Below are 144179 nucleotides of genomic sequence, written 5' to 3'. Positions count from 1 at the left end.
CTGACCTGCAGGGCCACCCTGGAAACAGCGAAGGACCAGCCCATGAGGTTGCAGGAGGCGGTCACAGCCAAAAACGGAGCTCAGGAGCCCAATTTTGCTGGCAGAGCACTCAGGCCACCACAGGCGCCCCTGACAGGCGTGACATTGAGCTGGCCAGGCCCACCCTGGCTACACCTCCCCCACCCCACAAGGTCAAAAACAATCTTGATGCAGCCCTCAATTAAATCAAGTTTGACACCCCTGCTCTATGAGTAAAGATGGATTTGAACCTGGGTCTCCTGTGGTGAAAGTCCAACACCTTTCATTGGGGTTTCTTAAGCAGAACTACACATTGGGTAGTATAATGTGTGTGTGTGTGTATGTGTGTGTGTAAATGTGTTTGTGTGTGTGAGAGAGAGAGTTGTATTTGTGCTGATAAATAAATAAAGGGAGACTAGTATAGATCTATTTCAAGCTATTTAGCTCTCATCAGCTAGCCATACCCTTACTGGGATTTGAACCTGTGCTGTATTACATCTTAGGCAGATGTGTTAACCACTAAGCCACAAGGTTCTCCTCCTTATCAGCTGAGCCAGGGAAATAGGTATGTATTTAGTGTCACAACCCCTGGTACGCCCAAATACACACACACACACACAGATACACACTTATTAAGGGGAAAGTGTAGATTTCAGTATTAGAAGTAAAATATATACCTGAGCAATAATATTTAAAAGCTAGAAAATAGGCATATTTTTGGATTGATTTTTACGTATTTTTGCAAAGCAGCAGCAGAAGTATTAGTAGCTGATAAAATTACCCCTGGATTTCAAAGCATTGATTTCTCTGCAGAAGCATTACATCTTTTTAAAAAAACGTTAACATTTTCTGTGGAGCAGAAAACAAACTGTAAATTGATTTTAAAAAGCCCAACCTGGCTCTTGCAACTGGATTGCTCTTTTTGATTTTTATTCTGTGAATGAATCCTGGAGATGTGAAGGATGGCTTGACAGGGGACATTCTATCTATTCAGAATACAAACATGCAGGTGAATGGGGTTTTGTTTGGTTTTAACCTTAGGTGTGGCAACAACTTATGATTGAAAATGTCTAAAATCTAAGAGATACCCTAACCCCTCTATACTACAAAATAACAGAGTTGGAAGGGGCCTTCGAGGTCTTTTAGTCCAGCCCCTTGCTCAAGCAGAAAACACTATGCCAGTGATGGCTAACCTTTTTGGGTTTTTTATATAGAAGTTTTTTAGTTTTAAACAAGCAAAAACAAACATATGTATAACATAAAAAATATCATCAATTACATATGTATTTAGCACAGTGTTTCTCAACCTTGGCAACTTGAAGATGTCCAGACTTCAACTCCCAGAATTCCCCAGCCAGCGAATGCTTGAGAGAGAGAGGGGGGGGAGGGAGGGAGGGAGGGAGGGAGAGAGGGAGGGAGGGAGGGAGAGAGAGAGAGAGAGAGAGAGAAGGGGGTAGGAGAGTTAGTCCAATCCAACTTGTGTGTGTGTGTGTGTGTGTGTGTTTGAGAGGGGGGAGGGAGGGAGAGAGGGGCGAAGGAGGGGAAGGGAGAAGAAAAATAAAGTAGGAACTTCTTTTGCAAAGGAGAAAAACAAATGCTGTCACTTTAAATCAGAACTGAGCATGCCTGGCTGTGGAATTATGGGAGTTGAAGTCCACAAGTCTTAAAAAATTTGAAACCCACCACTGTGTCAATGCCTCACCAGCCATAAACCTCACCTCATGTCACTGATGAGTACATTGTTATCATTGTAAATCATATATTTAGTTTACTCTTATAATTCCTTCATTTTAGACATTTATTCTAAGAATTAAATTCATATGTATGCCAACTATCTGTTACATCATTATAAATCTATTTAATAGTAACATATCTTCATAGTATCACCTATCTTATTCTGGTATTTCTTTCAGTATATAAAAAAAAGGTTCACCAACATTTTATATTTGTGTATCATTACTTTCAATTGTATGTAAAATCATAAAATATCTATCAAATGTATATAAATACATCTTTATCATTGTGTCTCATATATTCAACTACAATTATTATTTCTTCATTTTAAACAAGATATTCTAAATATTCAATTCATATATATACCAATATTCCATTACATTCTTATAAGTCTATATAATCTATATGATAGTAATATGTCTTTATGGTATCTCCTATCACATTCTATTATTACAATTCAAGATTGTGATAATTGTATCCATTGATAGAACAAGTCCCAGATCTTATAAAATTGTTCATCTTCCTCTTCTCTAATTTCAAATGTCAATTTACTCATTTCAGCACATTCCATCGTTTTTCGAATAACTTCCTCCTGCGTTGGTATTTTCTCATTTTTCCAATTTTTTGCAAATACAATTCTAGCTGCCGTTAAAATATTTACGATAAAATATTTCAAGTCTTTATTGTATGTATCTGGTATAATACCCAATAAAAAAGTCTCTGGTTTAAAGTCTATGCGTTTCTGTGTCATTTTCTCCAACCACATGTAGATTTTAGTCCAATACCTTTTACCTTCTATGCAAGTCCACCACATGTGGTAATATGATCCCGGTGTCTGATGACATTTTCAACACTTTTCCGATTTATTCTTGGGCATTCTTGCTATTCTCGTTGGAGGTAGGTGCCACCTGTAAAACATCTTATACAAATTTTCCTTATAAGCTGTTGACATTGTCATTTTATAATTTTGAGACCACAATTTCTCCCATTTCTCTAGTTCAATCCCATGTCCAAAATTTTTCCCCCAAGCCATCATAGGTTCTTTAACTTGTTCTTCTTTTTTTAGCTTAACCTCTAGTAAATGTCCATATAGTTTTTTAATTACTTTTTCATCAGTACCTGTCAAGATTTTATCTAACTTGGTCTTTTTATCAAAGAAACCTTCCATTTTGCAGTCTTTGTCATATTTAGATTGTATTTGCACATATGAAAACCAATTCATTTCTATTCCTTCCTGTTTCAGTTCTTGCATAGATTTGAGTTTACCCTCTGCATTCAATATTTCACCATATCTAACTGTTTGTTCCTTTTTGTATATTATTGGATATGAAAAAGCTTCAATAGTTGATAGCCAGACTGGGATTTTTAGATAATATTGCTTTCTAATCTTCTCCCAATTCAATAACAAAGCCTCCCTTAAGTAGTGTCTTCTAAAATAACCCTGTGTTTTGGTTCCTTTATACCATAAAAAAGCATGCCATCCCAACAATAGGTCATGTCCTTCTAAAGTCAATAGTCTGGAATTCCTTAGTGTTATCCACTCCTTAACCCACACCAAACTTGTTGCCTGGTGATATAATTCCCAATTGGGTAGGCCCATGCCTCCTCTTATTCTAGCATCTTGTAACGACTTCAATTTTATTCTTGCTTTTCCCCCCTGCCAAATGAACTTCAATACTATTTTATTTAATTTGTCAAAGTAATTTTTCCCTGGTCTAATTGGAATTGTCTGGAACAGATACAAAATTATAGGTAAAATGTTCGTTTTGATTGTAGAAATTCTCCCTGTCATTGATAATTGTAGATTTTCCCATTTCGTTAAATCAGATGCGATCTGTTGCTTAGGTTTATGATAATTGTTCTCTTTAAGCATGCTACATCTTGCAGTTAAATATATCCCAAATATTTAACCTTGTTTGTAACTTGGATCTCCAATGCTTCTGCCAATTCTTCCTTTTGTCTCAATAATATATTCTTTGTCAAAATTTTCGTTTTATAGAATTCTGCAAGCAACCCATCCGGGCCTGGAGCCTTGCCATTATTATTTTGTTTTTTAAGTGCTTCGATTAATTCCATCATAGTTATTCTACTTTCTAATATTGTCTCCATTTCTTTAGATATCTGAGGAAGGTTGGTTTCTTGTAAGTATTGTTTAGCTCTTCCCTCTTCTAGGTTCTCTTGTTCATACTGTAATGGCTCCTCTCCTAACTTGAGAAAGTAAAGACTCTTGAAAGGGATTATTTCAAAAGGAACCTTTAATCAAGCAGGATGGAAACCATTAAAAGCAAAGCAGCATCTGAAAACCTTACGCCATGCAAATGGGATTTAGCTGATAATGACCCCTTCCCTTTGTCCTAATACACAAGTGTGAAGATGCTTCCTTAACTCTTCTGCCCTGGGAGTCAATAAAGCACACGTTCTCATGGCTATCTCTACTTAGACATCAAAGTTATATATCTCACATGGCTACCATAAACATTCCTCCAGAGATGTTGGGACCTTCAGTCTCCCGGTGACAGGAAACCAGTTGTAAAGTTGTAAAACTCAGTTGTTTCAGATGTAGCTAATGATTTAACTCTGAGGCTCCCTTCCTCCCAATTGAATGGCAGTATCACTTTTTAGGGATCTGACACATACAACTTATCATAGTAATCTTGTATAATTTTCTTCTTCTCTGCAATCCCATAACAAATTTGCCCTTGATTATCTTTTAGTTGCAATATTTTCTTTGATTCTCTCTCTTTTTTCCATTTGTATGCCAACCATCTGCCTGGTTGATTGGCATTTTCAAAATAATTCTGTTTAGCACCTCTAATTTTTGTGCTAATTCCTCCTTTTCCAATGGATCCATTTTGTGCTTATTTATATCCATTTTTATTTTAATATCCTTTTTTGTGGAGACTTCTGCAACTCTTTTTCAAGAGCCTTGTAATCATTCTCTAAGCCTTTAAGAAGTTGTTTTTTCTTTATATTTTTCTTTTTTCTATAATCTATTATCAAACCTCTAGTATAAGCCTTCACTGTATCCCAGAGGTTCTGCATCGATGCATCTTCCTTTCTATTTTCTTTAAAGAAAAAAGTCAGTTCTTTTTCCATTTTCTGTACAAAATCCTTCTCTTTTAATATAATATTATTTAATGTCCATCTGGATCTCTTTCTTTGTCCTTTCCATTTAATTATGATTGGATTGTGATCTGCCCAAGTACTTGTTTCAATTTCAAGTTCCTGTACATTACAAATCAGTTCCATTGTAGCCCACATCATGTCAATTCGGGAGTATGATAAATGTCTATTTGAATAGAAGAAAGTGTATTGTTTTTTTGTAGGATTTCTTTCTCTCCAAACATCTTTAAGATTTATTTCATCTGTCATTTTAAAAAAGGGTTTAGGTAGTGGTTTTCTATTTATCTTTGTAATTTTCTCTGTTTTATAGTCCAAATTTTGATCTACAATTCCATTAAAATCTCCCATCATGCAAATATCAGCATAGTTCAATTGAATTATTTTCCTATGTACTTTTCTGTAAAATTCATATTGTTTGTTGTTGGGGGCATATATATTGCAATTAAAAGTATTTTCTTCAAGTTGTCCATAATTTCCACCATCAAGATTCTTCCCTCATCGTCTGTATAAATTTATTTTGCTGGAATTGTATCTTTAACATAACAGATCACTCCTCTTTTCTTACAGCTTGCCAATGCTGTGAAATAAGTCATTGTTTATACAAAGACATTGGATTATGTCCATCATATCAAACTATGGGATGTGCTTTAACAAACAAAGTTCCTGAATATCTCATCATTCCCATACAGGTTAGAAAGCTACAGAATGGGCAAAATATGGTGAAACAGACTCACTCCAGGTTGGCAAAGCAGTACAACAAGAGTGTATACTCTCCCTTTGTTTATTTATTCAATTCATATGCTGAGCGTATATTAAGGGAAGCAGGTTTGGAAGAAAATGAGCATGGTTTTAAAACTGATAGAAGAATAATCTGTGCTAAGGTGAAGACCTTACACTGAAAATGAAAAGGATTGGCAAGGTCTAGTAGTCAAGTTAATATACCCATTTTCCCATTCTTGGAGCTGATGCAAAGTCCAGCATATACCAAGTTATTTCACATCAACTTCTTTCTTCTCAGGTAGCGAGGCCATTAGTCATTTTTATAATAATAGCTTGTCTAGTTTTACATATTTTAACCCCATCAACTTTCCCCTCATTGGGCATTCACAATTACAGTACTAATTACAGTACTGCTAGCCTCTTTTCAGGTCGTATAGAGCTAATGCAACCTCTTTTATCATGCAAATATCAACAGGAAAAGAAAGAAGAAAAATGGGGAGGGGTACTCTGCTTGAATTCTCTTCTTCCTCCCCTGCCTCACCACCCTCCCGAAACAGAGATGGAGAAGGTGGAAATGTATTCCAAACTTTTTGGAGATCACCAGAAATAGAAAGGCTGGCGTGTAAGTATTTTTTTTTTTACACCACCCTTTCTTGAATAAGAAATTCAAAAAAGAATTTATATACTGCACCATTTTATTGAAGTCCCATTCTGATAGATCAAATAATGCTCAAATAACATTTGGAGAGCATAATGTACCACTTTGTCTTGTTATTGTCTTCTTCCTATTGTTCAGCATTTTCAAAACCAGATTGGAACAATCAATTACGGAATGGTAGCATTTTAATGCAATTTCATAATACATCAGTGAATAAGCACCCATACTTCACAACAGCTGACATAGTTGTCTAAAGCATAGCGTAAAGAATTATGTATGGGTAATTAAAGAAACAGAAAGCTCTCCCTTGCTGTGAAGATGGGACATTTCTACTGTGTAATCATTTTAAATGTATGCCAAGTCACACATTAACATTACAACATGCCTGACAATTCACCCCTATTAAAATTAAAAGTGAAACCAAAATTGCTGACAACCTGGTGCATAATATAATTAACCCTGGGTGTTATTTGTAGCTGTTCAGGCCAGTTTGCAGAAAGCTCCAAATGTGTAGAACCAGAGTTTGGCAGGAGAAGAGTCAAGAGTTCCTGACACACATCTTGGAGGTAATTAGGTTCAGTAGCACGTTCCATGCCCAGAAACATAGTCCCGGTTGGGGGAGAGATGGCCTTCCAGCTGTTGCTGAATTATAAAAGCAACAGTCATACTTCTGTTCAGTTTGGCCAATGATCCAGCTCAGTAACATCTGGAGGGTTGTCATTTCCCCACCTCTATTCTAATCGATCTTGTCCAAAACATCGGCAAAAAAAAAGATCCATCCCAAAAGGAGGTGGATGGTAGAATCCCATTTTCTGCAAAACCTGTCATCAGAAGCTCACCTAACCCACTCCAATGAGAGATACAACCTATCCCTCTACAGTACTAACAGTAAATGTCATGTGAGCATAATGATCATGCACAACAAAAGTACATCACTAGAGAATTTTACACTGCCAATAGAAATAGTAAGGAAGACAGCTTTCTTCCCGTTTATCCAAAAATTGAGGATTTGGACTGGAAAAAATAACAATCTCAAGCATCTGCTTCTGCCTCCAATTTCTCCTCTTTCTTCCACTAGGTCAAAAAAAAATTCCTTGGAGAATGCAGAAGAACATGTAGAGATGGGTGTATGTGTAAATGTGCAGAACATCTTTCTTACTGGGGTTCTTAGTCTTGTTGCCCCAGTTCAAGGATCCCTGCATATCAGGAGATGACAGGATAGGAGGGGACCCACTGTCATCTCCATGGGCTCATTCATCATATTTTTCAAAGAAAGATTTCTTCTCCTGGGAAAAGGAAATTAGAATGTGGAGGTAACATGTGCAACTTCCTTGGGTCCAGACATAGTATGATCTCATGCTGTTTCCCTGAAAATAAGACCCAACTGGAAAATAAATCCTAGCATGATTTTTCAGGATGCTCATAATATAAACCCTACCCCCAAAATACGCTCCAGTTAAGACTATCAGTTAAATGGCTGCATTTAGTATCATATTTCCCTGAAAGCAAGACCTAACTGGAAAATAAGCCCTAATGTGTCTTTTGGAGCAAAAATTAATGTAAGACCCAGTCCTATTTTTGGGGAAACACAGGTATAAACCAACAAGAGAATACCATTTTTCCTCATATCAACGTAGAAGGTACATTACCAGAAAATTATATTAACAATGTGTGTGGCACATGTTGCTATTAAACTGTTAACCAAGCAATTTTCCAAAGAGCTAGATTTGTACAATAAATGTCATTACCTGGAAAAGAAAGCCAAGACCAGCATGGTAGGAAATCATGACATGAAGATCAGAAACAATCAGCAATTAAAATATAAGAAGAGACAGTATCAATATGGTTAACTGTGAAAAGAAACTTAATATTCCCAAACTGTACACTGCTATGAAAGAAAGGAAAACTTCAAAGATTATGACAATGACAATGTAATTATAGTAATGCTATCATTTTTCCAGGCTATCTCATATTATATTCTCATTTAATTCAGGATTTCCTTAGAACTCCGTTTTGAGTCCAACACTGTTTCTTCATACACTCCCCTTCCAGGGCCCACTTATTTTTATATTCCAAATTATGCATATATCCTCACTTTCAGTTTGGATGTGCCTATATTGTCTTCAGATTGGAGAAGGCAGTCCTTCAGATAAGTAGGTGCCAAACTGTGAAGATTCTATACATCAACACCAAGACTGTAAACTTTTTATCGGGAAATAAATTACCAACCAGTGCATGAACATAGGATTGGTGGTTCCACCACAAATGCGCGCACAACAAAACCGCGCCTGACTAAACCGCGGTGTCTAAAGCGCGGTGACAAAACCACGCGATGAATGAGTGACTAATTAGCCCTAAAGCGCGCCGACAAAAGCGTGCCAACAGAAGCGCGCTGTAACGTAACCCTCAACCTAACCCTCAACCTAACCCTCAACCTAACCCTCAACCTAACCCTCAACCTAACCCTCAACCTAACCCTAAACCTAACCCTAAACCTAACTGTAAATCTTACCTTAAATGAAATCGCGCTTCTGTCGGCGTGCTGTTGTCGGCGCGCTGTTGTCTGCGCGCTTTTGAAATCGCAGTTTTAGCGCCGCGGTGTTGGCGCACTTATGACGTTCACGCTTTTGACGGGTCACGAGGATTGGTACTCTCCTAGAACCAATAACAGTCACATTCTGAATAATTGCAATTTCTGACAGTCTTTAAGGGTAACCCCATGTAAAGTTCATTGTGGCAGTTTACTTGAGTGATGATCAAAGTGTAAATGACTACAGCCTGATACTTCTACATCAAATAAGTTCACAACTGGCCAAGCCGCAAAGCTAGGTAAAGTCCCCTCTAGCCTTGCATCCACTTGCTGTTTTAGCAAGAGATGTGAGTCTATAAAGCCCCCCCCCCCATTGCAAACATCCTCTTTCATGGGTAAGGTCTGCCCAATGGTGGGGTGCAACCGGTTTAACAACTGGTTCAGCAAGCATGCATACATGCGCTTTGTGCACGCACGTGCCTAACATGTGCTTTGTGCAGCATTCAAAAACCATGCATTTTAAGCTTAAAAACATACCTTCTATGTCAGCGCCGGTGAGCAAAATAGTTGACAGGTGGCAATCCACTATGCCGCCTGAATCAGCTGAGCTAAAAAATAGGGAAATTTAGGACAGGAAAGAGCAGGGGTGGGTGGACGGGACCAACTGCTTACCACAATTACTGGTTCCCCCAAACTGGTCCAAACCGGTTGAATCCCACCCCATAGGTCTGCCCATCCAGAGACAACAGCGGACTCAACAGAGAACTTCAATGTACAAAAAGTAACTCCATCTTATTTGGGTTCAGCTTCATCTGTTCCCTTCCATCCAGACCCTTACAGTCTACAAGCTGTAAGGACATTCACAGCATTTCCCCTATGACTCTGAAAGGCATCAGTTTATTGGTGGTCCTGCAACCCAAATCATCAGATGAACTTAATTAATGGCTTCGTATAAATGTTTAAAAGCAGGTAAGATAGAACCAGCCGCTGTGAAATTCCACACATCAAAAGCCATAAAAATTGCTTTTCCTCCCTCCCCTCTCCCAACTGATTGACACTGTCCATTAAGGAAGGAGCAGAACAGTTTTTCCAATCTCCAACTCTTATATGTAATCAAGTTTCACCCAAGAATCGATAGCATTGACAACTGTTGGGAGATCCAAAGTGACAAAAGGTGCACTATCTTCATGTAAGTCTCAAAAAAAAATCATCAAAAAGTGCAATCAATGCCATCTCTGTCCCATGTCCAGTCCTGAAACCAAACTGAAAAGAGTCTAGAAGATAATCAATCCACTTCCGCTAAGTGCTACAAAGCTGATCTAACGCTTTTTGGCAATATCCTCTAGTTATTGTCATTTATTACACCATTGGAAATTAGTGCAAAGAGTACAAATTAATAGGATTGGAATATCATACTCGATATAGGGGTTCTTTGGAATAGAGTCCCACCAAAATTATGCTTGGAATCTGAACATTTAAAATGTTCCTAAAATGTACTAAAGTATCATGGGCTTCTGTAAAGTGGCTTTAAAAGTAAACAAATAAATATTTATCATTTTTTTGGAATCCCTGGAGATTAATATCATTTTATGTCATCGACCGTTTAGTTTAGAAACTCTTTATTTCATATAAATTATAAGTGCAATCTGGTGGTTTGTGAATCAATGGTAGATTGTACGGCACAGCAAACAAGATGAGTAATAGGTAAACAGAAATAGGCGAATTTTACTACAGGGATGCCAACAGTAAGTTATAGTTTAGCTGTGGTTCTAAAATCATGCAATAGAAAGGGAACAGAATAAAAGAAAAACAACTAGTTTGGGAGAGGGCAAAGAGAATGCTGAGAAACATACTTGGGAATGGAAAAGGGGGGAGAGAAAAAGGCAAGAGAAAAAACATCACAGGAAGAAGCAGAAAGGCCCTTCTCTACTGGCAGAAAGATTACTAATGAACAAGAGGAATAGAAGACATAACACTTTGTACAAGGAATCCCAGAATTAGATCTAGCAGCAGAATCAATATAATGTGAAGAGTTGGAAGTTTGCCTGTGAGGACAAGATGAGAAGCACTTTGGAGTTCTAACTTAAGAGGAGAAAGATGCTACCAAAGAGAGGAATAAAGCAAATTAAAGATTTACAACCATCAGCCAGCTTCAGGAGACATTGGCAGAGATTACTGAAAGGCTGAGGAAGAAAGTACTTGTTTACTCAGTTGTTAATTGAATAGCTTAATAGGAAGTCCCTATTGCTCCAATGTCTCAGGGTCAAGCAACCAGAACCACACATGAATAGTCTCAAACTAACTTTACTTTTTGTCAGCTATGTTATAAGAATTGACCAGCTAAGACTTCAAGGATTTTTTTGGGGGGGTGGGGGGTCATGCTGATACCATTTTTGGCTGTGCAACAACTCCAAGCTAGGCCCTTCCTTGACTCCTCCTTCCAGTCTAGCTGGCAATTCTGCAACACAGTGTGTGAGCAGTTCATATACTTGTATGTTTTTTTGCTAATGATATAAGCAAAAGTGTAAGCAGGTCATAAGTGATGGGATAATCATTTTTCATACTGGATGGGCCATAAGGGACTTCTTGGAGCTCCTCCACCCTGGCCATCATTTATGGAAGAGCAGACAGCAACTTTGAGGAAATCAATTCTATAGAACAATAACAATTTTTTTAACAAACTTCAGAAGGTTGCAAGCATAATCCCAGGATTAGCTCCAATCTTATATCTGGAACCACATAATTGACTGTAATATGCTATTAGGCGCAAGGATTGTTTTATAGTGTGTCTGCACTGCAGTTAGTTATAAGTGCATAATAAAAATTCTATTCCCTGCTCAGAGAAATATATAATCTGAAGTACAGAAACGCCAAGCTTACTGTCTTCTATAATTACCTTCCCTTTCTCCATCCGCTATATTTAAAAGTTAATCTTATTGCAGCCCACATTCCAAGGCCTGAAATATATTTTTGGGTAAATAAAATTGCTATTTCTAAATTGCTTTTCTATAAAGATGGATTTTTTTTTTGTACCAATGCAATAATCTTTAAACAAGATCTATCTTACTCAGGCACGGGCCTTTAGCATATTTACCCTGAAATCTTAAACAATGCCAGAAAATATTACAAATTTAAAATAATAAAATAAAATAACTTTAATACACATACATTTATATGTATTTATGTATATAATAGATTATTTATGTCATTGCTTCTGACTTTTAATATCTATACCCCTTTCCATATCTCTTTGCCTGTAATTTATATTTAAATGTTTATCTTGTATTTGCATTCTCCCAGAAGTCAATGCTCTATAAATCAACAGAGCATAAATATTCTCTTCAGAAGGACTTTACAATATTATTATTCTGCCAACCAAAGTTCTCAGTTTCATTTGTAGATTCTTGATTACATTTGCAGATTAGAGAAGAACAGTTGCAAAATAAACATTTTGCAACAATTATGAAAGGAAATAGATATAATAGCCAGCCTGGTATAAAGGTGAAGGCATGCTGGACTGATGCTGGGAAGATCCAGGTTTAAGTCCACCCTCAACCATGGAAGTTCATTAGCTGGTCACTTTCTCTCAGATCAAGCTAACCAATGAGATTGCAACTAGAGAGCTGGAAAAAAGGACTATGAAACTGGATTGAGCATATTATATTTGACTAGGAAGCAAGAAACACATGCCAAAGACTGGTACCAGGATAACTTAAACAAGACACCCTTTTGCTGGACTGCATTGTGTTCCTTGCCATTGGGTTGATCTAGCCAAGGATTTGTCACAGACTTGAATGTAACAATTTGATTACAGCCATGCCAGAATCTAACTCCATCGCCTTGTCCTGATCTCTGTTCCCTTTGCAGTTCCTGTCCCATCTCAGACAAGGCGTGGTTTTCAATCATTGGATTTTTTTAAACATTGGGGAGCTGTCTTTAAATACGTATGCCCACCTTGCAACAAAAACCACACCCTGTGCAAGTGTGTGTGAAGGAATGTGTGTGTAAAAGCACACAAATGCATTGACTAAGACAAAGCAACCACAGGATGTGCATGAGGCCTCTCGGCATTCTGCACAGCGAAGGAAATGCCAGGAATTAATGGAGCTGTTACAAATCAATGTCATTTCATCTGCCCTTTTTATTTTTCCCACTGGTAATGCTAAGGAGCAAAACAGCAAGAGTGATTAAAACCACTCAGCCTCCTCTAGGCCAGGCGTCTCCAATCTCCAACACTCGCGACCCCGCTGGTGTAGGGACTCGCAGACCCACTAACATGAGTGTCACTGTCTCAGTCCCACTCACATTGTCACTGACACTCGCAGCCCCGCTCATATGAACAATGGATGTTTGTGCGCACACACGTATGAATGCATGCATTCACCTGCCCCTCCACAAAACCATCCCCTCTTTTCCCCACTGCCCCCACTCCGGGCCACCAACACAGAAAGGCTGGGGAACTCTGCCCCAAAACTCAAAATACTCTAGGTACCACTCAGAATACTATTGATTAGAAAATCCTTCACATTCCTATTATTATTTTTTCTACTGTTCTTGATGTTTCCATATTAAATACCTCTAATTCTAAGATTTGTATTCACTAGTGAATGCTAAGGTTAGCTAATCAAGCTGTTGCTAGTTTATTTCATTATGATATAAAAGGAAGCAGTAATTCACTGCCCGAGGTATTCATGTCTTTCAAACGAACATTCATGTCTTTCAGACTTTCAAGCCATTTGTATGATTGAGTTCAACTAAAATGAAATAATGAAGAGAGAAACTGAGAGGCTAGGCAGCTCTTCTAAAGACTAGGGGGGGTCTACAGAAAGTGGATTTTTTTTTAAAAAAAAAAAAGTCAAAATGTTAGGCACAATTGTACAAAGGTTCAGCGCTTTTTCATGTTTGTGTGAAGTACACTGAAAGGGGACAGAGCTTCAATTGTGCAGCTGCTCCAGAGGTGGATTCCTACAGGTCGCACCTATTCGGTAGAACCGGTTCGTCAAATCTACCGAACCGGTTAGAAGAGGTTCCACCAGTGGACCCGGAAAGCAGGCCACACCTACAGAAGAGGTTCCAAAAAATTTTGAAACCCACCACTGGTCCTTGGATATGATTATTCTACACTATCATGCTCATATTTATAAAACTCAGTGCCTCTGTGAAAGGTAAGGATGATTATTACGTTTGTGGTGCAATCAGAACATTGTGTGTGTTGAAGTTGTTTTAACGCAAACCAAAGATGCCTTTTAAAAACAAGTTTACATCATATTCTTATTCATGCTAGTGCTGTGTGTGAGGTAATTTAAGGTGGTTCTGACAAGTGTCGTTGGCATCTTCATATCCAGTCACATGGGCGGCAAGCCACTCCCACAAAGGAGGCCATACCCACAGAGTAGGTTCGAACAATTTTTGAAACCCACCACTGAGCTGCACCCATTATCTTCGTCAGTTCAACACAGAGGTGGGCTGCTGGAAGTTCACAGAGGTTCGGGGTAACCTTTAGCTAAGATTCTGTGCAGTTTGGAGAACCCCCAAATCCCACTCCTGGCTCACCCCGCCCACCCCACCCCTCCCAGGGGTCCCCAAGCAGCTCGTTTTGAATGCAGGTAAGTGCAGGGCACATGCGGAGGCTCGGGGTGTGTGTGTGTGTGTGTGAAAAATGGGTCTACCAGAAGTTTGGGAAGGCCAGAAACAAGAGGGCCTCTGGAGGCTGAGGAGGCTGTTTTCGTCTCCCAGAGGCTCAAGGAAAACCTCCGGAGCCCAGGGAGGGCAAAAAGGCCCCGACTAGGCCACCCCCACCATGGCCACACCCACCCAGCAACTGGGCAGAGAACCCATTGCTAAAAAATTTGAAGCCCACCCCCCTGGTTCAACACAAACAAACACACACACACACACGGTAGACTGCTAGTTAATCTATTCCCCTTAACTAGCAGTCTACTTTAGTCCGATAGGTAAAAATAGAGCTTATTTTCTACCTTGTGTTAAATTTGGAAAAAGTTGTTTTCATCTTTCTGAGTGATCTGCTTCTGTGGGACCTTCCATTATTCTGCTTTTAGATGTAATTGGCTCTTCCAGAGATTCTTGGCTATGTGACAAGCATTTCATTCTCAGAAGTACCTTTAGAAAGAGTTGCCCATTTCCAACTTGTTTATTCATCTATTATTAACAGAGCCTTGATACTTAGCGTAGCTGTTGCAAATAGGCAAGTACATCAAACACAGTATAGAAGAGAAAAATGGCATGTTAAAAAGCCCATAGGTAGCAAGGCTAAGACTCTCTCTCTAAAACGTACAACTAATGTATATGCAGGGAGATTCGTAGCCTAGAAACTATTCCCCACTGCTTGTTCCTTTTTTTGTTTCCTTTTGAAGGGCTTGTGGAGATAGATGTGGGTCCTTTCATAAAAATTTCTAAAGATTGCTAATGTTATTATTTTTATTGCCACTAGTCAGGTGGTCTGAAATATACATAGAAAAGGCTGGTTGCCTTTTTGTCTCTGTATAAGGTACCATGACTGGTCATTAGCAGGAATGACCCCTTTTTAATCATTTTCTTTAAGCAGGCAGCTTAATTCATTTCCCATTTTGTCTGCTGGGCAGCAATTTTTATTAGCTGGAATCTGTCAGTTGTCTTTCGTTTCTTTTCTCCAATCTTCTCTGAAAATGAGCTCTATCAATGCAATTTGAAATATAGTCTCTGGCTATGGATTGCAGCTATTTTAAATGCTGTGTTTCTTACCACTATCCTTGCAGAGAAAAGAATGATTTTGCCGTATTGCTTGCTATTCTGTTTTCCCAGCCTATGTTGAACACTGACACAAATCAACCTGTTTAAAAAATCAATGGAATAAATTATTGGAGGGGTAGATAACACTGGGTGTATGTGGCCTCAAAGACACTCTTGTAATTCAAAAAAAAATCCAACTTTTTTTTTCATACTGGTCACTAACTTTTGAATTTATTGCATTATCATCACCATCGTCTCATACTTAATTATATGTGATCAAAGATCAGACAAGCATTTGATGCAACAAAATAGATCCGTAATCATACAATTACCCACAATGTCAGGAAGGAAAGGAAAATAGAAACAAAATAGGAAATAAACTCTTTTAAAGAACCCTTGGATTATCATCAGAAGAAACAGAGCTCTCAACCACTAGCGCAGGGGTGTAAAACTGGTGGCCTGTGGGCCAAATGCCACACCCCAGCTCCGCAAAGGGGAAAAACATTATGAAACATCATGTGATGGCAATGTAACGCTGCTAGTTTGACATCCATGCATTAGCACATCATAGCTGAACAGTGATACTGCAATTGGTTAAAAAAATATGAAGATGCCATGCTAAATTTTCAACCCTGCACCCTCTAACTCTGTTCCAGAGGTACAGACTACAATTTACTACTACTTGGCTGCCTGTGTTACAGGTATCTGTAGGAGCAGGAGCAGACTCCGACAGCAACGGGCCTGATGAGTTGGCTCTGGAGGATATGGAGGACCCTGGACAGAGTTCTGACTCCGAGCAGGGTACAGAGAGGCTGGTTGGCCACCAGGAGGCATCTGAGCCTTGGACCAGTGGGGAGGAGACAAGGGAGAGTGAGCCAGATGCCAGTAGTGAGTTCTTCCTGGATGCATGCCATCGAAGAGCTACTAGGCCTCAGGAACAGTTGCGCAGTTACAAGAGGTAATTGCACTCAGCTGGTGGTCGTTAGCCTCCTCTCCAGACTTTAAAAAGACTCCTTGTTTACATGCCCTTCTTTGCAGAAGTCAACACAGGATTAAATGTTGGAGGACATTACTGTGAGCTTGGCAGGCTAGATTGCTGCCAAGCCTTATCTGTGTTTATTGCTGCCCAAGCTTGTCTGTGCCGGTTTGCTGCCAAGGACCTGTCTGTCTGTTAATTAAATGCCGTAACTTATCTCTGGCTTGGAGTGTGTGTTGGTGTGGCACGAGGGGGGTCAGAACAGTTATCCCACCCTGAAAAGCTTCCTGAAGAAATTTCAAATTGTTCCCATTTGGGTTTTCAAGGATTCTATTTGCGCCTTCCTAGAAATCAGGAATTGGACTAAGGTTGCAGTGGAAGATTAACAAATAGGAAAAATCTGGTGTATGCTTTTGTCAGCAGCCTCAGACAAGGCTTAAAGTTGAACCCCTCCCTAGGCCTAAAGATAATAAACATTGTTTAATCAAACGCAAAAGAGAGGTGCAGATTCAATCAAAGAGAAAATAGATTAGTTAATAGAGATGGAGTTAATCTGGTCATTTTAAATTCTCGTTCAGATTGAGCAAAATGAAATAATATTAGATTGAAAGCAATCAAAAAGCCTGCTGGTATAAACTGGATCTGCCACAAAGTCACTAAAATGCATAATTCCAATTAAAAATCTAAAATCCCCAAAACAGAACGTTATATATTACATTAAATAACAAATCAAGGAGCAAACCTGCAGATAGGTTTCAGACCCCAGCAAGTATTGTAAAACTACATAATGGAAGAGCCCAATGCAAATCCAAGAAGACAACAATATATTGCAGACAAATATACCATTCAGAGATCAACCAGCAAAGATACACAGTTCAAACAGCACAACCTTCACTGCTTCGTTGACAAAAAATTGTGAATACAGAATCCAACAGATGTAATGTATATGCCCTAAATGACAAGGGGGATTTATTCCTTCTTGATCAAGCCAAAACAGTTGATTTGATTCATCTAGTTCAGTGGTTCCCAAACTTGGCAACTTTAAGACTTGTGGACTTCAACTCCCAGAATTCTCCAGCCAGCAGAGTTGAAGTCCACAAGTCTTAAAGTTGCCAAATTTGGGAATCACTGATCTAGTTGGAAGATCTGGTAGGGAAGTACAGTATGTAATTCTACCCAAGCCTTTAAAGCAGTGATTTCCATAAATATGTGGTTGAAATTTTGACACAAGTACCTCTTTTATTGATCCAGATTATTTGAGTCACCTATGGAAATATCTGATTGAACATTCTATTGTGGAAGTCACAAAAATTTCCAGAATAATCTCAGATTATTCAATAGGAAACACAGTATGTGAAGCATACTTATTGCCCTTCAATCTGTAATGTGACTCCTCAATTATTGGGTAAACAACTTAATTGTACTGCTCACTGTGGCTTCCCACAGATTTTTCCCTAGTATTCCAAAATTTACTACACAGATGCATTTTTTGCTATCTAGAGAATTAAAGCTTGTTGAGGCTTTGCCGCCTGCCTCAATTTTGTGAGGCATTTCATTCCCCACAGTTGCTAACATCAACTGATTTCCTAATACAGTGGTTAATGTATCTGTTTGTTTTTTGCTTCCAAATTGAAGAATAGACATTTCCCAAGACTGCCCTATGCAGATGTCACTGTCATTCTATCTTTAATACATGTACGACTAGAGAATAATCATTGTCTTGATCCAATACTTTCATGAGAAGTACCTGATTATTAATAACTCCCCAAAACAAGACGTTCTTTCCAAGCAAACCTAAAAACTTTAGATGAATCATTAATGGTCACAGGATACGACTAATTAAAATATTGAAATATCTCGGGATTATATGGGAGAAGGGGCATTCATTCTGTTTATTAATCCCAACTTGATCAAAACATTAATTTAGCGATTTTATTATTTTATTATTCATTAGATGTTTGTCTGTAGCCATAAAACTCTTCCAGGCAAAGGCCTCAAAACTGTTATGTACTTCAGGCACCCTCTGACACATATTCTAACTTTAGACTGCTTTAACCTGAGTAATCTTAGTGCTATACAGTCATTGGCATTCCTATATGTGTTTTAATGGGTCTCTCAGGCAAGACTCTGGACTAATTAAGAGTAGAAACAAGAGCAAGATAATATTTAATTATAGACTGACATTCATTTATCTTCCAATTGGGCTGATGCACTTTGTTTTAAATGTTGCCTTTCAATCCACCCATCAGAAGTCCCTAAAGTAATAAATTATTTCAAGTGGCCTGTCCCTCACTATTTTATGTAGCCTTTGCTGGTCCCAGCCAAAAGTCATATTGCGGCTCCTAGAAATTTACACAATCTGAATCAATTGCCCACTTTTTCAAGAAAACCAAATTAACTAATATTTAATTGGAGATTAAAGTCAATATTTAATTGAAGGTACAATTGGAACACTGTACCTTCATAAAATTATACCTGGGCTTTTTACTAGCATGTTGCAATGTCCTGTGTGCTTTTGTGTGTCCATGTGACACAGACAGTGGTGGGTTTCAAAAATTGTTCAAACCTACTCTGTGGGTGTGGCCTCCTTTGTGGGAATGGCTTGCCACCCATGTGACCGGATGGGAGTGGCTTGCCGCCCATGTGACCGGATATGAAGATGCCGATGACACTTGTCAGAACCACCTTAAATTACCTCACACACAGCACTGGCATGCATAAGAATATGATGTAAACTTTTTTTTAAAAGGCATCTTTGGTTTGTGTTAAAACTTCAACACACGCAATGTTCTGATTGCACCACAAACACAGTAGTCATCCTTACCTTTCACAGAGGCACTGAGTTTTATAAATATGAGCATGATAGTGTAGAATAATCATATCCAAGGACCAGTGGTGGGTTTCAAAAAATGTTCTGTTCTGTTCTGTAGGTGTGGTCTGCTTTCCGGTTCGGTAGATTTGACGAACCGGTTCTACCGAATAGGTGCAAACTGGTAGGAACCCACCTCTGGACACAGAAGAGTGAATTGATTATACATGTTCTTTTGGATGGCAGAATTTGATAACGTATCAAGAACTTATTTTCCCCCTTTGAGTGACAATTCCTGGCCGTTCAGATGAGTTCTGTGCTGATTTTCTTCTTGATGACAACGCCTGTTTTGTAACATATATACTTGTGGACTTTCATTTCCTAGCTTCAAGACTCAAATAGTAGATTCAGAATGAAAAATAACCTGAAGGCTGTATTTCCTTACGGGTGTTTTTGTTTGGTCTCATAATTGTTTGAAAAGAATCCTGCAGAATTCTCTCAGAAAAGTAAAGAAATAATACTTAATAAAATGAAATGCTTTTCCTTCATAATTATAACCATTCTCAACTCTTATATCTGTGTCATTTTAACTTTTAACTCATTCAAAAGCCACAAGAGCTTTCTAAATAGCCCCCCGCCCCCCATTTTTTAACCCGTTTCAAGTGCATTTGCACCATCTTGTTTTTGAGAAGTTCCGACTTGTATTAAATTTGAGGATTTCTGCCCATTAGAACATAGTTCTGAAAGAACTTGATAGGGTTCTGTCTGGAGGAGAGGAGAGGAGGCACAGCCAATTTTGTAATCACCAGAGCTTTGACTTTTAGGGAATCCAACTAATTCTGTACTGCTGCTAAGAGAACTGCCTGGATATATCCATAGACTTGACAAGACAGGAGCTCAAAGATATACTTTCTTTATATTAAGTGTATATGGTCAGCTTTTCATGTCTACTAAATGATCACTGGAGAAAAGCCATGCAATTTGGCCTTGATCTTCTATTCTAGAGAGCTTGAATAATAGAGTTGAAAGCAGCCAATCTGGCCACTACATTCAATCCCTTGCTCACTAAAAGAATCCATTCTAAAAAGTCTGCTGGCTCTCTAGATTTTGCCTATGAAAGAGGGGCCTATAGTTCTATTGTCAAACATTTTTTATTGTTAGGTTCCACTGGAATTTACTTTCTTGTAACTTAAAACCACTACCTTCTATTGTGCATTCTGAGGTAGTAGAAGACAGATTTTTATCTTTTCCCATGTCACATTTTTCAGGTATTTGAAAATTTTTATTACATTTCCACTCTGTTTTTTCTTCTTGAAGTAAAATATTCCCAATTTCTTCAAGCTCTCTTCTGGTTTTTTGTTCTCTGGTGGCTCTTCTTTTGTTCATCCTGATGGCTCTTCTCTCAGTCTGTTCCAACCTGTCAGAATCTTTGTGAAAGCACAAGTAGCCCTCAACATACAACAGTTCATTTAGTGACCGCTCAAAGTTACCATGGCACTGAATAAAGTGACTTATAATCATTTTTCACACTTACGACCATTGCAGAATCCTCATGGTCACGTGATTTACATTTGGCTGCTTGACAACTCATTCACATTTATGACGGTTGCAGTGTCCCAGACTCATGTGGTCCCTTTTCCATCCGTCTGACAAGCGAAGTCAATGGGGAAACTTAACAACTGTTTTACTAATTTAAGAACTGCATTGATTTACTTAACAAATGTGGTGAGAAAAGTTGTAAAATGGAGCAAAGTCACTTAACAAATTTCTCACTTAACAATATAAATTCTGGGCTCAATTGTGGTTGCAAGTTAAGGACTACCTGTATATGCACAAGAGGAGATGAAATATACAAGGCGGGATCTGACCATTGCAAAGATAAGTAAAAATATTATTTCCAATGATTTGAGCAGTCTTAAGATTACTTTTGCCTTTTCTGCAGCCACTGCACATTGATTCATATCATAATCAACTACAATTCCAAGATCTTCCCAAATACTATTGCCAAGACTGTTATTTCCTGTTTTATACCTATGAATTTGATCATTGTTTCCTAAACGTATATATTTCTGTTATAATTCATTCCCCGATTAGAATGAATGTATGAGGTGTTGCTATTTTAAACCGTTTTCTTTTGTTATGCGTTCGTTGTGTGTCTTTTTTTTTTCTCTTTATTTTTGTAAGTTGCCCGGAGTCCTTCGGGATTGGGCAGCATATAAATGTGGTTAATTAAATTAAATTAAGTTAAATTATTACTTTCATCCCATTTTTTTCCTAACATATCAATAGCATTTTGAATTTTTGCCTTCTCAGGTATTAGGCATCCTATCCAATTTTGTGTCTTTTATAAAAATGATAAGCATTCTTTCCACTTCTTCATTTAAGTATTTAATACAAAAAAGTGGGACAGAACAGGCCTCAAGGGACTTAACTGATAGCTCATTTCAGTTTGTCTGCAGCACTGCTATGACTTGTTAATGAAGTTACCCCATCCAAGAGAGTCCCTGCAGATTTTGCTCGATTTTACTCATTGCCAATTATAGGGGCCCTCAAATCCATTTCCCCATCCAAAAAATGAAGTAAAATTTGACCGCTTAAGTTTTGCTTTTCCTTTATCTGGCTGACTACTGAAAATCACTGCAGGGTTGTGGGAAGTTATCATCCAGCCCTCTCCCAGAAAAATGAAATATCCTAGGAAATATTGAAAAGGCAGAATATTTCTCTGGATGTGAAAAGAAACATGTTTTAAAAGACAATAGTTGCCTATAGCTTTCTGCCCATCCCCAGCTAATGGGCCATTAAGATGGCCAAGCTAGCCCACTTTACATAATAAAGACTTCTCCTCACTGCAGCTGTAGGGGGAAGGGATATTACTCAACTGACCACAAGGCAACTGAGAACTCATCACAGCCTAGAGAGTAGCCCCCTGCCTGGCACCATGGGAGTCTGACAACCAGTCAGAATACATTTCTTACACAGGAACAGGAAACAGAGAGGTGGGACTAAACAGGGTATAAAAAGCCTAGCAAGCCCCTTCCTCAACCCTTCTCTCTTCTTCTCCATCAACATTGAAACATGTGATCACCTTTTCTGTACAGGGCTCAAGCCATGTGGCCCTGTCCAACAATAAACCATCTTTCCAAGCAGCCTCCATGTCTCCAGTGTCTTCTTCCCCACTTGGAGCTGAACCCAAAAGGACATTTCTTTCAACGGTTTTCAATGTGTTTAGAGTTGTGGTCTGTCCTGGAGCTTATGCAGGTATTGATGGTAGACTGGCTTGCCTGCACTTCCCTGTACACAACATTTTAAAGACTTGGCCAAGATTTTTCAGACGATAGCATGCAGGTTTGATCAACTCATCCTTTAGTACCTTACAACAGGAAAGGGACTAGGATTTATGTCGTCTGGACATTGAATCTAATTCAAACTAAATAAGCAATTTTAGGAACTTTCATCCTCTTGCTCAAATTGCCTGATGGAACGTATTTCATTTTCTCAAAACAGATTGTTCCAAATAGCAGTTGAGCAATTCCAGTTTTTCCTACATATTAGCATTCTGTTGTTTTCGTTCAGCATTTAGTATACTGAAACTTTTCTCTTCCTTTTATTTGGAATAGAGCCAGATAGGATTTTTATTTTTTTTAGTATCCTCCACCAATCTCAGCTCATTATGCACACCAAAACAATGCCTTCAGCATTTTAATTGCATAAAATAATTAACCACATTTTCCTTCAGTGCCTGAAAGATATTTTTGTAGACTCCAAAATGGGCACTGAACAAAGCACAAACTGATCTCCATGTACTAGACTCAAGAAAATGATTGAACTTTAAAAATATGAACACTCTTTCTAATATATTCTGTTTGGCTACCACTATATCACTGACAAATTTACTCAAATCAGAAGTTGATTAAGTATTTGTGATCTACACATAAATACTGTTAAAATACCAGCTGGTTTCTTTTACAGTCAACTTGTGAAAATGTTTACCCTTACAAATATTTCTCTATTTTAAACACATCTTTGTTCTCTATATCAATGAAATGCTTTAGGGGCAGAATAAAACATAGTTGTCCTGCAACTAATCATGATTTATTTTAAACTAGAATATTAAAATACCAAATTGTGAAAGATGTTGGCAATCAGCTAAACCGATTCTTGCTTTGAAAACTGAACATCTGAACTAAAACTGAACTGATGTTATCATTCTAACTTCCTCCATGAAAATGTTTCCTTTTATATTAGCCATTCTTCCTTGAATTGAGACTAAATGCCACTTTTATATACCAACATATTTTCTGTTTTTTTCTTCTATCATCTCTATCTAGAAACTAACATTATATTGTTAAAATTGCTTATCTTCATGAAACTCAATTGATATACTTTTTTGGTATAACTTGTATTTATTTGTACAGAAATGGGAAATAGTTTTTTATATCAAGGACTGTTTATGGTTGGTACTAATGCAGAATCCAGTTTTAAAACAGATTCAGCAAATATTTAGTTCAAGATGGAAAAAAAACCAGTGCACATCCAATACATTTTTATATAAGACCTTGTAATATCTTTAATATAAAAGGCTGTATTTAAAAAAATAGTGAAACCTGGTAAACTTTTATTTAAGAAGAACATTACAATACCATTTGCAGTTATTCTTAAAACAAGACCCTAAGAACTAAACTAAATGAAACAAGGCAATAAGTTTCACACACTCACTGAAATACTGTTGTTGTTGTTGTTGTTTTTAAAAAAAGGGGGGGGGGACATTTTTATCATGGCTTCACAGTTCCAGATTGCTGGTATAAAATATCAAATTTGAAAGTTATCTACCAAACAATAGCTTTCCACTGATTCCACATCTTTTTAATCTAACTCTTTAGATTTAACATTTTTCAAACTTAGAAACAATGTTCAACTTGTCAAGTAAAAAACAAAATCTTAGTTCCTAATGCGGCATTCCAAAAAAAATGCACTTAAATATTTACAGGATATTTACACCAAACATATTATATTGTAGAATTCTAAACAATTCTACTATTTTCTTGGTTAGAAGAGATTCGTTATAATGACAGCCGAGGCCTTTTAGGTGGTGGTGGTGGCATGAGTTCAGTGTCAGGATCTAGGTGATGTTTACGTGGCTGTCCTGGAGCTGCCGTCATACATTTTTCAATGAATTCAAAAAGGAATTCCTTTGTCACTGGATGTTGTATACTGTTGCATACAGCTGGAAGGCAACAACACATTGTGAGATGGAGAAAAGCAAGAAAATACATTTATTCACAGTTGCGCTTAACAGAGAATGGATATTCTCAAAATCCAATGGATCCAAACCAATTGTCTTGAAAACTGTTATGAGTATCATGACAACATAATCCATGCAATGTAACTCAAAGAAAGTCTTATTCATATGCAGCCATTTTCAACTAGTTCAAAAGAAGAAGCTTCCCATCACAATGTTCCTGTCAAGGTCAATTTCTACACTGAAAGCTCCTCATACCCTCAAAACCAGAAATTTTGATGTGTTACCTCCAGCCTCTGAGACCTCTACTACTAAGATCAAGCAAGCAAGCAGAATAGAGCTGGAAGGAACCTTGGAGGTCTTCTAGTCCAATCTCCTGCTCAAGCAGGAGACCCTATACTATTTCAGGTGTTTGTCCAGTCTTTTCTTAAAAATCTGCAGTGATGAAGCACCTACAACTTCTGAAGGCAAGTTGTTCTACGTAGTCATTTATTGTCTATGTAGAAGTTTCTCCTTAATTCCAGGTTGCTTCTCTTCTTGATTAGTTTCCATCCATTGTTTCTTGTCTGTCCTGCTGGTGCTTTGGGAAATAAGTTAACCCCCTCTTCTTTGTGGCAGCCCCTCAAATAGTGGAATACTGCTATCATGTCACCCCTAGACCTTCTTTTCTCTAAACTGCCCATACGCAATTCCTGCAACTATTCTTCACATGTTTTTGTCTCCAGGTCTTTAATCATATTAGTTGCTGTTTGAACTTTTTCCAAAGTCTCAACATCTTTTTTGTAATGTGGTGATCAAAACCTGATGCAGTATTCCAGGGATGGCCTTACTAAGGCTTTATAAAGCAGTATTAATGTTTCATGTGATTTTGATTCTATGCCTCTGTTTATACAATCAAGGATTGTATTAGATTTTTTGGCTGTTCCCAAACATTGCTAGCTCATGTTTAAGTGATTGTCCACTAGAACTCCAAGATCTCTCTCAATGTTACTATTTTTGAGTAGGTTTTGCCTAATCTGTACTTGTACCTTTGGTTTTAACTGCCTAAATATAAAATCTTGATAGAGCCCATTGTTCAAGTCTGTCAAATCTTTTCAGATCTTCGAGCTTGTCTTCTGGGGTATTGGCTATTCCTGTCATCTTAGCATCATCTGCACTATATTGTACTGAATCCTGTAATGAACAGCCTGGAGCGTGCCTTGTAACTATGTAATAAATTTTGATATAGTGTTTTTGGAAACATTGGTCTAAAGGTTAACAGAAGCACAAATTGGGGGTGCATAAGGATGTATAATTATATAAATATAATGATAAGAATTGCTGGGAATTGTAACCAGGTCTACATCTCGGCCAAAAATAGGCTGGGGGAAAGGGGGGTTAAAGGCACAATGACTATATATGTATACTTTTTTTGTTCTATTTCTTTAAAAAAAGGAGGAAGATATGTGTTAAAATTAAATATGTATATTGAAAAGGAATTATAAATACCATTAATATAAAATGGAGCTCGCTTAGAAGCTGAAATACACCAAGCAAATGAGATGGAGAGTGTGAAGCAGAAGAAAGAGGTAAGGGAAGAAGAGAGGGATAGGAGAGAGGGTGGAGGGGAGAGGAGGAGAGAAAGGAGGAGTGGAAAGGGGAGAGAGGAGAAGGAAAGAGGAAGGGGAAGTAGAGAAGGATGACCAAGGGAAGAAAGGAGGTAGGGAAGGGGGAAGAGAGAGGGAGAAGAAAGTGATGGATACGGTACAAGTATGGTGTATGGAGAGCAGAAGAGCCAATAATCATTTTGGGGAGTTGATGGTAAGATGAATTGATGTAAATATTTAATAATACAATACGAGGTTGGCTGTGTAATAGTATACATGTGATTATATGTTATGAAAATGAAAAAATAAAAAACTTTAAATGTTAAAAAAAGGTTAACTCGTTACTGTTAAGAAGCAATTAAAACCTTTTAAACAAATTTAAATATTTTCTATTAATTGTAATGATTGCATTTTGTTTAGGCATGTACAAGCAACATTTGGAGAAAAGTACATATTTGTAAGCAATTTCATGTTTTTGTGGAAAGTATTGACACCTAAATTATACAAATATTGAATCATGAAAGGCATGTAACTATGGTTGTATACATAAATATCAGTGAGTTGTTAATAAAAGGTAGCATCACATGGTACTTAAATATTTTTTGGTACTTAAATATTTGTTGTAACTTTTGTTAAGTTTTGGCTCCATCTATTCAACACCGACAATAATAATTTGTAATGATTTTTAAGCATTTGCCTTGGGAAGAATCTTATTGTCTTATTTTGTTTATTAGATTATTTTTAATAGTAGTAAGGAAATTGGAACGTACTACATAAACAACCATTTTTTGTAATGTTAATCTTTTTTATTTCCCATGCTTTGCACATTACTTTAGGATGTAGAAATTTTCACTGAGTAATGGCTGTCTTAATTTGAATACAATTGAAAGTGCCAGACAAGAGAAGACCACTTGATATGAATGTTCCATGCCAGTCCACGTTTCATTTTTAAATATGCATGAGTCAAACTGCGATTCTGAACTACAATTTTTATTGAAGCCAAGAGAACTCAAATTATGAATCTTAAGAGTCTTTGCAAAAAAAAAAAAAGAGGTTATTTTTACTGGTTAAAGTTTAATTAAAAAAATGCAGATACAGAACCAATTTGTTGCACTTACCCATCGCTGTACTGTAAGCATTGGGAAAACTTTTGTCTATCCTTTGTCTCATAAAGACCCAGCTGTTGTTTTCAAACTTGCATTCTATTATTTTATTATCATATTGCTTCAAGTCTTTTGTTACCTGTTTTAAAGATTTTTGGGTTGCAAATGAAAAGAGAAAGTCATTTTTTTTCCTTACATTCGGATCATTCAGTACCAAATTACTTGCTACAAACATAATGTTATGTACTTCAAAGATACAAGAGACATGATAAAAGCAGAAAGCAGTCAAGTTAAATTTCAATTTATGAGTTTGTGTGTATGTATGTATATAAGTATACACACACACATCATACATACATAAATACACACACACACACATACATACATACATACATACATACGTGTTGCAATTGTGCTGATAAATAAATAAAGGGAGACTAGTATAGATCTATTTCAAGCTATTTAGCTCTCATCAGCTAGCCTTACTGGGAATCGAACCTGGGCTGTATTACATATTAGGCAGTTATATTAGCCACTAAGCCACAGGCTATCCTTCTTTATCCATATATATATATTATATATATTATATTATATATTATATATATTATATTATATATTATATATATTATATATTATATATTATATATATTATATTATATATTATATATATTATATTATATATATATATATATATGTGTTTTTATTTGTGCTGATAAATAAATAAAGGAAGACTAGTATAGATCTATTTCAAGCTATTTAGCTCTCATCAGCTAGCCATATCCTTACTGGGGTTCGAACCTGTGCTCTATTGCCTCCCAGGCAGGGAGTTAACCATTTGAGCTACAGAGAACGACTCCTTTTATCAGCCAGCCAGGGTGGGAGGTATATACTTAAAGTCACAACCCCTGGTATGCCCAAGTGTGGGAGGAAGGTCACACTTCCACTCTCTGTCATTAGGCTCGTCACAAGAGTCCATCCAGACAGAAACCCAATATTTTTACTGTTGCCTTTGTTATATATATATATTATATATATTATATATATATGGGCTGTATTACATATTAGGCAGTTATATTAGCCACTAAGCCACAGGCTATCCTTCTTTATCCATATATATATATTATATATATTATATTATATATTATATATATTATATTATATATTATATATATTATATTATATATATTTTATATATATATATATATATATATATATATATATATATATATATATATATATATATATATATATATATATATATATATATATATATATATATATATATATATATATATATATATATATATATATATATATATATATATATATATATATTTTGAATACATAAAATCCCTATGGGGCATATACTTTATTTTAAGTGGGAAGAACCTAGAATGCAGAAATGCAAAGGATTTCTGTTGAAATCGCAAGATGTTTTATTCTTGATGTAATTACAGTACATCTACAGAAATAGAATATCAAATAGAACACAGGCTAAAAAAGAACATAGGCTCCTAAAACTAACCACTTAGATGTTTAAATAAATTATACTTGTCATTTGAATCAGTAAGCTTATACTAAAATCAACTTTTAAAATTGTCCAGCATTTCTGTAATCCTATTTCTTCTCAAACTAACAATAATTATGATCACGAAAAAAGTATGAGTTTGTACACATTTACAATGATAAAATTCCCCACTGGTGTAAGTTACGAAACCGCTTTCCATCTGTGTGAAACTAAGTAACCAATGGGAAATCTATGGCCTCCAGATGTTGATAACTGTAGCTTCCAATATTCATTTCCATTAATATCCTGACTGGGGCTGCAGGGAATTATAATTTAACACATTTGTGAATCAGAAAGGCCATAAACTTGTCCTAGTGCCTTTATAATAAAATAATCTGAATGCTTCCAGGGTTGGTTTTATTAAAAAAAAAAAGTTAAACCATAAGAAGATATTTTTCTAGCTGTATTTTACCATTAGATTCACACTAAATCATAGAATTACTTGCATCCATTAAACATTTTATTTGTTTTGAATACTTTATCTTGTGCACCTTATTAGCCATGCACAATTTTGGAGTAGCTATGGTAACCTCTGTTGTTGAACATGTTTTATTTTTTCTAAACAAAACCCATGCTATTCTTATTTTCATTATATGAGAAATGGTTTCTATACTAGAGTGAAAATGTCTAATCTTGTCCCAAGGCAATATTTTATAATATTTCTTTGTTTTTTCATATATATTTTATTAAGAATTTTAAACAGCAGATAAAACCTAACAAGAATTAATGTAAAGAAAAGAAAGGAAAAAAGAGAAAGACAAAGCCAAATGTACAAAATGAAAAAAAAAAACCACACACACACACAGAAGGAAGTAACTTCTGATTGTATAGATACCCTGCAGCAAAGGACTTGGGTCTTTCTAATCAGTGATAGACTTCCAAAGGCATTCACTGGTGACATCATTTTGATGACCAATGTCCCTGATTCTCTCTTCCACTATTAACTCAGCCTTCTCCCGGGTTAATTGGCCTAAAGATTCAGGATAAGCACAACTACAAAGTTCTGCTATACAGATACAGGGCCAATGAGATTGGTAGCTGTCTGTCAAGAGCAGAGATATCAAGGTAAAGGCAAAGGTTCCCCCGCACATGCATGCTAGTCATTTCTGGCTCTAGGGGTGGTGCTCATCTCCATTTCTAAGCTACAGAGCCAGCACTGTCCGAAGATGTCTCTGTGGTCATGTGGCTGGCATGACTAAACGCCGAAGGTGCATGGAGCATTGTTACCTTCCCACCAAAGTGGTCCCTATTTTTCTATTTGTTTATGTGCTTTCGAACTGTTGGTTGGCAGATGCTGGGACAAGTAATGTAGCAATAGCAATAGCAGTAGACTTATATACCGCTTCATAGGGCTTTCAGCCCTCTCTAAGCGGTTTACAGAGAGTCAGCATATTGCCCCCAACAATCTGTGTCCTCATTTTACCCACCTCGGAAGGATGGAAGGCTGAGTCAACCCTGAGCCGGTGAGATTTGAACCGCTGAACTGCTGATCTAGCAGTAGCCTGCAGTGCTGCATTTAACCACTGCGCCACCTTGGCTCTTGTGAGCTCACTCCGTTATGTAGTGCTAGGGATTTGAACTGCTGAACTGCCAACCTTCTGATCAACAAGCTCAGTGTCTTAGCCACTGAGCCACCGTGTCCCTTGTAGGATCAAACTTGATTCTAAATACTAAGATTAGAATCCTAGGCCTGTCTTAATACTTAGTACAGTAGCTTCAAGCCTCAATACTGCACTGGGTTTACTGAACGAAATGCTAAGGAAATTTCAATGGCTTCATAAACACTCGGTTTTGTGTGTGGTCAAGTTGTATCCCATAGAATAGTTGGGCAACTGTTTTAGCTGTAAACAATTTAACTGCTCCTGGAATGTAATATGCCCTGTTGCCTATAAAATTTGATTATTGTTTGTGTGCTTTTTTGAGCAGTAGAAGTGGCATAATTTAACTGGGTTGTTAATTTCCTGGAGGCCTGAAATACTATGTCCAAATACTAAAACATCTGATCTGCTCTAATTCATGGGAACCAATTGTTCACGTGTGTTTGTCTTTTGTTAGAAAAAAACTAGAACTTTGGATTTATCATAATTGATTATAAATTGTTTCTCATTATAGTAGATTGCCAGGGTTTCGAATGCCTGCTTCATGCCTATAGAAGTATTTCAGCTTAACTAGTATCTCTAGTAACTAGTAACACTAGTGTTGAAGCAGCAAGGTATTATTTTGTTCTAAAGAAATTTTACGAATTCTCAAATGAACTTCCAAATTTGTTCCCATCCTCTTTAATTTTAAATTATCATTTCTGTAGTAATTTAAATTTATTTCAATTTAATCATCACAAGTGCTTCCTTCTAACCCTATCGCCCCACCCACCCCAGCTATCTGTACATGCACCAGTAATTCATATCACCACCACCGTAGCCAGAGGTGGTATTCAGCAGATTCTTACCAGTTCTGGAGAACCGGTAGCAGAAATTTTCAGTGGTTCGGAGAACCAGTAAATACCACCTCTGACTGGCACTGCCCCCATCAATTCTCTGCCTCCTGAGTCCCAGCTGATCGGGAGGAAATGGGGATTTTGCAGTAACCTTCCCCTGAAGTGGGGAGGGAATGGAGATTTTACAATATCCTTCCCCTGGAGTGGGGTGGGAATATGATTGCCAACAGAAAAAATGTTAGGCTATGTAATGACTTGAAAATGCATATTAACTGGTAATAACTGCCAGGTAAAATTTATCTCTAGCTAGCTAAGCCCATCCATCCATTTCCTTATTGAAGGAGGAAAAGATGTTAGTGAACCACCTGTTTGAGAAGGAAAAGGAAAGGGAAGAAAGTTTATTGTAGTCAATGACTTTCACAAATCAGCATTTCTATAAGGCTGTGTCACAATTTATCATTCTTATGGTGTTCACAGAATTAAAATAGCAGAAAATTATGTGCTTGCTCTATTTCACTGTGACAATTAAGTGGGATTAACTAACTATCTATGTACTTGCTTGGCCATTCATTAACAATCTGGAAGTTCTTTCCAGAAAATGATAACATCTGCCAGAACAACGACCTAAATGCATTTTCCTAACAGAAAGTGCTGATCAGTTTAAACAATGACATGTTACTATAATTATCCTGAATATGCTTGGAAAGAGGGGAGGGAGAGAAAACATTCCTCCCCCCCCCCCATGTAATTTATGTGATCGCTATCTACTATAATTACTGGTCCAACCTACAAATCACGACTGAGTAATATCAGAAAGTAACATTGTTGTAAAAATTAGGATGGCTTAGATTCATCAGTAAAAAAATTGTTCTTGTTTTGTAAAGCAGATCCTCCAGAATTCTCTGCTTGTTTTATCCATTAAAATAGGAACAAGCAATCTTTGGAAATAGACTACATTGTGTGGGTTGTTTTTTTGTAAAAAAATTAATCTTCAAGGGCCACTTGTTACATTACTAGACAAGGCCATCACCTTTTTCTCCTTTTTCCTCTGGAAAAAGTCATAAGTCACTTTTTCCAGGGCCTTTGCTTTCCATTGAGGACCTGTATTCTGCACGAGCCAGAAAAAGGACTGTGAAAATATCTATAGATCCCTCAAATCCTGTTTCGACTCCTCCCCTCAAGATCACGCTATAGGGCATTGCATGCAAAAACTAGACACAAGGACCGGTTTTCCCCTCATGTCATCACTATGCTAAACAACTGATTCCCACAACACTGTCTATTACCTAGGATATCAAACCACATAGTAGGACTGTATTACCTATTATCCTTCTCATCTTTCCTATTACCTATTTCCTTAGCATCTTATAACTTTGTTGCTTGTATCTCATGATTTATGTTGATTGCCTTTATTTAGTATCATATTATGATTTATGCTGTTTGCTTAGTTAGTATCCTATGACTATCATTGAGTTTGTATCCTATGATTTATGATGATTGTATTTTATGATTATGATTTGTCACTTGTTGCTTGTATGTACACAGAGAACTTATGCACCAGAGACAAATTATTTGTGTGCCTACTCACATTTCGCCAATAAAGAATTCTATTCTATTCTGTTCTGTTCTATTCTACGCTACTCAACTCTATTTTCTCTTTATATAATCATATATAAAAAGAATCCCCAAAAAGAAAAAAGGACTCTTTATCTGTAAATGTTTACATAATAATATAGCCCAAATATATTTTTAAAATAACTGTCAGATATATTTTGCAAAACTGCCCCCAAATCACGATGTAAGAACAGCTGAACTACCGCAGTAATTGAGCAATTCAGAGATATAAGATAATACATTCTTTCATTCTATCCTTTAATTTATAAGATGCTGTCCATCATTTTAAATCCTTTTAGATAATAAAACAATGTAGGCCCTCTTCGTCAAACACAGCCTCTCAGTTGGCATAGCATGGAGGAAATCCAATACATGTTTCTGTTAAAACAGCAGGGAATCCATTTCTTTTGGTGCCTGGGACTCTGTTTACTTCTTGGCTGATGGCTGCAGGGAAGAAGGGCAATGTGATGATGCTACTAGAAAGGCAGGGACCAAATATCTGAAATGTAATTACGCTTTTAAAGATGTTTTAACAGTATAGGAGGCTTCTTTCAACTCCTTCTCCTTAACTGTATGCTAAAATCAGCAGTGCATCATTCCACTGAATGTTGGTGGCTTGCTGCTGATGGGGAACAGAGGAGGCGAACTGATTATGTATGTGCTAACAGAAGCATTTTCTTCTAAAGAACTGGAAGGGAAAATGCTCCTGTTTCCTGCACTCCCCTGCCAAATATATTATAAATAATTTGCAGGGCCACAGAAAGTAGAACTCTTGCTAACACAATATTAGAGTCTACCATTTGTAATGTTCCTGAAAAATAATGACAAGGCATTTTAAATATATACTTAAAAATCAATGAAAGTGACTTATAAATCCATAGATATAAAATTGGTGTGCTTATCAAGGAGCAAATATAGATTTCAATTCACTGTACATTCGCTTGATGTTAACGGCGGTCTGCCCTGTATATTAAGTGAAATGTCCTATATATATATAGCATATAGAATTAAAATGTCTCATTAAAATGACAATTTCTACATATGAACGAATCATTTAAATCACATCTAAAGTATGGAAAAAATAAACAGGAATCCTTTGAAACTTAGTTATTTACTGTTTCACATAAAACTGAAAAAACCAGGTAATTGAAATAGTTTTCCTCAACTGTGCTTTGCTTCCCAGCAGTTATTCAAGTGTTTTTTTTTTAAATCAAACGAGATTTCAACCCTGGGAACAATTATGCTAAACTGCCAGAAAATGTGTTTGCTTTGTTAAATTGAGCTTCAAAAATATTTCAATTGAACACACATTTGTAATTGCAAGTAAGGCCTATTCTTATATCCAATTCAAAACGCTTATTTTATTACAGCTTATTACGAATATGCTGTCTAAAATGCAACAGCATGACTCTTCCATTTCTAGCCCATAATTTTATGATAATTATATGTAATAGTATGCATGAGCTGGTTTCTGGTCCTAACAAAGACCCAGATTGGAACGATACCAGTTCTCCTTTCCCTATGGTATAATACTTGCCTGCATAGGAACATTCTACAATAAGAAGAGATAGATTTAATCACATGCTCTCAGTTTTATATCTTTTCATCTGGCTGCAGTATACCAAAAGAATAAACATAATCTCCAAAGACTAATTATGATATGTTTTCAGTAGCCAAGGTTGGCAACTATGAAATATGTCTTCTATTAACTATCTCACATTCAAACGTTATTATGGAAATCAACAGTTAAATCCTGCAGATCTGTTATTTCAACATGAAATGATCTGAAAGCAATTTCATTCAGACAAGATTCCAGTCACTTTCCTATAAATTAAATGATCATGCTAGTGTTATATTTTTAAAATGTTGTATTAACTTTGTCTTTGACTTAATCATAGCCAGGTGATCTTGGTATCATTTCAACAGGATTCTCGTTTGGTGTGGAAATTTTCTCTTATAAGATTTGGCACTCCAGATAAAGTTTCCCTTAAAAGATACTCTTCTAATTGCTTTATTAAAGTAGTAAATGATAAAGATTTGGAAACTGTTACAGAAAAATTAAATATTTTCATAACATTGTTAAAAGAATCTGAATGATGAAGAGAGAGAAAAAGAGTATCAAAAACCACCTGATTAATTATGCTCATATCCCTGGAGCATGTGTATAAAGATTTGATCACTTAAAATGGAATATGTACATAGCAAAACAGCTAATAATAATAGGGGATGATACTATTTCAATCTTTCTCAGAGGAAAACACACTATCTGTAAATTTAGAGTCGTTTTTCTCCCTCTCAAAATTTAGGATCATTTCTTAAAATAAAATGTATTGACATCCAGAAGTTAAACATTGCTTATACAATGCATAGCTAAACTATGGGATTCGCTGACAACAGACCAACTGATAACCAGAAATTTAGTCAGTTTTGAAAGAGGATTGGATAAATAAATAAGAGTACTAGGCTATTAATGGTACCAACCTTGATAACTCTTTAGTACACCTAGAACTGAGGCAGCATGTCTTAAATATAAGATGCTAGGAAGCAACAGTGAAAACAGCTATTGTCTTCCTCTTTGTGACAGAATTATTATTCTCTCTACAATAATTACAGCAATAGTAATACCATTTAGGCTTATATACCACCCCATGGTGTTTTACAGCACTCTCTGAGCAGCTTACAATGTTAAAGCATTATTTGCATATTGCTCCCAACAATCTGGGTCCTATTTTACCAACCTCAGAAGGATGGAAGGCTGAATCAACCTTGAACCCTGTCAGGATCAAACTCCAGACTGTTGGCAGAGTTAGCCTGCAATATTGCATTCTAATCACTGTACCACCAGGGCTCCTAATATAGAGATTAATCTGGAATTATTTAATCCTCATGAAAAAGATCAGTATTCGAATACACTAATTCTACCAAATGTCTGAAAAAGAATGGATTTAAGAAAGTAAAGAACATAAAGTGTAAATACGTTATCAAAATGTTTTAAAATAAGTTGATTATTTCTTACAAAGTTGCAGATGCTGAGCATATGAATGATACAACACACACACACACAGCAGCAGCATAATTTTAACGAGGCAAAAACTTATAAAGTTAATTGTCATTACCTTAATTTCTGCAAAAGGTCTATCTAAACTTCCAACATAAAGTAATCCGACGTTCCGTGGGAGAAGCCTAAAAAAAGAAAATGTCTAATTAAAAGCTGTCTTAATATCATCGTGCATGTTTTGATAAGTAAAGTAATCTATCCTGGCCCATATATACTTTATATTTTAGTTAATACACCCAGAACTGAAGTAATAGTATAAAATCTAGTAATATATCGAAGTTCATGCTTGGTATTTTTGTTAGAAGGCAACCTCCAGAAAAGTAATTATTATGCTTATCAAAGCATGAGCTGATTAGGAATGGAGAAAGCTCACATCATTATTTCTATAAAAATGAGTACTTAACCCTCCCCCCAAAAAAGGTTACATGTTTGGAATAAAGATAAAATTCTCACAAGAGTACAACTTTCTAATTTATATGGCACTTTTTAGCTAGTATTAGAATAATTTAGTATCCTAGTATTAGAATATTTTTTCCCTTACCGAAAGATGGAGATTTAACTTTCAAGTTGTTACACTGACTGACTGATAATGATCAATGCATGATTCTAAAAGATCTGTGGAAGAGGTCATGAAGAGATCCAACACAGATTCAAATTTAAGAAAATGGCCAAAGTTCTTTTGTACAGACTTTCCTTGGAGGCTTACTTAGAAACATGCCTATATAGAAACTATCATAGGCATCCCATATTATCTCATAAAGATCCCAATCCTCCAAAGAAAGGCAGCTACTGAAACAGGTAACACATAAATTGCATGTTATGTAAACTACAAAAATTATCCAGATCTTTAGATTTCAAACTTTTATTTAGACTTTTAAGCATCCATAGAAAATTAAAATGGTTGCTGAGTTTATTCCAGACCTGGGCATTTTATGGCCCCCAGGTGACATCTAGCCTTTTAGCTTCCTTCTCTGGCCTTTGTGGATTGCTTTTATTTTGAAGGCAACTGCTATTTTTTCCCCCCAATTGTGTCTGTGTGTGCATGCCCATGCACCTTCACAGCCCTATTGGTTTGGCCCTCTACAACAGTCCCAGTTTTCTTGTGTGGCTCCTTGGAAAAATCTATTGCTCACCCTAGTTTAATGTATCTGTATCCTTGTTGTGGCTAATATAGTATCCCCAATCTATGAAAAGAGCAACACACTTATTTAGCATAAGAAAACAAACATAAAATAGTCCATGATAGTTGCTTTTGCTATTAGATAGGCTTCTGTAGATTATACAAGAACATTTTAATTAGTTTTCTCTTGTTTTGGTTGTTTTAAATATTGTTTTACACAGGTTATAAAAGAGGTTTTTTCCAAATCATTTTCTCTCATGAAATCCAGAAAAAAATGTGTTTTTAACTAATGGAGCACCAAAACTCATAAATCCAATTTAAGATTCTTAATTGAAATTAATCAAAATGTAAATATGGAAAAGTAGGAAATTGGCAGACAAAACTGCAGTTCTCAAGATTTCAAAATCAATTGCAACTTCATGAGCCATATTTCCTGAAAGGCAAAATTTTTGTTAAGCAACATTTACAAAACTTTTTTTTACTTATCAATGCAAAACACAATGCTAAAATGTAATTGGAAAAATAAAATGTTAGTTATAATTATGGTTTTCTTTTAGTTAAGGACTCTGGGGATGAGCATCAAAAGTGAAAGGTGCTAACATTTTAGGATAATAAATATGAAATCATTATCACAACTTGCTAGGAAAGTTGCTACTTATTTAAATGAAGGCATATGCATTAATGGAGATGTGCTGGTGCAGTGGTTAGAATGCTGTATTGCAACTAACTCTGCCCACCACCAGGAGTTCATTCCTGAGCGGCTCAGGATTGCCTCAGCCTTCCATTCTTCTGAGATTGGCAAAATGAGGACACAAATTATTGGGAGCAATATATTGGAATTTGTAGTACTATAAAGCACTATAAATCTAAGTACTATTGCTATTCAAAGAGAAAACTGTACATGAATTATAATTAATATTCAGAAAGCTATCCTTTAGACATATCAAGGCTTCAAGTAGAATATGTCATCCCCTTAATTTCAACATAGGAAGGGCATTGCTTTGATGAGAAGCAAATATTTGTATATAGGACTATGCTGCCCTAAATCAGTTCTCATTGTTTGAAATATAAATCGGCTATAGTGAGAATTGAATCAACTGTATGGAGGGTTATTGCTTTTTCACACTGGAACATTATATTTTGGGAAAATATGATATGATATAAATGGAACAAGCACCAACTCTAGTGTTCTTTGCTTTCATATCGTATTTCCTTAATGTACCATTAGGACTCAGATTAAGTTTCACTGATAATATTTAAGGGAAAGATATGCAAACATTAAGAAAATCCATAAAGGAGTAAGTATATTTTCATAGAACTTTGTATAAGTCAGAGTTAAAAGGTCATATTCTTTCTCATATATAAGTATTATTAATATAAGTATTATTAAGAGTAATACAAATGAAAAAAGACAGCTTTTTTGTTTTGTATTGTATTTTTTTTGTTGATTGTGTATTTTAACCTTGGAAATAATAGCATAATAATAATAACAGCATAATAAATAGCGCCACATGCCTTTACTTTCACCTGACAGTTTCATTATAGTGTGTTGAATACTTTGTCCATCCTATTTATAAATTATTCAAAGAATTGATCTTCTCTCATTCCTTAGGGAGATTATTATTTCATCTAACAGCCACTGTTAGAATCTTTCCATTTTGGTGAAGTCTCAATTCCCCCTTCCATTTCATCCCCATGCAAGAAACTTTTGTCCTCAACAAAATATGTACAGGAAATATGAGAATAATCCATAGTTTCTCCACAGTAATTTTTTCATGTTTCTTGGTCTGGCAGTTTTTAATTCTTATACTGATTTTAATTCACAAATCATATAAATTGTTTTAATTCTGTCAAAAGTTTGACAGACTAAAGCAAATGTTTTTCAGATTGCTGAAATCTGCAAAAGAATGAAGGATGACAGCAATGTATTTCTACAAGAACGGAACTATTAAATAATCTCTATTATTAAATAATTGCATCATCTGGCTATTTTAAAAGTATATTTTCTCTTGTTCTCTTTAAGCAATACTTCTGTTATCTGAAGACTTGATCTGATTAATATTGTAGTTGATTTTTTTTTATCCTGATCTCTTACCTTCTGAGCAGGAAGAGATCAAAATAAGGAAGGAAAAACTATCTAATACTGGATGTAAAATTGAAATGATAAATGTAGCTTTTTAATCTGTAAAGCTATCCTCTGTGTGTATAAGTGGAACATCTACTGTTCCATCCTTATCTTTTGAACAAGTTAAACTGCTACTTTAAAGAATTGCAGTGTTGATATACAACCAGCAGCTCATATAAATGATAGCATGTTGTTAATCTAATTAGCTGCAGGATGTTATTTCTGTATCCCTGGGCTCCAGTCCATTTTATCCAGTGTTCATTTGTTATTTTGGAACATCACTCTTACATAAGGGAATGAAAAAAAACAGGATAGACTAGAAAACAAAAAGCTCAATAACAAATGCCAGTAGAGAAGCCCAATTCAATCCCATTAGAGCAGAAACATTATTCTTGAAGTAAACATTTAAATACAAAGTCGACCAATCCTTCACTTAAAATATCTATAAACCCTGACTGGTCTACACATTTTAGCAAGGTCAAGCATTAACTATGTCACTTTCACAAGATAGATAGATAGATAGATAGATAGATAGATAGATAGATAGATAGATAGATAGATAGAGATAGAGTAGAGAGAGAGAGAGAGAGATAAAGATAGACAGATAGATAGATAAAGATAGATAGATGATATAGATAGATAGATAGATAGATAGATAGATAGATAGATAGATGATAGATAGATAGATAGATAGATAGATAGATAGATAGATAGATAGATAGATAAGATAGATAGATAGATAGATAGATAGATAGATAGATAGAGATAGATAGATAGATAGATAGATAGATCGACAGACAGACAGACAGACAAGATAGATAGATAGATAGATAGATAGATAGATAGATAGATAGATAGACAGACAGACAGACAGACAGATGATATATACAGACACACACACACACACACACTATATATATGTGTGTGTGTGTGTGTGTGTTTTTATTTGTGCTGATATATATATATATATATATATCATATATCATATCTATCTATCTATCTATCTATCTATCTATCTATCTATCTATCTATCTATCTATCTATCTATCTATCTATATATATATATATATATATATATATATATATATATATGTATGTATATTATGTTGATGCAAACCTCAATAATCTACTAGTTCAAATGTTAATTTAAATGATTTGGGGATATTTGCAAAGATGGAAAACTTTATTCAAGTTAGCTTGACTAAAGGACTTCCATTAATCATCAGATTTTATTATGAATTAGGCACATGACCAAATGCCTGCTGATGCTACACAGCATGCAAACACTGCAATATTAAATTTAAATATTGGTCATATGAACAATAAGCAACAATAGCCCAGGTAGTTCTCAACTTACGATGGCAACTGGGGTCAGAATTTCTGTTACTAAATGTTAATGGACTCCCATGTTAGGCTAGGCAATTTCTAAGGCAACAATCAAGTCAGTAGGGAAGCCAGCAGGAAGTTGAAGTCTCAGGTGGCTTGTAGCAATAGCAATAGCAGTTAGACTTATATACCGCTTCATAGGGCTTTCAGCCCTCTCTAAGCGGTTTACAGAGTCAGCATATCGCCCCCAACAATCCGGGTCCTCATTTTACCCACCTCGGAAGGATGGAAGGCTGAGTCAACCTTGAGCCGGTGAGATTTGAACCGCCGAACTGCAGCTAACAGTCAGCTGAAGTGGCCTGCAGTACTGCACCCTAACCACTGCGCCACCTCGGCTCTTGTAAACAGGCTAGCAGGCAGATAAGTAAATTGCCAGGTGTAGGATGGCATGAAGTGCGAAGGAGGCACAGCAAAGCTTGGGGAGAATGTGAAAATGGCTGATGCAGTACAAGGGCAGAAGAGCTGGGGAAAGGTGCGCAATTAGGGGAAATTTACCCCAGTGAATTTTGATCTTTCCTGCCAGCTTCCCCACCGACTTTCTGGGGAAGCCAGCAGGGAAGTTCGTAAATGGCAATCATGTTATCAAGGGGCACTGCAAGCCATTTGCCAAGTGGTCACGATACCATGATCTTAGGTTTATTGGCACGACCAAAACTCTGAAGACTAATCATTCCCGCCATTTGTTTAGTGCCATCACAACTTTGAACAGTGGCTCAACGAATGGTTGTGTCAAGGGTTATATGTGTAGTCAAAAGAATGACAGCTAGAACACACCATTAAAGTATAATATCTTGCTTCAAGATTTACAGATTAGAAGTCCATATTTAAGTAACATTTATCTAGCTAATATATATCAAATGTAGCATGACTTTATTCTAGAAATCCACTTCAGCTGCTGTAAATTAAAGAACTCAAGATTAAAAAAAAACAATTGTGTGCATAAACATGCATAAAACAACCCTACTATGTAAAACAGACCCCATCTGGAAATATTTTGATGAAATTCAACAACTTGTACTTGAGAACAAGAGAAGAAAGCATGAAAATGCAATAGTGCCACAAAATATAAGATTTGTTTGCCCAAATGAAGCATCATTGTGAGAACTGCTGCTCCAGCTGTAAAGCTCTGAAAGGAGCATGAGTACTAAAATATAATTCAATTTTAATGGCAATTCATCTAAAAATAATCAATATTACTAAATCTATATGCCAAATGAATCTTCTAGAAATGAAATTTACATCTCACTGTCAAAGGTGTCATCAAACAAATGCACTTTTAACTAGAAACGGTAATAGGATCTTCCAGAACAGTAACTAAAATCATGATTTAAATCATTAAATTTGAATCTTCCCTACTAACATTTTAAATCAAATCTACCCTGGTTTCCAAGCAACTATCCATAAGAACTTGTACAAATGTCCTCCCCTTTCCCATGTTAAATGGGTTGTTTTTAATTCTTGGTTAATGGGGATTTAAAACTAATTTTTGCCTTTTTGAGGCAAAAAGCTTAAAACTAGGACTTGAATCTTCTAAATTAACAAATATTTGCCAAAATAGACATGGTATTAGCAAAATTTATCTTGATGCTTTCTTCCACTATTCTATGAAATACTTGAACTTCTTAAAATGTATGCATAGACACAAAAAGCTGGTGCCTGATAAATGATTATTCAATTGGCCTCATATTGACCTAACTTTATTTAAGGACATTTATACAACTTAAAATAATTCTTCTTTAAAATGTAGTACAGTTGTCTTGTATATTCAAGTCTCATCATAAAAACATAACTTGCACCGAAAGACTGGAAACATTTTTCTAGTGTTTAGTTTTATATTCAGTTTAGTTCTCTCTTTATGCATTCCATCACCAAGAAGAAGGACTATAAAATCATTTAAGGTATTCAATATTGTAATGTATTCCAACTCAATAAACATATTGAATACCTCAAAGTTGTTGGTTGTATTGTTGTTACCGTCTACTGTGCTAAAGAGAGTTGGAAGTTGGAGCATTTTTCTTTTTGTCCCGTTATACTAGATCCCTTCTCCCCCCCCTCTCTTTTACTTTTACATGTCTTTTTTCTTTGTATTTTATACTTTGATAGACTAATAAAAAGTTAAATCTTAAAAATTCAATAAATATATTGAAACATAGTTTTTTCACAGTTTAAACTATGTAGAAGTATATTTGTCCATTTCTATATAAATTCAATGTCTTCATATTGTATCTACTGGTCTATTAGAGGAAGTATATTTTAAAAACAAACCAAAACCATCTTTTTTTAATCATGAAGATAATTCTTATTATCACAGGTAATAACAACTTTGTGGTAAATGTAAAATCACAGCAATCAACGCAGAATCTGGTTTTATTTATATGTTACAGCTGAGAGGAAAGAGTTATTATGGAGGAACTACAATACATAATTACATATAATGTCAAAAACTATTCTAAAGCAAAGTAATAGGGGGAAAACAGAATAGAAGCTTCTAATTAAAGAAATACTCCAGGCAACGGCAAACAGGAAAACAATGGAGGTAATGTGAAAAACAAAATAGAGAATGCATAGATTAAGGAAGACAAAAGCCATGAAGAATAACCCATTTCTTTGTAGCTAAGGATTGGTTAGAAAAAGGAAGGGGAGGAGGCAAGGATGCTCTACATTTAATATTCAACTTATTTATTTATTGATCTCAAAGATTCAATAAAATGGGGAAATGTCCCAAATGGCACAAAGTTTCATTGTCCTGTCTTGAAAACTGAAGCATGTATAGATAAGATTCTTAAATTCAATTTAATCAATCAGTGTCCAATAGCTTTTCTAGTGAAATCCACTTCCTGATTTATTTGCAGTAATACAATTTTGTAACACTGGTAAGCTTTATAATAAAATATTGTAAAGTTCTGACAAAACTAAGCCATGTCAAATCTGTTGATAACATCCAATATTTATCAATGTCATGAAATGGTATATTTCCCACTGCAAAGATTACTCAGCTGTGATAGTTTCATCTTCTGGTAAATCATAACACACATCAAAGCTTCATTTTTAAACAAAGCCAAACAAAAACAAAAAAACAGCACTACAGCAATTTGTGCCTTTTTTCTATTTTTTTTTAAAGGAGGGGGAAAGAAGATAGAACAAGAAAAATATAAGGTAGTGTGGTAACAGTTGTATGGATAGTCCATATGACTGGATGGGTGCATTGTAATTCATTAGAACCTGGTATACAAAGGTCATGAATTGCAAATACGAAATATCATATCACATAATACCATATTAAGGTCTGAACTGATATTAATAGTAAACAGAACATCAGAAGTAGAATAAAGTCCTGACTGGAACAAGACATAATGGATGTATGAATAAAAATAGTTATCAAAATTTGTAGTTAATATAAACTGCATTAATGAACAGCCTAACCAACCCAATATTCCCTATTAATCTATTAAATCAAGTATGTATTGTATTGAATACTTTTCCATGGATGAATAGATTGCCATGAGTAGCATATTTTTTCTTTTAAAATTTTGTAGCTTTAATTTTAAAAGTGACATTTTCATAGATTAAATATAAAAAAAAATCATCTGGTTATTATTTTTCCTATTTATTTGACCTACTCTCAAGACTAAGCCATTAACAAGGCTCTTGTGTGCTTTTAATAAGTTGGAGCAATCTATCTTTTCTGAAATTTTGCAAATCCAAAATTATTTGTAAGATCTGTGATGAAGTTAATACCTGCTAATAGAAATAAGTGTCTTGGAGTGTAGTTTGATCTATATATTATAGAAAGGATATATTCTTCAGCCAAAATATATAAATTCCAGTCCTCTATTGGGTTTCTTTCTTTAAGTGGCAATACAATAATACCAACTGCAAAGCAGTATCAAGCATAATGTAATAATGTTCAGTTAACAGAAGAGCAGATTGTTTTGTAGCAGGATGAGATGTCCTGCTTGGGTCAGAGTTGTAAATTAGTCTCAAGGTTATATCTTTGCCTATTTGCCAGTTCCATGCAAAGTGTCACACAGACACTAGAAGCTTCCTGCCTAATTAATACAACTGACAGAAGGGATGTCTGCCTTTGGGGGAAAATATATAAAATTGACAGAACTGTTAGGTAATGGGGGGAGGTTGTGTTTGTGCTGCGTGAGTCAGAGGAGGAATCTGTAGTTGAGGACTAGCAAGAGCAAGATGATCAGAAAGAGCAATTGGCAGGGCAATCTGGCTGGAGAAAAGGACAGCAGGGTTTGCAAGGACAGATCAGAAGTCAGCAAGGACTTTGACAAAGGTACTACAATTCCAAGAAATTCAGAAAAGAGTTGTCTTCCCTTTTCCCATTCTCTTCTCTAGGCTTAATGGCAGTCCACGAAATGAAAATAATGAGGCTTTGTAGCAGAGTAAGCATAGTTGTGCTAAGAAAACATGAATCAAAGAGAAAGGAATAAGATTCTTAAGATATTAAAATGCTCGGTAAAGAAATGTCTTTATGAAAATGTTTGTACAATCTATTAAGCAAAGGGGGAGGCAAGCTGGAAGGGGTTAGAGAGAATAAGCACCATTTATTTACTTGAAAAGCAGTATAACACATAATTACATAATAACCCTGACTGCTCTTTAGAAGGCCAGATCCTGAAGATGAAACTCAAATACTTTGGCCACCTAATGAGAAGGAAGGACTCACTGGAGAAGAGCCTAATGCTAGGAACGACTGAGGACAAAAGAAGAAGGGGACGACAGAGAATGAGGTGGCTGGATGGAGTCACCAAAGCAGTTGGTGTGAGCTTAAATAGACTCCCGGGGATGGTCGAGGACAGGAAGGCCTGAAGGAAGGTTGTCCATGGGGTTGCGATGGATCGAACACGACTTCGTGACTAACAACAACAACAATTTCGAGTAAAGTTTGTGCATATGGTGTCTGTGCCTGTCTGTCTAGAAAATTCCTAACATTTTCTCAACCTTTGACATTCCTGTTATCAAAAGGTACAGATTTCTCTGTACCTTTTTCGGTCTTTTGACATGTTTCTATTTTAAAACCATTATAGAAAAAATGTATTCCAAATGAAGAGTTCTGCAAAGTCTGAACGTCCTCTTCCACAAACTTTTACAATGATAGGAAGACTTGTGCCTTTGTCTTCAGTACTTTCACTCCCTTTCCTTGTTCTTTATGCTTACTTTTAAGCTACAATCTTCTTAGCATAAATGCTTCTCTCATTGTTTAAAAAAAATCATTTATAAAGATGGTTCTACAATCTCGTAGAATCAACGTAACAATGTTTCCTCAACAATGTGTCATTTATAACACAGGAATAGCACAACTATTAAAATACTGAATGCCTTCTTATAGCCTTTCATACTTTTAACATCAAGCAGGAAAAACCTGGATAGTATTGTTAAAGCATAAATAATGGGAAACTGCTAAAACCTACACTTTTTTGTTAGTTGGCCAATGCAAACTGTCCCATTTGAAGTTCTTAGGAGAAAATACACCTATAAGAAAGTACATGAATTATAAGATGGCAATGAACTGCACTGCTTTTCAAGCATACCTCTCCTTACTATCAATTTCAAAATTGTTGAAACTAATCCTCTTAATGTGAAAGTCTGAGCTACAGTCATTCATATCAGTTTGATTGATTCCAAGTTCATAAAGCTGCCTTTAAAGCACAGTGATGATGCTAATTAAAAACCCAATAAGAAACAGAAGTAGCATCAAAAAGATTTAAATTTATGAATTTAACCTTCAATTTTTCAATAGTACGATTGGCCATGATCAAAGGAAAATATATGTAATACAAATTGTACACTTCTGCTCATACAATGGGATTCGCCAGAGCATATTTGAAAAGGGATAGGGAAATCAAACTGATGCTAAATGCAATTTAGTGACTGAATGCTATGCCCTCTATGCAATATCTATGGACAACTTCAACAAATTTACAAGTCCGATAGAAAAACATCCAAAACTAAAAGAAGAAAATAGAATAAATAATTGTTTATAGATTTATATACAAGCATTGCAAGGGAGCTTGTTGGATTATGATTTATCAATACTGCATTTTAGGTATTTTTAAGAAGTTTGAGAAAGCAGGTAGCCTTCAAGTTATGACCACTCGTTCAGCCACCATTCGAAGTTATAATGATGCTGAACAAGATGGACTTACAACCAGTGTTCCAAGTTCTGGCTGTTACAGCATCCCCCCAAGATCTGGGCATTTGATGAAAAGTTACTTGGTTATTTTACATCAGTATCTGGTATTGAGTTAATTACTTTCCATCTCTTTACATTGGAGTTTTTATGGGATGCATAGTATTTGATCCATCTGTTTCCTACCAAGCAACAGAATGTTTTAAAAATTGTACCTATATGAAAAAAAGGGAAAATTGAGATACCATGTGAATTTCTCCGAGTCTCTCTCTGCCCAGCCTTTTTATTTCTCTTCAGCTTCCTTCTCAAACAATTGCCTTCATCTATCGTTCCTGTGTTGGTCTGGGCTTCTGAATCCAGAATGATTACTTTGTCTGATAAATCTCTTCTTATGCTAATCAATTTTGCCTGTAGCTTTTATCTTTTTACCAGCAGCTCATTTCTGATAAAAAGTTCCTCATGCAAGACATACATACCCTTCTCCAACAACTCTTGCAAGTTTCAGACGAAAATCCACTGAATTTAGACTGGGTGGCTTCCATTTCAAAATGTCATCACACCGTCCAGGCTTGTATTTCTTAAAAATGAAAAATTAAAGAAAGTTTATTTGTTTGCTTACAAGCCAGCATTAACAACCTGTTAAATATTTGAGGAAGAATAGTTATAAAGTCATTATCATCCTTTCTGAAGATGTATAACATAGAAAGCATTGCAATTACAGTATTTTTCGGAGTATAAGTTGCACCTTTTTCCCTCAAAAAATAAGGTGAAAATCTGGGTGCATCTTACACATTGAATACAGCATTTTTGTCTTCCTGAACCCCCACTCCCCCCACAGCCCCCAGGAGCACTCTACAAGCCTCCTAAAGGCTATGCATGCCTTTTTTGTTTTGACAAAAAACAGTCCCGTTTTCGTGAAAAACAGGCTGATTTGAAAGGTCTGCAGAGTGCAAAAACTTTTTTAAAAAATTTGCCTCTTCAAAATCTTGGTGTGTCTTATACTTTGGTGCATCTTATACTCCGAAAAATAAAGTAGTAACCAAAATAAGTTTATTAAGATTCAGTGGTTTAGTGATTAAGGCACTGGCTAGAAACCAGGAGACTATGACTTTTACCAGTAGTTCCACTTTAAGTATGAAAGCTGGTCTGGTGACCTCGAGCCAGTCACTTTCTCTCGGCCCAAAACACCTCACATGTTTGTTATTGTAGAGAAAATAGGAAAAGGAGGAAGTATTAGATAACCAGCTTGAGTTATTTATAAAATAATAAAGGCAGGGTAGTTTTGCTTAAAGAGTTTATTAAAAATCTTGTTTCCATGTGTATAATTCAATATACATTATTCATATTATTCATTTTAATCTTCTGAGGGTATTTATTGGGGAATTCATGTGGGTTGGATATAGTGAAGTGAGAATATTCCCCACCTTTTTCAATTCAATTCCGACTTTCAATTCCAGACAGTAATCAGACTTTGATTTTTCAAGTGTCAGGTTGATTGATAATTCATGAATGAGAATGCTAGTACTATATTTAAGTCTATGTGGCAGACATCCCAAAGTAGCAAATTAAAGAGAAGAAACCTAATATTGACCTGGAAGAAATTCCACATAGTTTTAGGAAGGTAAACACAATCATTATAATGTTGGGCAACAATACCGTTAGACATATTGAAAGTCACTGAAGTCAATGGGTTTAAGCCATTGATTCAATTGTGCATAAAAAGCTGTTTAATATTGTAGGTGCTTGAATCATATGGTTTTCATTGTATCTAATTTCCTTTTTTCTGCACTATTAAATAAATACATAAAGATAGTAAAAAAAGAATAGACTTTCTCACAATACTAAAATCCAGGGTTATCTGGTAAAAATCAACATGATTAACTGCCCTAGACAAAATTATCTTTGATGAAGCAATCTTTTATACTTGTTAAGAGTGTTAATTAAATTAAGTATGTGTGTTTACAAATGCTTAAACTGTAATATTATAACATAGATATTTTATTTCTTATATCTATTGCCCCAGAATTCTGTATTGTCTGCATCTCCTGCATTTGATGTCTCTTAAATCTACTGTTTATCATTCTTTCAGTCACAAGCAAATTCTCCTTAGACAGAATAATATTTCAGAGGGCAAATGAAGTTGTCTGTATTCCTTGATCATAGCTGGCTTCATAAATGTATCAAACAGATGTCACAAAAATCTGGTCTATTATTATTTCTGTTCTGCCATCAAGTTTATAGTGATATGTTGCCCACAGCTTCTTCCTTACTTTTGTCTTTAGTGTTCTGTCACTCCACCCAGGTGCAGATATGATCTTTAATTAGATTTTTTGTATAAACTTTTAATTCAGTGGAGCTGGCTGTCTCAAAAGAAATAAACGATGCCCTTGTATGTTCCATTATACTGTATTTGATTATTCCTATTATGGCAAGCACATTGCTGTCTGGTAGAATTTTTAAGGTATAGATTGAGGACAATCGTTTTATCTGCATGCATTATTATTTCTCTGGGCAATCAACAACCTTTTTGTAAGGCAGGCCTCTACATAATTGGCTTCTCTCTCAAAGCACAATCTCTTAAGGCTACACTTCAGATGACCTAACACTGAATAAAACCTTACAAGGAGTAGTTTCAACCAGAGACTCCAGTTATTAGATGGAATTCTAATAACTGAATAGTTGTAAGAGTTAATGTTGTGACAGCAATAGTTATATATTCTGAAATATGCCAGTAGATGAAAATCTTCTATCTAGACACTTATTGAAGAAATCTTTGACTTGACAAGATCACAATGATTAGTAACCATATTCCTGCAAGGAGGGCTAAAATAGCTACAGATTTTTCATACATTTTTAATGAACACCCATTTTCTCAGCATGTAGAAAAAATACTTGATACCTTCTAAGTCCAATGCAATACATTGCATGCCAGTGTTTCCTGTCACAGGCCCCGATTCCAACCTGATTTTAATTGATCACAACAATGCCATATAAAGCACTAACAATGTAGCCCAGCCCTTTGCAGAAAGACAATAAATAACTTAATGCATACAATACAGGGAGGTATCACAGGCACTGATAATATGGATATATATTAAAGGATTAAGCTGGTCTAGTTCATCAGGAATGAAATATTAAAATTCAACACATTGTTACATTTAACAGCTAGTCAAATACATACTTTAATGGTATCGGTTACTTAATCATTATTGTAATATGGTCAGAAAGCAGGGAGGGAGGGAGGGAGGGAGGGAGGGAGGGAGGGAAGGAAGGAAGGAAGGAAGGAAGGAAGGAAGGAAGGAAGGAAGGAAGGAAGGAAGGAAGAAAAATTATTTATTGTTAGCTATAGTACAGAAAAAATAAAACAAAACCATAAATGAAATGTTTCATAATGAGTTCAGTGGAGAATAAACTGCATCTTCTATATTTTTATTATTGTTGTTCTCCAGTTTCTGGTAACAGCAAGATACAAAACAGCCACCCTTTACTTTTTCACACATTTATCCACCTCTTTCACAAGTCTTTTCTTATTTGTTGCAGGATGAAGAGGCATTGTTTCTTTCAAAAAAATAACTGGATTAAGAATTTCAAAAAGAAAAATGGAAACCTTGATGAGTTGAAATTGGAATTGCTTTATCTCTACCCTCAATCATGCTAAAACTTGTGAAGTTCTTCCTTGAACTATAATAAATGGTAACTCTCAAAAAACTTTATGTGACAAAGATACCTTTTTTTCCTTTTATGTCTTAACCAAGTTTCAGCCTTCAAAGGCTGAGTGTTTAGTTTCATCTTGTTTATTGACAGCCATAAATATTCAAAATCATGATTTAAAATATAGGAGTGTAATTTAAATGTACTTGATTACACAATAATTTTCAAGCGTACCAATTGTATTTCTGTTGTCTGAATTTTTCAAACGGCCCTGCTTTTAAAGATTAGTTTTCCATTGCAAAGAAAACAAATTATGAACATTTGGAAACGGATGCTGAACAATTTTCAGCAAGACATGGGAATGAGCAGCAGACACAACCCTCCATAGAACAGGCTTTCTGGAATGCAGCAGTCTATAGAATATGAACCAACTTCCCAAATTAATTCACATGCTGTGTAATATTTTGCCACATGTCCCGTGTCCTGCTTAATGAATGATAGAAGATTTTATAGACTATATGACAGCAAGTAATTAAAAACAGTCACCTGAATAGCATTATTGTAACACTGCATCGCTTGTTGCTCCACTAAAATACATAATCATAAAAATAAAATAGATCTCCTCAGTTTACCAAGTACATATAAGTTTTTGACTACTATTTACTGCAGGGGAGAAAACAGTTATACTTAGAAATAAATTTAATTTGGCATTCCTCAGTATCAACTTAAAAAAATCTCTTTTGCAGGCCCCTAAAATTCTTCCAAGGAACACCAGGTTTTTCCAGAATTCAATCTGAAGACTAGCTAATCTAACAGACCATTTGCTTTTAAGGAAACAAAACAAAACTGCCAAAGATATATGACTAATAAGACAGATCAGAGCTCATGTTGACATTTCAGTTGTTAAATAAGAATCTTTCGTGCCACAGTTTCTTCCAAAAGCACAATTTCCCCACACTGACACTCATTTCCAGTTATTGGAAACAACTGCTTGCAATTAATTAATATGTAATATGAGCCTGGAGGAGAGGAATGGGCAGCTGAATGCTTCTGTCCATGTAATGAGTTATTAAACTGATCACAATCAATGCAAACCCATTTGAATTGACATAATCATAACTAAGTATCAGAGGCCTTCATCTCTATAAGGCATGGATGCATTTCTGTAATAACTCTAGTACCTGAAAAGATTTATTCCAGATCAGCAGCTAGAAGACAATTAGTGGCAGTTTCCTAACTGCAACATCAAAGTACTGACCACTGATCATTTTTATACATTTTTATTTATTGCTTAATATTTTTTTCATGTCACAGAAAATATGCCAGTTCCTGGGAAATACAAACAGGAGATTGCTCTTATGTTTGTATCTTGCTTTGAAATTTCTCTTACGAGCAACTGGTGCATAAAAGTGGGAATTAATATACAGAATTAACAGATTCTTTACTCTGATCCTACAATGCTTTTATGTTTTTAACAGGTAAAATACATAATGGTGTACTTCAAATATTTCATTCATCTTCTCCTGTGGTGGGCTCTAACCCATATATGTAGGACAGCTATAACAGATGGTGTAGTGGACCTTCATTGACAACTGAATTACTCTCTTAATACCTGCAATAAAAGTTAATTTAGTTTCATATATGCTGGCCTGAGTACAAGCTCTAAAGAAAGGTGGGACAAAAATACAACAAACTAATTACAGAAGATTACAATTTCAGCTGAGTCAATTTAGCAATGCTAAAATTTATCTTCATTGCTTTAACATCACATTGTCTAATACAACTTCAAAACATATAGAAATAAATAAACTCAAAAACAGAATTTCCTTTTCTTCCTGAAATCACTAATGTATTGTCTTATGCTCCAGCCTGATCTAGCTGAAGAAAAATAGCATATTTTTTCCATGGCTGTTTTAGTTGGGAGTAGAGAAAACAATATATGTTGTAATAAATATATACGTGCTTTTTGATATTTTTTGGATAACACTACTTTTTTCGTGGATTTAAACTGTATGGTTTTTTTTCAAATGTTCTAGAATAAAATCACAGAAAGTGAGAGTTTAAAAGGGCCATATCTGCCATTAAGTTAAACCCTATGCACAGTATATAAAAAAGGAGACTCTATGGATTTTACTCTGTTGTTGTTAGTTGCAAAGTCGTGTCCAACCCATCGCGACCCCATGGACAACATTCCTCCAGGCCTTCCTGTCCTCTACCATCCTCTTAAGTCCATTTAAGCTCACGCCAACTGCTTCAGTAACTCCATCCAGCCACCTCATTCTCTGTTGCCCCCTTCTTCTTTACTCCTCTAGCTAGCCATTGCCAACTATAGGGGGTGGTGCTCATCAAGGCCATTGACCCAGCATTGTCCAAAGACATTCCCAAAATCATGTGACCAGCATGATGTCATGGAGCATTGTCATCTTCCCACAGAAGTGGTACCTATTTATCTACTTGCATTTGCATACTTTCGAATTGCTACATTGGCAGGAGCTAGGATGAGGACAGAAGCTCATCCAATCACATGGTGCTCAGGTCTTGAACCTGGGCTGCTGGCTTTCCAGCCAACAAGCGCAGCATCTTAACTACTGAGCTACTGCCCAAAATAGATATCCAAACTCTAGCATTCTGATGAATTTCTGGCTTCTGCCTGAACATTTTCCAAGAAATAGTCCTTAGTTCCTCATTGGGTATTTGGGTCTGTATTGGGTCTAATTTTTTAACATTTAATTGGAATCTGCCTGTAACTTAAATCCTTTATTCCATGTTCTGCAATTTAGAATAAAATAAAATAAAATGTGCCTTTCTTCAATGTGCCATCCTTTCAGATATTTGAAGAATGCTACCATATCCTGCCTCAGTCATCTTTTCTCAAGTCTAAACATACCCAGCTCTTACTGGCTTAGTCAATTTACAATCAAGTACTACTATAAGGTCTTTTTCACAAATACCATTATCAAGACAGTATGTGCAACTTGAAGACAGTATCTTTACAACTTGAAACACAATGAGAATTAACACATTAAGTAATAGTGATGCTTATGTTAAGTGCATACAGGGAGAAATTAATATATTTGGGCAATCTTTGCAATTCACATATGCTCATGTTATTGATCAGCCATTTTATTCATCAACTAACTGAAAATAACATTTGAATCCTATGCTGCATCAACACTCTTAAATCTATATACCTATTTCTAGAATTGTAGGTTTGGCTGCACATTTAACAAGGTAGGGGAAACATACTGAGCAAGGCTTCTTATATTCTTTCCATCTCCTTAATCATATTTCTGCTCTGGCCACATGGCAAGGAAAAGAGAAGACATACAGTAAGGAATCAACAATATTCTTAGTAAATACCCAACTGCCTCTCCTAGAGGGATAAATTGAGAATTTTTTTTACTAGACCTTTCTTCTCTGCAAATCCCAACTACATCAAACAAAGTAAAGATTCAGAAAAGGACAAATAAGATGATTGGAAGATCAGCAATTAAGTCATCTATACAGATTGAAAGGATTGAGAGTGCTTCACCTTGAAAAGATTGAATAGAGGTAAACAAAAGGACATCAATGAAAGAAGCTCACCCTTGTTCTTGTCATCTTAAAGAACAGAAGAAAAAATAATGGGACTTCAGATACAGGAAAACAAGTTCTTGCTGAAGGTTAGGAAAAAAAATTGTAACCATAAGAATAGTTTGAAAATGCAACTACCTGAGACCGAGGAGCCTGTTGTCATAATAGAGTTCTAGGCCCAGATAATATATCTTAATGTCCTTGCTTGAATAGTATGAAGCTTTAGTAGTGGTGGCACTATATATCAAAATGTTCAATGGAAATGTTAACTCATGAAGGAAAAAAGAATACGTTCCCAAAGACATTATTGTAACATGGCTGAGAGAAAATGTGGAGGATGCTGTCTAGAACCACCCCTCCAAAAAAAAAGAGCTCAATTCTAGAATGTTCAAACAATGCCTGTGCAAACATAGGAAAAACCTGCCCATAATGAACACAGTGAAAAATCTACAGATATTACATAAACATTTTCTATTATGTTTACCCTAAAACATCAGGATTCACTGGTATTTCTTACAAAATATTCTAAAAGTCACATGTCATGTCAACAACAAACATCTATCTTGCTTTGGGGGAGGGGGACTTTCTCACAAAGTTTTCTCTTTCGCATTAGGGTAAATCTGAAGCTGGGGTCCAAAAATCTGGCATAGGACGATCAATAAAAATGGATTGAAATATTATTATTATTATTATGAGTTTCAAGTGTAGGCCTACAGAAGTACTGATTTGGTGGGCAGCCACTTACCTCCAGTGATGACAAAACTCTCTGACTTCTGGAATGCGTTTCTCATAAATCTCCATCTATGATAAAGCATATTAAAGCTTTATACCCCTGAAATATTTCCTTAGAGAGGAAACAAAATTCCATAACTGGAGTATCATATTCGAATTTGGAAACTGAGCAGTTGGACTAAATAGCTACAGTTAAAAAGTTGAGGGGGGGAACTTTACTGTCCAGTCATGCATTTATAAATTTCTTATTTTGTCACAATGAAATTACAATTAGGTAACAACTGCTGAAAGTTTCAGGTGGCTATTCACAGGTCTTTCAGATGGCCTTAGGTCATAACCTACCTTCCTAGGAAATCTATTTTAGGTCGGGGATAAGAATTCAGATATGAAAAAGTCATAATTTAAACAATGGTACTTTTTATTGCCATGGATACCAATAATTTCATAAATTACAATTTCATATGCTATAAACTTTGTTATAGGGAATCTTTATTTTGTTAATTGTTTTTGCTTCTAATGTCAACAGATTATAGTGTATGTTAATGCAATGGAGCATTGAGATGAATGAATGAATCATTGTTTCTTCCGTACGTTTCTCTGTAATTTCAGGATATAAATTTGCTTTAGCAAAAAAATCAGACAAATGGATTTAGTTGCACTAATCTAGGATTTTTTAAAATAGTGCAATGGGTTTTCAATATCTGGATTAAAAATTGACTTCAAGCCTAATCCATTTTGCCACCTTGGCCCATCTAATTCATGTACCTTGGGTAAGTTACAAATGGCTATGCTTCATCTGAATTGCCAATAAAATTCTGGATTGGCTGACCTGCACTCTTCCTCTTCATCCACTCACATCACCCTCCTCTTTTGAACGGGTACTACCACTTTCACTACACAAGCAGATACACCTGAATTATAACTTGGTTGCAAAAATACTTGAAATATTTCAATAGTTCTTCAGTCTTTAAAAAAAACTGTCAGATCAACATGTTTTGTTATATATTGTATTTGTAATTAGAGTATAAATGTCTATTTCTCATGCACCAGCATTTATTACTCAGACTTCAAGCCTCATTAAGCATCTTATTTCAAAAAGCAGCTAATCCTTTTCATGATATTCTATTCTACTGAGCAAAGAAGAAACATGACCACATTTTATCCACAGATTTAGATATTTATAATTAAAACCATTATTTCTTTGATATTTCAGACCACACTAAAAAAATTTCAGACGTAGAGGGAAGTAGCTACACAGGTTATCAACTTTTATTTCTGCTAAATATTACTTCTTTCTGCTTCTGAGTACAAACACCGCACCACAAAAATGAGCAATTTTGCTAGTGAATTTTGGCAACATGATATGGGAACATAAAACCAGATCAAGGCAGGTCATAGGTTGCCTACCCTTATTTAATATATGCCAAATGACACCGTAATGAAGCACAGCAAGATGTAAATTTGAGCTGAAGATAAATGAAGAAATACTGATTTTTTAATTGCCATAACCATGCAATTTTCAAAAGGGCACTGTCCATAATCCCTAGGCTTATGGCAGCAATTAAGATAGCTGGACAAATCATGAGCTTTATATGCGCTGATAGAGATCACTAAAATTGAGATGCCAGAGTGGGAGGAAAAAACATACTTTGGCATTTCAAAGTAGAATTCAGGGACACTGAAACAACAAAGCTGGTAAAGAACAAACCAAGATAAGCAGTTTACAAGTTATAACATCCCAATTGTTGCAGTCATCAGTTTTGCTAGCCATATCTGAAGAACATTATTATTAGCGGAGCCAAGAAAACTACCATAGTAGTTTGTACTGGTTCTCTCAAACATGACATTCCTGGTTAGTTACTCCTTATATTTGTGGGCTATACTCCTTCCCATCAACCAAATACTCTGTAGGACTTGATCAAACTGTAGCAAAGCTTAATTCAAGCGGGCTATGTAGATTAAAAGATTTTTTAAAATCTTCTATTACCACAAGTTCATGTATGTTCCAGTTTACACAACTAGATACATTTATCATATATTCCATGCCTTCCTACATAGAAGGGCATTTACTTTGCTATATTTTGATGCCAAGCTTGTCCTCAGTGATCAGGATTATCTTTGCATGGCCATAAGGAATCAAGATTGAGTTCACAACACGTTAGGTTTTTCTTTTACCATACTGTGATTTTCTTTAACTACTTTACTAGCAAGATTTCTTGCCTGTCACAATCAGTGATAATAGATCAACTGCTGCAAGATCAATGCATCAAAACATCTAAGGTCACAAGAGTCCCTAGCTGCAACTATGTCCATTACAAATCAACAGGTTTGTTCCACAACTAAACCCAGGGTTTTTTTTTTCATTTCTCTCTTCTAGAACTGTTCTAAGTCTGTTGTGAGCCACGATTCAGAATGTGACTCTGACCTTGACGATGTTGCTCCAGTTGAATCTGTGGATCGTCAAATTGGCAGTCTCCAGAATTATTGAGCCACGATTGATTTGCGGCTGATCACCCACAGATATCTCCTGTACTGCTACAGCAGTGAGATGAGGCCCCAAATCTAGACGGTAAACAGAGCAATGCTCCTCAATGAAGCTGGCTCCTCGCTAGGCAAAGAGTAAGGCATGAGTATGCAGACTGATTTAAAGAGCTGCTATGCTTTTAGTTTTTGTTGGAAACAACTGTTCGGTATGCCAAGTTGTGATACTTGCTCCTGATTTTTGATTCTTGGACTGGCTGACAATTTGATTTGGCATTCTCTGATTGTTGGAATATATTAGGACTATCTCTTGCTTCTTGGACTGTAATCAGCACTCTTCAGGCAAGCTCTCTCCGCTAGATATTTTAACTATGATCCTGTCTGCAGTTATATGCCTAAACTTGTAGTGAATACTTCAGTTCCTTAGAAACTCCATGTGTGCGCCTGCAACCTTGACAAAGAACAAGATTCCCTCACTAGTCTCTGTAACAGAACATCAATATATTTTGTAATACTTTATTTCTTACCAAGTTTGATGTATTCATTATGTTGACCTTTCTGTTAGAAATGTATTCATATTCTATAATTATTACTCAAGAATTACTATTAATTATTATTATGTTTTCTTTATCTATGGTCTATGACCATTTACAAATAAGTGAATATGGCAATTGCCAATCATGATCCTATAGCATCAGATTTGCACTGTCTTTGAGATGATGATCATGATAATGATAGTTGGTCTTATTGTATTCCTTTCACTGAGAATATTTATAAAGTGATTGCTTTTTTACTTTGCCCTGAATATATACACATCTAGAAACAGCAATCTCTCGAATGAAATGCTCAAAACACTGCAATACAATAATACAATAGCAGAGTTGGAAGGGACCTTGGAGGTCTTCTAGTCCAACCCCCTGCCTAAGCAGGAAACCCTATACTGTTTCAGACAGATGGCTATCCAACATCTTCTTAAAGACTTGCAGTGTGGGGGCATTCACAACTTCTGGAGGCAAGCTGTTCCACTGATTAATTGTTCTAACTGTCAGGAAATTTCTCCTCAGTTTTAAGTTGCTTTTCTCCTTGATTAGTTTCCACCCATTACTTCTTGTTCTACCCTCAGCTGCCTTGGAGAATAGTTTGACTCCCTCTTCTTTGTGGCATCCCCTGAGATATTGGAACACTGCTATCATGTCTCCCGTAGTCCTTCTTTCTTTTAAACTAGACATACACAGATCCTGCAACCATTCTTCATATGTTTTAGTCTCCAGTCCCCTAATCATCTTTATTGCTTATCTCTGCACTCTTTCCAGAGTCTCCACATCTTTTCTACATCATGGCGACCAGAACTGAATGCAGTATTCGAAGTGTGGCCTTACCAAGGCATTATAAAGTGGTATTAACACTTCACGTGATCTTGATTCTATCCCTCTGTTTATGCAGCCTAGAACTGTGTTGGCTTTTTTGGCAGCTGCTGCACACTGCAGGCTCATATTTAAATGGTTGTCCACTAGGACTCCAAGATCCCTCTCACAGTTACTACTATTGAGCAAGGTACCACCTATACTGTACCTGTGCATTTCGTTTTTCTTGCCTAAATGTAGAACCTTACTCTTTTCACCATTGAATTTCATTTCTTTAGATAGTGCCCAATGTTCAAGTTTGTCAAGATTCTTCTGTATTTTGAGCCTATCTTCTGGAGTGTTGGCTATTCCTGCCAGCTTGGTGTCATCATCTACAAATTTGATGAGTTCCCCATTTATTCCCTCATCCAAATCATTGATGAAGATGTTGAAGAGTACTGAGCCTAAAACACGTAGATGCCATTCCATTGAGGATGTACAGAATTGAATTAAATAAGATCCAAAAGATCTAGACCTTTTCCCATGATAGCTTCATTCAAATGAATAAAGTATTTTATTATTTGGATTCAAAGAACATCATAATGCAACATACATAATTTTTCTTTCAAAATTTATACCCTAACGTATTTGATGAGTTTTAATTACATTAAGTACATATCCTCATAATATATCTAGATTAAAATTGCTACTGCTAAATTTAACTGTGCTTAATTCTGCAAGAATACATTTCAATAGTTAATTGGAGGAAAGGATATGATTTTCATTTTTTCTATCAAGATCAAATTCTGAAAGATTTAGAAAGCTGAGTGATACATATATTGAAACGTGTTAAAATTTTAATTTTGGATTTGCAGAATATCATTACTTCTATACTAATATATAAGGTTTAATTGTTAGTTTGTTTAATGCTGCCTTGCTCTGAGGATAAAATAATTTCAGTATGCCATAGAAAGGAAAGGGCTGTAATCTTGAGAATATTCTGCATCTGAATATGCTATCCCAGAAAAACAGTCCTATATGAACTTTACAAAGCCAGAAATATATAGTTCTCAAACTTTAAAGTCAGAAAATGTGGACTACCAAGTAGCCAGCAATAATGAAACATTGGTTCATTTAAGGTGATAAAATCCTGCTTTAAATTTGGAGTACATCCAACATAAAAAGTCTTTATCCTTTCCAACACATTAAAATGCTGAAATTATGTAAATAATTCAAATCTTTTGTCAGCAGGATAGTTCTTCCAAAATGGAACAAAATTAGACTAACGTTGATGTACTGGGAGAAGCCAGCAAAAGAGAAACTGGGAAGATCTTGCTGGAGACTGCAGAGAAAAGTATTCTAAAAAAACAAGACAAAAACCAGCCTCCACTTTATACAATAGGGAGAGGCACTTGGGTGGGGGGGAGTATGGCGTGCTGACTGCCCCAATCTGAGCCCTATTCCCTCCTCATCACATGACTCAGGGAAACAAATGGAGACATAAGATATTTGCTCAGTACACAGAACAAAGCATAGCGTCTCTTAGAAATTTTTTTTAATATAACCCAGGATATAAATTTGTTTTTCAGAATAAAATTTATATTTTGCTCGTAAAAAAAAAAATCACTGGACAAGTGAGGAGGAAGAAATATTAAATATGTTTGCTATCTTGAGTTGTTCATATAAATAAAAAGGTGGGATATAAACAAAATATAGCACCTCCGAGCATTCAGTGCTGTTTACTTTTGGCATAATACAGGAAAAAATTAAAAGTATATATGGAAAACTATATCTAGAATTCCTGTCTAGCTAGGGGAAAACGAAAGGATAGAGTATTAGCAGTCAGTAGAGGCACTCCAGAACAGATTTTGAGAAGAAAATGAACAGGGTTTCATCTGGAACATAGGCTGTAATACCAGCATTTTGAGAAATGGATGGATGTATAGATGGACAAACGTGTCTGATATTTCAAACAATAATAGCTTTCACCAATAATATTTATAAATAGAACCACTGAAGTTTGATGGAAAATCTGCATGGTTCATTTAAAATTAATTATTAGATATTAATATCTAAGAGGAATGGATTGGATAAAATGAAATAGTGGTTGAATCTGAAAATGTACTATGACTTCAACCACAGGGACAATTGTGTGATTTGGATTATCCCAGGTTATATGAATTCATTCTGAAAAACAAAGTTTAAAAGAAGCAACTCAAGTGCAATTGTGCTGGAGTGGTGAATTTTTAAAAAAAAAATCATGGAAAGGAAAGCAACTCGGTAAAGTAGGATTATTTGTAATGTGAGGTATAAAGAATTAAGGAACACATCAGAAATGGCAATTAGAATAATTTCTGCAGAAGAATTACAAAAATTGCCAGCTATTCCATTAATCATAATTACTGTTCAGTAATTAGGTCTGAAATGACTAGTACATTTATATACGTTGGTTATACCACATCAAACTGTTATTTTTATGCTTCAACAGCTCTTAATATATTAATTGCATCAGAGTGCAAAATAGAAAACCACATTGAAAAGATTGGGGGGGGGGGCGGGTAGAATGAATGGAACTGTGTTGATTCATAAGCACCTAAATAAACATATCATGACAAGATATATTTTAACACCCAAAATGCGTGGCACGACAAAACCGCGGTCCACTAAAGCGCGCCCGATTAAAGCGCGTACCTGACGTCATCAGCAGCGCGACAAATACAACCGCGGAGAAAAAAGGGCACTTTAAAAAGCGCTTTTAAAGCAAGCCAATTCACGTAAAGGTAAGGGTTAGGTTTAGGTTTAGGGTTAGGTTAAGGGTTAGGGTTAGGTTTAGGGTTACGTTAAGCGTTAGGGTTAGGGTTAGGGTTAGGGTTAGGTTAAGGGTTAGCGTTAGGTTAAGGGTTAGGGTTAGGTTAAGGGTTAGGTTTAGGGTTAGGGTTAGGTTTAGGGTTAGGTTTGGGGGGGTTAGGGTAAGGTTTTCGCGTTAATTTTAACTTTACCGCTCACAGCGTGATGTTTTCGTCACGCTGTGATGACGTCAGGTACGCGCTTTCGTCAAGCACGCTTTAGTCTACCACGGTTTTGTGGTGGAACCCCCAAAATGTATAACAGAGGATAAAACCTTTCCTGGGGTTCAAGGCCTACTAATATTTGTAAGCAAATGTCATGGAAACCAAAGCTCTCTCCATGGTAACATCACCTAGCCACAACAATACTGAGCAACTGTAACCTCATCTTGAAGTGTAGTATTAGCATTATTTTATAATATTCAATGTATCTAAAACCTGCAAGATATAATCAGTAACTTCAAATGCAATCTTCAGTCAAATCTGTTAAGTATATCTCCTTTAGGAGACTAGTGTTGAGTAGCAGAAGGTAGCAAGGAATGTGCCGCTGAATAGTCACACTATCAATCATAGCCGCCGAAGTTAAAACAAGGATAACTTTACTTGCGTTAAAAAAAATAAAGTAGGATAAACATTCTCCAAAACAAGCAATAAGTAGTCTTGAATTATATACACAGTCTATGATACAACACGTTGGTTTACAGACTCATGATTCACCATGTAGACAGGCAACTAACATACAGAGTAGCCACCATCCAATATACAGTATTCAACTCCAATAACAAGCATGGAGAACATACAGGAACAACCAGGAACAAAACAGTAGTAGTTCCTACTCCCTCTTATGGCTGATTAAAGCAACAGAATCCAATCGTATCTCACTGGAGCATTTAAAATGACAGATACATTATTTCAATCATGGGATGGATGGATGGATGGATGGATGGATGGGTGGATGGATGGATATAGAGATAGATGATATAGAGATAGAGATAGATAGATAGATAGATAGATAGATAGATAGATAGATAGATAGATAGATAGATAGATAGATAGATAGATAGATAGATAGATAGATAGATAGATAGATATAGATATATAGATATAGATATAGATATATAGATATATCCAACCCAAGATTAAGATTACATCGCTAACAAAATCTAAATATCTTAAAAATAAATTATAAAATTGTAAATTGTTCTGGATGTGTCCAAAAATCCTCAATGTTCAATCTACTGAAGCTTCTTTTATTATTTATTTATCAAATTTATATGCTCATTTCACAATGTGGGGCAAGACTAGGGCCTTAGATACACTGTCCATTCAGTTTATATTGAGATTTGCTACATTTCTACTTCCAGTGGAATTTCTAATTCCACTGAATACGATTCTTAGAACGTAATTCGATCTCTTGAGAATCAAAACTTTGGGATTTTTTCTCATTTTAAAACAAATTTGTGGGTATCATAACTAATCATATAGGTTTGGAAGAATTGTGGTACCAAGTAAGATCTTAAAAGCTACAAAAGTAATTAAATCTGGTTTTAAAGTTTAAATAAAAGATTTAAAGGCAGATTTCTCTCATGACAAACAAAGCAGGAATCATGAGACTAACAATTCCAAAATATGATAAATTATGTCAGGTTTTACACAGCACTTCAGCTTTTTGGTGTAATATTTGGATTGGCTGACACATAAATTTATTTTAAAAAAATAATGCTGAATACAGATAGCTTTTGCTATTTTAAAAGAATTTTCAACACCTTGAGAAACGAAGCTATTTGATTTTTTTTTAATAACTTCATCCACTGGTTCAAATAGGCTTTTCCGGTTTCTGAAGCCATGTTTGATAAACATACGGCTTCCCCCCCCCCCCAAAGAATAAAAATCTCTAAAGGCAGCTAGGAAAAGGAATGCATTATACATGTTTTGCCACAGTATGGAGAATTTGGCAATTACCGCGTTTTTCACACCATAAGACGCACCGGACTATAAGATACACATTAGCTTTAGAGGAGGAAAACAAGGGAAAAAAATCTGCCCCAGCATCCATCCAGTATTCATTTGGTTAGCATCCTTGCAGCAAACAGCCTGGTCAGTTTAGCACGTTATCACAGCCCCAGCATGTGGCTCATCAGGGCTCCGCTCCATTGTGGTCACCACTGGTCAACTAGCTGAGCTACTGCTACCGCCGGGGAACACTGGAGCCTTTGCTGCCAAGCAGCTAATTAGCAGTTGGATCGGCCTCCCAGAATACCACCAATCAGCTGTTCTAGGCAGCGGGGATCGCTGATACTCACCACCACTGCCACAGTTCACAGCCATTGCCATTCATCACCAGTCAGTGGTGGCAATTGGCAGCAACTGGCGGCAGTGAACAGCAACAGCGATTCCTGCCAACAACAACAGTTGATCGGCAGTATTCCGGGAGGCCAGTCCAACCGCCAATCAGCTGCTCAGCAGAAAAGGCTCCAGTGTTCCCTTGCAGCAGTGAACAGCAGCAGTGGTCACCACCATCCCTCCCCCCACCACAATATTTGTTCTATAAGACACACAGACATTTCCATCCACTTTTGGGGGGAGGAGGTGTGTCTTATAGTGCAAAAAATACAATAATATGACCCATGTAACAAAGCTAGTCTAATTTTGTTTATAGAATTTTTACATCTTGAGTAAGAATTCCTCAAATAATTGTTCAAATGTAATTTAAATATTTTAATGTAAAATTACAGCAAGTAAGAATCCAAATTTGTTGTAGTTTCTATGATGAAATAATCCTGTACTGTAATTAAATGCTTGCAGGCACTGATAGACAGATTCATTGCAACTGAGACTATATTTTAAATACTATAAAGTTTGAAGATTATATATTATTTAAAGATATGGTAAAACTAACATACAATTAAAGTACAGTTTCCCAGAGATAAAAGTTGGTTTATTTTAGTCTAAGCTATATATAATAAATTGGCTCTCAGTTCTGTCAGTCATTTAATTACTGAAACCACAATTCAATTTAATAACATGTAATTTAAAAGTTAAGATCTCATAGGATGTTACAGATTTAATTGCAAGTAACTCTTAATTTTCTATAACTTAAACCTAAAAAAGGGTAGAATAAGAAAATACAATACTCAATGCGGATATTTTACACAGTATTCTCAAAATGGATAATAAATGGCATAATTAGGTATGTCTTAATCCCATGTGCAGTATAAATAGGAGAAATAGGATGCATCAGATTCATGTCATTCATTTTTCCAAATGCACAGGTATAAAAACAACATTAATACCTCAACAAATTCAATTCCTGTAATACATGCCCCCTCCAAATCAAGCATAATACCACCAAATTTTGTTCATGGATTTTGACTTCAAAATTTCACTAGGCAATATAACTTAAAATGTCTGTTACAGAGCCTGATGCAAGGTCTGTCCATTATTATTCACATGTTAATTTCTCCCATGCCTCAGGCATTCAATAAACAGGCATTATAAAAGTATAACAATGCATATGTACAAAGAAATAGGGAGTCTACAAAAATTCATTTATATTAAATTGTTTCTATAAGCAGCACAGTATTTTCTCTCCACCATTCTTAACACATTCAACAAGTTTTAATTTATTTTCTATTTTATTAATAGCTAATAGGAGCATCTCCCATATCCCTACTTCTTACACATGACCTTGGAAGTGTCTCCAAATGTTTGCATGTTGGCAGGGTTGCACCCCCCAGCAAGAGTACAGAAACTGTTCCTTATTAGTGTTGCCGTAACATATATACAGTTGGGAAGCAGAAACTGATATGGATAGGTTTTATTGTGCTATTAAAAATCTGTCTGGTGATCTTTGTCAAGTGCCCACATATGTTTGGGATTACCATTTAAGAATTTGTGGTATTTTAGAACAAAATTGCTAGATGATAAGTAGCTTACTTCCTACCTACACCAGGCTGTAAAAAGACAAAAAGATCATATAAGTGTCAGTTAAAGGTCTGCAATCTTTGAGCTACAGGAATTCTTCTCGGCCTTTTTCCCAAAAATGTTCCAACCAGGGTTTGACCTCCAAACAATAAACAAGTAAATAGCAATACTTTTTGGATCAAATGTTGACTCTCTCAAGTTATGCTATTTACCCAGAGATACCTACATGTTTCTTATATGTGCTATCTGCTAAACATGTCTGGATTTTACTGATTTATCATTCCCATCTATATGGAATATTCAAATAATGGCAATTGCTTGTGGTTTCTGGAGAATATATTAGGCAATTTGAACCCATGCATGCCAAAACCTCTTGTTTTCTGGAATATTGTGTTTGCCACATTAATTTTTACTGTGGCGGGTGTCAGAGTGCCCTTTAAAAGTCTACAGGAGCTATATAAGTATGTAATATTTTACTTTGCTTGCTTGTCACCCATTTTTAAAATGACTACAATGACAAAAGCTATATTTCCATATTGCTGTATGTGGATTGCTGATATATATGGATGGCTAATATTAGGAAGGAGTGAGCAGAGTCAGCATGTCACTCTCTGTCAGCAAAGAAATCACTTGCAGACTTGCTTTGTTTTTTGAATTTTGAAGGTATTTCCCCTCCCCTCACTTCAGACTACTATGAAAGCGTACAATTCCTGACAATATTGTCCAAGTTTTTTGTTTGTCTGTGTGATTGCTCGCCAAGAATGTCTAACCTTTAAAAAGTGCAATTCCAGTCTATCCAACAAGAAAATGGGTACTGTAGTTAAGATAACACAAAAGTGATTTAGAATAACATTTCTGGGAAAATTTGCTATGGAAAGTATTTTTAATACTTTAAAATGGGTATCTCTATTCATGGCCAGAAAATGCAGCTGTAAGGGTCAGAACTGTTGTAGAAAACATACACCATGTTCCTTACAAAAGGACAGTCAGCTACCTTGGCATGACAAGTAGCCAATTTCACAAGTAATTAATTTAATTTTTAGAGGAAGGAAGCAGGCACAGTGAGACATGACTACCAATGAAGTTAAAAATATTTGCTTCTGATTATATAAGACGAAAGAATTAAGTAATTTTTTTCTTTTTCTTTCTTTCTATCCTACATGCCATCCTGCTATAAAAAATAATTTATTTCTAAGAAGCATCTTGCCCATTTAAAAATGAGGCAAGTATTCAGAAAATAATCTCATCAAGAGTTTTTTAAAATGTTACACCATAGCAAAATAGTCACCAATCTCTTGCAACATTCCATTTCTTCCTCTCATAAGAGATAACTGCTTGCTCTGAGCCAAAGCTTCTCATTCTCTAAAAATATTTCAGTGGGTTGGGTTTTTTTTTAAACCGTATGGCATGTGTTAGCCAGGAATCATCGAGGTGGCTGGCTGCCTCTATGAAAGGATTTTTTCGGGCGGTATTATCTTTACCCACAGGATGTCTGAATGCCAATAGGCAATTGGGGGAGGCGCATTTCTTGTCCCTATGCTCACAGGAATCGAGTCACTGACCTCAGCGGTGTGCAGGCCCAGCGTCTTACCACGTGAACCACCATGGCCCCCATTTTAGTGGTGCTACCCATGAATACAGAAATATCTCTTAGGAAAAAAAAGTCCAGCTGATAGGTTGTTTGGTTTTCCTGAATTTAGGGCAAATCTGAGTGTTAATTTTAACAGTCTTTGTAATCATGGAATCATAGAGTTGTAAGGAAATTAGAAGTCATCTAATCCCCCCACACACCCATTTTGAACAAGGATCCAACATCTCTGGCATATGACTGCTCAGCTTCTGCTCGATGATCTCTTGTAAAAGAGAGCTCACCACTTCATGCAACCACCAGTTCTTCTGGCAAACAATGCATAGTCAAGAAAGTCCTCCAAACATCAAAACGTAACTTACTTCTGTGTTGTTTTTAACCACTGATTCTGTTCTTTCTCCCTGAGCAACAGAAAGTAACTCTACTTTATCTTCAGTATGATGCTCTTCAGAAATTTGGAGATTCTTTCTCTTATAACTCCCTTGGTTATCTCTTATCTCCTCTGTAGGTTAAACATATATGGTTCTTTTATCCCGTCCTCATAGGCCTTGGTTTCCAGATCTCTCACCATCATAGTAGACCTTTGAATTTGTTCCAATGTCCCTTTTTTTTCAAACTGGACATAGTACTTCAAATGGAATATGATCATAGTGAAGAACACTGGGACATTCCTTATGATATGTTATGTTAATGCAGTCCAGAATATTCATTTGCTTTTTTAACATCTGCCCTATGTTGCTGACTGACACATGGAGCCTTTTAATATGTATTATTGTCTGTATTCTATATTGTACTAATATTCTGATTAAGTTGTCAGCAAAAATAGAAAATAATATTTGGTTCTCTCTTGACCAAGCTAGAATATGGGCAGAGTAAACCCCCAGAAAAAATGACTCTTCTTCTTACTCTCCACAATGAAATAGAATGCCCTTTCTCCAAATGTTAAAATATCATTTGCATATTCTCAATCACAATTAAGATGCCTCAGTAACTCTGAGAACTATTAGTTCTTTCCAGATTATAAATTTAGCTGCTGAAGAAAGGGTGGGGGAGGGATAATCCTACTACAATGTTTCTGCTCAGGAACCCTAAGTGTGAAAATAGACTAAAACAATCACTTGATAACCAACAATTCTGAGCAAGAAAAAGAAAAGCCACATATTATAATTTAAATAATCTTTAATCTCTCCACTTTAAATGCAACTGACTGTTATGATATGTTCAGATTTCCATGGCAATGGGCCAAGCTACACCTTTGCTTTGTTCTCATTTATTGAAATAGTGTTTCCCGCCCACACAAGAAGTACATTGATAACATGTTAAAAAAAAGGTTACAATGACTTTAGATACTACAGATGATAAACCAGCTGCCTATTAATCAAAGCAGTCTCAGCTGAGAGAGAATAATGTTCTCTGTCTAATGTTGTTATTCTGGCACTTGTCTCATTTATGATGATAAGATGCTCTTTGAGAGCAAAGACATACACAATTGTGGAAGAATGCTTAACCCAAAGAGAGAATTGCAGGGAAGAACACTATTAATCACTTCCAAGAAGTATCTCAAACTTTTTAAAATTTGGGCACATAGAAATAGACAACTTAAAAATACAGAATTTGACAATTAGTGACATTCTTCTGTGATTCTGATACCAAGTATTGAGAAGAAGGAGGGGAAGGCAACTGTACAAAATTGCTCAATATCATCCAATACCTCAAATGACTGAGAATTTGCAGTAGCACGAGATCAGCATAAAAGCAATGTTCTACCTATTAACTAAGATTAAGGAGTATGGTCTCAAAGGTTGTGTGTGTGTGTGTGTGTGTGTGTGTGTGTGTGTGTGTGTGTGTGTGTGTGTGCTATTTGTGCTGATAATTGGGGCTTACCAGGGGTTGTGACACTATATATATATATATTTGCTGAAAGCATTTTCTGCAGTTAGCGCTCTCTATAGTAATGCTTGCATTGGCATTGCATTGCATCTACTTCAAGCAATATTTAGAGTTTCTAAAACTTACATGTACATATCACAATTGTGAAATAAAGATAAAAGATTAAGGTAGGCATCCATATATGTAAAAAGGAGCATGAGCCAATTGGTCTACTGTGCTGCATTAGCATTTCAGTTTTGCTACATATCAAGTAAAGATGGTGAATTTGATTTCATATACTGTGGCTACAGGTCAAACTCTTTTAATAGTAATTTTACTAAAAAAAATACAATTAAAAAGATAAAAATGAATACAAACTAAAATGTAAAAGAAGAAGAAATAGAAAAATAGAAAAGAAAAGTAATAATGAATAAAAATGAAAGAAATGTATAAAGAAATTATTCACCTTTCATAATAATAAATAATTTTAGTAGCTTGTCACCTGGTCTTAAATTACAACAAATGATCTCTTCTTTCCATATCCTATCTCTTATCTATAAACAAATCCATGAGGAATCATCATTGCAGTCCTGCCTGGTGTCAGCAAGAGATTATCAGAGATAACAACATATTTATTTAATCTTGATCAAATAAACCAACCCTTCCTTTTATTGTTAACAATATAGTTCCTTAGTCCTTCCAAATCATGTTCTAAAAATTCATTTCTTTTCATTTTTTTCTTTGTCCTTTCTCAAAAATTCTTCAAAGTCCCTTTTGTAAATCCAATATAAAAAAGCTATCCGGGTCACTCTCTTGGTTTATTATTTGCACATCCTTTTAATTATTAAGACATCAATTGGTTTCTCTTGTGTGTTGTATAGAAGCTTTTTCCAAATTATTCTTGTATTCTGTCATTTTTAACTCCATGTTCACATCAATATGTTTTGTCCAGAAAAATTTGTTTCTGTTCCATAACATCTTTTAAATATAGTCTTTTTATAGAGGCAGGCACTCTTAAAACTGACTTCTGGATCCATTTTCCAACTATATCCTTCAGTATCTCCAAAATTAAAAGTATTTTGCTCCATTCTGTATGAGTAAGTCAAATTTTTAAGTGTTCTTCTTTACTTGCAATCTTTAGTTCCTTCTGGTTCCCTCTAGGGTACAAACGTCTATGTCTATTATGGTTTTTCTTACAATTAATGTCAAAAAAATGTTTCAAATGTACCATTAGTCATTTGAAAATTAACATTCTAATTACCATTTGTTGTTTATTTCATTAAAACTTAGAATTTTATTTTAAACATCTCTCACTAAGAATTGGGAGAAAAACTCATCAGGGGCTTCCTGAAACTTGTTGATTCAAAGATTTATAAAAGCTGAAAGGCAGTCAACAATTTTCAAAAGTGTTTCGGAAAGGAAGTACATGAACCCAGTGTTCTTTTCAAGTCGCTAACACAGTTTGAGCAAGATGACTATGCCCTTGTCAACCCAAACTCTAAATTGACCAGAGACCACTGTTCTGTAGTCTCCTCATGAGGAGCAACTTTCTAGAGCACTTGTGAGGGAACTCAAATCCTCTTTTTGTCGGAATTACAAACAGCCAGTCTGCTCTTCAGCCCTTCTTTCTGCCATAGTCATTAACTATGCTTTTAGCAAACCATCTTCAGTTCATCATTCCCCCCCCCCCCGGAACTCCCCACTACAGCTCAAACTTTTCTAGAAAAAGAATAAGATTTTCAAGCCCATAAGAAAAGAGCCATTAATGGTTGAGTGCTCCATTTACTGAGACAGTTATAAAGCAAAAAAAAAAAAAAAAAGTAAAAATGTATTACTTAATTAGCAGTAGTTTTTAAGCACAAAGTAGCATTTTGGGGGGAAACAAATGACATTTGTAGATCTTCTGTTCCACAACACACACTGCTAATTAAGCACCTTTGAGTTTTTAGATAAAAAATAAAATATTTAAGCAGGTTATAAATACATCAAACAATAACTGAAAAACTATATCACAATGTCATGATTCAAGATAGGCTGGGAAGTAGTAATATAAATTTTATAGGTACTATTCTTTTTTTTTAAAGTAGAACTTTTTGATGAACGCAATCATTCATGTTTTACTTGTAATTAACAATTGTTTAACTAATAGCAAAGATAGGATTTTGTGTATTCATTTATTTATGTGCTAGAATTGCGTATCCAATCTAATTAGTAGTAAATTTATAAATCCATGAGGATATTTATGATAGTCCACTTCTGCTTACAATACAAGAACTTCAACTGTCTCATTTGCATTATAGGCATTTGATTACTTTCTCTTTTTTTTCCTCAAGATTTTCATAGACATATTTGTTGGAAAAAGAGCACCAGTGCTACTTATTGCAGGCAGGCAGTATTACCATGATATCTATATTAAATTATTCTGATACTAAGAAATCTATTTCTAATTATGGTGAGCAGAGCTAAGACTTAGCTTGCATGCAGAGTTTCAATTAGCTTTATTGAAAATTATTGTGCAGGTTCACATAATAGTTTTTCTTAAAAATCATAAAGCACCAAGAAATATTGTTCAGCAATTATACCCTACAAGGTGGTTTAGAGAAAATTGCTTCTATGGTACAATACAAAATATAGTATTTGTTACTATTTAATAGATTATTAACCAGCATGATCTGAAGTGTATTTCTACAATGTTACATAGTGAGTAATGTCACCTATTCTAACTAGAATGGCATATAAAAATAATAAATCATTATAAATTCCAGTGCACAGAGAGCTAAAGATATTATAAAATATCTGTAGCAGATACATAATTTTATGTCTTTACCTGACAGTAATTTTATGTCCTTTGGGAATGAATAATTTTATGTTCAGAATTTTATTTTACAATTTGACTGCAATTTTCTAGTTTCATCCATGACGTAGAAGAAGATGCATTAAAAAACTAAACTGTTTGTTTTGTACAGCATTAGTTAATTTATACTTTTCAAGAAAAAAATCTTTTGTCACTAATATGAAATGATCAAAGTTAAAAATTAAACTATATGAGAATGTTATTGATAAACACTGGTCTTGGATGCTCAACAGAATTTAGTTCATTTTAATCTAGCCCTATATGTACTAAGAAATAATTTGGAGAAAGCCACACTCATGTCTATGATAGGGATAAATCAAATTCACTGAGACTGCTTACAGCTTATGTTGAAAGATCAAATGGCCATAGTATGCTAAAAATCTATTTTCCAACAAATTGTCAAGGAATTAATTGAATTATTTTCCCCTAAACATTTTACATTATCATTTGACCATACTAATACAATTGAAAAAGTCGATAATATTTTGTGAATATCCATTTGATTAAAAAAAACTAAAAAGCTCACTCCCACATTTGATGAGAATGTTTATCCAAAACCTTAAGAATAGTGTTTCTTTAAGTCTAAAAATCTAATATTAACTCAGTATATTACTCCAAGATTTATAAAGAATTCATTAATTATGCATCCCTATTAAACATTTACATTTTGAACCCATACACATAAAATATAGTATATATTTTATATATTATCCTCAGTAGATATAATAATTCTCTCTCCATCCTACTGAGTCTCTCAGTGAGATTTTTGAAACAATGAGCAAAACCAGTCACTGGATTATAAATCATTAATATGAATTGAAACATACAAAAAAGAATAAAAAATACAGCAGAAAAGAAAAAATATAAAGAATAGAAAAGAAAGGAAATAAGAATATAGTAAAGAAAATGAAAAGGAATATACTGTAGAAAGAAATGATTTCCTCCTAAATCACAAGTATAAATAATTTTTATAACTTGTCACCTGCTCTTGAATTACAACGAATGCTCTTCTTTCCATATCCCACCTCTTATTTATAAACAAATCCATAAAGGATCATCATTTCAGTCCTGCCTATTGTCAGGAAAAGTCCATTGAAGGTTATCAGAGGTAACAACATATTTATTTTAATCTTAATCAAATAAACCAACCCTTCCTTTTACTTTTAACAATATAGTTCCTTAGACCCTTCAATTCATGCTCTAAAAATTTATTTCTTTTCATTTTTTTTCTCTGTCCATCTCTTTGGAACAGAATAAAATTGCCAGACACGCAAGGAGAGATCAACAGAAATCATATCTATAACCAATCTATCAATTAAATAGTATTTTATAAGTGGAGAGACACCAATTAAAAGTAACCCCTAGAGCAGTGATGGCGAACCTTTTTTGGCTTGCGTGCCAAAAGCAAGGGGAGCACAGAAGGGTCGTGCACAGGCATGTCACACCCATAATGCAATGCATGACCCCAGCATGCATGCACACATGACCAGCACCTCCCTCCCATTTTTTGTATGCTTTTTTTTTGCCCTCCCCAGGCTTCAGATGCTTTATAGGAGCCTGGGGAGGGCGAAAACATCCTCCCCCCCGGAGGCCCTCCGGATGCTTCAGGAGCTTCCCTGAAGCCTCCGGAGTGCAAAAAACTGGCCCTATGGGCAAACCGAAGGTTCAGGAATTGACTTCCGGTTTGCTTGTAGGGCCAGTTTTAGGCCTACAGAGCCTTCAGGGGCCTTCCAGAGGTTTCCTTGAAGGCTCTGGAGGCCAAAAAATGACCCTACAAGCAACTCGAAAGTCATTTTCAGTTTGTCCATAGGGCCGTTTTTAGTCCTCTGGAGCCTTCAAGGACCTTCAGGAGGCTCTGAAGGACAAAAGGCTCTGGAGGACAAAAAACGACCCTACGAACAAACCGGAAGTCACTTTGTGTGCCCTGACAAATGGCTCTGCCTGCCACCTGTGGTATGCATGCGATAGGTTCGCCATCCCGGCCCTAGAGCCTTAAGATGTTTCTTTTGGATTACTAAATTAGCACTGTGGCAAATCTTTTGAGTAATAAATTGACATTAACTTGTTAAATTGTAATTAATTCTATGATTGAGTGTATAATTTAAGGGAAAAAACCATATACCTATATGAGTAATGAATTATTTAGAAAGTAACAAGCTTTCTGAAAATTTTGTAATTTGAAGCAAGGAAGATCATATTACTTTTTTCTTTTTGTTCTATAGAAATTACTTTCTGAATATTTGGGGAAAAAACAACTGAAAAAGTTAATAGGTATGTCATGTTTCTTGTTAACAAATGTTTGTTTCTTGTTAATAAAATACTATCTCTACTTACAGTAGGATTTTCACAAATCGAAAATAATGCATTAACCAATATTTACATATAGTCAATTCAATGCAGAACAAGTAGTTCTCATTTAGCAACCATAATTGGGACCAGCAACTTAAGTCACTAAGCAACATGATCACTAAGTGGAAAATACAAAGACTATAAATCTGGTTACAATTTGACTTCAGTTTTCCTTTTTTTTTCACTCCCTGCTCGTTTAATGTTCACCATGGTGCTGGAATAATTAGCAAGAAGTGAATTAATGTTTATATTTACATTGATTGGAGAGGAAAGGATTACAAGAGAGGAAGTAGGCACATAGTGGTGAATACACATCAAAAGCAATATGCTGGTTGTCAATATGCTTCTTGCAGGAGCTCCTTAGGAGGCAAACAAAATCCAAAGGAGTGAAAGAGATGCATGGGGGCTAATTAAAGTCATGCAATTGAGCTTGTTAATGTAGATAGAACTTAGAACAGTGGTTCCCAACGTGAGGCCCACGTCCCACAGTGGGGCAATTTGATTTTTAATGGGGGTGATTTGAACCTTGTTTAAATCAAGTTAATGGCCTTTTAGGCTTCCTCCGGTGAGTAGAGTTTATTTTTTGAGTAAAGTAAGAATTATATGTCACAAGGGGGGGGGGGGCGGGCATCAGGATTTTAGAGATGCTTAGGTAGGGGATGGCCAAAAAAATGTTGGGAACCACTGGCTTAGAACCTTTAGGAGAAGCACTGCACTGATGAGGAGAAAAGCAACTCAGGAAGAGATTGTGTGGTTAAGTAATCTTTCTGCTGTGGTGGGACCAGAGAAAAACAGATCAGGCACAGAACAATGGGTACTAATTGATTTTAATGACAAACACAAGACTGAGGGAGGCAAACACATGACTGAAACAGGGATACTGTGAAGGGACATAAATGAGCATTGGTTGTAAAGTTATTTCCCAGTTTGTAAATATGGGCATTGGTTGCAAAGTAACTTTGAATGGTTGCTGTCCAAGGCAGTTGTTTAGTGGTGAGGTATCCCACCCACCAGTCATTCCTGATCTCAAGATAAATATAATAGAACATTACAAAGGGCATTGAATTGTGCAACAGTTGTCAGTACCATTTGGTACCAAATCAGTACCATTTCTGAAAAATTAAAAGAAACAAATTGTTCTTACTATAGTACATACTGTATGTTAAGCACTATAGAAGAATGCCTTAGTGTTTGTTCTCAAAATTGAAGAATGTCTTAGTGAATAGTTGTGTCTGTGTGTGTACACGCGCATGCATGCATGCATACACAAACACATAGAACTTGCTCTTTTTTCCCCACCCCATTTTCAGAGTTGTATTTCATGCATCTAGTGCAGTGGTTCCCAAACTTGGCAACTTTAAGACTTGTGGACTTCAACTCCCAGAATTCTCCAGCCAGAGAATTCTGGGAGTTGAAGTCCACAAGTCTTAAAGTTGCCAAGTTTGGGAACCACTGATCTAGTGAAATGAATTGTGATAGATGATATCTTGATATCTTTAGTTGTTATCAACTAAAGCAAATGGATTAATCTTTAAAGTGCCACAAGACAGTTTGTGGAGTTTCATAGTATTCTAAGATATTTATTCTGAAACAACTGAATCTTCTAAACATATAAGAATAGGTAATATATTTATGTTTATATACTGAGAGGAATAGAAATACATAGCCTTAAATATTTCATGTTAATAGGGCATACTAATTTTGCAGAAACAAGGAAAAAGTTACTATCAGAAATATTCTAAGTAGAATGTTTTTGATAGCAATTTAAGCATTCTTTTGTAGCATAAATTGATTACTTTTAAATTTTATCACATTATTTTAATATAGTAACAATCAAATTCATGCAACTTACTCCTACAGGCTGAAAAATTAGTCCATCCACTTCATGAGAGACTTCTCTTGCAAAATTTCCCTCAAGAAGCTGCAAGAAGCACCAAATGATTATTGGCAATTACAATTAAGAAGTAAAACAATCCTGGCATATAGAAGAAAAATATCTAAACATCTAAGTTTATTTAGTTATGGTATTTATATATTATATAACACCCCTCAAGATTATACACACCATTTATTGGGAAGAATTAGCTTCTAATGTCTATTAATTAATCGTTTAAAAAGCAGATGGTATTAGGAGACAAACACAGCAATAAAACAGTAAACACGTGTTTTAATGTTCATGAATTGAAATCTGCATTGCAGAAGACATGAGGCCAGTTGAGATGTAATAGTCCTTACCTTTATGGTGCCCATTTTTTATCCTTACTTCTCCCACACTAATTTCTAATTCATACCAACAGTGGATCTCAGCATTACTAGTCAGCATTGTTTTAAATGCTTCCAAGTATAAGTATGGAAGTCATTTTACATGTGGCCATATTACGTTTTACTCATTCTATCTGAATTAAGAGCAGCTCAACTGCAGAAAAAAAAAATCCAACTGAGTTAAGGGTCTGAGGCTTGAGCCACCCATTCCTCAAACATGACCATGACATTAGATTAGACACAGTTTATTCAGGTTAAGACATGGAACTAAACTCTAGTCAAAAGTGAAAGAAGCCAGAGGGGAAATAAGCATTTTACAATAAAGATTTGTTGTTTTTGTTGTTGTTGTTATTCTTCCTAGTTTTTCTAGTGTAGAGTCCATTTTTATCAAATCAGCCCAGTACTTATCCATATAGTTACAACAGGAATTGACTGACAGATCTGTTGCTTAAGTTGGCAATTGTGGTGTGAGAAACAGCAAATGAGAGAGAGCAAGCTTTAATGAGTAAGGTAGACTAAAATTTGGGCTTCTGGTTTCTAGCCTGGAGCCTTAACCACTGGACCTAATTGGCTCTCACTGAGGTATGCAATACATTTTTAGGTATACATTAATATAACAATGTTCATCATTATGCCAATAAGATCTCCCTTTTGCAGGCTTGTTTCTTTTTTTGGATAGTCTTTATAGAGCCACTTTTTCCTCAGTTATTTTTTTTTCTTAACTTTTTCCATTACCTTATGGAAGCCAATTAATTTATATCTGAAGTTGTTATAAGTCCCTTAACATTTTTTAAGATAAACATCGGCTCCTTCTATTAGTTGGGTTATCACATATGAATGAGGAAGTCTTGGGAGTGTTAGAAGATAAAATCTACTAGTATATACTTAGTATAAAGCAGCTCCTCTAAATTTAAACCAAATAAAATCTCTTTTTTTGTTAAAACTACTGTTCTACTGTGTTTATTCTGCCTAAATATTAGTATGAAAGGCAGCACACTGCTTAAAAAGAATAAACATAAGTTCAAATATCCATTCTTCTTCAGACCATACTATTAGAGTAAACATTAAATCAGTATCTTCTGATTAAAATATATTAAATGTTAACTATAATGGAAGTTTTAATTAAATGAATGGCAGACACAAGAATGAGAATGCTGTTATACTAATAGATTTTTGTACAATTTGGATAATGCAACATGAATTACTTATAATTGCAAAAAAGGATAGCCAAGTAAATCATATATGTGGGAGACAGATAATAATATAATCAGCAAATGCAAAATACACATAATATTACATAGCAAAATATATTAAAACAGTTGAAGACAGCAGTATATATGTTGCTAATTTCACAGGTTTTATTTTTACTTTTCATTTGCTAGTGCATATAACCAAATGCAATTTACTATTCCAGAGCTAAGGATTTTTAAATAAAATAGTTTTTTAATTTTGGGTCATAGTAGTTAGTATTAGTATGTGGAGAAAGAGCGTGCAAAGCAAGACCTCTTCCTGAGATATAAGAGCAGATGGAAATATATAGGAGTTCCGACATTGATAGATATTAAAACCCAAGAGAAAAAAACTGTTTGGAACAGTGAAAATATGTCTAGCACAATCTAAGAGTTGAATTCAATGTTATTCATACTTTAGGCAAATCCTTTGAAATTAATACAGCTGTGAATAAATTCTCATCACTTTCAACAAGAATATTTTTTAAATGGCTAATTTTATATTCAGCTATCACTAAACATAAAGCACAGAAACCTATGTAATGCTTGGATAGCCAATTTTTTTAATACATATAAAAGTAATCTTCAGTCTCATAGTGATGCATGTACATATTTGCCTGGAGGAAAATAAACAAGATTATAATTAATTGTATAGGGGTAAATCACTGAATTCTGGATAATACGCAATAAAACCAACAGAATAAAAACAAACTATAATAATTATAAAAATGAAGGAATAAATGAAATAAATAAGAACTGATGGAAGATCTAAATAATCACACTCACAAGCAATCTGGCAGGAGCCCCAAGCGCCCTAACCCAATGTCTTTAAGGCTTTCCAGAAAGCCTACAGAGTGGAAGCCACATTGGAGAATCTTTTTTCAGAGGACAAGCACTGTGACAGAGAAGGGATGAGTGTGTTTGCTTCTGGAGCTCAAATATGACATTATTTCATTGAAAAGACCTGGAGTGACCAGCTCTGTCAGACTGAACGAGCCAGGGTGATTCCACGGGAGATTTTCCTTCATTTAACTAGGCCCAATGCCACATAGGGTTTTACAGGTCATAACCAGCACCTTCTCTGAGAAGTGTATCGGTGTCACTTAGGTATATAAAGACATGTCTGTTATTGTCCACAACATTAAATTCTGGACCAATTGAAGCTTCTGAGTGGGCTTCAAGGACAGCCATATGTAAAGTGAATTACAACACAATAAAGTGACTTGGACATTAGTGGCTGTCTGAAGTACTTCCCAAGCTAGAAAAATGGGCAATTGACATATTAGAAGAAACTATGCAAAGGCCTTTCTAGCCGAAGTAGCAATAGCAATAGCAGTTAGACTTATATACCGCTTCATAGGGCTTTCAGCCCTCTCTAAGCGGTTTACAGAGTCAGCATATCACCCCCACAGTCTGGGTCCTCATTTCACCCACCTCGGAAGGATGGAAGGCTGAGTCAACCTTGAGCCAGTGAGATTAGAACCGCCGAACTGCAGATAACAGTCAGCTGAAGTGGCCTGCAGTACTGCACCCTAACCACTGCGCCACCTCGGCTCTTGCTCGAAGTAACCACCTGTATAGATTGCACATCATTCCAAAACCATTTCTTTATCTGGTTAGATTCACTGTGCAAAACTCTAAAGATATTATTATTACCAACTATAAATTAACAATGTTAATTGTTTTTTTTTAAGGAAAAGGAAAAAAACAATATGATACTGCTGCTTGCTAATAGAATCAGTTCACTAATTACTATCCATGATTCATTTGTAGCATTCCAAGCCTGATTAATGTCAGGTCAAGTTTAACATATGACAAGGTTTATTACTAATGTTTTGCTAGCCCACAGCTTGACAATCTTTCTGTTACATAAGGGAATAAAAGTCAGAGCACTGCTAGGTCACTATGGTATGTTTTCAAAGCTGTCCAGAGCAATTAGGCTAATAGTATTTGGTAGTAATTGCTAACTTTAAAGGCTACTCATATCACCATGTACTTTATTTCATTTGTAGTAATACTCATATAACATGACCTTAAAACAATATTACTAATCATCCATATCTTATAACTACCAGGCAATTATAATGTGTTACACTTTACAATTGGCAATTAATCCTAAATTCAAGTCACAAAATTGGAAGCAGAGCAGTAATGCCCATGGCTCATTAATTTTGAACCCAAGGTAAAATACTCTATGCCAATTCATGCCTATGGATACTTCAGCCTCTGTGTTTACATCTCAAAAACCTATTATATACCGTAGTTACTTAAGAAACCTAATTAGGATTTGAATCGCCATTGCTAAGCTATGCTGTTGTTAAGTAAAATACTACAGGACCACACTGCTTAGCGACAGCAGTTCCGGTAGTCTCTGTTGCAGTCATTAAGTGAGGCCCCTCATGCTTCTTATGCCCTATTGTGCTAGTTTCTGCTTCAACGCCTCTCAAAAGAGCCTCTCTCTGCTCTTTTGTCCTCCCTGCACTCCTTCGCCTACCCTAACTGTCCTCACCATCCATGGAGGATCTCTGCAGCGTGGCCTCTCCAAAGTAATCTTGGAGTAGTCACATAAGGGCCTCCCAAAAGGCAACAGCTCATCCGCAGCAGGAAGAAAAAGACAGAGGGCAAGGAGTAGGTAGCAGAGTGCAAAGTGGACAAAGGGCAAAAGATGAGAGGAGAAGGATGGATGGATGGATGGATGGATGGATGGATGGATGGATATTTGATCCTGTGACCATGGGGGAACAGTGCAACAGTCACAACTTTGAAGACTGGCCATAACTACCATTTGTTCAGCGCCGTTGTAACTTTGTATAGTCACTGAATGAATAGTTTGTTAAACAAAAATTACCTGTTAATGGGATTTACCTGTTAATGTGGATTTAACATTATAGAGACTTTTATTTTTTTCCAAATAATGATTTTTTTTCTGTAATATTTTCAAAACCCTTGAGTGTCTATTTAAAAATAAAACCCCAATAATTTCAATGAATCTTAGTTCCAGCCAGTACATACAGGATGCAATTTAAAGTAACAAGTAGCTCTGGATTTTTTGTGACACTGTTTAAATTGCATAGCTTCAGCTTCAATCTTGACAATAAGGATTCACAAGTCACATTTGAACCCAGACCAAAACTGCAAAGCAGCTTCGTCATATTTAATGCACTCAAAATAATAACCTCGAAGCTATACTAAAATATTTAAATGCTTAATTCAACGATACATACACATTAGTACATTCAGTTCATCCTTTGGAATGAACTCCCCGCGGAGATTCGGACCCTCACCTCTCTCCAGGCCTTCCGGAAAGCCGTCAAAACCTGGCTGTGCCGGCAGGCCTGGGGTTGACGAGTTCCCCTCCCCTCTCAACCTGTGTGGCTGTGTGATTCTTGGCTATTTTAACTACTTGTATTGTGTTCTATGTTCCCTTTCCCCCCTTTGAGTTGTTCGCTGCCCTGAGTCCCTCCCGGAAAAGGGCAGCATATAAATAAAACAAATCTAATATAATCTAATCTACAGGTACCTCAGTACACTTAGGAGAAAGGTAGCCCATATTTTAGAAATACTCTTTGAAAGGTGTATTGTTTTTCATTCTTGTTACTTGTGCTGCTGCTGCTCTTTAAAGCCCACACAATAAACAGCAAGTTCCCCTTTCCCACTGCTGACTAGTGCAGCCAAATAGTCAACAGTTACTCAGGGTGCATTCGAAGGGGAAAAAGAGCCAGGAATTACTGACAAAGGGAAGGACAGCCTAATCCAAGCCACAGCAAGCACTGAAAAAAATTGTGAGATTTTCAAACCAAATTAGTAAACTAGATGGGCTTTGTTCTGACTCATCTTCTTTTGTTATTAGAGCATATGAAAAGTAGCATTTTATTTAGCCCTTTTTTCCCAATAGTTCAGTTCAAGTAATTAATTACTGCACCACATATTCCTTTCTTCTGTTATATATAGACTAATTACCCTTTCAGGGGATAATTATCCCCCCTCCCTCCCTCCCTCACACCCCAAATTACATTTTCTACCTTCCAAAGAGACAGATCAAGCAATGCTAAACATTTTCCACTTTTCATTAATGAGAAAAATGAGAGTGAGATATCATATCCTAAAATTTTAAGATAAAAGCCATTTAATATGCTAATCTGCACAATAGCATCAACTGGTACAGGTTAAGATTGAGAGCACATTGTGAAATAGTACCTGAGCATGAAAATGACATTTTGTCTCCTTTGGAAATGTACCTTACATGAACATGATTTGGTCTCCATATATGTTGTAAGTAATACGCCCTAATATACATGTTAAAGGCTGGGAGATAGGCATGGTGTTCAGTGAGAACTTTAAAGCAGAGTAAAACAATTAAGCCAACTTGCAAATCATCATCTACAACACTGAGGCTCAAGCGTCCTCTTAAACTGACACTCCATGTTAAGTCCCTTTCCCTTCCGAGATAAATTTCATTACCACGTTGTACACAAGCTGTTAATAACAAATTTGATTGTCACTCAAGCTTGTGTCAGTACTGCCATAAGTGGTAAATTAACACAATAGTAAGCTATGGAAAGGAGGAAAAATGGAACCAAAATAGACTTGGAAAATGAAGTTATGCAATATAGGGTTTTGCCATAATTTGTGCCAATTCTTCTATTAGTTGATCGTTAAATACTAAAAGAAACATTTTTGCAAGGGGCACTTCATGGATTTGATTTGCAAATTAAACTAGTTCAGTCACTCATTCAAAACATAAGCCAAATGCTTATTTGAATATTGTAAACAAATCAAAAAGCTGCCTTATAGGTTGATTGTTACACTGGCTTAAAATTTTAAATATTCCAATTGATTTTGAGATCACTATTGACTTATTGAATAAGTAATGCTGCCCTGTTGCCTAAACTGAATTACTAGGATATCACACAAACAGATTTAAATGCTTTTATTTTCTTAAAATTGTTATCTCAAAAATGAAAGAAATGGGGTATAATGGTGTCTGTTTGGCTTCAGATACTCATCAGTGAAACCTTATAAGCAACTCTGAGTGCTTATTTTCAGCTGAAAGAATTAACAGATATAGCAACCTTATCTGCAGTATTCCAAAAAAGCAAATCCCAGCAGTCAGTAAATTGTGACTGTGTGGTTTATTGTTCAAGTCGCAAATGGAGGAGTGGTATGGACAGCTGTTAAGAAAGGAAATGAAGGAACAGTGTGAGAGAGAAACAGAAGCAGCTGGAGGGCAACTAGGAAGAAACAGCAGTGGGGGCAGATCCCAGTAATACCCAAAAGAAAAAAACTCTATGTGCAGTTCATCAGCTTGGAAACCTCTCAGTTCTAGTGTATATTATTTTGATTTGGAACTGGAAGCGTCACTCTTGATGGGTGTTAATCGTGATTCAATCAGGATCATGTTTCATAGCATGAATTGAAATTAAGAAACAAGTTCTTACACTGCACAGAAAAAAACAAAATAGTGAAATAGCAAGGCAAAGAGAACAGTGATCATATTTATAAAAACAAAAACAAATGAATATTACTAGGCATTCCCCCCCCCCAAGAAAGTGGAGATGGCAGAAATGGCATAGGGATGAAAGACAAACAATGAGAAGATAGAAGACAAATAGGGAGAAAATAAGAATGAACAGATGGAGCTGGGAAAAGGCAGAGAAAATGTCAATTCTGGCACAAATACAGGGCTGATATAGGTGATTCAGACTTACTGATGGACTTGAAAATAAAACAAAGAAGGAGTGGGGCGGTCATGGTTTTGGCAAAGTACTAGCTCCAGATGGTGTCAACAGTTCCTCTCTATAGCTATAGAAGGCAATAAGTTCAATAGACACATATTTCTTCTTATCTCTTCTAATGTATTTTTGTTCTCTTCAATGCCTAGCACATTTTCATTTTACGATGGCAAAGTACTAATCCATCCTCTACCAATTATTATTAAATTCAAGTCTGAAATATCATTATTTCAAAACTCTCCCGACTCTGTTAAGAGGATGGAAAACAGTGCAATATTAAATGTGATCACTTTCTAGAGATGAGCAGAACTTCATAAAATATTGTGGGAACAGAAGGCAGATCCAATTTGCTTGAAAGGCAAACCATTGCCGCCTCCTCAAGTCCTATGTCCCTTATCCTATTTCTTCTGTTAGCCTTATAAGCTAACCTAATATATTCTTCCTAGATGGATTTATAAATGTGCAGCAAGATGGAAATCTGCAGTTGCAGTAATACAATACAATACAATAGCAGAGTTGGAAGGGATCTTGGAGGTCTTCTAGTCCAACCCCCTGCCTAGGCAGGAAACCCCATACCGTTCCAGACAAATGGCTATCCAACATCTTCTTAAAGACTTGCAGTGTTGGGATATTCACAACTTCTGGAGGCAAGCTGTTCCACTGATTAATTGTTCTAACTGTCAGGAAATTTCTCCTCAGTTCTAAGTTGCTTCTCTCTAATAAATAATAAGAAGGTGACTAAATGCTTGCTAAAGAATAATTATATACTGGCAATCTCTAAATCCGAGCAAAAACTCAATTTTCTCTCTATTAATTATGCGGCTCATGATCAGGCATTATTTCCATGAGAAAGACAGAAAGATCAATTGTACAATGCACTTTGATTAAACAGACTCTACCAAAAAATTCCATATTAAAATGCCACTGATCATTGTTGCTTACTCTGAAGTTGTTATCTCTTTCTGAAGTTCAGAAGAAAACACAAGCTTATTTAGCTAAACAACACATCTGCATCAGCAGTTGGCATCAGCAAAATTCAAAGTTCGCAGAGGCCCAAAATACTGAGGGGAAAAAAGGAGGAAGACCCTTCAGAACTCCCTAATAAAAATTGCATAAAGGATAAAATTCTCCATAATGTATGTCTGACTAAATAAAATGTAACAAAAGCACTTTGCATGACTTAACTATTCGCCATGGCAATATACTTAATAAATTTAGAGCAGGCCCAACTGAAAGTATTTAGTGTAAAAAATCATTAGCTATTGAAGTTTCTCATATATGAATTAAGTTTAACATATGCTATTATAGGACAGGACTACATTTTTTCAGAAACATCTGAAAATCTAATAACCACTGAAAATGTCTTATCATATAGACTATAAAGGACGCTTTGGCATAGGTCCATAGTTGTCACTAATACAGAAGGTGGAAAAATTGAAAAACAAAATACTTGTTACAGATCACAAAACATTCAAATTTTGTGTATTAAGACTTCTTGATTCCATTAACTGAAAGGTTTATTGCTTGTCTAATGAGTTTAGTTCCAGGCTGAAAAGCCCTCTTATTCATTCAAGCATTTTACCAGTTGAAATGATAAAGCAGACCTGTGTGCCTGTGTTGATGAGTTTTCCAGACTGACATTTAGTGAATGATATAATAAGAAGTTATGTTTTATAGATGAACTTACAAGTATCAATAGAACAGTAATTCATTTTTTAAAGTATATTACAATGGAAACAGATAAATAAGAACAAATGCAAATCAGCACATACTACTATGGATTTTTTTATATAAACAAAGATGAAAAGCAAGTGAAGCAGTACATTGATATGGCATGCCTCTTGATTAACAGAGTCACTAGGTTAGCAGAGACCATATCTGTAACACATAAGAAGCCTGTGTTCAATCTTTCCTGATTCTTGCCCTATAATCAAGCTTTACTAAGGAGACTTATTCATATTTATGAAATAATACTTATTTTTGCTGTTTTCCAACCTAGACAAGAGTTTTGCAAAGCTGCTGACAGTTAAGTACTCACTAAAGGACATTTTAGAACTCCTCCTTCACGCTCTGCTGTGTGTGACTTTTTCCTTGAGAACTTGAGCAAAGAAACATTTTCTCAGAAAATAACTAACAATGTTATTCATTAAGAGATCAAATCTTGAGTCAGTTGCATGCCTGATTTTGTCCTTCACTTTTCTAAGAAAACATAATTAGAAGCTGGAATCCATTGGAAAGCTATTCTATATACATGTACATACATACACACACACACACACACACACACACACACTTTGAATATGTTTAAATATAGGAAAATCTTGTAAGGCTTGAAGCATTACGTGCTAAGAAAATTACTATTCAGCATATATCAAGAATATTTTTACCTTTTTTGCAATGTTGATGTCAAAAAATGGTTTGTTACGCACACTAAAAGGTTCTTGTGCTTTGTCAATTTGACCATTCTTCATTTTATCATGCCGTGGGAGTATAATCTCTTTTTCTATACATGACAGACGAATATTAAAATCACATTCTCCAACTGGTTGTGCCTGCCAAATTAAAATATAAGAAGTCCATGAATACACAATTTATAAAACTTAGATAACATGCAAGAAAATTTTCACTTAGGTGTATTTAACTCAACAATGATTTTCTAACATTGTCATAATTTTGCTCTAAGATTAGAAACAAAAATAATGACTGGAAGGAAAACTGGACATCCTTTTCTTTTGGCGTTCAAATCATTTTGAAAACATTTTTTTATTTATTGATTTAAGAGGAGATTTATTGATTTAAGAGGAAACTATGGACAAATGTAACATATTTTATTAAGTCTCCTTTCTTTTTTGTGCTCAGTACATATTCCTATGTCTGCATAGCAAGATTTCAATTATCTAACTTTTTCCCTTCATATTTCTCTTTATTCCATTTATATCACTTGACTTCTCAGGTATGTACGTTCAGTCCATGTTAACCCCTCTCTTGCTTTCGAGCCTCTCTTGCCTCTATCAATAGTATTCCACATTCCCTCCACTTTCATTATATAAGCTTGTTGTCAAATTCTCCACTTCGTTTTTTTCCCATCACCCAATAATATTCCTTTTACTGCATGAACACTAAAAATTAAAAAAGATGTTCACTCTCCCAGGAAAGTGTAACGCGCTGGTGGATAATGCATTATGGTCTGTTTATTACAGTGGATCAAAAAAACCCTAATATCAATTGAATCAGAGATGCATTGGAGACTAACAATATAAGCATTCTCTATTCCTCCCTTTCATTTACACACAAATGCATTTACTGATCTCAACAAACCTTAGATGATGTCAATAAAACTATAAGTAAGAATTCAGAAAGCAGCAAAATGTATAGAGAGAAAAGGCTGTGATTCTCCTTATGGTTTACAAGGATAGTCTACTACAAGAAGCATGGAGTTCAACAGCAAATGTAAGCAGTCACTCTGATCAAATAGATAATTTGACAATGCATACCTTTTCCTTCAAAAAATGCATCATTTTTCCCTAAAGTAGGTCATAATTTCCTTATTATTTAAATCCTTTTTAAGACCACTCATTAGAAGTGCCACTCCCACTGTCCTCCTGCATTTCCCTAAATCGCTTCCTTTCAAATCAGTGGAAGGCACCCATTCCTACTTAAAACAACACTAAAATGTTTTAGGTCTCAGTATAGAAGTTTCTTTATTAAGACTGGTATGTACATTTTTACTTCAAACTATCTTAAATACATGGTCATAAAAATAACACTTAATAAAATAACATAAACTTACTGTCCAAAGCAAGTGATCTAAATATATTTCTTATGCCAATGTGTGACATATTAATGATTCAACACATTAAAATGTATTTATCATCAGATTTCACTTTAATTTCTTAATGCTGACCTTTAAATAATGAAGTTGGAGTTCTACAAATAGCACAGCTAATTAAATTGAGGGCTACAAATATTATAAGATAATGTATATAAGAAGGGTATGTATGTGTGCGCCTCTGTGTGTGTGTGTGTGTCTGTCTGTCTGTCTGTCGGTGTGGGTGTGTTTTCATGTTCATTCAAATATAGAAATTGGCTATACATACACACACATCCATATATGAGAAAGTTAAATCATCAGATAGACTCAACTTGAGAATATTTTAATAATTCAAAAGTAAAAATGGCTAATCAAAATATTTAACTTTTACCAAAGACTGGAAGCAGCACAATTTTTATTTTAGAGTTTTAAAGAAGTCTAGGAGGATCCATGGAATGGTAAAAATGTATTTATTAAGCCTTTACATACACAACTCTTGTTGAAGAGGAATCTCTACAAATTTTGGAAAGGTATAAACCTCAACAATTTTTCTGTGTAATTTCAGAGTATAAAGAAAAACATGAACAGCAATGATTCAACACAAATGGCATAATCTGATAAACTATCTTGCCCATTGGAAATGGCTCATTCCACTCACTCCAGTGGAAGAGGCCTACTTTGGATCCTTCTGCCAATGACTTTCAGCTGGTGGGGTCCAAGAGAAGAACCTTTCCTTCTATGGTCTCTCTCTCTCTCTGGAATATTCTCTCTCCAGAGGTGAAATTGGCCTCCACACTCCTGCCTTAATGAAAGAACCTTAAAACCTGGTTCTGTCAGCTGGCCTGGGCCCCCAATAATGATGTCCTATGCTGGAGATAGCAGATAGATTAGAGAGAAGATCCCCACCCCCAAGTCACCAGTCCTTTGGTTTTTAATCTTTAGATAATCCTTCTTAATTTTAATTGTGTTGTCTTTTATTTTTATCATCCTGTAAGCCGCCTAGAGTTGCTGCAACAGGAGGATGGGCAGCATATAAATTTAATTAATTAACAATGGAGCTTCCAACATCATTCTGATAAAATCTTTCACTGAAAATTTGAACAAATAATTCAAGATAAAATAAGCCACCTGTTTGCAATTGAGAGTCACATTTAGTGTTTCCTTGGTTTACCAGTAAGATAATGATACAGACCAAACAAGCCACAGAATTTATGTGGGAGCAGCCATTATTTTCTTGGCTTTGTTGGAAAGGGGCTAGAGATTCCTTCTTCTTTTGAAATCTACTTAAAGTTTACAGTGCATGTTTTATACATTTCCTGACAATTTCCAACTACTGCATGTTTGACATATGGCCCAGAGGTCATTGTTTGTTCATCAAGAGGATCAATCACTTTATGGTCAAACTGATTTAGGAACAGAAAGTAATTCCTTGACCCAAACCTCAACACTCATATGACATTATATTGTATATATGGGAAAGTCAATATCCCTCACTGAAAAAATAGAAAATTTTGCGCCAATGCTAAATGCCTAAATTATCTGTAAATCAAAATGAAATAAATGAGCTTACAATTTAAATGTGAGGCGCAAAAACTTTAAACATTTGCTCAATTTTACATTTATTGAAAATGAAATAAAAAATTCAGCTCACACTCAATTCTATATCATTATTTACAAACTATCAAGGTAGGTTTTGTCTAAGAGAACAAAGTAATGGTAACTTATTTCCTAATAATGGACCATATGTATGAAGAGACTATCCATTATTCTCAAGTTATCTATTCAACATGCTAGTACACTGTCATGGTCATTTACATCATGCCATAATCAATCACCACAGATGTTATAAGATTACAGAAAAATTAATTTACCTCATCCGCCTCATGTAAATGGAAATTTGATACACTGCATCTAAAGTGTGCTGGGGGGAATCCACTAAATTGAAGTTTCACAGTGTATTATTTTTTGCAGCATATTAGATTTTAGCTTACAATTTAAATGTGAGGCGCAAAAACTTTAAACACTTGCTCAATTTCACAGTTCATTTGAAATAATTAATAATACTTTACTAGCAACAAAATAATACTGAAGCATAAGAAATAAAATATTTTGAAGAGTGGGAGTGTCTCAGTAGTTATAAGAACACAAACTGGACACTGTATGGGGTAGACCAGATACATGTAAAGACCAGATAGGAGCCATATAAGCAGGGCAGAAAGGCAACTCAAGTATGCCACCATCAGACCAAGTTGCAATTGTGGTTGAGAAGAGCTGCCAGAACCATTGGTCAATCATCAGCACAGAAACCTGTCTTTTTAGGAAATAATGATATCTACTGTATTTCCCCAGGACAAAGACAAACCCAATTTTATGAGCTCTGCCCTTCCCTCAAAACATGTGGCCAGGAAACACAGTATAACAAAAGTCCTATAAAAACTTAGCTTTCCTACTGGATTGCCAACTTTTAACTAAAATCAGTCCTTCCTCTCACCAACGAACACATGCACACGGCATATTTGTGTGTCTGCATGTGTATAAGTATAGCCTACCTCTGCCAAAATAGCTTCAAAAAGCTCCATCGTTGGGATAAAAATAAACTGAATTAATTACTATTAATTTAAATTGTGGGCCTCTCAAATATGATTAATATCTGCAAATAAAATAAATAAAACTAAGAAAATAAATTGAAACCCCTCTAAAGAAACCCATCATTCTCTATCAAACACAGAAACATTCAAATACATACATGCACACATTCCCCACCCTCTTCTTTCAAGCCTCAACTAGGAAAAATACTGAATGAAGATGGACAACAGGAACGATAGCTGAAAGGGGTAGAAACACAAAGGAACAAAACTGGATGGAAGTAGGGAAAGGGGAAAGGTAACTGGAGCAAGGATGAAAGGAATGAAAGAAAAGGAAAATGAGAGGTGTCCTATTTAAATGTTAGAAACATAGCTAAAAGTCCCTGGGTAAATCTCCCCTCCCAAATAAACTCATTCTCAAAAGCATTCACACTTTTTTGTATAGCTTGCAATTATCTGCAACTCCTGCCCGTTTCTTTTATTTTCTACAGCTTTTGCTATTCTTAGCAGCCCCTCATCGATCCAGGAAAAGAAAGCCTAATCTTAAATAGGGTAATGTTTCCAGGAAACCTTTTCGTCTAAGTATTCCAAATTTCTAATACCTGACCATTTTTAAGTTGGTATTTTTAACATTCAAATGCCAAACATGGGCAGAAGGAAGGGAGGAAAAGAAAGAAAGAAAGAAAGAAAGAAAGAAAGAAAGAAAGAAAGAAAGAAAGAAAGAAAGAAAGAAAGAAAGAAAGAAAGAAAGAAAGAAACAACATGAGATACTAAAGAGACCACAAGGTGGCTCTGAACTGCTACACATAAACAGCCCTTGGCCCAAAATATTACAGGATACAAAAAAAGAAATCAAAATTTTATAGATTCCAAGAACACACTTTAAAAATCCTTCTAAATATTCATGATAATTATTTGCTATATGCATTAATGCCAAAATAAACACTCTGAACTATTAATGTGTACAGAAAAATAAAGAAGAGCGAAAGAGTTAAAGAATGAATACAACCCAGAAAACCGAGATCAGCAAAAATTCTTGGCTATTTCCTGAAAATAAATACACACACACACACACAGTCACACACACACACACACACACACACAACCAGAGGAAGGGGTAGTTAATGTCACTGTACTTGACAAGGAACTCATTTCAGATAATGTAAATTGTGAGTCTCAAGTCTGCAGCTTAACAATGCTTAAACCAATATCCTAAAGCTGACTTTAAGGACCTTGTTTGTAAATACATAATGGAATGTATATACAGATATATCTGTCTTAAGTGACTTGGATATACAACTCTAGATAAAAGTACTCTTAAATGTTACAGCAACTGCATAAATATTGCTTGTGTACTATCCCAGTGTGATTCAAAATATGACTTGAAAAATAATCAAATCCTAATTCTTTTCCTCACAAGCCGTTACTCAACTGTGTCTTCATTAACAAATTTGGGTTTCAAATTTTTGAAGCGTTTTTAAGCTGAAGGAACCAATTGAATTCTCTGACACCTATTGTAGAAATGATATGAATAGGAAATGGGTAAATTAATTCATCATATACTGACTAAATTATCAGCTCAGACTTTGATTGTAAGGCCAGAATGGCCCTCTATTAATTTGTCTGACCTCCTGTAAAGAAAATTATATCTCTTCCCATTATTTAACATCGAAGAATTCAATTTGCATTTAGACAGACCTTGTCTAAGAAAAAATAACTGTCCTCGTTTGAACAGTACATTTTATTTCTCCTCTCCGAACATTAAGGAACTACTAAAGTAGTTGACTCCTCAACAACCAAAATCTCTGGACTGGTTGTTTTGACTAGCTTTTAATCTCATTTTTCCATTATTAGGAAGAGAAAGCTGCTTTCTATTGACAGTTAGAGACCCAAAGGTCATCAGCAACTTTTTATCTTCTAGGAAGAGCAAGAGAGAGGACAGCTTAGTCCATTCATATAAGCTGCCTTGTGAGGGTAGCAAACAGTCTTGCCAATTATCAAGAAGAGACTGTTAGCATTTCCCTCTTTGCAAGTATAGCACAGCAGGATAATAATTAGCCTGGACTCAATTTTATTTCTGGTATTGTCAACACATTTTTTTTTTGCATTAAACGTTTCCTATCTTATTGCTTTCCTAACATCTTAAATCTTTTAGCCTTTAAATAAAGAGGGAAGATCCATGTCATTTAGGTGCAATTCCACTTGAGCTAATGGTTCATTTTTCAAGTCACTGTAAATTGACTAACCTGACCTCTTAAATAAGCACATGAACCAGAGTTGTCCCAAGCTTAGACATAATGAGAAAAACTTATACTTTAAAACTCCACCTTGTATAAAAGTCAAAGAAAAAAAAAACATGACTAATAGCCATTACTTAAGGATGTAACATGTGCGTGTACACATATATGCATGCACACCATCAAGTCATTTTTGATTCCTGGTTGACTGCCTGGAAAAGTCCCTGCAGTTTTCTTGGCAGTGTTTTCGGAAGTGGGTTGCCCATGCCAGCTTCCTAGGGCTGAGAGCGAATGACTGGTTCAAAGTCACACCGCTGGTTTTGTCTCCAAGGCATGGCTACAACTCAGCCTCACGGTTTCTAGTTTGGTGCCTCAAATCTCTAGAACAAACTGGCCTTCTGTCTATGTTACTTCTTGCCAAATCAAATATTATTAACCTTTTATTTTTGCAATTAAACCTTTATATCTAGCATAAAGACAGTTTATTGACTTTAACAAATCTTTACAGCTTAGCTGCTGTTAATGGCCCTTTTCCAATAAAGTCCTGCTTCTGCTTCTGCTGATAACATATAGGCTGAACTTGTACTTCAGCTGGAAGCGCAATGCTGCCTAGTAAAGTCCCATTAGAGGTTCCCGCTGAATTCAATGTAAGCTAAAATATTCTGACTCAAACATTACTGTTTGCAACCATATGTAATACATTTTGCTTACTAATAAAATGTGTCCTGCACCACAGACCTTCCTTTCTTGCTTACTGAATCAAACAATATTTTGCATCTTCAGTCCAGCAACTTCTAGAATATCTTATTAATAGCTTTATTGAATAAGAACGAATATTCTCTAACATAGACTCTTTTCTGATAATAAGAAAAACTAAGTTTCAGCGAAGAAGCAAACAAGTTATAAAAATTAATTTACGGAATTAAAAACAGGATACTGTGTTGATGAAATAGTAATGAGAGGCAGAGAGAACAATGGACTCAAAATAAAAAAATAAAAGAGCAAATAGAACAAAGAGCAAACTTTAGGTACATAACAAAGTTTTGCCTTTCCTTCTATTCTGGGCATGCTAAATCTATAACTGGAAATTCATTCAGAAAAATCTACTGTTCCCTCTATTAAATAGGGCAAAAGGTCATTGTACTTCACAAATTCTCTAAATAAATGTATTTATTTACTTACTTATTTTATTTCTATAGCCACTTAGCAAAAGACTCTAGGCAACTCTAAATAGTCTATCTACCTAAAAAATGAAGTACGCCTGTAGTTCTTCTTCATCAGTTTCCTACATCTCCCCACACCTGTTTTTTAAAAAAAATATCAGAATTTGTCTTAACATAATTCTTCAAGAAATTTTAGAAAAACTTGGACTAACTTTAGAAGTCAGATTAGTTCTATCATTCAAACCACTGTAAACATATTTGAAAGTGCATTCTATATTATCACAAATATGACAATCTATTATATGTTTTATAACATTTGATTGATTTAATTGAGTGCATTATTCTGGTCTTTCCAAAGGCACCTTTGATTTATCTATATTTATTAAAAACATTCCTCCCTTCTAAAACCTACAAGTTACACAGACAATTGGGCTAATCAAAATATAACATACTTACATTGAATTTTATTATGTCATATATCAAGTACCGAGGAACAACTTGACCATTTACCTTGTCAATTATCATTTCCTTAAAAAAGAAAAGCAAAACAGTATTTTAATATTCACTCAACAACTTTGGTAGCAGTTCAACAATTGATTGTAATTAGAAATTATTTGATGCAGATTTCCACAACTGATTTTAGCTAAAACATTCTTTTATACGGGACTCTGTTTTCAACAAGGTTGATTTGATTTATTTTTGCCTTTTGTCAGAATCAATAAGGCAACTGAAAGAGATGAATGGGAATAAAATGGAATGATGTAGCAGCTTTCTTAGAATTTTATCATTTCATTTTATCTTCAAGAATACTATTTACAATATCAACATTTTAGGAATAATTTTTGAAAAGCAGATTCTTTTATAACTCCTGTTTATAACCTCTAACAGAAAATAACTGAAACTGGGAATCCATAAAGATTATACCAAGATATTGTCATTCTGAAGCAAAGCTACAGCCGTACATCCATCTGAATAGCACATCCTACCTTTCATTAACATGAAATTAATCAAATCCAAGAATTGCAACATTATTCTGCTGAAGGCAATAACTATTATGATGCAAAATCTAACTCTGACTTTGAATCTGATGATGTTGCTCCTGTCTATGCTTCAAGATTGTCAACCCCAGCAATCAGTAAGCCAGAATTCAACTGAGGTTGAACAGCCACAGACATGTCCCTTTCCGCTAGAGCAGACAGGTGACTATGCACACACACACATACCCAAGTCCTAGGTTAGATGCATACTGAGTCAAGCAGAGCAACTATCTTGGATGACGCTCCTCACTAAGCAAAAGGTGAGGCATTAGTTAATTGCAGACAGCTGTCTGCAGGCAGATTTAGATAGCTCTTTTGCAGTCTTTGTTGGAGACAAACCATTTGGCTTCCCAGCTCATGACTCTTCTTCCTGCTTCTTGTTTGTGTTCCCTTGACCAGCTGACTACCTGATTTGGCTTTCTGTGACTCCTGGAAAGTATTTGGACTAGGCTATTGCTTTTTGGACTCCAATTACACTTTTCAGGCAAGCACTCTCTGGTGGGCATTTGAATTACATTTCAGCCTCTTGTTATTTACTTCAACTACAGTAAACAATTTCTGAGTACTATATTTGTGTGTGCCTGTAACTTTGAAAGAAAACAATAGGTGAGAACAACAGTAATCTCTATGAAAATTTCTATTATCCTCGTTGTGTTGCTAAGGAAACAAAAAATAACTATGGGATAGTCAGGTGATGCACTGAACTGCCAATAAAGAATTCTGAAGAATTAATAGATTTAGTTGCAAAGTGATTATCTTTAACAACCACTTTATATTTTATTAGAACTATTCCTGAACTTGAATATGGTTTTCAATGCACTAAATAAAAACAGTTTTTATTCAGGTCAATATTAAACCTAAGGAGCCTATGACTCCTGTTGAGACTTGTGCTGCAATAGCTAATATGCCCCCTGATTTATTCTTAAATGTCTGTTAATTTGTTATATATATTTTTATCTTCTAGGTTTATATGAAGAAACACTTTACTTCTGAAAGAAAAACCTCTCACACTGCATTGAAGTCATTGGCCCTGGGAAAAGATAGGGTAGCAAATCTGAAAAAGATATTGCGCAACGTTGGATTGAAAGTTGTGGGTTGGGTAATTACTGACTGTCAGTTCAAATAAAGTGTGAAACCTTATAAAGTGATGGTGCTTAAAGATTTTAAAAGATATATCATGATTCATTTATTTCTCTACCAGCCACCATGAACATCGTTGTGGTTACTGTAGGAACAAAATGAAGGAAAATGTCTATGTAAATTGCCCTGAATTCCTGGACAAAAGGCAGAATATAGGCCAAGTGAGCAAACATGCTTAAAATACTCAAGAATTCAATCCGCTCAAGAAATGATCTGTACATACATGTTGCTCTAACAGCAGGGCATTTTGGTAAAGTTCCATGGTAAAATAAATATAGTAGGATCTCTGGCTAAGGACAAATTTCAATCTTTCAACTGGTGACTAACATGACAGAGATACATTTCACTACTAATGATCTATCACAACTTGTAGCATAAAGAAAACTGGCTTTGTAACGAGATTTTTATAAAATGATGTACTGCTGATACTTGTCACTAAACCAATTTTCTAGACTCTATAAAGTTACTTCAAATAGACTGGAAATGTGAGCAGGAAGGGACATTTTATCATGTTTGGTGCAAATGTAAAAAAAAACCCAAAACATTTTGGATACAAATGCATACACTAATTCAGAAGATTCTAAAGGTTAAAATACAACTGAAATCAGATTCCGCATGGAACATGCCAAGTTGGCTAAATTAACTTCTTCGATTGGAGAAAAAAAATCTACATTGATAGCTGACTGGTAACCCCTTGCAGATTTTTCTCATTAAATTGGGGGGTGGGGGGTGGGATTTCACTTATTGTTTGTGGTTTTGATGATTAGAAAAAAAAAACTGTACAATAGAAAAAGAGCACTTTTTCTTTTCTTTGTAACCACACAGCAATAATTAATTTTGTAAAGGTAAGGTATTTCTATTTGCCAGAGGCCATGGTGGCACAGTGATTAGAACTCAGCATTGCATGCTAACTCTGCTGACTGCCAGGAGTTCAATCCTGACCAGCTTCAGGTTGACTCAGCCTTCCATCCTTCTGAGATCAGTGAAACGAGGACCCAAATTGTTGGGAGCAACGTACTGACTCTACAACCCACTCAGAGAGTGCTGTAAAATGCTATGGGACAGTATATAAGCCTCAGTACTAAGTACTATTGCTGCAGAAGAAACTGGAAGCTTCTTTTTTCTGCTCTTTCTGCATTTTTTTTCTTTCTTTTCTCCTTTAACTCCTTATTAGTTCGTGCATTCATGTTTTTTGTAAAACTTTTAATAACTTTTCTTCAAAACAAAACAAATGTTGATTGATGCATTTACTTGCTATTTCACCAAAGATCACTGCAAGCTTAGGTTAAAAGAAGGTTATATTTGTTCATCTGTAGAATGATGGTACCAGCAAAAACAAGGAGCTATTTCTATTAAAATTTCTCACTTTTAATGGTTCTCTGATAAGGTCCAACTCTGAAACTTGGGAATAAAAGCAATAAAATAAAAATATTATTATAGTGTGGTTTAAAAAAACCAATTCCAAGGACACCTATTTGGTAAATAGCAATTTATTTTGTGAATCCTAGGAGTCTTGCCTACTAAGGTAGTATCTGCGTTTTATCATTACAATAATCACTACAAAATCCAATACTGAATTTAAGGAAAGCATGATTCTGCAAAGAAAATCTCTTACCCCATCCAAAAGAGTATTTTCTAAATGCACACGTGGATCTTTACGAAACGGAAACTCCAAATTAGACACGTGAAACACAGAATTATCTCTGTCAATCATATAAACTTCATTCTTACCATCAATTAACATCATATACCTAAGGGGGAAAAGAATGTAATATCAATGAAAGTCATATTTCCTTTATAATGTTTACCGTTATTGAATCTTATATCTCTTAAACTTTAAACTTTTTTTTCAAACATACATAATTGAAAATTATACATTGTACACTCTTTAAGCATGCAAGAACACAATGAATGCTAGAGCATAAATCTTCATGCTCAGACTTGCCTACAGAGTGCTAAAAATTGCATTTGTCAAAGCTGGAACAAAATGATTTTTTTTAAAAAAAAAAATCATGTATGCTTAATATATAACATCATTGGAACAAATCTCTTTAATGCAGAAAAGCAAATGTGTCCCGTTACTTGCGTGTATGCATGAATTATTTTGAACCAAAGGAATAGCAGACAACTTGAACTTCAGAGATAAATGCTTGCCAAGAAAGTCAATAGCAAATCATCTTGACATACAGTACACCCAAATATCCCATTTGTAACTTGATGAACAATGGAATATAACTTAATTATATAATGAAAGTTTATGAAGCTCTTTTAAAAACTACCTGTAGAAAACTCCAGAATTCATTCAATATTATATAGTTTACAATAACATTATTTTACTGCTTTTATAGCCAGGTAATTTAAGCACCCTTAATCATTACTAAATTAATCTACAGTATATATGTTTATAGGTTCAGTGATTTCCAAATTGCAACTGAAAAAACCTAAAACTCTATTTACCTGAAATTTAGGCATTTCAGAAATTCAACCTGCCATTAAAAAACCTCCCTTTTTACAACCCTGTAATCCATTAATTTGGGGTACAGTCTAGGCAACTGGATGGACCGTAGCATTTATTGACTGGATGTCCTTCCTGAAATCATGCAGAATTCATAGGAGATTTTTTTGTTTGTGCCCTAGGAGAGAAAAATCTGCCTATACCTAGGATTGAATTCGCAATCTTCCAAGTGGGAGATAAATATCTTTACCACAAAACTACCATGTTGCTCAAGCATAAAAAACTGTAATACTTTATATATTAATTTGTATGTAGTACTGAACTCATAATATGCTAAATGCTATCTTTTTTTTATAAAGAAAAACTTTTATATGACCAAAAATGGTAAAAACCTTTTTCTTAACATAAGCTCTGCTCCATATTACATGCACAAACAAGGACAATCTTAGGACTATCATATTTGGACGAGTATTTAGAGCTGTTTTCAGTGGATTTTTTCTATCTAACATGAAATTATAATGCAATTGCCAACCTTCCAGTGGTTATGAGGCTTTACATTTTCCTATTCTTGCTACTTATTAGATACCATGCTATACATATATATTTACCTGGATGTATTTGTATTATAAATCAACAGCCATTTTCAGAATTAACTAAATTGAAGTTTCATCTTTTTATTTAAATAATATGATTTTTCTCTCTTTGGGTTTCTAGAACAATATTTCTTTTATTTATTTATCTACAGGAATTATATATAGTACAATTAGCTTATAACTGCAGAATTCTCTTTCCTTGTTTTCTACATAAATTGGGAATTAGCAATTCTGCAAATTTACAAAAGTAAACATAGTCTCACAAAACACATGATTTTAATAAAAGATTCTAAGTTAAATAATTAAAAATTGCACATTTAAATTAAAGATATAAATCCAAGTGTACAAGAAAAATCATAAAGCATGAAAGACACAAATTTCTAATATGCGTGTCGTTGAAAAGGAATAGTAAAGTCTTGGAATCAAGACTTCCAATTATTTTAAACCCAACAGGAAGCCAACATCAAGCTACTATTCATTTTAATTCACCACACAGGTTTATAATAAATTGAATTCCTTTAAAGAGATGAAGATTTTAAAAGCAGTACTTTTATGTGAGAAATCAGTCCATGTAATATTACTACATGTTAAATGCAATCAATTTAAATATGCTCTGATAGAATGTTAGTATAACTGAAGTGGTAAAGCAGGACATGACATTAAAGCCCTACATGGTATCTAAAGCCCTACATGGTATCGGACCTGGTTACGTGAGAGACCGCCTCCTGTCAGTCACCTCCCAAAGACCTATTAGATCGCACAGACTAGGCCTCCTCCGGATTCCATCTGCCGGCCAATGTCGGATGGCGACCCCCCGGGGGAGGGCCTTCTCTGTAGCTGCTCCGGCCCTATGGAACGATCTCCCCGTTGAGATCCGGACCCTTACTACCCTTCCAGCCTTCCGCAAAGCGACCAAGACCTGGCTGTTCAGGCAGGCCTGGGGCTGTTGAATTATCCAGCCCCATCCTAAGTTATGACTGTTGTGAATTTTTTAAATTGTTGTTTTTTATTTCTTGTATCCCCCCTTTCCTTCTTATTTGTTAGCCGCCCTGAGTCTTCCGAGAGTAGTGCGGCATACAAGCTAAATAAATTCAATTCAATTCAATTCAATAGCTAGATGATAGTATTCCAACACCATGAATCTCTGGTCCTTGTGGGTAGCACAGAAAAATACCATTTGGTTAATGATATTAAAGGCCACCAATCTGTCTGAAAAGCCAGATGTGCTTGTTCCCTCCATCCTTGGGTCTCCTTGCCTGTGGATTATGGCATTCTGCTTTACATTGGGCGGCTCCTGAAAGCCACCTAAGAGCTCTGCAGAATATAGCAGCATTTCTATCCTACATAGAACAACATCTGCACCAAAAGTCATATGACACTTTCACCCTGACTCTTTTTAATTGTGCACTTAAATTCCCTCAGGGCCTAAGCTCGAATGAGTAGCATGGATTGTGGGATAGTTTGCCAAAATGTGTGTTCATTTTTCTTGCTGGCTGTTCTTTGCACAGTTTCAGTGTTGTAGAATTCTGTGAGTCAGGGTGGAGTTGGATAAAAACAAATAAATGAAATAAATAAAAACAACCGTGGTACCCTGAGTTGCATCTTGGAGGAACTGTTTTGCTTTAGTTCAACAATACTGAGGAATTTATTGATTGACTCCCTAGACTTATGACTTATTCTGTCCTATAGGTCAGCGGCCCCCAACCTTTTGGGCACCAGAGACTAGTTCCATAGAGAGAGATTCTTCCACAGACCAGAGGGGGCATGGTTTTACGTTCTGCCTGCATCCCACAGATGGGCCTTTGCTTTTGTGCAGTCCGATTTCTGGCACGTCATGCCCCCGTGCCATTCCACAGACCAAGGGTTGGAGACCTCTGCTACAGGTTTCCCTCTTGTTCCCACTCTATTCAACATCACCACATTGCTAGGAGAAATCATATGGAGAGCCACATTTTGTGAGTACAGGTACACTGCCTTTTACCATCCAGCTCTAGAAAGTAATTGGTACCCTGGAACATTGTGTGAGTTTAATCATGAGCAATCCAAAATAACTCTAGTCAAAATTTGGGTATTCTGGAATAATAAAAATCCAGGCTCTGAGACTAAGGTTCAACTTGTTTTCAGGCTGCTTTTCCTTTTAAAGATCAGAATGTGTTCCAATGCAGTCTTGTTCTCTCTACATTTAGGATATTTGTAAATAAAAAAAATGTCTTCCATCAAATTCTTTATTTTCATTTTTTAAATTGATCCTAACATTATTTTAATTTACACTTTAACAGCTTGAGTTCTGAATTCCTCTTTAATTTTCACCATCTATCCTGTCATTTAAGTAGGAAAGTACAATATAAATCAAGTAAATAAGATAAAAGATGGAGCAGGAATTAGATCAGAAAGTACTAGTAATTTACTGGATGATCTAATTACCATACATTTAATGTTTTTAACAACAAGAAATCCCCTTTCCCCTTAAAATACAGAGTTTGTTCAATGAAATCGAGGAATCAATTCTAAATTATGATCAAACAAAGCTAGCTGCAAAGACAGAATTTTGTTGAAGAAGAATATTTTCCATTTTGGTATTGAACACATGTTCAGAATCACCCCTGCCTCCATGCACTATTTTAAGTTCTAGTATAAATTAGATCTCATAAATCTAAATTCTTTCTATTCTTGAATTAAAATGTTGCACTCAAAAGAGGGAAAAAATGAAATGTAGTAATTTTATAAACTATCAGGAAGCGATTTCATTAACATCGCTTCAAAGAAACATTTCATTTTACCTACTACATTCCAGCAATACTTTTGACCTTTATTTACTGGTTTTGCCTATAAGCATCTCCGTGCATTTGCAAAATGCAACCACTATGATTTTATGCCGAATTACTTAAACCAATAGAAACCTCCAATCATCAAAATGTTATTTATGCAAGTTAGAAGTTAATCAGGTTCAAATGTAACAACAGATGTTGCACAGGAAAGCAGACTGAGCTAGCATGTTCACATTTGGCTTGTTACAGCTAACAGCTATGCACATGTTATTAAAATGCAACAATTATTTTCCAAAACAAAAACAATTTCCTCAAGCTAAAGGAACATTGCCTCTATGTGTCTCTTTTAATAATTTCTGGAAATTACAAATAAGCCTCAAAAGCAAAATGATTACATTTCCTAACAATTGGATTTCACACAATTGGTTTTGGTCAGTTTGCAAATTTCTAGACGTAAAAAGTAGGATTGCCTTCTCATAACTGCCATTTATTTCACAGACTACCAACATCTTTTTTTAAAATTATCCATAGCTTTATTCGGCTAAAGATGAGTGTCTCATTACCTTTGCTATGCCATTCAGGCCTGAACGTTCAACTCTACTCATTAGAAAAAACATCTGCTACAAACATTATTAATGAGGTATGTATCTAGGGACTGGAGAAAGCCACTAACCACCTGGGCTAATTATACATTTTATTATAAAAGCCAAGAGCACCACATATAGAGAACAAACCTCTCCTTCCTGTGATAATTACCTTTCTTGTATAATTTCAATTTTGATAACCTACTTCTTCCAAAGTTATTATGTTTGTAAAACTATAGCTCCCTGAACTATTACATTTAGAAGCCACCTGACTCCAAAATGACTCTGGGCAGCTTATATTTAAATAGGAAAAAGAAAGAAAGAATTAACGTAAGTGTCTGCAAAAACTATCAACCAATCACTCAGGGTTGCCCAAATATTCTATCCTAGGGCTTAGACAGGCTTTTAACAACTTGTACAATATCATCAAGATAGCATCAAAATGAAGCTCTGGAGGTATCACAACGGAGAAGGTATACCTCCTGGCTCCCAGGTGACAATCCCTGACGTTGGTTCACCTTTAGGTTCTCCTTCTCCATGGTCATCTTGGAGGATGTAGCATACAACAATTTCTGTTCCTCCTCTAACAACAGAGTTTCGTTTTTTAACTGACTATCTCTAATTTGTACAAGATGCATTCCGATTATGCTAACTTGGAAAATTAGCAATGTGTCTAATTTTTAAAACATTTACACTGATCAATATGATATAAAAAAATACTAATACCAACAGACAAGATAAAACGAACTTTTTTTTAGTGTTTCTCGGATTGCCCCAATAATTATCTTTGTACCAAGTTATTAAATGTAAAAAGAAAAAGAAAAAAACGTATCAAAAATTTCCAACAATCAATTCAAAATATCTGAATCTTAACAATCTCAGAATTAGAGGGAAAATATGGAAAGGAGCTTAGCACATTTATCAAATGGCAATCCTACTGCTCAGAAAAGCAGATTAAGGCAAGCTGCATACATAAAGCAGCATTACTTACTCTACAGTTTCATCAAAATAACAGATTTTAATACAGAACACAAGACATCTGCTTAAAGATTATTATTATATAAAAGTAGGGCCCTCATAGGTAATTTATTATATAAATTACATTAAATGTTTAAATTCATTGCCATCTTTTTCTAAGCATTTCCTTACTCGTTCATTGTGCCTTTGAACATTTTCTCTAAAAAAAATTATTAATAAAATGAATAAAACATATTGTGATCGGCCTACGGGACCTGACTTTTGTTGTACCCTGTCTGTTGGGGGAAATGTACAAATGAAATATTCAGCCTTTGTCAGTATATATTATGTTATTCACAGTTGGATGTAATCTTCTTTAAATCATCCTGACTACAGCTGCTTATTTTCTTAACAGGTCAGCTTTCATGTACTTCTACTCTTAATTTCGGTTAATCGAAGGCATTAGATAAGTGCCCACCTGCACACTGACCAAAGCAACCAGCACCCAACTGATCTTACGTTGTTCTTTCCCTATCCCACTAGTAAATAAGGCTAATTGGGTGTTGCAGCATTTAATATCCCATGTTAGTATATAAATAATTCATTGGTCTATCTTAAAAGCAAAATGATCCCATTTTTATTTGGAGACAGACCTTTAGTAAGCACCATAGCATGTATGCAATAAAAATCCTTCGTGGTAAGACAAAAAATGCAAATTAAAAGAAAAGTACATAAGAAGCAAGCTAAAAATATTCAAGACTGAAGATTTTACACCATAATATAAACTAATTTATTAAATTGTAAGGCTACATAAAATTTCATCAGTAGATTTAAAAGAACAAAAACACTAATGTATCAGAATCACTGAAATGACTCCTTTGATTCACAAAGAACTTCAACTTACCGAGTTCCATCTGCTTTCCAACTTACTTTATATGGCTTTTGCTCTAACAATTTAATATTTTGTTCATCCATGGAAATAGGTTGTGCCCCAGGGAATCCAGTCCTAATGAGAGGAGGTGAAAAAGTATCTTAAATAGTACCCAGTACCAACCATTTCTAATCAGTCTTTCATGAATATCAATTTTAGTATGAGTTTGAAGGTAGGAATATTTTTAATAAGGTGGACTAAACAATCTCCTTTCCACTCCATTTAATCTATTGCTGGCTCTTCAGACAATTTCTAATTTAAAGTAGCTTTTGTTATGAAGATTATTTAGAACACTGCACACTATTTAACCCCATACCCTTTTATCATCAGTTTAATATTGCAATTATAATATTAAAATGCAGGAGTTGATAGTTGAGGATCAAAGATTGACAAGAATTAGTTGAAAACGATATTCAAGATTGTTAGATAGCTGTCACACCCCCAATGCAGAAAAACGAACTGCCAGCTTCTTTAAAAAGCTTGAGCCTTTCCTCTGTTTTTCAAATGAATGACTTACTTTCAGATTTTTTTAATGGAAGAAATACATATTTTAGAAACAATGACATATTTGAAATAGAGATTCTGGCATTTATGCTTTACTTATAGCTAAAAGCCAAATGTTTTTTGGGGTTTTGTTTGTTTTGTTTTATTTCATTCTAGATAGGGTCAGGCTGCTATATATTTCAGAGATTCAAAGCAGGGGTTGGTTCCTACCAGCTGAACAACCGGTTTGCTTCATGGGGCTTCGCCTGTGAACCAGGACCTTGGATTGCATCCAGAAAACTGGAAGACAGTGAAGCTTGCACAATAAGGGTGAAACATGGACAAACCTAGTGGTATCCAATATTGTGCATGCTGCTATATTCTAAAACCGTTGCAACTTCCAAGGGTTCTTCAAGGGCAATCCAATATAAAGCACATTGCAATACTTCAGCTGGGAGGTAACAAAGGCATGAGTGACTCTAAGCAAGGTCTCCTGGTCCAGGAAAGGCACAATTAACACACAAGAGAAATCTGTACAATCAAATAGGAGCCATGAGTCCTGGAAATTAAGCTCTAGCTCAGTCCAGGGAAGTGAACTTCCACCCAGAATCAAATCACTAGATCTTGGAGAAATAAAAATTGAAAGCTACTCTTTATTATCAGAGATGAGCCAGTTCATCCCCATCCAGACTCTTCTAGCCTCCAGACTCTCGGACAACACCATAACACATCACTTACCTGGCACAGGGTAAAGATTCTACCCAAGCGGACCTCCATCTAACACCATTCCTTCATCCAACTCTTCCATCATCCAAAACCCAACATTTCTTCTTATACCCCATCTACCCACCCCATTTTTTGCTGTCACCTGGGAGTGGAAAAGTCATGTACAACACCCAAAAGGAATGGGCCAAGGCGCCTCCTACCATCTCTCACACAAGGGGACCAAAAAGGATCCAGCCACACCAAACAGCCACGCAAATCAAAACCAAGCAAAAAACCCTGGCTCATATAAAATCTTGAAATCTAAGTGCCAGTGGCCTCCATCCCAAGTCTTTCCTGGTCTGCAAGGGAATCCAGCAAAATGGTTGCTTTATCATGTAGTCACTGGAACAGCAGTCACAAGACACACAGCAGCTTCCCCACAGCTCTTCTGCCTTCTCCTGCTTCTGTTGCCACAAACGCCTGGTGCCTAGGCCATTAGCTCTAGTGGGGACTCCAATAGTCAAGATCTCGCAGCCACTGCCACTTCCTCATCAGCCCAGCCAAGTCTATCTTTAAAATCTTTATAGCAACATTCCCAAGAAGATGGGCAAGAGCCAAGTTCTATAGAGTTTATTCTGAGATCTTTGTCAGGTGAAGATAGGCAACTGATTTATTGCACTACTAAGCACCACAACCACTGAAATGGAAAGACTATTGCCCAACACAGTTCCACTTGGTCACTGTCCAGAAAAGCACACCAGCTTCAAACTACTCAATCCACTGTTGTCTTGCCAGCTACCTACACCATTGTTGTTGCTGCTGCCACTCATTCTGTTCCTTCTGTTGGCCAAGCAACTGGCACCATTCACAACATCCTCAAACAAAACAAGGCTAACCAAGTAAACATCCATCTTGGTGCCCTGATGGAGAAAATGTGCTACAGAATATTCAAACTACATTTTAAAAATTATATTCACGTACCCTTTCCAGCCACAAAATTGTTGACATTTAAGTTGGATTTCTCCTAACCTTGGTTGAGTTGTGACTTGATTTACTCGTTTAACTGATATTCCTTCCAAAAACACAGCACCCTAAAAAGTAGAAGAAAACATAACAATTTTAGAATACTATCAGCAACACTCAGAATGTTTCAAATTTTATTAAATTTCAACTTTCAGTGAATTTAATTTTAAACTTACAATCGATTTATTAGATTATGTGCCATCAAATCAGTGTCAATTCTTAGCAACCATATAGATTTTCTCCATGAGGATCTGCCCTAACCTAATCTCCAGATCTATGAATGGTGCATCCATCACCACTTTAACTGAACCTATTCAGCTTGCAAATTTAGATTTTTTTAATTTTATTTTAACAACTCTGTAATGGAATGGAATCGGGGAGACCGAATGGAGCTGAGTATTTACTGGCCAGATGCCCTTCCTGATGCCTACACTGAGTTCACAACAGATATTTTTTCTTTGCACTCAGAGAGAAATATCTGCTCCTACCTAAGATCGAACTCACAGCCTCATGATTGTGAGGCAAAAGAATTCCACTTCTGGGCCATCAGGCTGCTCAGCTTGCAAAGTTAGAATAAGAGAAAAAATTAAAAAATATAATAAATGCCTGCCATCCCTTGACTTGTAATGCAATAGCAATAGCAATAGCAGTTAGACTTATATACCGCTTCATAGGGCTTTCAGCCCTCTCTAAGCGGTTTACAGAGTCAGCATATCGCCCCCACAGTCTGGGTCCTTATTTCACCTACCTCGGAAGGATGGAAGGCTGAGTTAACCTTGAGCCGGTGAGATTAGAACTGCTGAACTGCAGATTACAATCCGCTGTAGTGGCCTTCAGTACTGCACCCTAACCACTGCGCCACCTCGACTCTGCAGACTAATGATTTAATCAAAATCTGCTACCGAGTTACAATGCATAATCTATAGAAGTCATTATCATAGCATGGTCACTAAACATAATCATAGACTGTAATAGCTACTAATTGTTATGGCTCAAACTGTATGTCTAAAATCAGAAGCAACAATCTGAAGTCACAGGGAAAGTTGCTTGCTCAAATAGAAAATTTCTTTCTCAGAAGTTTTCTAAATGAAAAAGAGAAAAAAAGATCCAAATATGAAGAATTAAAAAGAACTGGAATAATGGAAATAATTAAATGGGAATTAGAGAAACAATGTGTAACTAATTAGAAGACAACAGGCATCATCTTAATCTCAAAATTAAATCAACCATGAGACTCTGTCAGCCTGAGCTTCATTGATAGAAATGCTCAGTTCAATTTCCATCTAGAAATGGATTGATTACCAACCTTACCACCTTCAGACAATAATTTAAAAAAATAAGAATTAGTTAAATTATAAGTTGTCCTTTATTTGCAACTGTAATTGAGCCTGGCAATTATGGTCTTAAGATGAGACGGTTATAGTGTGTGACTGGACCCATTTTTACAACCTTTTCTTAGGGTAATTGTGTGATTGTTTAAACAAACTCATTATTCGCTATGGATGGTTTCTTTGCCAAAAACTAAAAATAACCACTAGTTTTCCACAAATGTAACCACAAGTTTGCCATAGAACATCATAAATCAAGGTCACATAACCACATAATTGTGGGCTGAGTGCCCAAAATATGGTCACATAATTACACAGGAAAAGGGTTTAACACTTGAACTTCAAAACCGGGTTAAGTCCATTTGGGGAGTTTTGAAGTAACCTTAAATAATCTCTAAACAACTGATTATAATTCAAGAACTACCTGTATTCACATGAAGTTTGAATTATCTATCATGAGCAATGTTATAATTCAAATAGCATTCACCTAGAAATTCAAAAGTTGCATTTAGTATAAATCTTAATAAATGATGTATTTAAGCCTTGAACATGTTACAAGTATATAAAACTACTGTACAAGGTTTTTATATGGTATATGGATTTTAATTGTATTTATTTTTCTTGGATTTTGACTTGTTATACACTATCAGAGCAACTATGTTCAAGCTGACCGGCTTATTCATTCATTCATTCAATAACTATAATGGGGAAAGTTATCTTAGCTTCTATTTATTCAGCCATTTTACTTTCCACCTTGTATGAATCTTGTTGAAGTGGGCCTCATTGAGATGAAACTGTCACACATTAAATCAGACATTAAAAAATGAAGCCACTAAGCATGGCATTTAATCAACAAGCCCAGGCGAAATAAGGAACTATGATTTAAGATGCAGCCAAACCGTAAATTTGTCAAAATATTTAAAAGACATAAGGGAAGGAAGCCATTTTATAATCTGAGCAGAATGTGTCATGACAGGTTCTCTCCCCATTTACCATTCAGCATACTTAAGTGCTTGAGCAAGTTATTTAGAGCAGAGTTTCTCTTGCTAGCCTGAAAAAATGAAACCCCTCAATTTAATCTGATACTATGATGTCTTTTGTTTAAAGGAGATAAACGTTGTAATTAAATTCAGAAATTACTGTAAGCACTACCGTGTTTCCCCAAAATTACGACACGTCCTGATAATAAGGCCATGCCACATTTTTCTGGTGGGCAAAAATATAAGCCCTCCCCTGAAAATAAGCCCCCTGGACAACCCCCCCACCTCTGGCCAGGCAGAGCGCCGCTTACCAACCCAGTGGTATCCCAAAGGTGCCAAGCCACGGGAACTGGGGGGGAGGCAAAGGTGATCGCGTTGCTTGGCGCCTTCGGGATACCACTAAGTTGGTGAGCAGCTCTGTGCCCAGCTGAAGAGGGGGGGTTGCTGGACGGTTACTCTCTTGCGAGGCTCCCAAAGAGCCGGGCACAGCCTCATGGGTGAATGGCTGTGTTGCGCTGTCGCAGCAGCGCAACACAGCAGCCATGAAGCGACCATGGTCACGAGCAGCCACCCTGCAAACCCCCTTTCCAGCCAGGCACAGTGCCATTCACTGACCTAGGGGTATTGCCAAGCCGCCTGAGCGCTTGTTCGCCGCCGCCCAGCTCCCATGGCTTCACGCCTTCGAAATGCTAGTGAATGGTGCTTTGCACAGCTGGAGAGGGGGGTTGTACGAGCGGCTGTTCCGCTTTCACTCGTGCGCCTCCCAGCCTCACGATGCCCGCAGGAGCCGGGTGGCGGTGAACAGGCTGGGTTCAACAAATTTTCTGTTGAATCACAACTAAGTAACCGTAAGTAACAACCCATGGCTTACAAAACCCAATATGCTAAGTGAAAACTAAATGAACCATACAAAAGCAGAGCACTATATTGTAATTAAGTATCCAGGTCTTAGCAACCAGCAAGAGTGTTCATTCAACTTCTCCTCAACTATACCCAATCATTTTTCATTATCTAATATAAGAATAATATAATTATTCTTATAGAATACTTTCTACCAGAAAGTAATTCTATAGATTCTTGCAGGACCAAATGATGAAAAAACAGTTTATGTTGGCCTAGTTAATAATAAATAATAAGTGGATTTAATGACTCTTTAATTCTGATCCTCAATAAAAGCCAGAATTCAGATAAAGACATGAACAGAAAACAGAAAACACTGACTGAGTTTACACATTTTGCTAAACTAAAACCAAATTATTTTAGTTTAGTCTAGTTCAGTTAATTCTAACAAGAAAGTCGCAACTCAGCCTCCTTCATAAAACACGATTAAGGCAAACGGATGTCACTTATTGCAGATTTCTGTTGAATAAGCACTTGATGACAACTGTGGATTGATTGACAGCTGTGGTATGGAATGACTAGTAAGCCTTGATACAGAACAGGATGCAAAAAGGTTACGTAATTGAAATCAGCATTTCTAGCTAGAAATTCTTGTTTCAGTTAATGCTCTTTTCAGCAAATATCACTGGGGATGAAAAGTCAATATCGTGAAAGAACCTTAATAGAAAAATAACAGAAACAGAATAAAGGAAAAACCCAACCTTAAGTTTAAAAAAAAAAAAAGAACTAACAACAAATCAAGTGAGCAGCAAGGCTATCTCTGGCCCATGAGTCTGGGCACGTAGCACTCAAGCTGGGATTAGGGATAGGCTGCCATGTCAGCATAAGGGCAGCTCCATAGGAGGGAGAGGATTTTCGTACTAAAGTGATATGGGGGCTAGTTATGTTCTGTTGGCTGTGCTGTATAGCTATGCAGAATGGAGGCAAACATGGCTCATTATGCAGCCAGTTCTCCAGAAGCAACAGATGGACCTGTTAATGAAAACTGCTCTGCCCTAGTTATGCATCTTCCAACCAAGGTTGCTCAGGGTTTAAAGTGACATGCCACTACTAAAATTGCACATTAGGTAGAAAGGGAGTGCTATGGAGGTGTGGGCTAAGCATTTCCAAGAGCAGCCCTCCAGGGAGGCAGAGGTTGGTGTGTGTTATCCTCAGGATCTGAATTTTAGTCCTGTGGAGATGTGCCTATGGAGTGCTGAGTCAGGATGGGGGAGAGGGGAGAGGTGTTGATATGGGAAGATAGACATTCACAACAGGCTGGATAGCAGCAGTAGATGACCCAACAGTGATGCATCAGGTTTGGTGGAAGAGTAGTGCTTTGGAAACAAAACTGGCAGGAGGAGCCAAAATTGGGCAATTTATCATCTAGTTTCAACATTTAGCCGCCAATCACAAAAGCAACCACTAATTACAGGGCTGGCTAGAATGCTTGAAAATTCACTTATCATTTATTTATTAATAAAATATTTATGCTACATGAAAGCTCTGGGCAGCCGGACATGTACAAGAACTATAAACCTAACAACAATAAAACCTAATGTAGTATCACCCAGAAAGAACTAACAATCTCTCACCAGAAAAGTCCCACAAGCGAGAACCTGAGATTGAATTGTGTGAAAATGTGAAACTAACCTGAAGTTGCCATCTTCTAAAAATAGCAGTGACATGGGTGCAGACAGAATAAAAACCAAAACACCTTTCAAGAGATAGGTAAGAATCAACTTGTTAAGGGGAGCCTGCGGGGTTGGCACTGAGTGCACAGAAAAAACTCCTAATCCCATCAACGGCTACCAGACTCATGAATTAACAAAGAACTCTAAAGGATAAAAGGTCTCCTCAAACTCGTCATTGTTGCAGTTGTCCTGGATGCAAACTTTGTGGTTTCCATCTATCTAGCCAGTATATGGACAGCCTAGTTGAGAAATGCATTGGTTACCAAATGATCAAATGTATGAGAGACAGGAGGAGAATCCAGTGAAGCTTAGCTGAAATTTTGAATTAATCAAATCTCCATGTATTCCATCAGAACACTATGTACCTCACTGTTCAGTTTATTTGAATATGTTCCTAAATATTTCCTGGCTGATAATCAGAGTTATGTTGTTTCATATACTCTAAACCTAGATAGCGAGCAGGAGAGCACTATGAGATGTACAAGCCAACAGGCCATGAGTATAACTAATCATAAGACTAACCTGGATATGTATGTAACATATACAACCATACTAATCCACATTCTTCTGGGAAAGAGGCATGATTTCAATTCTTTTTTATAGTCTGGTAAACTAATGGTCACACAAATTTCCAGGGGATGATGTTTCAGAGGACAGGCATAATAATAGAGAAGCTCCTGTTTCCCGAGTCCTGCTAGATCAGTAGTTCTCAACCTTCCTAATGCCACGACTCTTTAATACAGTTCCTCATGTTGTGGTGACCCCCAACCATAGATTTTATGTTTTCCATATTTTTTTGAAAATATGTGTTTTCCGATGGTCTTAGGCGATCCCTGTGAAAGGGTCGTTCGACCACCGACCACCAAAGGGGTCCCGACCCATAGGTTGAGAACCACTGTGCTAGATGGTATTGTTAATCAGTAGGACAAGCAGCACATTTAATTGCACCCAGAAGTCAACTGGCAACCAATGCATTGCACAAAACACGGGGGATAAAAGGGCATGTATATTACTGCTCATGCTGCTGCTTTCTAAACCAGCTATAGCTTTTTTCAACACTTTACAAGAGCAGCCCCACATAAAGCATATTGCAATAATCCTTCCGTGAGATGACAAACGTCATGAGTGATCATAAGAAGGACCTCCGGGTCCAGGAAAGGGTGCAACTGGTACACAAAATCATCGGTTGAAAGGCATTCTGCCATGCTGTCTTTCAAACAAGAGCTGTGAGTCCAAAAATATCCTAGATTGTGCAGCAGACCCAAATGAAGTAGTATGACTCCTTTCTGGGTCAAAGATAAAAGTTTACATTTACGTTTATGTTTATTAGGACTTGTATGCCGCCCACTCTCGAGAGACTCAGGGCGGCTTACAGATAAAGTAGGGAGGGGGAACATATAAAAATTAAAAAGTACAAACATTAAAATCTCACAACATTCATAACATAAAATGGGGCTGGATAAATCAACAGCCCCAGGCCTGCTGGAAGAGCCAGGTCTTAATCGCTTTGCGGAAGGCCGGGAGAGTAGTAAGGGTCCGGATCTCCACAGGGAGATCGCTCCATAGGGCCGGAGCAGCTACAAAGATCTGGAGCACCAGGTGACCTAAGGACCCTACCGCCATTCAAGCTTGTTAGATTAAGGTTAAGCTGCTTCTTTCCCATTCAAACATTAAACTTCTTCCAGGCACTGCATATGGCTTTAACGTTATCATTTGGGTTCGCCTAGAACAGCGGTTCTCAACCTGTGGGTCGCGACCCCTTTTGGGGTCGGACTATTTCACAGGGGTTGCTGAGACCAACGCAACTCTAAAGTTTAGACTCCACCTCGCGTTCCTTGAAATCCCCGCGGATGGGCTCCAGAGTGGCCGCGCAGCGTGTCGCTGTGGCTCCATGCCATAAAAAACATAGGTGCATGCGCATACCCCATACAATTAGCCTTGGAGACTTCACAATGGAGGGAAAGTGTTTCTGCGAGGGAGAAAGAGGCTTAGGTCCTGCTCCAGGCTGTAATTGTGCGGGGCGTGCACACGGCTATGTTTTCCACGCCACTGCCAGGTACTTTTAACTATATCTAAATCCACAACCAGACCTGTTATCAAGAGCCAAGCTCAGGAGCCCAAATTGGCCCCATTCACACAATGAAAACCTGCTTGCTAAAAGTACCATAAACCATGCACAAAGGAAAAGAGCAAAAAAAAATGCAATGCAAGTAAACAATTTAAAAATGATACAAATAGAATTATTGTTAGAAATAAAATGTAACAGAGAAAATGATATGTATGAAAATATAAAGTTGGGTTTCCTGAAATGCCACCCCGAGAACCCATCAGAGAAAGTGAATAAGCAAGGGCAACAACAGAAAGGAGGAAAGATGAGGAGGGAAAGGAAGAAAGGGTGTAAAGCAGAGGGAGTAAAGGAGGGGAATCAAGAGTAGGAGAAAGGGTAAGAGGGAGAAGAGAGGAGGGGAGGAAAGAGAGAGGAAGAAGGGAGGAAGGAGGAGGAGGGAAAGGAAGAAAGGGCAAAGCAGAGGAAACAAAGGAGGGGAAGTAAGAGTAGGAGAGAGGGTAAGAAGGAAGGGAAGAGAAGAGGAAGGGAGGAAAGATAGGGGAAGAAGAAGGGAGGAAGGAGGAAGAAGGAAAGGAAGAAAGGGTAAAAGCAGAGGAAGTAAGGGAGGGGAATTAAGAGTAGGAGAGAGAGTAAGAGAGAGGAAAGAGGGGGGAAGAAGAAGAAATTTTATGGTTGGGGGTCACCACAATATGAGGAACTGTATTAAAGGGTTGCGGCATTAGGAAGGTTGAGAACCACTGGCCTAGAGTCAAGATAAACTGCTGTTTAGAAGGCCTGATCCTGAAAATGAAACTCAAATACTTTGGTCACCTAATGAGAAGGAAGGACTCACTGGAGAAGAGCCTAATGCTAGGAAAGATTGAGGGCAAAAGAAGAGGATGACAGAGGATGGTGTGAGCTTAAATGGATTCCAGAAGATGGTAGAGGACAGGAAGGCCTGGAGGAACATCATCCAAAAGTCGCAAAGTGTCGGGCATGACTTCGCAACTAACAACCAGTGTCAAGATTAAATATCTTAAGAGGTACTGGCACATTTCTGATATACCAAATGACCTGATTCAGAGACCTCATGGAAATGTTAAACAGGAAGTTTAACAGTTCATTAAGGCTTGAAACTCCACACAATTTACATCCATCGGACTCAACCTCTCTCTTCCAACTAACATCAATTGGACTGGTCATGGAGAAAGGAGATCCATCACTGCATGCAGTCAGTCCAGAAGTGTACCATAATCAATAGTATTAAAAGCTACTAAAAGATCATGAAGAACCAGGATTATTGCACTCCCACGATTCCTGCTCCATTACAACATCAAACAGTACCTCCATATTATGAACCTAGCCATATGTTTGGCTAATATAAGTAAAGTCAACTTATGTAAGTATAATGGGCAACTTTCTCCAGAAACAGAGTTATTAAAACATATAAAATCACTCCTAGCTATAGTTCTGTCTATAATTCTTATCTCATGGCATTTCCACCCAAGAGGCCTAGAGCTAGAAAAACCTGGAACTGGTTATCATAACAATTTTTTATCTCCAGGCTAAAGCTGCACAAATGGAACAGCATCCATAAAAATAAGACAGCTGCCAAAGCCCTCCTTGGATCTAGGATGTCAGCAATTACATGTCTACTCACAAGTTATTTCTTTTTGGAAAAAAGAACTTAAGAGAATGGTGACTAGACACTTGCAGACGTTTCAGAAGATACCAAATCATCTTGACCCTTTTAAGACTGAGTTCTTGTTTCAAGAATCAGCCACGGTAGCTTTGATGGCTTCTGCCAAAATAGGATGACTCTGTTGAGCCTATTTGATCTATTGGTTCGCTTAGCAGTTTTTTGCTACTTCCAGGGAAGGTCTCAGAAAACAGCATTAAATGACCATGCAGCCTCCTTGGCAATTTTGCTATAGGATACAAGGTATTCTTCCTATTCCCAATACTATTTAACAACTATATGAAATTGCTGGGGGCAGTCATCAATCTAGTTCTCTGTAACATCTGAATCTGAAAAGTATACATGCATTCTGAACCAGCATCTAGATATGGTAATAAGAGTTAAAAAATAAACTGAGGCTGGATCTTGTCAGGATACAAGCCTTATAGACAGACAGCTGTCTCTACTTGCTATGTTAAGTATAGCAAGGGTGTGGCTTATTTCAAATGGGACTGCACTATCTTAAAGGGGGGGGGGAGACAGGCTAAAGTTAGGCTTCTTTGGGATGGGGTTTCCCTGAATCACTGTCATTAAATGCTGAAAGCAGTTTCATCTAGTATAGAAACCTCCCTTTCTGCTAGATAAAACAGAGCTGGCTATTATTCTTCATGCACTACTAACTGCATTATTGTAATGAACTTTAGTAGGTAACCCTTGAATAGGGTGTAAAGGTTGTAGTCCATGCAAAATGCAGCAACACAGTGAAGAAACTGCAATGGCTGTCAATTGGCTACTGAGCTAGTTTCAAAGTTCTGGTTATGATTTACACTCTAGATTAGACCTGGTCAACCATTGAGATGAACAAGAGAAAAGTTGGCGTCTGTGCTGATACTCTTCACTACTTACTTCTGGTCATAATGGTTGATCAAAACAGTACATGGCTCCAAATGAAATTCAGCACTGCATCTGTAACTCACAAACAAATTTCCCCAAAGACCTTATTTCAAGAGCTGTTAAATCTTTAAAAACAATTTATTTTGTGAAGAAAAAAAATTAAGCAAGACCACCCAGAAAGCCAGGATTTTTTTATTGTCAATCAAGGAAATGAATTATTATTTTTCTTCTGCCAAATCACTGCAAATTATCTTAAGTCCCCAGAGAGCTCAGCCAATAAAAATCCTAGGCATTTTAGACAAGCATGGGAGGAACATTTCAAAAACCTGCAGGAAAATCCTGACATGAAATGAATAGGAATTATCCAGTTATAAATAACTGTCCAGTAGGCTCTCAGTCTCCTTGTTAGAAGTGGTTAAACTGGTAAGAGTCTTTAACCATGTAGAAGGAAGCAGACAGTAAATTTGTCCTACCTGAAATAATGAAAATGAGCCAAATTGATGGGCTCCATCGTTCATTTCTTTGTTAACCTTTTAAAAAACTTTTTATTTAACAGATATTTGAAACCAAAAGAGAGAAAACTTTACAAGCTATAAAAAATTAAACAATAATTTTTCCATGTGGCATTAGAATAGTACTGCATATAAAGGTGATCTTAATTTATTATTAATCAGAGAAAGCATCTCATAATTGTAATGAATTACACAAAATATGACTTTTTAAAATTTAACATTAAGAAATACACAAACTTCGGATGTGGTGTAACTTCATGCACTCTATAAATGGTTTCCAGATTAAATTAAATTCAGTATTTTTAACTACAAAGTTACTTTTTTGACAATAATGCATATTCCCACAGCTAGTTTGCTACTGTTCTAAAAAAAGGAATTAGGTGTAATTTATAGTAAGAAGGATAAAGTATCAAAGCAGCTGTTATCATACACAACAGCAACTGCGTATGCTTTGTAGGAAAATTAATGCTTAGTAACACAGAAAAATAGCTGTTTAAAATTTGATTCATTCTAGGATGAATCATCTTACAGGATTGTGGAGCTTTATGACATTGCCACCAAGTCTTTAAAAAAATTATCCATCCCTATTATTATATTTCTAGCAGATTCTGAATCTGAATTATTAAGTTTGACAATCAACAATAGTATAATATAGCAACAAAAAATCATCTGGCACCAATTCTGAGTGTAATACCAGCATACATTTAATAATTATTTTCCATTGCTATTCACATGGTTTCATTATCAATTGTTCTGTTTAAATTCTGTATCTATTTAATGGTATTTATTTAGTTTTGAATCATATTCCAGTAACAAAACAAACAAACAATAAGCCCAGCGGGTATTTTGAATTTTTATTACAAACTTTTCAAATTTTATTAGGTCTCTTTAAGAGTCCACCCTGTTTCTGTCATTCCTTTCAAACTATTCTATTTGTTTGAAGATAATGGAACAAATAGGATATTTCTAACCATTATTAAGATAATGTCTCAGAAAACATCATTTTCATTTTATTAAAGATTAAAGACCTTTCCAAATTGTCAAACGTTATCTTTGCATCAAGAACATACCAGCTTTCTTATTTGGCTGATTAACATTACCAGCGACATTCAAAATATACCTTATATTGTTTTTCATATTTCTTTGGGACAAATCAAGTCTGATCTCATTCACTTTCACTGACGAAACAAGAAACATCACCCAAGATTTGTATTTATTTTGGGAAGGAGGGAGGATTTAGTCAATATTAGTAATAATACACCAAAAGATAACAAGAGAGTTTAGGTAATTATAGACCTGTTAGGCTTTTAAATATAGTAAAAAATATATAAAATTATACATTAAACACATAAACTAAAATTTTCAATACTGGATAGACCTTAGTTGTATAACTAGAAATGAACAAACAAGATTTAGAACAGGACATCATATTGTATTTTATGATTATCCCTTGTTGCTTGTATGTACAGAGAGCTTATGCATCAGAGACCAATTCCTTGTATGTGTCCTATGACACTTGGCCAATAAAGAATTCTATCTTCTATATCTGGCTTTTCTTGATTTCAAATTTGCCACTGAATTTGAATCCCGCACCATCTTATTTATTGGAAAACCTTAAAAATGCATCAATTTATATGATTACTTTTTTTCCTGATTTAGAAGTTTAACAGATCTTTAAGAATGAGATGCTACCCACAACAGCTGCTCTAAAAATGATAGAGAAAGGAGTGAAGCCTCTGCCCTATTTAATTCCTTATTAGTTCCATGGCAAACACTTTAAATAATCTAGACATCAAGTTGCTGCATTCTTGTACAAGGATGGTGCAGCCTTCATCTCTGTTTCCACTGGACTAAAAAGAGGAGTACAATGTTTGGTCATCGATTTCCAAAAATTTGGGTATAGGCCAAAAAAAGAAAAACTACAAGGAAGGCTTATTGAAGACAGTAGAAAAGCACTGGATGATACTTTTAAATATTTTTTAGATCAATATTTAATTCTGGAAAGCATGCTTAAAATGTGCTATCCAAATGGTATTAAAACATTGATGGCCATTACAAGTTTTTTTTTTATTAAAGGGTAGAGAATAAATCATAGCTGGTTCAAAACATTTTGAGGTCCAAAATTAGTGCAGCATCCACCCAAGTGACAATTTATACAAACAAAACAAAACATGCTAACAAAATTTGTCAGGTCCCCACCACACCCCACATACCTAATGTATCACTGTTGACTTGCGACTGGAACGTCTCACATCAAAATGAGAATTTGGAAGCAAATGATCAGTTTAAGAGCCATTTTTCCTCACATATTTATTATCCTTAGCTCTAGCTGATGACGACTCCATGAGAGTCAAAAACAGCAACTGAATCAACATTAATGCCTTGCAGATTTGTGATAGAATTATTTGTTATCCATTGGTTATGAAAAGATGTAAAAGATTTTTCGTCAAAAACTAAGCGATATGCAACACCAAAACAAAGTTAAACAGGATCTCAGAGTAAGAAATGGTGGGCTGCAAAATCTACTTGGGAACTTGGGATCTAAGTACACTTACCTTCCCCAGATTGAGAAAAGAATTTTTAAGGCTAGGTACAATGTTCTGCCTTCTGCACTTTTGCAAGGTAGATACTGTAAAACCCATTAGCTAAGCACACTTGCCCATGTGAATCTGGGGAAATTGAAACAATACCGCATATTCTATTATACTATGCTTTCTAGGATCTCTGTAAAAGTTATATTTTGCCCCTCCTATGCCAATATTCTGGCGAAACACAAGAGTTTTATGTCAACATTCATCTTACAAATACGAAACATTCCATTACCTATATGACAGTCAAATATTGAGTAGCCACCTTGAAAATGAGGCAACAAATTATGTATACATGACAAAGCCTTGTATTACTGTCTCTGTATAATTTTGTTGATCACTAATTACAAATAAAGACATAGATGCAATATGCTTTTTCACCATTAGGCTACCTTAATTTCCAGAATGCTCCTTTCCAGAAATGCATAAAGCAGTTAAATATTTTAAACATTTACAGGGCCTTTTCTAAATGAAATTGGAAGAATGAGAGGTTTTCGTTTTCCCCACCTGATTTGTGTATGAAACTGATCAAAATGCTTCTGGAGTAATACATTCATATTCAAACCAACTTTTGAGACTGAAATCAGATTGATTCAAGCTCAAAATGGAGTTGTTTCAGACTCAGGATGCTTCTAATACGGTCATATCAATATCAAAACTCTTCTGAACATCTCTTCTGAATTCAACAGAGGACATTTTAAAATAATAAAAAATACTTGTAGCTTGGGTTTTAGATTTTGGCAGTCGTTTGCTCTCCAAGCTTATTTCAATTTAGTTTCTGAACATTTTGTTACTAAACTTAGTTAACATCATCAGCAGGATTTTCTTGCCTATTCTCCTTAGCTTATAAATGTATTGATTTTAATAAAGGACATTTTTAACCCAAAATAGAATTTCTTCCTTGAAAGTTTTGGAATTTGAACTATTTTGCATACCACTTCTTTTAATTAGGTTTTTCCTGTCCAGAGCCCTAAATAGTCAATGAATGATCACCCTCATCATCCCAAGATAATAGGGAAGATTGAGAAAGCTTTATTACATTACATTATCAATATAGGATATTGTATGCAAACGTTCAAGGAAACTGTCATGACACATTTTAAATATAGAAAGAAGGACTACAGTGGAAAATACTATATGACTGATTTCATATTAAAAATTCACATCATAATGATTATACATCCTTCTGTAAAAAAATAAAATATAATGTATATTGAACAGAAATAGTGCTTAAGAATCTGGGAAATGTATCCATCTTTTTTGTTATATACTTCCTGTATAAATTACAATGGAATCATACTAAGTAAAATAACTACAGGCTATAATTTAAGCCTAAAATTGAACTAAACTGAAATCACATCAAGTTTTAATTCATATTTCTTGCTATGAAAATGAATAGTGCTTTTTCTATGCCTTCCCCAGGATATAGAGTGCTGGAAAAGCTAGAAAACTAAGTTAAATGAATCTGCCAAACTATTTTTTTTCAAATCTTTTCACCTTTGAATTAAAATTATCAATATGCTTATTTGACCATTAGCCTTCTTTTTAATGGACAATCCAGTATTTTCTGTCCACTTGGGTCTTTTTTTACTTCTTTTCTGAGGTTGGACACAAAGATAATGAATCAAAATCACAGCACCAAAATACTAATACCGAGGGAGGGGGGGGGGCGTGTTAAAAAAAAACCTCTCATGGTCAAGTCACTCAAACCAAATAGTTATGTAACACTGCAGTTTTCTACTGCCATGGTAGCTATTATAAGAACTAAACATCCACCAGTGTTAAATATTTAGAACCTATGAAGCAGAACTACCTATCAACTGAAAGTCAAAGTCATATTTGTTACTAAATAGCATCTTTTATTACATTTCCCGGCTGCCTTCCCCAATGCACAATTACCCATCTATATACTACTAACACTTTTCAGTTTGTCAATGTGCAACCTTTAACTGGGCAAAACAACACATCCTAGAACAACAGTTTTTTAATCAAAATGCCTCAAACAGGCTAACTCACAGAATGTGTCCAAAATCTGGAACCCATGACTCTTGTGACGTTGAAATCTGGCTCATTCTATAAAGTATTTTGTGGCATAGTACAAACTGTCATAAAATATTTCTTGTGGTCAACTCTTGCTGTTTGGCTATGCTATACAGTTCAACAAGGGCCATTTTCAAGGCAGATACATCTCTAAATATGAGATACATCTCTAAATATGTACCTGGACTTTTAAAAACTTTTGCAGTGAAGGCAGCACATTAGAAGCTCTGTTACTGTTGAAGGCATTGAGGAATCTGGTAAGAATGTGTCGGGCACTGAGGAATCAGCTCAATGTGTCATGGAGTCATCAAGTGTGTGTATGTAGCTAGACAAAGACAGAGACATGGAGGTAGACAGAGGCAGAGCGAGAGCCCTCTCTTCTCCCCAGGCAAGATTAAATTACTGTGCTTTGTTAATAAAAAGGCTTTGTTGGTAGAACTGGCGGAATGCAATGTCCTTACAGTCCTCAACACAACTGTACCCCACTTTTACTATCGCCACAGTACAAATAGCTAAGGTATTCTCCAAAACATCAGGATTACAGAATTATCTAAAGCCTTACTCTTCTTTATCTGGTTAGTGATGGGACCTTAGATTCTATCTTTTAGGTCTAGCAGAAAATAAGAAAAAAATATTTATTAATACTCATATTATTGCTTGACAAATCACATAAAACATACAAAATTATATGAGGTTTGTATACTAATTTAATAAACACAGACTTTTAATATCTTCGCTAGCTAAAACGTCCTACTCATTAACTAAAAGCTCAAAACTCTTTCAAAAATAAATCACATAAAAGCCATTAGAATGCCAATTATGACTTAATATTATTACGTTATTCTTAATTCTTTTAAGAAAAATTAATTCTTCATTTTTTAAAAAAACCATTTTTCCATTATCATTCAGAATTCTTTATCAGTTGCTGTATTCCTTCTTTTTAACAAAATGCAAAAGTATTATGTCTGTAACTAAAACCATTGGTTTTTAATTGTGCAATATTAAATAACAGTAGCAGCAGAATTATAAATGTAATCAAAATTTGTATTAATTTAACATGGGTACAAGCCTTTTATTTATCTATTATAACTTTTAATATAGAAGTATTTATGGCTGATAAAGAAAGTGAAAAGGAAAAAAAAACCACATTGAATATGGGAAGCGAAGGACAATAAACAATCAAAACAGTTATTTATAACATCCTAAGTTTTGAAATATTGTTATATTTCTCTGAGAATTTGGCTGCTTTTCCAGACCTGGGGGTAGACTTGTTAAGTCCTTTTTCTTTGGTATATTGTGTTTTTTTTCTTCTGGATGTGTCTGATCGTTTTCTTTTCATATTATGGTACTTTACTGGAAGCTACCCAGAGTTGTTTGGAGTTTGGCAGTATATTTTATTAACTAAATTAATATTTCACTAGATGCCTTCCAATCCTGGACCCCAAATTTAGTATGCAGCTTCAAGTGTCTTACCGATCAGGGATTTCTTATCTAACACTATCAGAAAAATACTACACTCTAAAACTATTAGAGCTGAAAACCAAAGGGCTCAAAACTTTTAACTTTTTTTTCTTCCATCAAAATAAGATTCCATCTATCTCCCGTATTGGGTCTACCAAGCATGAAATGAATGCTAGATTAAGAGAATGTGCAGTTAATACAAATTTGGTACCTTAAACAACATAACGATCTTGTATGTTAATTGCATTATCTGTATTCTACCAGCACTCTGTAAAGGAGAGGTACTTCTTCTTTTAACTCTATATTTCAGCAGCAACTCTATGGTTTCAGTACCGAACGTACAATGGGGAAATCAGAATCCTAAGGTTATGAAAGTGTGGGTAATTTATCAGGTTCTAAATAGCTTACATTTAGAATGCTCTATTAACATTGACAACATTTTCATAACTGGCTTTCTAAGGTCAAGAAAGAATGACTGGCTCAAGATTATACAGATGACTTAATGTCTAAAGCAGTACTAGAATTCAGTGTTTTGGTTTCCAACCTGGTGCCTTAACAATTATACCGAGAAAACCGCAGGGACTAGTCCAGGCAGTTGCCGAGAATCAATACTGACTTGAAGGCACATATATTAAAAAAGTAATTGCAATAACATATTTAAAATGAGTCATAAAACAAGAACAAGCCATATTATGCTCTAGTTCACCATTACCAGCTTTAAGTGTTCTTTTTTCCTTCTGCCAGAAAAGGAAGTTGATGAGCAAGCTTCTGATTCTGGAGTTCCCAGTTTGCAGTTATCTTCCTCCCCATCTTCCTCATCTTCCTCAAAGCACCATTCTGGTAAAGAAGGTGGTGCTGGCGCATCAGCCACATCACCATAACGGCGGAAGAGTTCTTTCAAATAGTCACCTTTATAGATACCAGGTGGTCTGGCTTGAGCAAACGTAGCCACAGAAGCTTCAATGCTGCAAAAAAAGTGACATTGTGTAAGAGAATGTAGGCGTGAAAAGAAAAATTCAGAAACAGCTCCCGAAAGGCAAGAGGACAAAGCAGTAGCAGATCCAAGAGTCAACATAAAATATTCCCAACTAGCTCCCATAAAATCTCACAGCAGTTATTATTACAGTACCAAGGCTATATTGAGAGGGTTCTTAACTGAGGCTTCCCTGAGGGCCATGAATAGGTGTCATGGGATCCATGAACCTGGATAACAAAAAAAAAATACTATTGTATTTTGACTAACCTTTAACTAAAACTTAGCTTTTCATTCAATAATATATACAGACAACAAACCAATTTATGGGCTGCCGACTCCCAAAAGTGTTTCTTAACTTCAATAAGGTGTAGGTGTCTAAAATGATTGTTTATAAGTGGGTGCCCTTGCTATTGATTTAATGGAGTAAAAAGAAGCACACAATATTACTAAAGCACATTTTTGTTATTGTTGTAATACTTTGATATCTACATTTGAATTGTATTTATTTAATTGCTTGGCTACCCAACTTGAACAATACAAAACTAAATAATTTGTAAACTAGAATTGCTAAGAATTGAGCAGCATATATATTTAATAGATTAACAATGAGACTCTGAGCAGCTTACAAGAAATAACCAAGATTAAAAAACTATCAGGAAATAATAATAATAATAATAATAATAATAATAATAATAATAATGATGATGATGATGATGCCAAATGCAGACTTTGCAAAGAAGCTGATGAAACTGTTGATCACATACTCAGCTGCTGTAAAAAAATCACGCAGACTGATTATAAATTGTGGCACAATTCAGTAGCACAAATGATCCATTGGAATTTGTGCAAAAATTATAATATTAAAACAGCAACAAACTGGTGGGAACATCAGCCTGAAAAAGTCACCGAAAATCAGATGGTCAAGATCTTGTGGGATTTCCGTATACAAACCGACAAAATACTGGCGCATAATACACCAGACATCACACTGATTGAGAAAAATAAGGTCACAATCATAGACATCGCAATACCAAGTGATAGCAGGGTCGCCGAGAAGGAACATGAAAAAATCGCAAGATACCAGGACTTAAAAATCGAAATTCAACGACTATGGCACAAACCAGCAGTAATATTTCCAGTGGTAATTGGCACACTGGGTGCTATACCAAAAGCACTGGAATTACATTTAAAACAGTTAAAAATTGACAAAATCACCATCAGTCAAATGCAAAAAGCCGCACTGCTTGGATCTGCACGCATATTACAAAAATACGTTACGACGTCCTAGGCCCCTGGGTGGGGCCCGACTAGTAACCAATGCCAAATCCGGCGAAACAACTGGCCGCTGTGATACAATTGTATAATAATAATAATAATTGCAAAGGCAGCTTTACTTGGAACAGCTTACATCTACAATGAAACCTTTAATGCCATCAAATTAAAATCTGCCTATCCCAGGTTTTTGGGAAGGATTCAGTGTGGATGAAAATGCCAAATCCAGTCTAAACATCTGGTTGACAGCATGATAAACCATAATTACAGCTCATTTCTTTTATATAGGTAGTCTTTGGGTGATGATAAAAAATTGGGACCAGAATTTCTGTCACTGAGCAGTATGATCCTAAAATGCAACATCCTGTGACCATATAACTTACTACCAGCAATTTTGGTTGTCATCATAATTAAGGACTGCAGGGGATATTAAGTGAAGACCACATCTGATCACAACTTCTGACCTCCTGCCAGTCCCCCCACTGACTTTGCTTGTGGGAAGCCAGCAAAAAACAATGGAAATTGTGATCACATGACTGCAGCTTCTTAATGTTGTAATCATGAGCTGGCGTCAAACAACCAGATCATAACCATGTGACTACAAGAATACTGCAACAGCTGGAACTCCAAGAACCAGTGATAAGTACCATTCTATAGTGCTGTTGTAACTTCAAACAATCAGTAAATGAATGGTCATATAACCCAAGGATTACCTGCAGTACAATATATATCTATGCATTTAATTTTATGCGTTTAAATACATTTTATTGAGAAACTCAATAAAACCAGAAACTCAAAGAGGTTTGTGGCACAAAGAACTTACAGTACGTCCGTACAATAATACAAAAAAACTGTATTTCAGAACTTCTCCCAAACCACAGAAAGTTAAGGCATACAAGAATTTCACTGAGATCACCTACGAATTCAATGATAAGCAGAGATCATGAATTATCACTGGCCATGCAGAACAACAGAAACAAAATGATTGTTTCTTCTGTCAAGAAGTAGCTCGCTTTGACCCTCCCTTGAAGGTTCATCAGCAGGAAAAAAAACAACAGATGACCATAACATTTAAAGAACCACGTAGGTGGCTAACCTTGGCTGATCATGAAAAACTAAGCACAAATAAACCAGGTTTGTGTTCAGATAGGAACCAAGAAATCCGTAGGCTTGTTGACTAAACTGGAAAGTAAACGCAAAAAGGAAAATCTGGGAAGAAGGGTATGGCAAACCACTTCTGTACCACTGCTCAAGAAAACTCCAGGAGTTTACCAGGAGTTAAGCTCAGCTCACTTTACTCTTAATGGTAAACACAAGCTTCTTTTTTTCTATACTCCTTCACAACTCTTTTTTCCCTATTTTTTATCTAGATAAAGCCAACTATAAGACTATCTAGGCAAGTCACTTTGCTAGCATACTTGCCTAAAAACAGGGGAAATATTTTTAAAATTCTAAATATTTTAAAATAAATAAGCATAATTCCTAACTACTAATTACTAAATCTTGGGTTCTCAACATATCCTGAAATAGTAATGGATCTTTTGTAATGTGTCAAGAAAATATGAAATTGTCAAGAGAAACCAAAATATATTAGGAAATTTGCATGGGTTTCAGTCTTAACATACTTAAGTAGTTTTTTTTTTTAATATAGTATACTTTTGGTGGAAATAAGGGACCAAAATTATAAAAGTAATTGCCAATATATACTACGTTTTAATTACAAAAGAAACAGCCTTGCATTTTCATGGAATACAATTGCTTTGGAAAAAAAGCCAAGTAGTTGCTAAAAATGAAAATACAACAAAGCTCCCCAAACAATTATTAGTACGATGCACGTTTTCTTTAAAAAGCTATAAAATCCATATTAGTATGTTGCATCTGTATTTCTTCTACATTCACAAATTCAGAAATTCTCCTCTAAATTCCATCCTTTCCACCATTTTTAGAAAATACTTTAAATCTGCTGGATTGTCAGCACTGCTGCCTTGCAAGGGTGAGCAGAAAAAAATAAGAACTACAATAAAAGTTTACAATATTTTACAATTATTTTACAATAATTTGTTCATTTAATTACTGTATCTTGTATGCTAATTCAAAATGGTTCCAACCAATATACTGTATCTACAGTAGATACAAAATAATTGTATTTGGTGTTTTCAGGTTATATTCTGGAGAGCTTTATGAACATAAAATTAATATCTGGCAGTGTATAAATAATGCAAGTAAAATGTATTAACAACAGCACAATAAAACAGTTTTCTGATCAGGAGAATCTCCTCCCCTTAGTGGGATAAAAGGCACATTGATAGCTAAATGATAAAACTAGAAAACTTTAATTCTAGATATAGTAAGCATAAAATCCATTGAAATATTCCAAATATACCAAAGCAAAGCCACAGGACACATTTAAACACTTGAAATCATAACAGAATATTGGGCAGGGAGGATTTAGTACCATAAAAGATATACATACAAAAAAAATGAAACCTGGTGATCCGCATTCAACCCCAACACACAAAAATTATGCCTACTGAAGAGCTTCATAAAACAGTGGGGCAGGATGTCACTTCCTCATTTTCTGCTAAAGACAGGATACCTCTCCCTTAACTGTGATTCCAAATTAAAGATGATGAGCATCTTCAGCACTAAGCAATGACTCTTTTTTTTTTGACAAATGGCATGCCTTGAGAATGCCAAAAAAAGAGAGAGAGAATGTAATTAAATACAAAGTGCAACTATTACAGAGCTACTGTAAAATGTTATTAATATGTGTCTAGACACACCACTGAAGTGTGAAAAATTTAAGAACATAAAATATAGTTGCTGCTGGCATACAGCATTCAACATTTAATTATTGGAGAGAAGCAATATAGGTTCTTCAAGAACCTTCCAATTCATCTCAGCATGACAAAGAAACAGTATTCCTAAAATCCTAACTTTTCCAGCATATAATCTTCAAATTATCTGAATAAAATGTAAAAACATATCTCAACAATCTTGAAATTTTACATCGTATCCAGGACAACAATTGAAATTATTTAAGCATATACAACTGTGTACCCAAGCCACACTGCTAATACCACATACCACCATCTCAAGACTATTTTTTTTAAAGATGCAAATGCAGTATTTTTAAATATTTCACCTTTCAATATATCACATATAGAGCACAGATTATGTTTGGCCCTTGAATAAAATAGATTTATCCCAGGGTATGTATAAGATTACCCTTTTTACAAAAAACTGGTCACCCTGGAATAACCAATTTGCTCAGCAGAGGGGCTGTTAATGTCAGCTATTCTTTAGAAGAGGTTATTTTCAAGCATGAGGGCATAATAAGCATCTCTCTTTGCATCTTTAAAGCAGCCACATCTTTTATCATGCTAATGATGCAGTTATGAAAGCATATGCACATGCATAACTGGCCTTGCTTTTTTCTACAAGCTGTCATGCAGCCACTGCTAAAAACAGTCCCCCTTCTTTCTCATGTAATGTCAATTTTCACCCTTCCTTCCCCTCCTATTATATGCCTGCCAATTTAGCATTATACTTCAAATTTCTGATGGAATATCCTCCAGTCCATTATGCCAAAATAAAACACATTAATATTTAATATGCCACAAGCAGCAGCTGCACAAGCCCAGAAAAAGATCTGGCTGATTTAATGATTCAAAGAAAAAGTACTTCTTACTCACCCCACACATTGCAATGCACTCCTTTCAAAAGGAAGGTCAGGCAGCTGGCTTTGTTCCTGGGGCAGGACTAGAACTCTAGATCTCCCAATTCCTAGCCTGATGCATTCACCACTACATCCAACTGGCTCTTGAATACTTTTCATAGCTATGCAAAATGTTTACATTTCTCTTAAAATCATACCTATATCGTTGTAGGCTGAGGATTGTTGAAATGTGTTCTTCTTTGTTTTACTTTCTTTTAACCTTATGCTGGGGGGTGGAGGGGCAGTGGTGAAATTCATTTTTTTTTTACTACCGGTTCTGTGGATGTGGCTTGGTGGATGTGGTGTGGCTTGGTGAGCGTGGCAGGGGGAGAATATTGCAAAATCTCCATTCCCACCCCACTCTGGGGCCAGCCAGAGGTGATATTTGCCGGTTCTCCAAAGTACTCAAAATTTCTGCTACCGGTTCTCCAGAACCTGTCAGAACCTGCTGGATTTTGCCTCCCCCCCCCGGGGGGGGGGAAAGAGCGGTTACAAAAGATTATTTTCTAAAATCTGCAGGATATGTTAGATTGGGCCAAAATTCAAATTATGAGAATAAAGCAAAATGATTCTATTACATTTTTTCCCTGAATGCCCCCTATAGTCAGCAATGACTAGCAGAGTAAAATCCACAGGGTCTCCTTATTTTGATTATGTTTTATAGCCACTTTAATTTGTATACCCCACTAACAAGAGGTAGCAAAAATTATCCATAATTAATTATGTTGATGACATGTACGATAATGTAACTTTGTTATTGTTGTTATAATATCACCAAAAAGTGTTATCTTTTTTATAAAAAATTACCTCCAATCCAACTTTCCAACCAGAAAGGCACAGATAAGAAATCCAGTACGGTTGAAACCATGCGTACAATGAACACCTAGAAGACAAAATTGAAGAAAAAAAATATAATTGCAATTACCAAGCTCATGTAAAAGCATCAGGAACATTTCCTTGTCATAATCACTCCTCTTACAAGGGAATTAGTCCTCAGCTACCATGTGATAATTCATTCTTTTCTCATACCATTTAATTCTTCTCCACAAGAGGAAATTGGAGCATGAACAGGGGCGACCACATAAACGGTTCCTCGAATAAGCAAACACTTCAGTTCTTTGCTTTGCACACTCAAAACAAAACTAGGGATTGAGGGCATGAGAGCAACCTGTGAACATGGAAGGCATTTTTCCAACCATTTCTTAAACATCATTCTTTAGATCTAAAGTGTCAGCAAATATCAATAGCTACTGACACATGAAGAAAAAAAAATATTCTGGAGGTTTCTGGATACATCTTAAGAATGTTCCTATCAGAATTGGGGGGGGGGATCTTCAGCATATTTTGCATAATACACATTTAAGAGGGAAAGCCAGGACGATAGTCAGCTTTCTCAATACAATATAGTACACTTAATGAGTTGTCATATTTCTTTGAATGAATGTATACTTCTCTAAACAAATTTCTGACAAAGTCACATAATATTCCATTCATCCCAAAACCCTGCATGTAAATAACAATTATCAATGGCTTTAAGTGTCTGATTGAACATGGACACACTGAACAAATTTAGCAACCAAAACCAGAAAAGGTGGAAAATGCACTCATGTAAAATCAAATACACATCAAGGTATTTCTTTGAACATCATCAGAGCGTGAGTCCGAAACCTTTCCACGCCCTGCTAAACTGTCCTTTCTAATCTATCCTGTACTTTCTGGTTCTCATCCACCGCCACCACCGCCATTTTCTTTCTCATGAGGATCTACGCATCAGCAATCAGCAACTGTTATAAGAAAATTCTAAAGGCTGCATTCAATTAAAACAATGAACCAAGAGCACTAAAAAAAAAAAAAAGATCCAAAATCACCTCTGCCTTATTTCTGTGATAATGTCTCCATCTAGTGGCCAAGAAAAAAAAAGCAATTCTTAAAAATTACATAGAAGTATCCCGTTAACGTGTTTTAAAATTCAAATGAGGCTGTTGGAGTGAAAGTCATTAAATATCTGTTGCAATTATTATGGACAGAAACTCATTACAGCAAATAAGAGTGTTCAGGAGCGCCGCCTTTCATGGATTTCATTATGTTTCAATATTGGAATAATTTAAGACTTTTCATCAATTTTGAATCTCCTATATCTGTGTAAATTCGCTCAATTCAATTTGATTATGTGTCTTGAAGTTGGGGTTCAGTTTTAGCAACTAGATAGGTCTGCTTCAGGATGACCTGTTCCCAATCTGGCCCTGCAGGTCTTTCAATGTACACCCAGTAATTGAATCCATCTGCCTTGCTGATGGTCATCTTCTTTCTTTCCCACCTTCCCAGAGAACTAGGCCTTCACATAATAGGTCCACATTTTGGTCCTTTGGGTGAGAGCTCTGGACTGTCCTGAGATCTGTTCCATTTGTTTCTTAGATTATGAATGCTATTTTCGAGAGTCTTCACTAACAATAAAGTTCAAAGGATCTCATGGTATCTGGTTTCTTCATCTTTTATTTCCACAATGAGAACTGTTGTTTGCCTGATGCCAATCTTCGTTGGTATAGAGGGTATCCATATACATTTTCCAAGGCTTTCAGTGCTACCCCACACTAAATGCTAGTCAAAAGCGTACTTCTTGATTTCTTGTTCCTTCACATTGCTAGTCAATCCTAAAAATCAGAAACTATCCATCATTTCAGTATCTTATATTCTACCACTGGTTGCTGGACTTTTCATTAGCTTAGTCTTCTTTACATTTAATTACAGTGTTATTTTTCCTCTGTCCCTTGACTACCATTACAAGAGCTTGAATCATTCACAGATAATTGAGGCTACTTTGTCAAATTTTATTGGTATTCATTAGTTATTTTAATACAATGCATATGCTAAGTGTTGTGGCCCAGCAGGATCCGTTTGAGCTGCTGATGGACTCGGATAGCGAGGAATCCTATGAGTCTGCTATGGAAGATGTGGAGGACTCTGGGCAGGGTTCAGACTCAGAGCAGGGACCAAAGAGGCTGGTTGGCCACCAGGAGGCACCTGAGGCATGGAGCAATGGGGAAGATCAAAGGCAGTTTGTCCCTGACGCCAGACAGAGAAGGGCAGAGAAACGGAAGCAGCAGCTGCGGAGGCAGACTCATAAGAGATCATCAAGCCCAGGTGGTTGTGGCTTGGTCCCTCCCAAGAGAATATATAAGTGAGAACTTGGGAGAGTTCCTTTTGCACAACACAACCATTTGTAACAGTCTTGAGGAACTCTTGTCTGGTCTGTTTTGCATTTCCATTCTGTTTGGTTTGGGTTGCTGCCAACCCTTCTTGCATGAGAGTGTTGTTTGGGCTTTCAGCCAACGGAGTTGTAATTCCTGTGATTAAAGAGTGGCAAATAGCCAAGCCTGTGTCTGTGTTACTCACAGGCCGGAGGGGGTGTCAGAACCGCTAACTATAAAGCAATACACACAGAAGACTAAATTTAAAAAATCAATATAAAGTTTAACCTAGATTTTGCCTGATAAAATAGAAAGAGTACATTTTCTTTTCAATTGAAAGAAAATAGTTTATTTATATTCAAATGTAGTCAGTTTGGAATCTGACAAATACATTTAACAATTCAAATGAAGGCAATCAAAAGGGTAACTGAGTAGCACTTTCCCTTAACCTTGCTGCTTTCACAGATTTAAAAAAATCCTTTATTTCTGCTGCTTGTGTTTCAGCTAATAATAGGGACTAATAAAGCTGTATAAAAAAAGTAAAAATGAATGATTTTGTACTCATATACATATATTTATTTTGAATCTTAATTTACACACAAGCAAATATATAATATGATATATTTGTAGAGAGCCTGGTCTAGTGGTTAAGGTACCAAGCTAAAAAATGGGAGACAGTGAATTCTAATCCCACCTTAGACATGAAAGCCAACTGGGTAGCTGTGGGCCAGTCATGCTTTTACAGCCCTACCTCACAGGATTGTTGTTGCAGGGAGAATAGGAGAAGGAAGCAGTACTTGGTATGTTCACTGCCTTGAGTTACTTATAAAAAATAAAGGCGAGATATACATACATACCATTGTTGATATGTATGAAAAACAGTTTCCTTAAAATAGTTAACATGTCCAGTCAAGACTTTACATTCGAAATTGGAATGCAGATTAAAGTGCATTAAATAGCATGTTCAAATATTAAGAATATTTATTGTGTATGGGTAATTATATTAAGAATTTAATAGGCAACTGATACAATCATTTTGGCCTCTCTTCAAGCTAGTCACTTGTACATAACCACGTAAAGAAATTGTGTGATACATAACTAAAAAGGCATACAGTTCTTGTTTAACAATGCTAATTGGGACCGGAAACTCTGTTAAGTAACGTGGTTGTAAGTAGAAAAAACCATGGGACCACACTGCTTAGCAATGTCAATCAGCATTAGGCATTGCACTGTAATTATCATTGTAAGTTAAAGAAGGAAATTAATATTAGAAAAGAGTGTGCAATCCAAAGAGGCATTTCCATAACATTGAATTTTCCCTTCCCTCCCGCTTCTTCTTCCAAGGGTCAGGGTGGAGACAGTGCCTCTTTCTAATAATTCCCTCCACCACCACCTTCACGCATGGTTCCTCTATACCTGTTGTCCTAACTGCTTCTAGACAACATGATCACCTCTATGACTTAACTTTCTGATTCAATTATTTGGATTTCAACTTTGATTTCATCTTGATGCTTCCCTATTCAGCAAGACATGGGTGATAGCAATATACTGTATGATTTATCTAGATAAATGGAAAACTAAATACAGTTCATGACAATCATTTAGGCTTGCCCCTTTTTACAAACACTCTCAGGAATTCTGGTATTTCATCCTATTTTGGGGTTTGTTTGTTTTTTGTTCTATTGCTTGCTGTCATGATTCGATGCTGGCTGGATTATTAAGTCATTAAATGTTTATGTGCAACTATAATGGAATGTGGCAAATGGAGTGTTAAAACAACCAAGACAGATGGAAAATAGTCACACAGCAGGTTAATATACATACCTATAAGTTCTGTTGGATTCTTATTACGAAACTGTTCACATATACGAATGAATGTTTCTGTGTTTTCAGGCGTGGGACACTCTCCATGCCTACCGAGACGAGAAGAATCAAGTAAAGGCAAGAATTTTCCTCCATAAAACAATATTCAGGAGTCTCATTAGCTTACCCTTTACATTGAAGCTTAACATATGTAATGCCATCTTTTTCTACTTCACTTCTGTCATAGAACCTACTGGTGTTTGTCAAGTCTATTAACAGACCCATTTTAACCTGAAAGTAATAAAATTAGAGTTTAATACGGATATGTGAAGTTACACACATGGTGAACTTAACTTTAGATGTGTCTAGCTTGTTCATCTTCTAACCACTCTCAGCAGCTCTCAAGTAAAAGTTAGAACATCATATAAAATCATATTAACACTATAAGATTAAACAGATAAAAAATTTAAAAACAACAAAGACCTGGTGCTAAGTCAATTCCTAATGTGAAATTGTCCAATCTTATCCCAGTGCCTGGGAGAAAAGCAAGGTCTTTGGCAGTTTTTGGAAGGCTAGGAGAGTAGAAGCTTCATGGGGCAGAGGGTTCCATAGGGCAGGGGTTGCCATAGAAAAGACATACTTCTTAAGTGTTTTGCTGGTTTCAGGTGTGGCTTGGTATAAAGAAAGAGAGTCCAGGTGTTTACCTTGATAAGCTTTTTACATGTTTATTCAGCTGAATAAAAACAGGGGCCCCTAGCAAGAGGGAACCTTGAATGCATTTTGACATTCATATTTACATGCTTGTAACATTGTCCACTTCTCCACCAAGGAGCACTGGGACACTCCATCCAGACAAGTTGGCACGGAAATAGTCATCTGCCACCCTTGGAAGTCTTCCAAGGACATTGGATGTTCTCCTAGGGACACTGAGTGTTTCCCGAGGAACCTTCCATGGACTTTAAGGACATTGTCACATATGCTTCCTCAGAAGTGTCAATAAAAATACTATATTCCTGGTCAACGCTAGCCCTCGTTAAGGGACTAGGAGCATACCTACCTTATCTGATTTGGGAGGACGAGTAGATATCGTTAGGGAAAAGAGGTCCTGCAAATAAGCTGCCCCTGTGCCATAAACTGCTTTAAATGTGATAACCAGTTTACAATAAACATGCGTAACTCTAATAGTCAATATTCAGAAGTAACTTTTTTGATGTTATAAATGCACCATGGAAATAACATGGCTGTGTATACCCCAACTGTATATCCGATCATTGAAAGCCTCAAATGCAGAATTTACAAGAGAAAGGGTGGAGTGCCCAATGCTTCACTCCCATTGCCAAAACCAAAAAGTTTGGTTTCCCCTCCTGCTTCAGTGTTAAAATTCTCTGAAACCAATTTTGAGGAGAGGTATACAGAAATTAGTAGTAGGACAGAAAAATTATGTTCTCTGAATTCTCCTAGATACAGTTCTGTCCGCGGAAATTAAGCATTGTATTTATTCACTTTGTTGTTCACGTAAACATTTTAACTTTGTTGTCCAATGTTTTAATCTCTTGATGTATTAAGTTGTTTCCTTTTATTATATATAACATTGTGAGCCACTCAGAATCACTTGATAGTGAGATGGGCGGCATATAAATTAATTAGATGATAGATAGATAGATAGATAGATAGATAGATAGATAGATAGATAGATAGATAGATAGATAAAGATAGATAGATAGATAGATAGATAGATAGATAGATAATGATGATGAAGATAGATAGATAGATAGATAGATAGATAGATAGATAGATAGATAGATAGATAGATAGATAGATAGATAGATAGATAATACAGATAGATAGATGACAAAGACATGCATAGATACAGACATGTATTCCAACCAAAATAAATATATTGGTAAGATATTTCTAAAGCTAGTATACTCAAGAAAATAATATATTAATAAAGTAGTAAAAAAAACCTTTATTATTTAGATAGCAAAGAAAAATTCAATTATATTCTTTACCTTCAGACTCTTTAAATAGTTGGATAACATAGAGGGATGGAAACGAAACTCTTCAGCAACTTTATCATCATATTTCGGTCCTAGCATTGTCTTCAGAGGTAAAAATATTCCTGTTTGGCAATAATTTTTAAAAAATGCATGTAATAACATGAAACCTCATACAAATGTCTTTGTGGGTTTTTTTTGTTTGAGTCATGATTAACATTCTTCATTAGGACAAAGAACTAGAGCAGTTTATGACAGAAGTTAATATCGTTTATAACAAAATTAAATGCTGAACTATAAAATCCAGTACTTGAAAAGCTTTATTAAATAATTTCCCAATCATTTAGAATACTCTGAAAGCATTTCTAGAGAAACTGCGTTGTTTAATGAAACCTATTAGCCATATCATATTAATACCTAAACTCATATATATTTAAAATAAATTATATGAGGATGAATAGACCAAAATTCAATCCAGATAACATGGAGTTGCTCAGGGACAAAAAAAAAAACATGCAAATAATATTAGCTGCTTCTGAGATAAAAGAATACAAAGAAACTCTTGGATCTGGCCTAGCTATTGAATTATCAGATGATAGCCATGGAAAATAAAGTGCTTCATTGTCAACAAGGTAGCATAATGTCTCAACTTGATTACAACACAGCATTCAACATGTCTCTGAAAACAAATTTAGCTTTCATTAGTCCAAACTATGACTTTCCACACTCAAACCACATCGTTATAATAACTCTGCAACTGTTCTACTGCTGCAGTTCACTCCAACTGCATACATTTTAAATACTAGTTTTTAACCAATAGCTTTGGGGTTTTGATGTGTTACTTCATTATAATCAAAGTTACTCCAGTATTCAACGTACAGTGCATGTCAGAAAATATTCAGACCCCCTTCACTTTTGTCAATTTTGCTGCAGGCTGATTCTACAATTGTTGAAGTTCATTTTTCCCCCTCAATTATTTACACTCAGTACCTCAAAATGACAAAGTGAAAACGGAATTTTAGAAATGCCTGTAAGTTTATTAAAAATAAAAAAAAATGAAATATCACATTGGTGTAAGTATTCAGACCCTTTGCAAGAACACTTGAAATTTAACTCAGGTGCTCCCATTTCTCTTGATCATTGCTGCCATGTTTCTACCCCTTGATTGGAGTCCACCTGTGGTAAATTAAATTGATTGGACATGATTTAGAAAGGCACACATTTCTCTATAGAAGCAATAGCAATAGCAATAGCAGTTAGACTTATATACCGCTTCATAGGGCTTTCAGCCCTCTCTAAGCGGTTTACAGAGTCAGCATATTGCCCCCAACAACAATCCGGGTCCTCATTTTACCCACCTCGGAAGGATGGAAGGCTGAGTCAACCCTGAGCCGGTGAGATTTGAACAGCCGAACTGCAGAACTGCAGTCAGTTGAAGTAGCCTGCAGTGCTGCATTTAACCACTGCGCTACCTCGGAGAAGGCCTCACAGCTGGCAATAGGTACTGTAGCAGAGGCAAAAGCCATAAGGCAGGAGTGTCAAATTGACGACATCACATTGTCACCACGTGACATATTGATTTTTTTTCACTAAAATGGGAGTGGGTGTGGTCAGCACGTGGCACATCCGAGTTTGATACCACTGCCATACGGTCAAAGGAACTGCCTGCAAAGCTCAGAGACAACATTATTGCAAGGCACAAATCTGGGGGTGGCTACAATAAAATTTCTACTGCACTGAAGGTTCCTAAGAGCACAGTGGTCTCCATAATCCTCAAATGGAAGACATTTGGCACAACCAGTACTCTTCCAAAAGCTGATCCCCCAGTCAAATTGAGCAATTGAAGGAGAAGGGCCTTTGTAAGAGAGATGACCACCAAGACCACCACTCTGACTGAGCTCCAGGGATCCAGATTTTATAGGTTTGGTAGAAATTATTGAAAACAAGTGTTCCTAGACTAGAATAACAGCATCAAAATGGTAACAGAATAACAATAAAGGAATTGGAAGGGACCTTGGGGGTCTTCTAGTCAAACCCCCTGCTTAGGCAGGAAACCCTATAACATTTCAGACAAATCGTTATCCAATCTCTTCTTAAAATCTTCCAGTGTTGGAGCATTCACAACTTGTTGTTCCACTAATTAATTGTCCTCACTGTCAGGAAATTTCTCCTTGCTTCTCTCCTTGATTAGTTTCCACCCATTGCTTCTTGTCCTGCCCTCAAGTGCTTGGGAGAATAGCTTGACCCTCTCTTCTTTGTGGCAGCCCTGAGATATTGGAACACTGCTATCATGTCACCCCACTAGCCCTTCTTTTCATCAAACTAAACATATCCAATTCCACCAGCCATTTTTTATATGTTTTAGCCTCCAGTCCCCTAATCATCTTTGTTGCTCTTCTCTGCACTCTTTCTAGTGTCCACATCTTTTCTACATCGTGGCGACCAGAACTGAATGCAGTATTCCAAGTGTGGCCTTACCAAGGCATTATAAAGTGGTATTAACACTTCACGTGATCTTGATTCTATCCCTCTGTTTATGTAGCCTAGAACTGTGTTGACTTTTTTGGCAGGTGCTGCACACTGCTGGCTCATATTTAAATGATTGTCCACCAGGACTCCAAGATCCCTCTCACAGTTCCTACTATTGAGCAAGGTACCACATATACTGTACCTGTGCATTTCCTTTTCCTTGCCTAAATGTAGAACCTTACTTTGTTCACCATTGAATTTCACATTTGTTCAAGTCTGTCGATAGCCTTCTCTATCTTCTTAAGCCTATCTTCTGGAGTGTTGGCTATTCCTGCCAGCTTGGTGTCATCTGCAAATTTGATGAGTTCCCCATCTATCCCCTCATCCAAATCATTGACAAAGATGTTAAACAGGCCTAAAACAGAGCCTTGGGGTACCCCATTGCATACTTTCCTCCATGTAGATGCGGTTTCATTGAGGACTACACATTGAGTGTGATAGGTCAACTAGTTACGAATCCATCTGGTGGTGATGCTGCACAACCCACATTCTTCTACTTTATCAAGTAGTAGGTTATGGTCTACCTTATCAAATGCCTTACTGAAGTCCGAATAAATTATATCAACAGCATTCCTCTGGCTCACTAATTTGTCACTTTGTCAGATAATGCAACAAAATTTGTCTGGCATGATCTGTTTTTGACGAACCCCGTGTTGGCTTCTGGTTATTACTTTGTTTGTTTCTAAGTGTTCGCTGATTCGTTGCTTGATTATCTTTTCCACAATCTTGCCTGGTATTGAGGTCAGGCTGATAGGTCTGTAGTTGTCTGGTCCACAAGCCTGAAAAGACTTTACAGATGCACCTTGAATTGCAATTGGAAGCCAATTGTTATCAAGCTAGTAAGGCTCACAAAGAAGGGGTATCATATGTGTGAACTAAGATACACTGAAAATAATTCATGCCAGCACAATCTGGATGAGCTGTAGTTTTCAAGTGGTCTTCAAGGGTACCCCATATAAAGTCCATTACCCTAATTCAAAGGGTTCCACCACAAAAGCGCGTAGGACAAAATCGCGCTCGACAAAAGCGCGCTGTGACGTCATCACAGCGCGTCGAAAAAGTTCGAAAAATGTAAAAATAAAGCGAAAACCTTACCCTAAGCCCCCCAAACCTAACCCTAAACCTAACCCTAAACCTAACTCTTAACCTAACCCTAAACCTAACCCTAAACCTAACCGTTAAAGTAACGAAAAACCTAACGCTAACCCTTAACCTAACCCTAACCCTAACCCTAAACCTAACCCTTACCTTTATGTGAATCGGCTTGCTTTAATTTAATTTTTATTAATTTTTATTTGAATTTTTCGATCTTTTTCGTCGCGCTGTGATGACGTCAAAGGCGCGATTTTGTCGATCGCGCTTTTGCCGTCCGCGCTTTTGACGGGTCACGAATTCAAAGAAGAAGTGAAAAAACGTAAGTGACAATAAGAAGAGCTTTCTACTCCAAAAAAGGCTGCAACTGATGCACAAGCAAATCTATGCAACGGTTCTCTCAGCTATGGTTACAATTTATTCTTTGATCAACTGAGAATCCACGAGGACCTCAAATTCTGTATTGATTTTGTCTAGGGCAGGGGGTTAGCAACCTGTGGCTCTGGAGCCGCATGTCGCTCTTTCATCCCTCTGCTGTGGCTCCATTGCCAGTCGGCACCACAATTTTTAAAAAAAGCTTCCAATTGGTGGGGGGAAGCACAGCACACCAGGAGGAGATTCTGTGGCAAGGGGCGGGTTTTCCAGTCACCTCCACAATTGATGGGGCTTTCATTTAAGACAGGTAGAGGAAAAAGGGTGCTGAGTTAGGAGGAGACTCTATGGTGGGAGAACTGGACTTCTGGTTGGCTCCAGAATTGAACAGGGGGCTTCTGATTAGGACCTATATGGTTTTTTGTGTGTTAAAATTTGCTGACCCCTGGTCTAGGGAAATGCCCTATCTGGAGCTAGAAAACCACCAGAAATAATAGATTTTTGAATTCACTGCCACTTGGTCTTCCTACAATTCAGTTTAAGCTTCTTTCTCCCCAAGTAGACTAACATCTTACAGGCCATAAGACAGAATCTCAACAGTACCACTTGCTCACTCTGGGATTGAGATACAGAATTATCATACCTGCAATATTGATACCAACCCATGTCATTGGATAACCTCACCCACCAGCCTCACATAGATGTTAAACATGGGTGAGAAGAAAACTGAGACCCGAATAACCACACAAAGCAAGAACCTCAGTTTCAATCTCTCTCCACCAACCTCAACTGGAACTGGTTTTAGATTGAGAAAGGAAGAAAAACATTGCAATGTAATATCTCCATTCCCTAGCCTTTAATGCCTAATATGGTATTCTTTAAATACCATAAATAATGGTATTGAAAGCCACTGAAAGCTCAAGAATACCGTAGTCAGGAGTTGCCCCACTGCTATCCCTGTTCCAACAGAGTATGCACTCTCAATGTTGTTTCCGTGCTATAACCATGTCTAATCCTTGCCTGAAAGACGATTACATAATGTGCTTTCCTCCAAGGCCCTTTAGAGCTGCACCCCATCACTTCCCCACAAACATACTCCAAAGCTAAGGTTAAAGATTAATTAGAAATTATCCAATACTATTGGATCCAGTGATAGCTTCTTGAGGAAGGGAGGCATCATTGTCTTCTTCAAGGCAGGAGGTACTGTCCCCTCATGCAAAAAAGCACTGGGCTGACAATCTTAATCATCCAAGACCATGGGTCTGCCCCAATGATTACTGAACTGACAACTGTTAGAATCCTGCTCACTTCCTTGAGATTCACAGGCTCAAATTTTTCCCAGATAACAAATATCTTATCTCAGCCAGATTCCAACTCATGACAAATCTAGAATATGTCCTCACTGCAACGCTTAAGAAGTTCTTTTGATCTCTCCCTAGGGGAATCTGACTCATTCTAAAAAAAAAACCTTTAGTCAGCAAGCCTCATATATAACAACAACGATCAATAAACTGTGATAAATTTAGAAAACAAGAGGTGCCTGTGCTGAAACAATTTCTCTCAGACAAACTATGGCTGCAAATATTTGCTTTTTCAATTGCCAAGAAACTGGCCTAGCGTTAGTTTTCCTTACTTAACTTAAGCTCTATTGGACTACTTCACGGTCATGTTCTACTTTAAAGGATTATATTAACTAGCACAATAATCTCTCCCAAACTCCACTCCCTTTTTCCTAAGAACAGCAAGAAGCTGTTCCTGATATTTGGGCAGTATGGCTCAAGCTTTTGATTTAGGAGGATAATTAAACTAGGCCTTTAATTGGGCAGGTATACCTAGTCCAAAATTGGTAATCCACTGGTTTGCTATCAGGCTGCTTCGGGGTTATGTTTCTGTTACTTATAGTGGGTTCAGTGAATTAGCAGTTAAATGTATTCCTACATTACAAAAAGGGTTCTTTTCTTTCTTTTGGAGTGAGAATGTTAAGAGAAAGGTCTGCATTTTCTCTTCCTTTTCATAGAAATACTATCCAAATGGCTGAAGAGGAAACTTCTCTCTACCCCCTACTTCTAAAATCAGTCTCAGCACCTGATTAATGATTTTCCTGTACAAGTAGTCCTCAACTTACAATGGTTCATTCAGTGACCATTCAAAGTTACACCAGCACTGAAAAAAGTACTTATGACCATTGTTCACAATTACAACCTTTGTAGCATCCCCATGTTTATGTGATCAAACTTTAGATGCTCGGCAACTGGTTCATACTTATGACCATTGCTGTGTCACAAGTCCCGAGGTCCTCTTTTGATAAGCAAAGTCAATGGGGAATCCAGATTCACTTAACAACCGGATTACCAATTTATCAACTGCAGAGATTTACTTTACCGCTGTGGCAAGAACAGTCGTAAAATGGGGCAACATTCATTTAACAAGCATCTCGCTTAACAAAAGCTTGAGCTCCATTGTGGTTGTAAGTCGAGGACTACCTGTATTAATAAGCCCACTGGTCCAACAGAGCCAGGACCCTCCATAGGACCTGGGCCAAAGGCTGCTCAGCCTCCACACGCATAAAAGTGGCTGAAGCACCATATGGCGGGATACGCGACAGGCTCTCTTATCAAAGCCGGGCACCCCGTCCTCCCGCCCCAGCTTACCTGCCACGGGCTGTCCACGCCTGGGGCAGTTCAGCCACCGCGGTGGGATTTTGTTGAAGGACATGGCCGGGCCGAATGCGGCAGCCGCCGCTATCGGGAACGCTCGCCGTTAGAGGGGAACGGGACTCGGGGGAGGCGGGGGGAGAACCCCGACAACAGTCGCTTCGCCCACTTCCTCGCCTGCAAATAACGCCGACAACCCACAATGCCCCGCGGCCGATTGTAACCGGTTCCGGGATCCTTTATGTCGCTGCCGTTCTGCCCACTTAAGAAGGGCGGGGCGGTGAGTCTCTATGGTAGGCCTCCCCCCCCCCCCCCCGCCTCTATAGAGATATAAAGAAGAGTAGTAGGTGCGTTTTTACTTCTGGGTTGACTTAAGAATTTCAATTGTAGAAGTAATCACGCACTGTAAATCAGTCTTGCGCAGGAATCTGCGTTCATTTTTTTTCTTATTTTTATTTGATTTATCCATAGTATTTAGACACTTCCCATCTCCCTTATAGAGGGATTCTGGGCGGTGTACAGATATAAATTTTAAATTTTTTAACATTGCTGTAAAAAGCGCGAAAACGAAGCTTGATCCTGAGTCTCTAAATCCCACCATACCTTTTACACAGGAATAAAGCCACGTTAACGAGGCTTTTGGCAGGGCAGGTGATTGAGGAAGGAGATGAAAGGAGGTTATATATTTAAAATGCATTTCTTATGGTGATCACGCTTGTTCGGAAGTGAGTGTGATCAAGGGTTTCCTTCTAAAAAAAATACTCATAAAAGCCGAGCATCTTAGTACAACTCAGTTTTATTAATGATAACAATAACACCTTATGCCAGTGGTCCCCAACCTTTTTATCGCTGCGGACCAGTCAGCCTTTGATAATTTTACCGTGGCCCGCTGAGCGCGCGCAGGGGTGAGGGGGCGTTGTTCGCGACGACACATTGATTGTCGTGGGGGAAATAGGGGGTGGGAGTATTAGGTATCTTTACTACCATATATAAAAGGAGATACTATCTTAAATAACAAAGTGGGCCCCCACCTCCAAAATATACTAAAAGAAAAAAGATTCCATGTGCTCAACTAATTTTTTTTAAAATCATCACTATATTATGGACTACAGACATATATATATACATGCATGCATATATACATACCATACGTATGTACGTACGTATATATATATATAATGTCCAAATAACAGGAAAAGCACTTCAAGGACCAAAGTATATTCCTTTTTTGCAGCCTTAAGAGAACTCTCGTTTTTTGAGGCTCAGAACCAGGCATTCTCGTGGGCTGCAAAAAGGAAACGCGACCCGGGAGCGCAGCCTCCAAGAGTCCATATCGCCAATAACTACGCGTGGGGGGAAAGGAAATGTGTTTTGTGAGGAAGAGAAAGAGCGCGCTTCACCGATGCCCGTTGGCGAAATTTTGGAAGAGAGGCAAGAGACTTCAAGCACCGATCCCCCACCTCTGGCTGCGGCAACTGGAGCGGGCGGGAGGCAGGGGTGGGCAAGACCGCCGCTTTTCCACCGTGCGCTGCCCCCCATCTCCCCTCAAAAGACCCCCCCCACCCTCGGCTGCCCGACGTTCTCTCTCTCCTTCTCTCTCTACTTCTCCCGCCGTTCCTTCTCACAAGCCAAGGCCGGGCGGGGAAGCCGCCAGGGCCTCCAAGGGCTCCGCTTCCAGCGCATGGTCCGCCCCCTCCTCGCCTCGCTTCCAGGCGAGCCGACTGAGGCGAGAAAGGAGAAAGAGGCGGAGGCGTTCACTGAGGGGACAGCTGACTCGGGGAGGGGGCGGAGGTGGTGTAGTAGCGGGAGATTCTTTCTCCTCGCCTCACTTGCTCCTGTGCTTCCGCGCAGCTCCCCCCCTCCAGCGACGGCGCTGCATGAGTGAAGAGTCGGCCGTTGCATGGCCCCTGGCCGCTGCGCGGCCCGGTGCCAGGTACTCCACGGCCCGGCACCGGTCCGCGGACCGGGGGTTGGGGACCACTGCCTTATGCCATCAGACTTGAAATTTTGGACTTAGACAACTAAGCGTAGTACATAAAATTATCCGCTACAATGTCCTACCTATCAATGACTAATTCAGCTTCAACCACAACAATACATGAGCCCACAATAGATATAAAGGTAAGATAAACTGTTCCAAACTCGATTGCAGAAAATACGATTTCAGCAACAGAGTGGTCAATGCCTGGAATTCACTATCTGATTCAGTGGTTTTCTTCCCCAAACCAGAAGTGGTTGCTCACGGTTCGGTACGGTTTGGCTGAACCAGGAGGCTCTGCCCAGCCTCTCAGTGCATGCGCAGAAGTGTTGTGCGTGCGAGCATGAGCGAACCGGTAGTAAACCGGTTAGCAACCCACCACTGCCCCAAACCCCCAAAACTTTAACCTTAGACTGACTACTGTCAACCTCACCCCATTCCTAAGAGGGGACGTGCATAAGCACACCAACGTGCCTACCGTCCTAATGTTCCTTTTTATTCGTATCCATTTCATGTATCCAAAATCACATTTATACTTATATATGTTATCTAATACATGCTTGAAAAATAAATAAATAAAATAAATGTCCTTGTTGATGCCCACACCGAATCTGAGCAGCAAAAATGCCAGGAAGAGAGACAAAAACTTAAAATGTTGTGGGCATGTCGGTTTTAAACAATCAGTTACAGAAGCCCTACTCAAATGTCCTTTCTCGGGCAGGAGACAGATCAGAGTTTTGAATGCCATTGCTGGCCTCAAGGATAATCAGCTTAGCTCCCGCTCACTCTCAATCTCTTACAGCTGTTGTTTCTATCCACATAACAGGCTGTTCTGTTTATTTCACCTCCTTGGCTACCCATGGCTGTTGTAACCATTATAGCAATAGCAATAGCACTTAGATTTATATACCGCTTCA

General features: G+C 36.3%; 1 protein-coding gene across 2 annotated transcripts; it reads right to left on the bottom strand.

The window, feature by feature from the left end:
• Positions 1 to 23894: 23894 nt before the first annotated feature.
• On the bottom strand, positions 23895 to 141486 carry RNGTT (RNA guanylyltransferase and 5'-phosphatase). 2 transcript variants are annotated; one of them, XM_087718766.1, is made up of 16 exons: positions 141282 to 141486; positions 134653 to 134762; positions 132828 to 132931; positions 132662 to 132750; positions 128457 to 128532; positions 122396 to 122648; positions 105541 to 105650; positions 103345 to 103446; positions 96699 to 96834; positions 93363 to 93434; positions 85498 to 85662; positions 75740 to 75808; positions 47154 to 47254; positions 35957 to 36023; positions 27241 to 27364; positions 23895 to 24521 (listed from the first exon to the last, which is right to left on the bottom strand). In XM_087718766.1, the coding sequence occupies exons 1-16, from the start codon at positions 141343 to 141345 to the stop codon at positions 24358 to 24360; spliced, it is 1806 nt and encodes a 601-aa protein (XP_087574892.1). In that variant the 5' UTR covers positions 141346 to 141486; the 3' UTR covers positions 23895 to 24357. The 2 variants fall into 2 exon arrangements, 1 of the variants encoding a protein (XP_087574892.1); XR_015697082.1 differs by lacking the exons at positions 23895 to 24521; positions 27241 to 27364 and adding an exon at positions 54647 to 54702 and having other exon boundaries at positions 35953 to 36023.
• Positions 141487 to 144179: the final 2693 nt, after the last annotated feature.

Source organism: Thamnophis sirtalis, unplaced genomic scaffold, assembly GCF_051295495.1.
Source record: "Thamnophis sirtalis isolate CommonGarterSnake01/CBP01778 unplaced genomic scaffold, rThaSir2_p1.2 scaffold_6, whole genome shotgun sequence".
NCBI classification, from domain to species: domain Eukaryota; kingdom Metazoa; phylum Chordata; class Lepidosauria; order Squamata; family Natricidae; genus Thamnophis; species Thamnophis sirtalis.
Note: the sequence above shows the minus strand (reverse complement) of the source record. Positions and strands in the feature narration are given on the sequence as shown.

What these genes read in the sequence shown, in the direction of transcription:
- RNGTT (XM_087718766.1), bottom strand. Translation starts at nt 141,345, where the DNA reads ATGTCCTTCAACAAAATCCCACCGCGGTGGCTGAACTGCCCCAGGCGT. An exon ending in GAATCCAACAGAACTTATAG is followed by an intron (nt 128,533 to 132,661) that starts GTATGTATATTA and finishes TTTGTCTTCTAG; the next exon opens with GTGTTCATTGTACGCATGGT. An exon ending in ACATCAACATTGCAAAAAAG is followed by an intron (nt 75,809 to 85,497) that starts GTAAAAATATTC and finishes TGCTTCTTGCAG; the next exon opens with CTTCTTGAGGGAAATTTTGC.